Source organism: Haemaphysalis longicornis, unplaced genomic scaffold (genome assembly GCF_048455015.1).
Source record: "Haemaphysalis longicornis isolate Haplotype H1 unplaced genomic scaffold, Haemaphysalis longicornis Haplotype H1 scaffold_12, whole genome shotgun sequence".
Lineage (NCBI taxonomy): Eukaryota > Metazoa > Arthropoda > Arachnida > Ixodida > Ixodidae > Haemaphysalis > Haemaphysalis longicornis.
The window spans coordinates 72508870-72653048 of record NW_027526225.1 but is presented as its reverse complement, the minus strand read 5'-3'; the positions used below and the strand labels follow the sequence as shown (position 1 = coordinate 72653048).

The 144179-nt window shown below is 47.2% G+C and overlaps 1 protein-coding gene, 1 long non-coding RNA gene and 1 pseudogene across 3 annotated transcripts; 2 read left to right on the top strand and 1 right to left on the bottom strand.

Moving 5' to 3' along the window:
• The first annotated feature begins 43968 nt into the window (after positions 1–43968).
• On the top strand, positions 43969–89361 carry LOC144161670 (uncharacterized; annotated as a pseudogene).
• Positions 89362–107767: 18406 nt separating this feature from the next.
• Positions 107768–113210, bottom strand: LOC144162020 (uncharacterized). Its single transcript, XR_013320574.1, has 3 exons — positions 112883–113210; positions 110354–110438; positions 107768–107871 (listed from the first exon to the last, which is right to left on the bottom strand). It is a non-coding gene; the product is annotated as an uncharacterized LOC144162020 (long non-coding RNA).
• An 8636-nt stretch (positions 113211–121846) lies between these two features.
• On the top strand, positions 121847–122932 carry LOC144162019 (uncharacterized). 2 transcript variants are annotated; one of them, XM_077692545.1, is made up of 4 exons: positions 121848–122348; positions 122439–122622; positions 122692–122767; positions 122823–122932. In XM_077692545.1, the coding sequence occupies exons 1-4, from the start codon at positions 122271–122273 to the stop codon at positions 122917–122919; spliced, it is 435 nt and encodes a 144-aa protein (XP_077548671.1). In that variant the 5' UTR covers positions 121848–122270; the 3' UTR covers positions 122920–122932. The 2 variants fall into 2 exon arrangements, with proteins under 2 accessions (XP_077548670.1, XP_077548671.1); XM_077692544.1 differs by having other exon boundaries at positions 121847–122348; positions 122439–122767.
• Positions 122933–144179: the final 21247 nt, after the last annotated feature.

Below are 144179 nucleotides of genomic sequence, written 5' to 3'. Positions count from 1 at the left end.
TTGTTCCATCTTTAATAAAATGTCTTGCGCCATATTATTGGTGGAAATTGTTTCATAAAAAAACTAGGGCACATTACCCCCCTCATGCAACAGCGAACAGAGATTCTTTTTGACGTGCAATTGATGTGTCTCCGTCAAATAAAATTATGGCAACGTTTTCTCGGACGCCTTTGCACTGAAAAAGCGCTCGGCCTTCCTATGTATATGAAGAAAACGTCCTTTTAGAGATCGTTTGAATCTACAACCACTAAGCAAGAAATAATTGCCTAAACTACAGCGATGCACTTGCCTCATTTATGATAATTTCACATATCGGCTAAGGCGTTGGTGATACTTCTGCTGCGCCCTTTCAGGCTATACTGTTTTACCGGCGATATATAACGCCACCGTTTTGTACCTGGTCACTTATTCACCTGCAGTTTCTTTTCTTCACGCAATGCCAACACTACAGATTGCTACCCATGACTCAACGTTTTTGAAATGTTTACTACGCTGTTTCCATTCCAGTGCGACGAAATGCCAGAAGCAGCAGCTCCCGGGCCAGAGATTGCTTGGGGCGATCCTACAAAGGCCATCTACATCATCGGAAGTGGTGTACCTGGACCATAATTCAAGCCAGGAGAATGTACTTTTTCTTTGTTTGGTAATATATTACAATAAGGACATGAGATACCCGTCACCTTTAGGCCAAACGTTGGGCGGTATACAGTGAGTAGCCTGCAAAAAAGACAAGTTTCCTCTCTGTTTTGTAAGCAGCAAGCTGATGAAAATTTCATAAATGAAAACAATAAATTTATCTTGACGGGCCGTTATTTGCTCTTGCACAAAAAAAGATTTTCATTTGTGTGTTCCATAAGGGCAATCTGCCAATATTTGTATTTGTTATTTCAGTATGAGTCTTTTGTGTTGACATTTGTATTTTGGATATCAAATCAAAAGAAAGCATCGTTCCTTTGACATGGTGTCATTTATGTAATTTTCATCTCACACTTGTGCATGCTCATGAATTCGAGGATGACAAAATACTTAACATTTACATACCCAACTGACTTCTCTGTTTGTGTCCCAAGGTTGTATGAGTAAACTATCACTTCAAGATCCGGATAGGTTTCTGGTATACAGATACTTGCTTTACACCTTTGCTTGTAACATGGCATAATGAAATAGGGAGTTTTTTTATTTCGTGGTATGTGCACTGAGGCCTGATAAATCAGGTGGCAAAACACTGAGATTATGAAGGTAAACCCTTGTTGCATGAAAACTGAGGCCATGAAGATGTTCCAAAAGTGCACAAATTACAAATGTGTTAGTGTAATTGCAGCCATTGCAACCCATTTATATGTGGCAATGTTTTATATGGTCTAAACTTTGGATGCACAAGGGTGCGTTTATGCCAAAGTGCTATGGTTTGGTGAACTGCCTTGAAAATGTTGAAAATGCTGAACTGCGACCTTGCGCTTCCGCTTACAATAATAACTCGCTAATAACGGAAGCGCGAATGAAACGAGGCCACTTAAAAACAATTGCATAAATTGAGAGAAATGTCTACTAATTCGCAGCAATTGTATGCCGCTTCTGTTGAGTGTGAGTCTATTAGAGCCAATTTTCTTGGTTTTTTTAAGTTCTGTCCGTCCAATTATCTTCATTTACCCTATTATAATGATCACAGGTGTTACTTGCGCCAAATCTGCATTTTTGTAAATGAAGGGCGTTGCAAGGTTCAGTATTTTCTTTATTTTTTATACTTTCCTTGTTCTTTAGTTTCTCAAAATTGTCTTCTACCAAATATCTCCATCTACTCTATCATAACGATTAAAAGTAGAATTTCTGCTAAATCTGCATCATTGTGGAAATGCAGGGCATTACGGTTTGCCATTTTCTATCATTTTTTATATGTTGCTTATTTTTTTATTTTCTCAGCAGTTTGTTTGACCATTGATCTTTATTTACAATGTTATAACGATTAAAGGTGGAACTTCCGCGAAACCTGCATTTTTCTGGAAATGCAGGGCGTTACAAGTTACACGGCCGAGCGCTTATCCGGTCTGCGTGAGAAAACGTTAAGATACTCTTTGTGTGCTCGCGATCCATAAAAGAAAACGCGGTATCTGGCCTTCCGACAGTGGGCATCGACGCAGCAATTCGGCAGGCGTCGCGACACAATGTTAGGTAGAGTGAATGATTTATTATTAATTCGTTTTATTACCATATACGTATTTTACTACCACCCCCCTATTAAAAAAACAAAGGTCATGGCCTGTAACCGCAACCCCAGAAGAGCTGCTACGAACAGAAAAAATTCACTACACCATTTCGTGCTTGGTACACTTGCCACTCGTGACAAGACAGCTCTTATTTTCAGTACAGCAGTGCCCCTTACATGTCAGTTATTTGCAAACATTGTCGTAGGGGACACTTTCCGCCAATGGCCAAGAACACTTTTGGTAACCAGGCAGAATAACTGTTATCAATTCCGTTTGGATCAATGGAATAAATCCCCGCCCGCCGCATCATACTGTTTGAACCCCACACAGCATGACGAAAGGTTTCTGCTCGTACTAGTGTACTTAAATTCCCACAAACCGTAGTATTATGCCTCTTTGGTAGAGAGACTAAAAAAACGGAGGTATAAAGAAAGCTACTTCCCGCCGAATGTGTTATTTAAGACTCCTGCTTGACGCGCAACAGCATGCAGAATACTTATAAGCCCATGTTTGCACTCCCCATGCGGCCCATGGGTCGTGATTCAGTGGTTATGATATCCACCTCTTGATGTGTTGCAGTAGACCCAGGTTCGATTCTCCGTAGGGTTACGTCTATGTGCTTACATATCTCGCATGATGTAACATGTGTTAGAGCATTCGTCACGGGGTGCTGGCGTTCGCCTGTCAATGTGTGCGAACAACAACCTGGATAAAATCAATTCTGGCCGAGTGGATTTTTTTTTTATTTTTTGTGAAAAAAAAACAAGGCCGCTCATTTGTGGGCCGTATGATGTGGGGGCCGCTTCGTAAGCGGTAACAGATAATCATAAGGGGCCGCGTAGAAAAATTACGGCCAGCGGCCCACCAAACACACGGTCTGGGGTTTAGGTGGCCCTCTGGTTAGGCGGCCCTCAAGAGGGCCGCCTAAACGACGGGCCGCGTGTTCGGTGGGCCGCGTGTTTAGCAGGACGCCTGAACCACCTCTTTATAACCCTTTCCTGCCCAACAAAACGATTTTAGAAAAAAAGGCCGCAAGTAAATACATTTTGTGTATTTACCCCTTCCTAATCATGCTTCGACAAGTGAAAATAGAAAGCGCCGTGTATTTCACACAGAAAACAAACCCACACATATGTGCGGGCTGGGCTTCTATTCGTATGATCTGCGGGTAGTAAGAATACCTTAAAAATGGCACCAGGCGCAGAAAACCTGCATTTTTACGTTCTATTTACGAGTTTTACATCGTTTTCAGGAGTACTTTTAGTATAAATGGGATTTTTGGAAAATTAACAATAGTGAAGTTTTAATTATTATAAATAATAATTATAATTAATATTTTTTCACAAGTAATTACGGAACTAGTTCAAGGTTAAGGCACGAGAAAACATTACCAACAAGCCAGCAGAAAACCGCGAATAAATGAGACACGAAGAAAGGAAGAAAAAATTTTTATCGCTAGCGCTGCAGTGCACGAGCCCGCCACCCTGTAGCGCCCAGAAAAATTTTCGTGACGACAAAAGCCCAGAACACACATATGTGTGGGTGCATTTTTCAAGCGTGATGACAGAACGAAGACGAAGGGAACGGGTGTATTTTTTAGCCAATCGCGTTTTTCCAAGTCCTGCAAGTCGTGTCTTACACTTGTTATTCAGAAAATACGAGAATAGCAAGAGGAAATATCAGTTCTCATCTTGAAGGCGGCTAGCGTGATCGCGCTGGCTTGAGCGCCGTTTTTAATGTGCGATTTTTCGCCCCCTGGTGGCGAAATGAGTGAACAAACGAAACCAATAAACTCTCAGAAGCGTTTGCAGCGACTACCAAGGGCTGCGAAACTGAAACCGAAACAGGTGCCACTTAGTAAACGATTTGTTGACCTACACGTTTGTGTGGGCTGGGCCGTAAAGGGATAAGCGGCTTTAAATTGACGCGGCGGCCCGCCTGCATGCGGGCCGTATAACGAGGAATTGAATAAGAGTGTAGTAGAGGGCTCCGGATTAATTTTGACCACCTTCGGATCTTTAACGTGTTCCGCAATCTCGTACACACGGGCGATTTTGCTTTTCGCCTTTATCAGAAAAGCTGCCGCCGCGGCCGTGAGTCGAACCCGCGAACTCGTGCTCAGAAGCTCAACGCCTTAGCCACTGAGCCACCGCGGCGGGTTGCATTCAGACATACTTTCAGCTTAGAAGCGAGTACTACATTGAAGGACTCTGACACAATAAAGGTTTCCGCTGCAGGGTAACTTTGCAGGACGTCTAGAAAATAGCACTAACGGTTACTCGCAAGCTGATGTGTTCTGTTCAGTGCTTTTATCATGTGACCACTGTAGTGGCGCTTTATGGTCTCATTTATTCTGGTGAAAATAGTGCTTTCCCTGGCATTGCTCAATCGGTTTATTCGTAACGCATCCAGCAAGCACGCTCGTTAGTTAACTTAGTTTAATTCAACATGGCGCACTTGCTTTACCTAGCGATGCGCAAAAAGTTGTTTTTTTTTTCAAGTTTGAGCGTCTCACTTGTTATCTGGGCTCCTACTGGTGAAAGCTGGGCAAAAAAGGCGACCTCATGCGTAAGGTGATGAAATGGTGATTCCAACGAATGTGCTCAAAATAGTGCTGTCATAGCATAGCATGGCTTAGCATACCATAACAGAGCGCTAAGTCATTCCTGGGTAGTCGGCCTTGTGAAAATGCAATAATTTAGGACCACACATTAACCAGAAGATGTTCGGTGAAGTGCTAGGCGTGCCTCTGTTATAGAACACGGTGTTAAAAGAATTCAGTGTTAGAATGAACGGCCTAGAACTGACTTACAATCCCCGTAGTAATAAAGGGACCAACTTGATTCTGATCATTGGTGAAGGAATTTGCGAGTCAGTTTGAATCAATGGTGTGGAATAAGCCCTCTTGATTTTGTAAAATTCCCGGTGTCTATCGCGATAAATGTTTGTGCGGTAGCATTACTTAACTGCGTAGGAGAAACATTCGGCATTCTATCATACAACAGACACACAAATAAAGAAACAACTTTTATGGCCACTTTCCGATGGCTCAACAATAAAAAAAAGTTAAAATTCTGTGATTGATGCAAATTTTCTACAAAACATTGTGTCAGTAAATTGAGTAGCTGAGTTAAAAAACCTTGGAATTTGGTCTAGGGCAAGTAAGAAGCACACCTTAAGGAATTCGAGATGGGCACGCATCGTGAAAATATTTAGAGTTCAATTAGTGTAGTTGACGAATAGGGACCTAGTCAACGAGTCGTTGACTTGGTTTTAGAAATGCGTTTTATGCACTTGCATTCTTACCTACATGTATAGCTTTCTAAGCATACTAATTAAAAAAATAGCAACCGCTAATTTCTGTTTGCTTGGGATGGAATCTCAAGTGTTTGCAGAGCAGTGCTAACCAAGAGAATACCCAAGAGCCTCCAAGGGAAAACACGATAAGAATAATAAAACGTTTTGTTCTGGCACTTAACACTAATGCTTTCGCCATCACTGCATGGTTAGGGCTACTAAGCTGTACTCGTAATTTTACCCGCCGCGGTGGCTCAGTGGCTAAGGCGTTGCGCTGCTGAGCACGAGGTCGCGGGTTCGATTCCCGGCCGCGGCGGCCGCTTTTCTGATGGAGGCGAAAAGCAAAAACGCCCGTGTGTACGACATTTCGGCGCACGTTAAAGATCCCCAGGTGGTCAAAATTAATTAGGAGCCCTCCACTACTGCGCGCCTCATCGCCTGCGTTGCGTCGGCGCGTTAAAGCCTACAATCAATCAATCTACTCATAATTTTTACTTTTCAGGTTACCCGTAATCTATTTAGGGGAATTGTTTGTCTAGAATGTAGGCAGGGCTTCATATGAGTAAGCATGTTGGCGTTGGCACAGGTATTTCTTCACACCACTGCTAGCAGCGCAACAATCTTTATCTATGTGTAAAGGCTTGTTTATACGTACGGCTATTTGTGATGCATCGTTTTTTTACGTGGTCAAATATGTAGTTCAGTTCCAAAAAAGAAACACCGAGAAAATGACGACAAAAACAGTGACGTTTGAGGAATATCAGCTTTATATTTGAAATATAAACCAATAGAAAGAATTCTACTGCTTCTCGCCAAATAATAAACTTTCTTAACCCTTTTAATAAATTCATCTGAATCTATTGTTTTCAGCGAAATTCTACCAATACAAACGCTGCGAATTGCGCGTAAAAGACCCACAGAAAGTAGAACAAGTGTTCACCCCGACCAATGTATGCGATTGGGCATATAACAGCATTTGCACAAGGGGAGAAACACATGAGGTATTTTTTGAAGACTGCCGTTAAGTAGCTGTAGTAGAAGATAATAAAAATGCATATGACTCACATGGTGTTCTCTGCTTCTAAAATACTCTGTTTTCGCGCAAGGCGAATAAAATTGTTCATCCGCCGAATGAAAACCGACTTTCGCAGTGTTTTTCTGCACAGCAACGTTTCGCCAGGTGTACACAATAAGTAAAAAAATTATCCAAATGGAAATGGTAGATGCTAAAAAGCTTGTAAAGAGGACACAAGAAATAAAATACAACTGAACCCTTCCCACTAGCCGTGGACATTCTGCGACGTACTTTTTTTTCTCGTACGTTGTCGCCATACCTTTTTTTATAGTGAAAGGACAAAGGGCACAAGCGTGGATTTTGGCGATCTAGTGCTGGAATATGTACAATTCACGTCGCAAAACTGTGGTAGTCGAAAGTCAGACAATTGCAAGATCCATTGCATGCGCGACCGCGTAGTAAGTGTGAAAGCATCGTATCTTTTTGACAGAAGCGGGTATAACCTATCATGCCATGCCACGTGCCTAGATTTGGTTACAAACAATACTAACGGCTCTATGAAGCAAGAAAGGCAGGGTGTTTGATGCTCGCTGGACACTTCGCGAATTGAAAATGTTCTCCAGAAAAGCACAACATACAAAAAAGTTGGTCGTGTATATCCCTGCTTCGATGCATAAGAGGATAGTCTTCCCGCTATCCTTATCTCCAATCCCTTCTAGGCCTCCGCCGCTCAGTTACAACATGCGGTTCGCTCGAATCTAGCAATGCAATTACAGGGGGTGTGTGCTGGAGGGCGTGTCTTTTATATCATCTTATAGCCGGCTGCAGCACCCATTAAAATGGCAGCCCCACCAAAGCTAGGCGCCTTGGTTAAGCTGCCTTGTTACTTAGCTGTTTAGGTAACGGATAACACTGCAACAGCCATTAAGTCTAACGAAATGTCACTTCTTAACAGACACAATTTGGTAGTATTTTAATTTTTTGCGATAGGTTGCCCTACGGCATAAGAAAGTTTTCATAGGTACACCACTGAACGCGTAACGCACAAAAATTCACGAAGAGGCCCGTGCGGGGGACCTTATATCCAGCGATTGAGTTATGGGGTCTGCCAGAATGCAGCCCTATGGCTCGCAGGTGTTGCGTTCGGGCGTCTCGAAAGCCTGGGCAAGTTCACAGCAGATGTTGAACGTCAGCGTCTGATGCAGGAAGCACACAGGGAGGGGCAAGTGTCCGCAAACGGCGCGTGATATCGGGCAGGCCAAGCGTGGGTAACTGCTAAGGATAACGCCACCCCAACCCGAAGCCTGTGCAGCACGACCTCCTACCAACAAGCGACCACACTGGAGAGGTCAGTAACACGCGGTGGAAGTAAAGCACGCTTTGCGCTACGGACGGTTTCCTGTTCCACCAGCAATTCTTCTATGGTAGACGTTGGGAGTAGGGGTAGTGGCCGTGGGAGGTCCCTGTGGCAGGCGCGATCCGCTGCTGTGTGGGCAGGAAGCATATCCCGGTGAATTCCAAAAACGTGGACAGGGCATGGACAAGTGTTCATAATTTCGTGAATGCGTGCGGCCAGGCTTGCACAACGCGCAACGCGACGAGAAACCCGAATAGCTGCCGTTGAGTCAGTATACAGTTCTAGCTTGTCCCCAGCAGTCAAATTCCATGCAAGCGTCTGCAGGCCATCCCGAATGCCAGTAAGTTCTGCTAGCAGGCTTCGTAGTGCACCAAGGCTCCTACTCGCAGCTGTGAGTCAGGGCAGGGTAGGATGGACACGTCAAGGCCGTTGTGACGAAGCATTTGTATGCCCTGGCGTCCACAAAAGCCAGGATAGCCAGCGGTTGCGTCTCTGGTGCCCAGTCAGGAACATGAAGGATGACATCTGGAGGCTGGTGAAAGCCCTAGGTACGAACGTGTAGCCTTGTCAGAGGCTTGTTGTCCGTCACAAACATGGTTAACTAGCGCGGTAAGGACGGGAGAAAAGTAAAGACCACATAGGACTGGCGCTAGACATCAACTGAATATTTATAACACGTATCGAAATATATATACAGGAGCTCGCATGCGTGAACATGCTCAAAATTGCTCAAAAATTTGCTCAAAAATTGCTCAACATGCTCAAAGCTGTTCAAGCGCTCGCTGCGGGGGGCCGTTTAGATAACCATTGCCGCCGCTGCCGGTGCGTTCTACAATGTGTTCCACTTTACGAGAAGACACAAATATTGCGTTGTTTTAAGGACCAAGCCAGCCGTGAATTGTTTGAAGCGTGGCGCATCATGAAAGGCGGTGATAAGTCTGTAAGCACGGCATCTATTAGTTTGTCAAAAAAAGAAATAGAGTATCTGAATGCGAACTTGCCACGTGTGTACCGGAATGAACCACTTGACCCTGTCATGATTTTCCTTGTATTTTGAGCATGCTCACGCATGCGCGCTCGTGTATATATATTTCGATACGTGTAGTAAATATTCAGTTGATGTCTAGCGCTAGTCCTGTGTGGTCTTTACTTTTGTCCCGTCCTTACCACGCTACTTAACTATGTTTCACAGTTCGAACCAACTAGCCCACATTTACGCATTGACTCTGGAACCAGTCCACGTTTCAGCAGGCATGCGGAACGACTCTGATTAATGAGTTCATCAAGCGTGTTTAGCTGGGATTCTGCTTGGAGGTGTGGAATCAGTGTTAGGTGGGGAGGCCAGTAATAGTGCGCATGGCAGCCCTACTAATAGCCTCCAGCCGGTCCCAGTCCCCTCGCCTCATTTGCTAGAACTATGCCTGGTACACGAGCCTTGGCTGTAGTACAGAGCGCCCTAGCAGACAGGTAATCGTTGAGCAGGCCCCGCAAGACGTCTGAGCGATGCGGCGAACGAGATGGAGCATGAAGTTGAACAGCGCAAGGACGAGACTAAGAGCAGAGGCGACACACACGGCCGCTCTGCCAAGTATTAAAGTATTTTTCCGGCATTCTGCCAAGCTGATCGGAGCCACTGAGCCGCTAAACCTGCAGCCTATATCTTCAATCCCAGAAACTGAAGGTCTCCAATAATGGGAATGGAGCAGCTGCAGCTGAATGGACAATTCGGAGTCAGTGCGATCGGACATAATGAAAGGAAGTGACGGCCACAAGTGTTCGCGACGGGAAGTGCAGTAGTCTTCTCTTTAGGTAAAGCCGGCAATGCCGGCATATTGGCACCATTTCTGGCTGTCCCTTAAAGGGACACTGAAGTGATTTGTAAACATTGCGGGATTACTAGCGCAAATTGTAGTTCGGAGTCCGTAGGCATGATTTCGACCACTCTGGCCGCGTTTACGCGAATTTATTTGGTAGAAAAATCAATTCGAAAATGCTGTCCTCCTCTCTTTACGCTCGCCCATTTTCTGTGGCGTTTTCGTGTGACGTCAGCAGGGGATGAGCTGGAAAATGGCTGCGCTGCTGCACGGTTCGCCGACCAGCCGACCTACCGATCGAGTCAGTCGGCCCAGCGTTTCGTCCGCCGGCCGCCGACGGGTCGTCGCTATTCGCTCGCTCAATTGAAACTAAGCCACAACACCTTTGTGAATGAAAGAATGTGCCTTTCCTTACTTTGTTAATTTGTACACTGTGTCAAACTCAGAGTGCGGGTCGCTCCACACAAGCGCTGCACAAGTGCACATGCGACGCTTCGCTGACTTTACGCTAGTAGGAAAATCTAAGGCCAATTGAAGGCGGGAGAAGAGTCAGCGAAGTCAATATAGGTACTAAGAAAATAAAATCACCTGAAACTTCTACCGTACAGCGCAAAACTAGGGAGCAGGAAGCACTTTTTGCGCTGGGTAAACAAGGACAGTGGTCAGCAGCATGACCGCACATCTGCGAATGCTTTTCCGTCAAAGAAATGCAATTGCTAGACGTGAGATATTGTGGAAGTATGGGGGACACTTACTGCAGGAGTGATATACAACAAATAGTGACATAAAGTACTTAAAATGCTTAAAATAAATAAAAGTGTCCACGGGTGATACAGTATAAACCTTATATATCCTACCCAGCCAGCGCCGGCTCGTGGCCTAGCGGTCTGAGGCGCTGGAATTTGTTTTGAAAGTCGCAAGTTCAAATCCCCCAGGGTGTATGTATTTTTTTTGTAAGTTGATTTTTTCGTATGCGGCCGATGTTTTCTGAACTGAGTTCACCATTTTTGGGCCCTAACGTTCACTGCTCCACGAGCGATATCGCAGAACGCGCGCATACCGACAATGACGCGCTAGCGAGTTCTCGTTGGCGTGCTGTTGCCACAAGCACCGACTGCTTGCGGGCAGTGGGCCCAGGCCTGAATCAGCACACCCTTGGCCTGGTGCGAACTAGCTTTTTACGAACAGACATGAGTGAGGCAAGCTCCGAATATGCGGGAAAAGCGCATGGCATTTGAGAGTCTGCGGTGACGCGGAGGGCGTTCATCCACTGCGTAGGCCTCGTCTAGTGATTTCTGCGATTCCAAGCCGCCCTGGGAGGTTTATCTTAGACATTTGACAGCCGACAACATGGCAGAAGCGCGGTACGGCGATAATTGAGAAATCGAGAATGCCCATCCAACAATGCCATCAGATGTCAAGCATGTTGTTTTACAGAACCGAAACCAAAACCGAAACTTTTGATTGCTAACCTTGGGCATCGTCCAATCACGGTGCCCCCCCTCCTGACGTCACAGCCTTTAGTTGGTGCGGCCGCCGCAAACCGCGCATAGTAGTTTTTCTTCTTTCGCGCTTTGTAAAATAATTACCGATTTGTCAACCAGATAAACGATGAATAGTGTGTTAATTTGAGCCAGTCTACACAGTGCAAGCAAAAACGGGAGCTTGACAAATTCACTTCAGTGTCCCTTTAAGCCTTGCTGGAGGCAACGTGCTCGTCGGGACAGGTCAGAATGAAGTGACCACACAGTAATCTCATCCGCGTACATGAGAATGAGGAAATACAACTCTTGGACAGTGGAAAGGTACAGAGGTAGCGGCCACTAGACAATGTTAAAAATTATCGGAGACAGAACAGAGCCTTGTAGTGCGCCGCCTACTGGTGCAAACAAGCCGAAGCTTCCGCCATTGATGCATATATAAAAAGATCGGTGTTGAAGAAAGTGTCGAATCAAGTCCTATACTTTGTCAGGGAGGCGAAGGCAGCGTAGGATTTATAGTACTGCAGCATGACTAACGTTGTCATACGCCTTGCATATGTCCATAGCTAGTACAATCCTAACACCACGAGAACGGCCTCCCACCAAAAATATATATGACAGGTATTCCAAAACATATTCAGTACAAACATGAGGCCTGAATTCGATTTGCCCCTTGTGATACTATTGAAAAGTATCAAGCCTCCACTGAAGACGTGTGGAAAGAATCCCGTCAAACAGGTTGCAAAGCGTAGCTCTCAAAGCGATGGGCCGAAAGTTGCGAAGTTTGTGTGGTGGTTTCCCGGGCTTTGGGATCAGAACAATATAAAGCCAAAGCCAGGATTCAGGGAGTTAACCTGATAGCCACGCCTGATTTACGGAGTCCAGAAGCATCGTGAGAGCTGGGTCATCAACATTTTTTTATATCTCATAAGTAAGGCTATCGCGACCCGTAGAAGTCCGCAGTTTAGCTTGATTGATCACGGCCAAGAATTCAGCCATTTCGAAGGGTAATTGAATTCCAGAAATGACATCAAGAGTTGGCGGTAAGCCCAACTGCTTGGAAGGGGCAACGGAATCGGCGTTGCCACTAGCACACCATCAAATGCAGGAAACAAGGCCCGGGCAACGTAGGAGGCGAATTGTGCCGGAGCCTTGTTTGATGCGATGCAACCACAGGCGGCTGCTTCCGGAAGGCGACTGCCGGAATCCATGGCTCGAAAGCTGCGCCAGACAGACACTGCAGAATATGACGGACCAAGAGAAGCGCACCAGTCAATCCATCGCTGCCTGGAGAGTCTGTTCTCGTGCCGTCCGGCAGCAGCGGTGAGGCGCTGGTACTGCAGCCTGGCAGGTATCGACGAAGGGTCCTAATGGCTATTAATTTAGCTTGCTCACGTTTGTCCCAGACCTGCAGGAGCCGGAAATCGGGCTTTGGGTGGACCTCCTCCACCCACGTATGCCGGCCGGGGTACGCAAGAACACGGCGGAGCAGATCGATGGGGTATGGGGTGATCGCTGAGATGGAAGCGTTGAGCGTAGATCGGAAGGTATCCCAGTTCACCACTGTACACTGGCGACGAAGGCGACCCATTGACTCCGGAATCAGATCGATACAAATTTATTCTTGATCGCTGCCCCAAAAGCCCGCTTCGTGTTGCCATGAGACCATTTGCGTACCCAGCCATCACGACAAGTCAGGTGAATAGGGGGACATCCGTACTTGGATAAACCGGGGGGTTGGGCTAGTAACGTCATTCAGAAGTGTAAAGCTGGCATCGGTGGAGTGCTCTAAGACCACTCGATCATAATAACTTGAAGGCGGGTATCCAGAGTCACAGTGCGGAGCTTTGAAGTCTCCCGCTTCCAAAATGGGGCACCCATGTTACCTTGCCGTATTTGAGTAAGCTCTCTCCTCAAATAAACAGGAGGCTGAACACCTATTTTTGGGTAACGTATACATCAGCACTTGTACAACAGTTCACGTTTTTTTAATTACTTGGTTTTTAAGTAAACAGTAGGCTGTCATGTTGTTCTTATTTTCGGTGACTTTATTGTGCCACACACGGCCTGCATATACCCTCACAATCGCTGTGGTGGCTCAGTGGCTGAGCCGTTGCGCTTCTGAGCACGAGGTCGCGGGTTCACTTCCCACGCACGGCGGCCGCTTTTCTGATGGAGGCGAAAAGCAAAACCGCCGGTGTGTACGAGATTTCGGCGCACGTAAAGATCCCCAGCTGGTCAAAATTAATCCGGAGCCCTCCACTACGGCGCGCCTCATCGCCTGCGTCGCTTCGGTGCGTTAAACCCTACAATCAATTCATATACCTCACTTCACGCGCAAGGGCAGGGTCTTCTGGATTGACACATCAGGACATCGGCTTGCAAAAGTATCGGAATAAATACTTTCCAACAGTATTACCAATGCATACAAAAGACGCATTTTCTGACCTAAACTTCATTTGTTGGTCACAGATGCATGCCGGCCTAACCCGACACGCACATTGTGTACAAAACACTTGGCATTGATGCCATTTAAATGTTGAAGCCCTTGATGCCAATTTAAAAGGTGATGCCATTTTAAAATGTCACCGGCACCTCCGTGCGCGTCACGCACATCTCTCAAACTGGAACGATTTGTGTAGCGCAGGAAGAGAATAAAACCCAAGAAATCTCTTCTTCGGGGCTTCAACAATTTGTACAATGGTCAAGTACAACCAATAATGATCAAGCCACGACCACTCCAAGCCCATGTTGCTCCATCTCACATCGTAGCGACTCACCTGACAACACTCACAGAATTGCTTCCGTAGAATCCAAGGCACATGAATAGAAAATAGCCTCTAAGAAATTTGGTATCAATACAACCCAGCTAAGTAACGAAACAGAAAACTATTGCGTGCAACATACTCAAAGTCACTGGCACAAAACTTTCAATAGCAGCACAGGCAGCCTTGACTACAGGAGAACGAGGTCAGTTTTAGGGCACTTCTTGGACCACTCTCGTAGCAAGACAGGACAGGGTGATTGGATCACAGCCTTAATACAAACTATTATGGTTGCCAATCGCCAATTAATCCGTACAGATTGATCCCTGTACCCTTCTTTGGGACAAGCTCAGGAGCTTCTACCATATCAGGGACCACCCGAAGAGAATCTCAATGCCACCATCACGGAAACGTAGACGGGAGCGCTCTTCAGGGTATCAATTCAAAATCGGCACGGAAGTAGACCAAGGGAAAAAACAATGCATCCTAATCTTAATAATTCCGCAAACTTAGCCCTCACGGAATACTTCCAATGCTTTGGGAGTAAACATGCTAAGGACAAGCTAATCGCAACCCTTAAAACACCGTTACTGCTGATCATCTCTAACCCACCTCTCACCTCCTGGATTTGTAAAGACCTAAAGCACATACATCCCGCCCACCTCACGGTCCACCTCCATTCCGCAACGCTCTTCCACACTGGATGGTCTGCTCGCGCCCTGGACCCATGATGATGATTTCTGGTTTTCGGCGCAAAGCCAGTGATTGGAAAAATGACTCAAACAAAAAGTGTCACGTACAATTTACGTTAGGCATAGCTAAAAATACAGGCACAAGAAATTGAACTGTTTAAATGGTTAGTTGACTGGTGGGCAGGGCCTGGATAATTATGGGTTATGTCAGAGGATCTGTAAAAACTTGACCTGTGTTAGAAACTTCCCCGCCCACTTAATAAAAGCCCTTCATTCGTAACCTAAAAATTGTGATGGGTGCTATACACTGTGTTGTCTGTACAGTTCAGGGAAATAAGTGCGACATGCTGTGTCGAGTGCATCGCATATAATTAGGATGTGAACCATGAATACGCCCTCCCAGGCACCCTATACAGGCGTGTTGACAATTCAATGAGCAAGTATGAGCGTGTCACATGCGTGTGGCCTATCCGTATCCTAGTAAAGGCTTCTTCTGTGTGTCTGTTTTGTTTGTATGTTATATATGTGCGTAAACATAGTTCTAAAGTGTGTAGCTGGTTTTCCACGTATCCTATGTTTTCTACGAAGGTTTACGGCGCGCCCTTGGCATCATTTAAGTTTAGTTAGGGGTTGGGGACATGCAGTACGTCTACGATGGTGCGGATAGCAGATACCGCGACAATCTGGCTCAGCGATTTTGTTCCCGGGAATGCCGCTGTGTCCCAGAACCCAGAAAACAATTATATTTAGGCTTCACTAACAGGAGGACATTATATCCTTAATTAAGTGATAGAGGACGCGGGGTTTTTTTTTCGGGATTGTAAGGTTCTAAGTACACTTACAGACGCCGAGGCAGTAACACTGGAAGTGGATGCGAAATGTTTGTTCCGACGTTCGGAAAAAGTGTCTAGTTCGGATACCACGCGCGCGAACCAATTCTGGCTAGTCCGAGAAGCACTGAAGGGTGGCGCGGCGGCTGCCTTCCCACAATTCCTCAGCTGGGCGAATGTGATGCGACTGCCTCTACATACGTTTGGGAAGTCGTATTTGTGTTCTCGATCTACCCTGGTTAAGCGCAACGGATGTGACGCGTCCTCTAAGGGAATTGTCCGGCTTACATTCGATGCTATGCGGTATCATAATGCAAGAAATCAAATGCGATACGCTTCTATTGCATCCATGTAGACGTGACTAAAAAAGTATAAGGCGTTGTGCTTAAAAGGTCGCGAGGCGTTCTGTTCTCGTGCTACCCGCTGCCTTCTCTCCGGGCATCCCCATCTTCTGGACAAGGCACGCTGAGTGGCAGGTAGCAGTACAGCACCCGTCGACCTTACTTACAACTCAATCCTCTCACACTGTCGACACACGAGAAAAACATCCTCCTCCACAACCCTCACTATCAAGCTAGCATCGTACAAAGTACAAAAAATGCACACAGAAACACGTTTCAATCATATAATTGATTGATTGATTGTGGGGGTTTAACGCGCCGACGCAACGCAGGCGATGAGGCGCGCCGTAGTGGAGGGCTCCGGATTAATTTTGACCACCTGGGGATCTTTAACGTGCGCCGAAATCTCGTACACACGGGCGTTTTTGCTTTTCGCCTCCATCAGAAAAGCGGCCGCCGCGGCCGGGAATCGAACCCGCGACCTCGTGCTCAGCAGCGCAACGCCTTAGCCACTGAGCCACCGCGGCGGGTTTTCAATCATATAATACTCTCGAAGATATCACCATTCCTCTTCCCACTAGAGTTTCGGCACAGAATTTAACCCCTTTTTACTCAGCTTCTCGCATTCTTCTGTCCACATAACATCAACCCATTAACAACCCTTCGCTTCAGTAGCAGGAATCTGCGCTGACTCATCTAAAACATTCCAGCGTCCTCTATCAGAGACCAAGGAAACATCTAAGACTTTTGTCTTAGGTAGTAAGTAGTAAGAGGAAACCTTGGCGTAGTAAGAGGAAACCTTGGAAGCCACAAAATACTACACAACATTGTATTCCACATCAACGGGAGCCAAGAGGAAGGCATGCACAGACAAGCGGAGTAGCAACACGACAGATAGAAAACCAACCACACTACACACCGTTCCTCGCTCACAGAAGCCAACTGCTTCAAAAATTGGCACCTATGGCTCACATTGGTGATAATGTCGTCGAAATACAAAAGTGCTGGGCAGCTTGCCAGGTCCACGCTTCGCTTCTTTTCCACTCCACCTGACATTGCCTTCCCCTCCCGTCTCGCTCCTTCACCATAAAAAAGTCGGACTTTTGCTCAGGTCAAGGCGCAGTCTGCGTGCCGACAGCATTCATGCTGCGTAGACGCTCTCCTGGTATCATTGTAAATGAGGTAAATAGATGGCTCATCATCCTACCCAAGAATGGCTTCTGCTTCGTTCCGCCGCAACGTAACAATGCTTTTTTTTCTACACTTATATTTTATCAAAATCACACAAATCAAGCAGGTGTATTTTTTAATGAAAGGAAGACCACTGTAATGTATTGACATTTTGGCTCAAATGCACTTAATGTTATTTTTTCTATCAACAATGTTAAAAATCTGCCGTATAGCGTTATACTTACTGGTACGGCGAAGTTTCCTCTGTATGAAATTCTCAGAGATTCTGTCAACTTTTTGCAGAGTAGCTGGGTAGGCAGACAGACAGACAGACAGACAGACAGGCAGAGAGACCAAAATTTATAGAGTTAACTAGGCCAATAACAGAGATCTTTTCTTTGAATGAGAGCGCCGCTAAGCAAACCGATAACCGTGAAAGTAAAGGCAGCAGACTTTACGAAAGTAAAAGCAGCGAGTACGGCGAAGGTTGTTTAGATTTAGCTCAGCAGTTTGCGGCAGGCTGTGTTCAATGAACGATTTCGTGGTGATTGCAAACGTTATAGATGTATCGATTCGAGAAAATACAATCGACTTGTTGGTGCAAAGCTTTTCTGAAGGCGCGTAGGTGGCAAAGAACAAATTATTGCGATTAGTAACGGTCGAGATATCGCGAAGCGTCAAGGTGCAATGAACGGGCTTCAGCGTACCTTTCCGGAAAAGGCCTACATCAGAAATCCGAAAGTGTGCGGCTCTGCAAGGATTCCTAATGGGCGCTCCTTTCCTATGAATTAGCATAAGATACGGCCACTTCTATCCCATACCCCCACCCCCTTGGACATACTCACCCGCTGGTCCTTCAGGTTGAGGGGGCCCAGCTTTGAATTTTTTCACCTGTTCCCTGCAAGTGCATTCCACAGAGCTCCTTCTGGAGAGCACACGGTTGGCACTTGGACATTGCAGAACAGGGACTGGGGAGGTGTGTGCGTATGTTTAGGGCAAATGCTTCGGGCATATCTTTTCGCGTAGCAGCGGTTCATAAAGTCAAGCATGTGGGCATGACGAAGCCTATTTGAGTGCTGTGAATTATTGCGTAGATGATTCAGGCCACCGGCCATAGTATGTTTGTTGCACTTTCACCAGGAAATATTTCAAATGGGTGCGTGGGCGGCGCAACCTTTTGTTGCTTGTTTTCCGGGTAGAGAATACTACGTTTCCCGGCGAACGCCGAAGCTGATAACCTATGCGCGCCGTCAGCATGCTTGTTGATTTTGTTGATAACTTCGGGCTGAAGCATGCTCCTTTCCGACACTATGTTCTTCTATGCGTAGCTCACGCGCAGCACGGCAGTGGCTTCAGAAATGCCAGTTGTGGAATTTTTCGAAAATTTCGCAACCTACGAATATCGTTTGAACTGCTCTTGTAGTGTTTTGCATTTGATATGACCGCTTACTTTCAAGCATTGCATTTGCTTCCGGGGAAAAATGTTGTGTCTTACCCAGTTTGAATTCGAAGCCCTGGCTTCTGACTTCCGCTTGTTCATAGTGCTTGCCGGTCAACCCAAATGCTGATTTTAACAACACAAAAATCGGCAGTGCCAATTATATTGGCAGTATATGCTTTCAAGGAAGTATTTTGAATTATGGGCTTGAAAAAACCACTCCTTTAATGTATACTGGAGTGCCATTTAATCCACATAGCTTTCCTGGGGGTATATTGCCGCAAACCTTGCATTGGGTTGTTTTTATATGTCACCTCTATCATCTGTCTCTCCTCTCTATGAATCTGTCATCCTCTGCCCCAACCCCCACACCAGCAGGCGTTCCGGTGTCCACCACTAGGTGTGACAATTTATGCCTGCTGGTGGTCTTTCCTTTCCTTTTTCTTGACAATAAATTAATTCATTCATTCATTTTATGTTTTGCTTTTTCCGCGCGGCTGCGCCTGTTTGTGTTATCGGTGTTGTGTGTGACAAGGGAGGCACGTATTCCATTTTCTTCTTTCTGTGCCGCATGTGTTATCTCTTCTGATGGGTTGAGCGCTCCGAACTAATGTGAACGGGCTAGAATAATCTTCGTTCATCTACAGTGTTCTGGATACAATTCGACAACTCCAGAAACCCTCGCACCCAGTTGATGAATTCTCGCTGAGCAGAGGCCGGGGCATTAGAATCGGTGACACCAGTCTACGCACGTCACTTTGTTGACTGCTGTTTCGCCGCCTGTGTATTCTTTGAGTGTTTAGGGAAGCAGAAGATCGCTTCAAAAAACTTGTTTTTTTTTAATACAGCTGCGTCGTGTTTGGCTACGTGACATCTGGTAAAGGTGCGGGGTACGCACCCTTTATGCTACCAACAACCTCTGGAAGCCACCAAGCCAGTCTAACTAGAGCCCGCCGGCCGCCGAGTGCAAGGCCTCCCGCCCGTGTTAGGTCTCCTGCCAGACGGACCCAAAAGAACGACCGTTGTAACCACCACCATGGTGTAAGAAGCAACATAACCAATTGTCATGCAAAGGCCACGGGAACCGCCGTCATTCCGAGGAGCTCCCGCAGAAGATCCGGAAGAATGGTTGACGAAACTAGAGCGCGTCCGGATCTTCAATGGGCGGAACGACGCAGAAACATTCTGGCATGTTCTCTTTTACTTGGAAGATTCAGCTCGCACTTCATTCGAGAACCACGAGAGCTCCTTGACCAACTGGGCTCAATTCAAAAGCGAGTTTCTTAAGACCTTTACTACCGTGGTCAGAAAAGAACGCGCAGCGCTTTTGCTTGAAACTCGAACGCAGCAGCCCAACAAAGGGGTCATGATCTTGGTCGAGAAGATGAAGCGACTTTTTCGAAGTGCGGTCCCAGAAATAACGGAGGAAAAAAAACAAAGGTTTCTGATGCGAGGGGTGAAGCAAGGGCTCTTCGCGTGCCGTGTTCTCAACCCTCCCACCGCGACACTCCCCTCAAGACCGTGTCCGAATTCGCGTCTGAGGTCGCAGCAATGGAGAACACGCTCGAAATCCGAACGAGGCAGTACGACCGCCCAATCAATGCGCTGGTTTCGGAAACGATTGGTGCCGGCGCTATTAACACCGACCCACTACGCGACACCCTCCGTGCAGTGGTGAGGAAGGAGCTGCGGAAACTTTTCCCGACGATGACGCCACAACCTCAAGTCGCTTCCCTGACTGACGTGATCTGGGAAGAAGTACAGCAGGCTTTGGGAACTTATATGCCGTCCGAAGCACCCCTCAAGCCAGAGGGTATGACCTACTCCAGGGCTGTTCGTCGACCCCGCCCTGTTCCAACACGTCGTGAAGAGGCCCCGCCATACCGCCGCCCAATGTCGCCCGCCCGACTCCCTGTAACCGGAAACCAGGCGCCAAGGAAGACCAAGGAGTGGCGAACACGCGGTAATCGCCCGCTGTGTTACCACTGCTGAGAGGCCGACCACATCTACCGCCCCTGCCCTTACAAGAGGCTAGGTTTGCGAGGATTCTCCGTCGACGCACCTCGCCCCCTCCCTGGCCAACTAGCACGTGAGGTCGACGAGTATCTTTCCCAAACAAGCCGTGACCCAGCCCGTTTCAACCGCTCGCCGTCGCCCTGCCCGTACCAGTCGCCGAACCGCCATACCACTGTTGACTTCTCACGTGGAATGTCCCCCAGCCCACGCGGGGGAAACTAAAAGCAGCAACTTCTGGAGGTGAAGTTGCACTACGGTGAAAAACCGGAAGCCCACCAATGACGCAAGGACGGGCCGAAGACTGATTCACGACATGCCCTCATCCCGATGACCCACCTAACCCTGACGAGGCTCCCGAACACGACGACAGCTACATGGCCCTACGCCTACCCGACATGACCGAGACTGCCCGTGAAAAGACGACAATAACGAGACGACGCATAGTGCCCAACCGTCAAGACGCACAAGCCGAAATACGACGCCCCGACGCACCCAAAACTCGAGGAAAGCGGCGTCCGCCTTCCAGTTGTCTATCGACGGCTTCGACCAACGCCGCCTCTATAAACATTGCCTAACGGTTGAGCGAAAAATGGCGAAACAACCACTCTCCTGTTGCTCTCTCCTACCCTTTCCCGCTTCGTAGACTTCCAGCGTGCTTTCGTGTCCGCCAGCCAGCGCCGCTTCTCGGAAACTATGCAAAATAGTGGAAAGTTTGTTTAGCGTTCCCGAGGCGGCGCTCCTACGCCTTCTTATTTTTCACCATGCCTGTCTGTCTTGGTCTGTCACTGATTAAACTTCCTTTGTCACGAAGCAAAATCCCTTGCGCTGCCGCAGGCTGATGCCGGCTTTGCGCGCTTATCTACTGGCATCACAGGCCCTAAAATGTTCTGAGTGGGGCATCCCACCTCTATCCCCACCGCATTTAGGTATTGTTTTGACTCCGCTGTTCACACTCCGCATCGGTACGCACTTGTAAAATTGAGGACTGTACTGTAGAAGCGCCCGGACAGCGTGGCGGGATCCCAGCTGCTTATCCTTTTGTTTCCTATAATTTTCTGAAGTTTACAAGCACGTGATATCATTGGAAAGTAATCGTAGAAGTGAGCGCCTGAACAAAAAACGTGCACGCAAGTTTTTCTTCTGTAAATACTCCAGAAAGAAAAATATCAGTAAAATAACGGCTGCCCCAGCAGAAAATGTAATTTTTGACGCAGCCTCGAGCATGCCTCACTATCCCAGGCTTAACAAAGAAGCAAGATTTTCCAACGCTGGCAGTACAACAGCTAAGTCTCATTTATTCACACGAGAGATACAGTGACTGCACCCATATTGACACCGATGGCTCCGTAACAACATCTAGTTCTGCCGGCGCCGTCGTTATACCACGAATGTCCATGTCCACAGGATTTAAAATAGCCCAACTCACCACTTCCACGGCTGCAGAACTTACCGCCATCCGTTGTGCCCTTCATACCATTGAACAAACTTCATGCCGAAGATGGGCGATCTTCTGCGACTCAAAACCTGCGCTTCAATCGCTCCAGTCAGCCCTGTGCCGTGGACCTCATGAACACCTGCTGGCCGAAATAAGACTACTGTACGACCGTGCCACTCAAGCGGGTCATGACATTGCCTTTCAGTGGCTTCCCAGTCATTGCGGCATTGTCGGAAACGAAAGTGCGGACGCTGCCGCATGCTTGGCACACCAAAAAACGGAGACCATATCTATTCCGTTATCCAGGACGGACGCCGCTAGGACTCTCCGAAAACTTGCTCGGGAGACCACGCTATCGAAATGGAGCACCCAAGAGTTCACGAGCGCTCGTATCTATGCCCTGGACCCCCATCTTCAACGCCCCCTCCCATTAGGCCTCCCACGATCTGATGCAACCATTCTTTGTCGCCTCTGGCTTGGAGTCGCATTCACGAATGCTTACTCCTATTTGAATGGAATGACAGCCAGTGAGGCGTGCGAAGTCTGTGAAATACCAGAGACCATACGACATGTCCTCTGTGATTGTCCACGGTTTTCAACCGAACGCAGCCAGCTCTCTGCGACTCTACGAAAGTTAGACTTTCGGCGCCCGTTCTCTGAGGAGACGATCCTGGGCCACTGGCCTTCTCCGTCGTCTGCGGACAAGGCGACAAAAGCGCTTCTGTGTTTCCTCAAAACGACGGAATTTCACAAAAGGCTGTAGCGCAAGACTACTCTCTACGAACTGTCTGATCTTTAGACAATGTCTATAGTGTCCTATCGCTGGGCACACCACTCCACGCTCTGTCCGTACCCTTCCCCTTCTTTTTCTGTTTTCCTCTTTTTCCTCATTGTTCCCCTTTCCCCCGTGCAGGATAGCATACTAGGCCGTAGCCTGGTTAACATTCCTGCCTTTCCTTTACTTTTTCTCTCTCTCTCTCTCTCTGTTAGCTAAATGTCTACCCGACAATCAGTATATTCTTACAGTATTTCAGTCCGCCTCCGTCTTTATCTTTGGAAAAATGCAGCAAGTATGAAGCGAGCGACACGTTGAACGAGATCCCCAGTGAGCCACAGAACTATCGCCCCGTCGCGGCTAAGATGTAAGCGAAACGGCCCTTGAAGCCCAACAGGCAAGCTGACAGACACACGTCGTAGAATTGGTGCAGCGTTCGCGACTCGCGAGCAGTGATGTAAAGCGAGATGTCCGCCGGCACGCGCCACATAGCGGATCAGTGCCTGAACTAAGCGTCCCTACCCTTCCCATTGAAAAGCACGGGACGCGTCAGGCAATGTTAATACAGCCGGCGTTGCTTTGACGTAGTCGCCCTCCTCGATACGGGAGCCGACTACCCGGTAATGAGCAGGCCATTCGCGTCTAAGCGGAAGAAAGTTACGACAAGATGGGACGGTCCACACAGGCACACAGCAGGAGGCCATCTCGTAACGCCAAGTCGACCTTGCACATCGCGCGCCACCGTAGACGCAACCACGTACCCTGATGCGTTCGTCATTTTGCGTAACTGCTCCCGCCAAGTAATTCTCGGAATGTACTTTCGACGGAGAACAGCGCAAAAATTGATCTGCAGACCAAGTCGATAACTTTTGCGGCCGATAACCCCACGACGCCACAGCCGAACCCCGAACACCGTGCTTCTGTAGGGATCGCCGACCATCACGTCACCCTGCCACCACGCGCAAGCTGGATGATCACCGTCTACTGTGAGAATGCTGCTCCCGACATCGACACTACTGTAGAGAGTGACCAAAGTTTGCTTCTCGACCGCGGTGTCTCCGTCGCAAGAGACATATTGCGCGCTTTAGGCAACGCAAATACCACGTTTTAGTCACTAACTTTACCGAGGAGTACAAGCATCTAAACAATGGCGCTGCAAATGCGTTCATCGAAGAAGCGCACGAAACAAGTTAAGTGATCGCGGCCGCCGACTTTGAACGCGCATGCGCAGATGCTTTCAAGCTGCCGCATCCCTTCGACGTGAGCCCGACGCTGTCTCAAGAAAACAGGGACAAGTTATTTGAATTTGCTGCAGCGCTACAGCTAGTGTTTTTCGTCGAACTCAAAATTACGTCCGACACCCCTAGCGAAGCACGGAATTATAACTGAAATGGAGCCCCACCTACCCGACAGTCACCGTACCGCGTGTCTTCACACGGGCGCGAAGCCATCCGAACTCAAGTAGACGACATGCTCAGCGACGACATAACGCAGCCATCGACAAGCCGGTTGGGTGCTCCGGTCGTTCTCATGAAAAAAAAAAGACGGCACACTGAGGTTGTGCGTTGACTACCGGCGATTGAACAAGATCACCAAAAAGGACATGTACCCTTGCCACGAACTGACGACGCCCTCGACCACCTCTGCCATGAGAAGTACATCTCATCGATAGATCTGAAGACAGGCTACTGGCAAATGGAAGTGGACGAGAGAGATCGAAGGAAGACTGCATTCATAAACCCGGACGGCCTATTCGAGTTCAAGGTCATGCCGTTTGAACTATGCACGGCGTCAGCAACGTTTCAGAGAGTCATGAACACTATGCTAGCTGGGCTGAAGTAGATCTGAAGACAGGCTACTGGCAAATGGAAGTGCACGAGAGAGATCGAAGGAAGACTGCATTCATAACCCCGGACGGCCTATTTGAGTTTAAGGTGATGGCTTTTGAACTATGCATGGCGTCAGCAACGTTTCAGAGTCATGAACACTATGCTAGCTGGGCTGAAGTAGCACACCTCCCTCGTATACCTCGACGACGTTGTGGTATTCTCCCGGACTCTCAAAGAACACCTTGCAAGGTTGCACTCTGTATTCGAGGCCATCCGTACATCGGGATTAAAGCGGAAGGCTGAAAACTGGCGCGTCATGTACGAGGAAATAAAGTATTTGGAACACGTCGTCAACGCCGCGTGAGTCCTTCCTGACCCGGTGATAACTTGAGCCATAGCAAACTTCCCAAGACCGAAAGATAAGAAGGGCGTGCGAAGGTTTCTCGGACTCTGCGCATGCTACCGGCGCTTCGTCGTAAGCTTCGCCCGCATTGCAGAGCTACTCACGGGCTTTACTTAGCATAGCACCCCTTTCATCTGGGAAGAAACGTTCTGCTTTCTTCAACAATGCCTGCAAAGCCCACCCGTGCTCCCGCATTTCGACGAAAACGCCGAAACGGAAATGCACACGGACGCCAGCGTCCTCGTCCAAAAGCAAAGCGAGGCCGAAAATGCCATCGCCTATTTCAGCCGTTTTCTGTTCAGGAAAGAAAAAACTACTCAGCCTCTGAGAAAAAGTGCCTCGCGACTATATGGGCCATTTCCAAATTTCGCGCATACGTGTCAGGGAGACCGTTCAATGTTGTGACACACCACCATGCGCTGTGTTGGCTTGCCAATTTGAAGGACCCATCTGGCTAGCTTGCGGCTGAAAAAATTACGTTACAGTAGTCTATAAATCCGGGATGAAACAATCCGACGCCGACTGCCTCTCTCATGCCCCCGACTACCCACCACCACCACATTTCGACGAAGACAGCGCATTCTTCGGAATCGTGACGGAAAGCGGACTAGCCACCAAGCAGCGTACCGACCCCGAGTTACGCGTAATGATCCACTACCTCGAAGGACAAAACGTTGCCGTGCCTATGGCATTCAAACGGAACTTACCAGCATTTAGCTTGAAAAACTCTATCCTCGTGACGAAGAATTTCAGCCCCCAAACACGAACGAATTATGTTCTTGTCATCCCTACATAAGTTCACGAAGCAATTTTGGAAGCGTGAAAGACGACCCATCTTCCGAAAATCTGGGCACTGCTCGCACTACTGGAAAAATCAAGACGAAGTACTACTGGCCCGGCCTTGCATCTGATGTCACCCACAACGTCCGGAGCGGCCGTGACTGCCAGCTACGAAAAACGCCACGAACGAGACCCGCCGGAATTCTGCAGCCGATCGCCGTCCCATCGAGACCCTTCCAACAGATCGGAATGGACCTTCTGGGCCAGTTCCCTACGTCACAATCGCAGAACAACTGGGTTGTCAAAGCAACAGAATACATGACGCGCTATGCAGAGAGCGCCGGTCTTCCGAGGGCGACTACACAAGAAGTCGCCAAGTTCTTCATAAACCAAGTTGTGCTGCGACGTTGAGCCCCTGAAGTCCTAATCAGGGACCGCGGAACGGCATTCACTGCGGAGCTCATGCAAGGAATCTTAGGCTACGGCAGCACGGATCACCGAAGAACTACGGCGTACCACCCCCAAACGAACGGACTAACAAAACGCCTGGACAAGATAATCGCGGATATGCTGTCTATGTACGCCGACATTCAACATAAGACTTGGGACGACCCCGCACGGGGCAATTTGAGTATTCATGGTGACGGTGAGCAGCGACACCGCGGACCCCGAGCTCCCATACATAAACCGTGTCCAACCGTGGCGAGGGGTTTAAAGGTGAAGGGTAGAAGCCGTAAACGGTGGCCGTCGGAGCCTTGGTCAAGCTCCGGCCGATTGCTTCCCTGCCTGTCTACCAGGCAGGGAGTTGCGGGACCTTTTTGACTACAAGGGTAAGGTCAAAAGAGAAAGTACCCCCGTCTCCCTATTTTCCAATGTATCATATGGCATTTTGCAAACCCCCTACCCTCAAACGTGATGGGCCCCGAAAAGGGGCCGCACCGAAGTTTCCTTTCCACCACTTCCCAACTTGAGTATTCCGAAACCGAACAACTACTCTCACTTCTTAGTGATAGAATCAGTTGACCAGTTGAACCCTCTTGCTTCAAAGTCAGTATTTCTCGTCTCCAAATTTCTTGAAGTTGTCATCGGCTAATCATATAAATCCAAAAAACAAAGAACCGGTGAAATCCTTATTGAAGTCAGTAGCCAGGATCAGGATGATAAATGTTTTGCACAAACCAGCATCGCCGATCTGGCCATCCGAGTCACGCCCCACCACAGCCTAAAGAGCTTCCAGGGCGTGATCTCCGAACATGACCTCTTGAATGAAACTGAAGCTGACCTGCTGGAGGGCCTTTGTGGTCAGGGCGTAAATTGTGTCAGGCGTAGAGATACGTAGAGATGACAAAAACGTAGAGATGACAACCATACGTAGAGATGACAAACAACTACCCGCGAAGCACCTCATACTTACCTTCGACAGGCCGACGCTCCCCGAATGTGTCAACGCAGGCTTTATCCGATGCCCAGTCCGGGCTTACATCCCTAACCCGCGGCGCTATTTCAAGTGCCAACGGTTCGGGCACGGCACAATCTCCTGCCGTGGCAGACTTACCTGTGCAAAATGCGCCCAGCACGACCATTCATCCGAGAGCTGCAATACTGAGAAGTTCACTTGCGCAAACTGCCAGGGTCCCCACGCTGCATACTCACGGAAATGGGAGAAATTAAAACAAGAAAAGCAAATCATCAATGTGAAGGTCACGGAAAACATCACCTTCCCAGAGGCGCGAAATAGGTTCGCCTCTTTCTTCTTGGGGAGGTACGCCAACGCAGCTCACCAGGGGGCGGAGCGGCGTCTGGTGTCCACAGGGACCCAGTTCAGCCAGTCTGACCTGGTCCCACCCCCACCCCCACTGGGTTGCCTCACGCAGCCCAACCCGGCTCCACGCCGCTTGCTGAGGCAGCAGTGGTTGTGGTGCAAACCACTTCTGTCGGACCGGTGTCGCTCCCGTCCCTGCCTCCCCGTCCTCCAGTGCGTTGGAGGGTGCCGAGGGGATGGACACCGCGGGCCCCGCACCGGCTCCCACCGCCACCGCACCGCCCGTGCCACCCCTCGTGCCCCAGACGCCCTCGGCGGTGGTGTCTCAAGCGAAGGGCTTCCGAAAAGGGGCCAAGTCCAGAGGGCCCGGTCCTTCAGGCACCCCTCTGACATCCGACGAGGAGATGGATGTCGCGCCGTTCCTGCCTGCAACGCATCGCAGGGAGTGGCTTCCGATGTCCAAGCCAACAGACAGGCCCAAAAATCCCAGAATAACAGCCCCGAAAGACGACGCATGAACACACACGCACACAAACACTCCAGTTATTCTTAAATTTAAATAATGGGAACAGAAAACATCATCCAATGGAACTGCAGAGGCCTCCTTAAAAATCTTGACAATGTGTATGAGATGCTGCATGCCAATCAGCCAAGTATCATGTGTCTCCAGGAAACCCACCTCAACTCTGAACAAACAAATTCCTAAATAGGTACATGGTATTCAGAAAAGACAGGGTTTGCTGCACACATTTTTCAGCAGGTGTGGCAGTTGTCGTCCGGAAAACATTAGCATGACACCCTCTCTCTCTTTAAACACTGTCCTTGAGGCTGTAGCAATCCATACGATAATATTTATATGGTTGATAACGGTATGCTCCGATTACATCGCTCCTAATTTTGCACTTCTGAGCTCCGATTTCGAGGCACTGGTTGACCAGCTGCTGGAACCATACATCATAAGGCGAACTTAATGCGCACAACTCACTTTGGAGCTCCTCCAGAACGGATGCCCGAGGTTGCCTGATAGAGAAGTTTCTTGCATCCTCTGGAGCATCTTTTTTCAACAAAAACGGGCCTACATACCATAACTTAGGACACAATACATACTCACATCTTGACTTGGCTATTGGTTCTGCAGTTCTCTTTCCATGTCTTGAGTGGGGTGTGGGCACGGACCCATGAGGTAGTGACCACTTCCCCACTTCATTAACATATATAGGTACAGGCCCGAGCAGTCCATCTTCACATAAAAGGTGTAATGAATCAAAAGCAAACTGTAGCACATTCACAGAACCATCTCAACTACACCACACATCCATAAAACACCTGCACATGGAGGAAGCAACCCAACTCATCACGGCGCACATCTTCGACGCCGCCGAAACGTCCATTCCCCACACCTCTGGTGCTCCGCGCAACCAAAGGAGGCCGTGGTGGAATGAGGACTGTAGGCGGGCGCAAGAGACCCAGAACAAGGCGTGGGGTGTCCTTCGCCGGCACCCCACATTAGATAACCTCATTTCTTTAAAACGGGCAAAGGCTGTTGGTAAGCGAGTGCATCGTGACGCGAAAAAGGAGAGTTGGCGCACCTTCTTCACTTCCATCAATTCATACACAGACACACACAAATTCTGGACACGAATACGCAAACTAAAAGGACAACAGACACACAGCCTACCCCTGGTTAGTACAACAGGGGACACACTGGATGACCAGGCTAACTCGCACAACACTTCCAACACGCGTCCAGCTCAGCACACCACACTAATACTTCCTCGCAACACATAACATCTGCAGAAAAGAAGCCGTTACGAGACAAGAACAAGTCCTATTCTGCTTACAACTCTGAATTCACAATTCATGAGCTGAAGGTTGCTCTTGCCACGTGTAAGCCTTCAGCTCAAGGGGCAGACAGCATTACATACACCCCGATAGAACACCTACATGCCGACCCTCTTGAGAAACTCCTACACCTCTACAACACAATATGGCTTTCGGGACAGCTTCCAAGCTCTTGGAAGGAGGCCACAGTTGTGTCCTTTCTGAAGGAGGGGAAGGACTCTTCCTCTCCCGAACGTTATCGTCCCATCGCCCTGACAAGCTGTCTGTATAAGCTCCTAGAGAAGATCTTAAACCGTAGGCTCGTGTACTTTCTGGAGTACAACGGTCTTCTCGAGGGCTGTCAGGCAGGCTTCAGGGTGGGGTGATCTACCAATGATCAACTTGTTGCACTGGAATCCAACATAAAAGATGCATTTGTCCATAACCAGTTCTACCTTACTGTATTTTTCGATATTTAAAAAGCTTGTGATACAGTCTGGCAGTACGGCCTACTCAGGGACCTTAAGTCATTTGGTGTCTCCTGCAACATGATGAACACTCTTCGTAGTTATTTGGCCGAACGAACCTTTTGAGTGAGGGTTGCTAGTGCACTTTCCAATGTATATTTGCAGGAAAACGGTGTGCCGCAAGGTGGTGTTCTAAGCTGCATATTTTTTTAGTAAAGATGACCTCCCTCCGAAAGGCATTGCCACCAACCATTTTCTGTTGCATCTATGTTGACGAAGTGCAAATATCTTTTAAATCTTGTAACCTGTCATATTGTGAACGTCAGGTACAGCTCGGTGTTAAGAAACTTGCTGGCTGGGCGGACCTTAACGGGTTTAAACTAAACCCGGCCAAAAGTACTTGTGTTGTGTTGTCCCGCAAGCACGGGATTAATGCGGACCCTGAGATTACGCTTAAGCGTGCATCCATTCCTGTAAAATGGGAGCACAAGTTTTTAGGTGTCATATTTGACGAAAAGCTCACGTTCATATCACACATCAAAGCACTTAAACATAAATGCCTCAAAACACTAAACATTCCCAAAGTCCTCTCCCACCAATCCTATGGTGCAGACAAAGAACTGCTTCTCCGGGTCTTTACCGCCGTGGTCGGGTGTCGGTTAGACTACGGCAGTGTCGTGTATGGGTCGGCATCAAAAACAACCCTGTAAAGTCTTGATCCAGTACTCCACATAGGCCTGCGCCTTGCGTCGGGTGCGTTCCGCACTAGCCCGGTCCAGATTCAATAGGTTGAATGTAATAAGTGGTGCCTTGAGGACTAACGAACGTACATGGACTTTCTCTACGCTTTTAAACTTTCATCGTTGAATAACCATCCTTTTAAACCTGTTTTTAATGATACATCCACATCGCCACTGTTCGTAAATCACCCGTCCGTTCCTTTGCCGTTCTCACTTAAAGTGAGGCAGGAAGAAACGGATTTCAACATGTCCTTTTCAGACATTTAGACATCCTCTTTTACTGACGGTTTCCCACCCTGGCAGCTTCAACCTGTATGTTCTGACTTGTCCTTCATGAAAATTGATAAAACCAGAGTACCACAAACTGCTATTTTGCAGCACTTCTTGTCCCTGCAGTATGAGTATGAATGTGCAAAATTGTATAGTGACGCACCAAAAACTGCCCTTACTGTGTCGTGTGCGGCGCACGGACCCGATTTTAGAGTCTCTAACACCCTGAACTCGAAAACCAGCATTTTTACGGTGGAAGCCCATGGAGTTTTGCTTGTTTTAAATCACATAGTCCAACATGAAATACCCAAGTCTATCGTTTTCACAGATTCACTGAGTGTTGTACATGCATTATCATCCAACAAGTCTTCTAAACACCATGTTCTTAATGTAGTGTATAAAACCATTATGTCAGCGTATGCATTAAATCTCGAGGTGGTCATGTGTTGGGTACCAGGCCAATCTGGGATTGCGGGAAATGAGACCGCGGATCAGATGACCGCTGGTGCTGCACATACAAATGCACCGGACATAGCAACAGTACCCTACACTGACCTCAAGCCACACATCAGACACCACCTTCGCGAAACATTGCAAGCACTCTGGAATCAACACACAGACAACAGACTACACATAATAAAACGACTCTTGGGACCATACACCACTGACACCCACAACAGACACACTGAAGTTGCCCTTGCTAGGTCACACTCATATAACACACTCCCACCTGCTCACAGGATCTCCAAGACTCCTGTGCAGTGGGTGTGGACAGGCCCTATCCGTTCTCTACGTACTACTCCAATGCAAAGCCCTCGACAAAACTCGACACAAACACTTCACCCAACTTTACAGACAACACATCCCGTTACATCCAGCCTTTTTCCTCTCTGATGATCCTACATATTCTGCCAAGCGTGTTTTTAAATATTTAGCAGAAGTTAAATTCTTAGGCTTAATTTCATACCACGCATGATCAGAACCTGGCCTCCGCACCAGGCATCCTCACTGTCTTTTATTGATTTTACTTTTGTTCTTGCTTACTGATTTTACTGTTTACGTTCTCACCTCTCATATTTAACCATGTTTTGGCGCTCTTTGCCCCAGTTGGCCTTGCACCATTAACATCCAAGCATCATAATCATCAGACTTGGCACGAACTTCTACCGTATGTCACGTTTACTTACAACACGGCTGTCCAGGAAACCACGCAGATGACACCGCTCGAGCTTGTCTACGGAAGACGGCCGACTACGATGCTTGACGCCATGGTTCCCCACTTGGAAGACGACCATCTCAACGCCGACGCCCAAGGATACCTTCAGCGTGTGGAGGATGCCTGCCAGCTCGCTTGATTTCGCAAAACGGACCAGCAGTTGGTGGATGCGAGACGCTACAGCCTCGGACGCCGAGACGCTGAGTACCGCCCAGGAGATCGTGTGTGGGCTGGGACACCCATCCGACAACGTGGACTCAGTGAGAAACTTCTACGACGGTATGTCAGACCCTACCGGATTCTACTACGTGTTGGCAACCTTACCTGCGAGGTGACCCCCGATGGTGATTCCGGAACATCACGATGACGCACGCAGCCCGAAGTCGTTCACGTGGTTCGCTTACAACCTTTCTACGCAGGATGCCGCACTTTTTTTTATTTGTTCGGACTGTCGCTTATGTTAGCATCCGGTCGATGCACTCTTAGAGGGGGGTGATGCCACAAACCATGCATTGGTTTGTTTTTTGTTTTGCTTTTGCTGCACGTCTGCGCCGGTCTGTGTTATCGGTGTTGTGTGCGCCAGGGGGGCGCGTGTTCCGTTCTTTCTTTCTGTGTCGCATCTGTTATCTCTTCTAATAGGAAAATCGTTCCGAACTAACGTGAAAGGCCTAGAATAATCTTCGTTCATCTACAGTGTGCTGGATAAAATTCAACTATTCCTGAAACCCTCCCGCCGAGTGATAAATTCCCGCTGAGCAGATGCCGCGGATTTCGAATCGCCGACAGCAGCTACGCACGTCACTTTGTTGACTGGTGTTTCACCGCCAGTCAAGTTGTTGACTGAGTTGTTAGGGGAGCACAAGTTTGCTCCAATAAACTTGTTTTTTCTTCAAGACAGCTGTGTCATCTTTGGCGACATGAAAATGTCAAGCGTGTAATTTTTGTAAACATGGTTTATACGTAGCATTACAGGTAACGCCTATATACACACCCATGTATATCCTGAAGCGATTTGATGTGCTTCTAACTGCTACACTTTTCAGAAAGATCTCCAGCAGTAAAAATGGACTGTAGTGGTTGCGGTCATCGCCTTCTGTATTTTTACAATGCCAAACGCATCGCGCATTTCCCAATGGGAGTGAGTAATACGCCTGCAGTACCCATATGTCGCGAGGGGAGGCCCTGAGCTGAACCGGGATCACGCAACCGTAACTGACTTTGGGAGCGGTTTGTGCCGTGTTGCCAAGGCCACCACTGTTTGAGATTGTCAAAGAAAGGGCACTCACGCCCGTGCTAGAAAGCTCAGAGCCGCGGCGGAGCATGTTTTGCCAACGTTGCCGCTCTCCACCACGCATCGCCCGAAGCTGAACTGGTCACATGATTGAAGCTCTGGGAAGGCTACCAATTGGGAGAGAGTGGCCAGAGTAGAAGGAGATGGCTTGGATGGCCGGTCCCGGGCTGATGCGTTTGGCATTGTAAAAATACAGGAGGGCACGTTGCGTTAGGCTGTTCACTTGCTGATGAAAAGCAAACAAAACTATTCAGACCTGTCTTGTAGCAGTTGTAGCAACTATGTTGGCGGATACTTCTACAAAACGTTTGGAAACATTATTGCTTTGAATCTTGTTTAGAAGTTTGTACTGGGATGGCTAGGTTTGCAATATTATTCTTAGGCTAAATCTTTATAATGAATACTGTCTGTGATTTTAGGGACCAAAAAGGACCGAAATTTTAAGGGCAGAAAAAACCGAAGACAGGCGTGTCAATGAACTTTCGACGTCAGACTGGACTGCCAAGACGACTGATGATGATGATGGTTAGTGTTTAATGGCGCAAGGCCAACGAGGGCAGAGAGCGCCAAAGAAGAGGTTATTTAATAAAGAGAAGTGATTACCACACAAGGGTAGGTATAACACCGTGTAAACCGAACATAATAAAATCAATTAAAGATAATGGTGATGGCTGGTGTATAGGGCCAGACTTGATTATGCGTGATAGGAAATGAGGTTTAAAAATTGACGTCTGACAAATACTCAAACACACGTTTCACGGAAACCATGGCATCGTCACCTAGAACATTGATGGATGTAGGGGAATATGTTGTCTGTAGAGTTCTCTGAAGTGTTTGTGACAAACTGTGTGAAATGATGATGATGATGATGGTTAGTGTTTCATGGCGCAAGGCCAACGAGGGCAAAGAGCGCCAGAAAAGAAGTTACATAATGAAGCAAGGTGATTACCAAAAAAAGGTAGGTATAAAAACATGTAAATCGGACATAGTAAAATCAATTACAGGTAATGGTGATGACTGGTTTATAGGGCCAGATTTGATTATGCGTGATATGAGATAAGGTTAAAAACTTAACATCTGACGAATAATCAAACACACGTTTCATAGAAACACTGGCATCGTCACCTAGAAACAGCGATGGGTGTAGGGGAATATGTTGTCTGTAGAGTTCTCTGAAGTGTTTGTGTCGTGTTGTGTGAAGTGCCTTGCATGTTATTAGTATGTGGACTACGGATAGGCCCTCCCCGCACCTGCTACACAGGGGTCTTAGAGATCCCGTGAGCAGGTGGGAATGTGTTGCATGCGTGTGGCCTATCCGTAATCGAGCCAGGGTAACTTCGTTGTGTCTGTTGTGAGTATCAGTGGTGTACGCTCCCAAGAGTGGCTTTATAATGTGTAGTTTGTTGTCAGTCTGTTGATTCCAGTTTGCTTGCCATGTTGTGCGAAGGTGTTGTCTGATGTGTGATTTGAGGTCGGTGTAGGGTATTGTTGTTATGTCAACGGTAGTTGTAAGGGCATCAGCGGCCGCCATTCGGTCCGCGGTCTCATTACCTGGAATTCCAGAGTGCCCTGGCACCCAGCACACAGTCACCTCAAGGTTTAACGCATGCACTGACATAAGAGTACTAATAAGAGCACTGACCACATGGTTTTTAGACTTCTGTGAGGATAATGTACGCACAACACTTAAAGAATCAGTATAAATTACAGATTTCGGAATTCGACTTAGAACAATATGTTGAACTACAAGTAGTATGCCATAGGCCTCTGCCGTAAAAGAAGTTGTTTGTCAGCACCAAAAGAAATGTGCGACAGAACCTTCAGGATAGTCATTGTTTTTAAGCATTTATGTTTTAGTTGTTTTATGTGTGGGATAAATGCGAGCTTTTCGTCAAAGATTATACCTAAAAACTTGTGTTCTTTCTTGACAGGAATCGAGACACCATTGAGATGAATGTCTGGATCCGGCCGGATGCCACGCCTCTTGGAAAACAAGACACAAGTGCACTTCCCCGGATTAAATTTAAAACCGTTGCTGTCCGCCCAACCAGCTAGCTTGTTAACACCAAGCTGGACTTGGCGCTCGCAGACAGACAGGTTACAAGACTTAAAGGATAATTGAACGTCGTCTACATAAATGGAGGAGGAAATCGATGGTGGTAGCGCCTTACGAAGAGAATTCATTTTCACAATAAAAAGGGTGCAACTTAAAACTCCACCTTGCGGCACGCCGTTTTCCTGCACATGAACTCTAGAAAGTGCAGTTCCAACTCGCACGCGAAACGTTCTTTCAGACAGGTAACTGGCAAGCGTGTTCATCATGTTACCCGACATGCCAAAGGACTTCATGTCGCTAAGGATGCCGTACCGCCAAGCAGTATCGTACGCCTTTTCAAGATCAAAGAAGACCGTCATGCAGTACTGCTTGTGGAGGAAAGCATCTTTGATATAAGACTCTAACGCAACGAGTTGATCGTTGGTAGATCGCCCCGCCCTGAAGCCCGCCTGGCAGCTCTCGAGAAGACCATTGTACTCTAAGAAGTACACAAGTCTCCTGTTTATCATCTTCTCGAAGAGCTTACACAGGCAGTTTGTCAGGGCAATGGGGCGATAACTGGCAGGCGAGGAAGGGTCCTTCCCTTTTTAGGACAGCCACTACTATGGCCTCCCTCCAAGACCGAGGAATGTGCCCCGAATGCCATATTTTATTGTATAGGTGTAAGAGTGTTTCAAGAGTGTCTGGGTGTAGGTGTTGTACCATGGTGTATGTGATTTTGTCTGCACCTGGAGCTGACGTCTTACATGTGCTCAGAGCAACCTTCAGCTCATGAATTGAAAAACAACAATTGTAAGAAGTGTGCGACTTGTTGTTATCACGCAGGGACTTCTTTTCTACAGATGTTTTGTGTTTTATGAAAGTGTTTGTGTAGTGTGCTGAACTGGACACGTGTTCGAAGTGTTGTGCAAGTGTGTTAGCCTGGTCTTCCAGTGTTTCCCCTGTTGTACTAACCTGGGGCAGGCTGTGTGTCTGTTGTCCTTTTAGCTTTGTATTCGTGTCCAGACTTTGTGTGTATCAGTGTATGAATTGATGGAAGTGAGGAAGGTGCGCCAACTCTCCCTTTTCGCCTCACGACGCACTCGCTTCCCAAAAGCCTTTGCCCGTTTAAAAGAAATGAGGTTGTCTGACGTGGGGTACCGGCGAAGGAAACCCCACGCCTTGTTCTGGGCCTCTCGCGCCTGCCTGCAGTCCTCGTTCCACCAGGGCCTCCTTGGGCTGCGGGACCCACTGGAGGCCTGGGGAATGGACTTTTCGGCCGCATCCAGGATGTGCGCCGTGACGAGTTGGGCGGCTTCCTCCACCTGTAGGTTTTTTATGGATGTGTGGTGTAGTTGAGATGTTTGTGTGAATGTGCTCCAGTTTGCTTGTGATTCATTAAACCTTTTATGGGAAGATGGACTGCTCGGGCCTGTACCTATATACGTTAATGAAGTGGGGAAATGGTAACTACCATATGGGTCTGTGCCCACACCCCACTCAAGACATTGAAAGAGAACTGTGGAACCAATAGCCAAGTCAAGATGCGAGTATGTATCGTGTCCTAGGTTATGGTATGTAGGCTGTTTTTTGTTGAAAAGGCATGCTCCGGAGGATGTCAGGAACTTCTCTATCAGGCGACCTCGGGCATCCGTTCTGGTGGAGCCCCAAAGAGAGTTGTGCGCATTAAGGTCGCCTGTTAGTATGTATGGTTCGGGCAGCTGGTCAACCAGTGCCTCGAAATCAGAGCTAAGAAGTGCAAAATCAGGAGAGATGTAAATGGAGCATACCGTTATCAACCTATTAAATATTATGGTACGGATCGCTACAGCCTCGAGGACAGTGTTTAAAGTGACAGGGTGGCATGCTAATGATTTCCGGGCGATAATGGCCACACCTCCTGAAGAGTGGGTGCAGCCAACCCTGTCCTTTCTGAATACCATGTACCTATTTAAGAAATTTGTTTGTTTAGAGTTGAGGTGGGTTTCCTGGAGACACATAATACTTGGCTGACTGACATGCAGAATCTCATACACATCGTCAAGATTTTTAAGGAGGCCTCTGCAGTTCCATTGATGATATTTTCTGTTCCCATTATTTAATTTTAAGAATGACTGGAATGTGTGTGTTCGTGTGCGTTCATGTGTCGTCTTTCGGGGCTGTTACTCTTGGATTCGGCTTTTTGGGCCTTTCTGTACGCTTGGAAGTCGGTGGCCGCTCCTTGCGCTGCGTTGCAGGCAGGAACGGCCCAACATCCATCTCGTCGTCGGATGTCCGAGGAGTGCCCGACGGACCTGGCCCCCCGGACTTAACCCCCCTTCGGGAGCCCTTCGTTTGAGCCGCCACCGTCGGGGGCGCCAGAGGTAGCACAGGCGGTGCGGTGGCGGTGGGAGCCGGTGCGGGGCCCGTGGTGTCCATCACCTCGGTACCCTCCAACGCACTGGAGGACGCGGAGACAGAGGCGGGAGCGGCACCGGTCCCAGCAGGAGTGGTTTGCAACACAACCGCTGCTGCCTCAGCAAGCGGCGTGGTGCCGGGTTGGGCTGCGTGAGGCAACCCAGCGGGGGGCGGGGGCGGGACCAGGTCAGACTCGCTGAACTGGGTCCCTGTGGACACCAGACGCCGCTCCGCCCCCCTGCGAGCCGCGTCAGCGTACCTCCCCAGAGGGAAAAAGGCGAACCTCTTTCTCGCCTCCGGGAAGGTGATGTTCTCGGTTACCTTGATGTGGATAATCTTTTTTTCGAGTTGGAACTTTTCGCACTTGCGGGAGTACGCTGCATGCGGTCCCCCGCAGTTTACACAAGTGAGGGTATCGGATTGGCAGTTGTCACTAGGATGATCTTGCGCCGCGCATTTCGCACACGTCGTTCGGCCACGGCAAGAGTTCGTACCGTGCCCGAACCGCTGGCACTTGAAACAGCGCCGCGGGTTCGGGATGTACGGACGTATTGAGCACCGGGTAAAACCTGCATATATATGTTGTGGGAGAACTGCGCGGTCAAAGGTCAAGATGATGTGCTTGGTGGGAATCTCCTTGTCGTCTCTACGGATAGTGATGCGTCACACGGCAGTGACGCCCTGATCCTTCAAGCCGGCAAGGAGATCCGCATCGGTTTCGTTCAGGAGGTCTGTCTCGGATATCACACCCTGCGAGCTGTTGAGGCTCCGATGGGGTGTGACCCGGATGTTAAGATCAGCCAGTCTAGTCTGAGCTAGAAGCTTTGCAGACTGCTGCTTGTCATTTATTTCAATTAAGAGTTCACCAGACCTTTGTTTTTTGCATTTATATGATTTTCCTACTATGGCTTCAAGATACTTGGCGATCAAGAAGACTGACTGAGATGCAAGAGAGTGGGTTGGATTGAGCGATTCCATCACAAGAAATCGAGAAAAATTATCTGGTTCAGGAAATGTCAAAGATGGCAATGGGGGAAACGATACTTCGGTGCGGCCCCTTTTAGGGGGCCGATCACGGTTGGAGGGGGTTTTAGACAATACCATAAAGCATAGTATAAAAGCAGGGAGACGGGGGTACTTTCTCCTTTGACCTTACCCTGGTAGTCAAAGAGGTCCCGGAGCTCCCTGCCTGGTAGACAGGCAGGGAGCCCATCGGCCGAAGCTTGACCAAGGCTCCGACGGCCACCGTTTACGGCTTCTACCCTTCACCTTTAAACACGTCGCCACGGTTGGACACGGCTTATGTTTGGAGCTCGGGGTCCGCGGTGTCGCTGCTCACCGTCACCATGAATACTCAAGGTGCCCCGTGCGGGGAGCCAAGACGACTACAATGAAGAAATGCTACCTGAAAACATATCACATCGTCATAAAAACTTGTGTTAGGGGCTTGTTCTGGCTGCTTGGGCACTTCTTGGACGAGGTGGTTATGCACCGCAGCTCTTGAAATTACTAATGCCTAATTAAAGCCTAATGTGGTGTTTGGTGTACGTGTTAGTGGTGAAGGTGCAGGTTACATTGCACTGTGGCGTTTAGTCTCCCAGAAGTGCCGCTCCAACTGATAATGCCTCACAGTTTTATTATATTGTACTTCGGTTCGTTTTTTTCGTAGCGAAGTCTGTGGCAAGCAGCAACTGATCAGAAAGATGCACGTCTTGGAGAGTACAATACTTTTGTTCCCTCTGGTCTCACTGACTTGCACACCATTATCAGAGCTTGCTAAATGCTATTATGAACTAGGGTTGACCTGCTGGCTGCTGGATGCAGATTAAGGCGTTTGTGTATAAAAGCTGCAATTTCGAGACTAAGTATTGTTTGTACATATTTCAGTCCACTTTTAACATCCTCTGAGTAATGTTGCCAAACGGATTGAAGGTGTGTGGATGTGTTCAGCTTGTGGACTGCACTGGTACATATCACAAGAGGTAATCTCCGCACACGGCGATCGATCTGTTTCCCGTCGATGAGCGTGGCAAGGAACCTAATAGAGCAATTCCATCTTTTCCAAAGTTAGAAATAGTGGGCTTACTGGCTTCAGGCTACCTGCCGAAGCAGTCATTGAATGCTTGTACCGTTTGCACTGGGTGCAAGAGGCGTCCAGTCTTCTTCCGCATGCTCGGCCTGTTAAAACATTGTTGGGTGCGGTGCAGAGTCCGCGCGAGCCCTATGTGGCCAGATGTGACGCCGTCATGCATAAATGTCAGGATAGTGCTTCGGATGCTCCGTGGAACAAGGAGAAGGACACGGCAACCAATAGCTGAGTATTTCTTCTCGTATAGCAAGCCTTTATGAAGACAGAAACGGTTTGTAGGGTTGGGGACTTCTGCTGAGGCAGAAAGGCTCTCCAAACGTTTGTCGCTTTGCGAGTCGCTCTTAAAAACAGAAGGTTAAGGAAATGATACTCAAATGGAAGCTAGGTACTCGTCAGGGTAGTTAGTGTCAGAAGCCGCCGTTTCTGAAGGTAGCCCGGAAAGACGAGCCCGTCTTTGTAAGAAACAATGAAATCGAATTCTTGGAGACGTAAGAACCAGCGCGCTAGGCGCCCAGAACGGTATCAAAGGTTGACAGTGAGTGATGGTTCGTTATGATGGTAAATGAATGTCCTTAAAAATTCGAGCGAAATCTTTGTGCTGCAAACCAACCGTGGGAAACTGTTTCTCTGTCAGCGTATAGTTGCGCTGCGACGTGCCGATGGGGCGACCTGCGTATGCCATACCATGCTCACCGTCTGTATTGAGCTGAACGAGCACAGTTCTGATTCCAATGCCACTCGTATCGGTGTGTACTTCGGTAGGTTCTGTAGGGTCAAAATGGCGAAGTATCGGCCCCGACGTCAAGATATGTTCCAGTTGGCCGAAAGCCACGTGACACTGAATTCCACTGAAGAGAACATTTTTCTTTAGGAACCATGTCAAAGGCCAGGGAACGTCAGCAAATCTCGGAATAAAACGGCGCAAATACCAACAGAGTCCCAAGAAGCTGCGAAGTTCGTTCACATACCCTAGCTCTTTGAACAAACTAGCAGCTGTCGTTCTGAGTGGGTCTGGTCTGATGCCCTCTAGGTCAACAATAAGGTCCAGTACAAGGGTTTCGCGCTCATAGAATCGGCCGTTTTTTTTTAATTAAGGACGAGCTCTGATTTTTCTAAGCAGTGCAGGACTGTGACTAATAGCTAGTTGCTCTCCGAAACCGTACGGCCGAATTTCACGATGCCGTCTAGGTACCACACACAGGTTTCCCATTTGAGTCCCCCACGAACAGTGTCCATAAAATGCTCAAGGGTGGCAGGAGCGTTGCACAGTTCACAAAGCATAAAGTTCAATTCGGAAAGTTCATTGGGGGTTACAAAGGCGTTTTTTTTGTCCTCGGGGTTCAATTCAATTCAATTCATGTTATTCACCAGACACTACTGGTTGGTTGCCTGGGCTATAAGCTGTGGGGACAGCTTGACGGGGGCCCAGACAGCCAGCACAAGCAGCAAAAAACGATACATCAATGAGCACTGCGTGTGCATTTGACAGTTGGCATGCATGTTATACTTAGGAGAAATGTAAAACCGCAACAAGCATGTATGCCATTGTAACAACAAAACGCGACTCCAAATGATAAAAGAAATAGCAATTGAAATGCATAAGCAAAATACACAGCCATGCATAAAACAATAAAACTTTGTAAGCTTTAAAACTATATACTCACAAATATTTCCCGTAGTTCCTTTAACAAAGGATTGCATAGTATTCCAAATTTATTCAAAATATAAGGGAGGTTATGTTGCAGCATTTGATTTTTGTACTCTGTGCGAAAACAAGGAATTTACCCAATATCACTGTTTCGCGTGTTAACAGGATGATTGCATCGTTGTAATAAGGAAGAAGCTGTCAAAAATTGTGTAAACGCTGGTGAATACCTGTAAAATGATCGTAAGATACGGAAATTGTACATATTCTCAGCCGTGACTATCTTATACGTGCGAAAGTGTTGTAGTGTAGGGGCCAAACAATCAAGAGTTCCGATGTGACGGACAGCCTTTTTCTGTAAAAGAAAAATGATATTCATATTTGATTTAGTAGTTGTTAGCAAGAATAAACTGCAATAGTTTGCATGAGATGCGAACAACGGATTATAAATCTGTAGTTTGATTATTGTTGGAAGTAGGGCACGACAACGTGACAAACCACCGGCTGCTGAAGACAGTCGTTTGCAAAGCTTCTCCACATGAGAATCCCATGCAAGCGTCAAGGAAAAAGTTACACCTAAGGTTTTGTATTTTTCAACAATTTCAATTTCCTGCCCTGAACACTTAATGGCGACGTCTAAATTTACTATTTTATTTCTTGCTCGGAAAACCATTACCATAGATTTTGCTGGTTAATACTAATGCGATGATATGAGGACCAGTGGATTAGTTTAGAAATCAGAATATTGGATTTTACCCCTAAATCATAGCGATTGCCCGTAGCGATTCATAGCGATTGCCCACTAGCCGAATTTTAAATCAACCGAAGAGAAGTACAATGCCGAATATAGACAGTCTATTGTGTCGTCTATGCGGAGAAAGGGTACAGTTCTTTTGTTGTAACTGAATTGAGGCGCCAGTCGCCAACGCAAAAGCTCCATGAGCCCTCTTTCTTTTTGACCAGGATCACAGGGGCCACCTAAGGAAGCGTGGGCTCTTCAATAGCACGATTATGTAAAATTACATTGACTCGGTCACGGATCACCTAATGCTTGGACGGGGAAATATTGTAGGGCTTCCGTCGCATGGGCCTTGCTGCTCCTGTGTGTATTAAATGGTGGATCCTGGTGTCTGGAATTGATGGGCACCGTTGTTGTTAAGAAAAGTCGAGGACACACGGATATTGGCAAAGTAGATCAATCAACGCATGACGTTCGTTACGGAAAAGGTGTTCGCTATTCATGCTTTGAAATTTAGAGGTGTCGACCGGGTAAGGGTAACTGGAAGAATCTACAGCTTCCGTGAAAAGAGGAACTGGAGTGGAAGCGTATTTACAGAATTCTGCAAGCTTGAGGCAACGTGCTAGTACAGTGGGTTCATTGCGGGAGTTAGTTCACTGGTTATAATTCGGATTGCCCTTGTTTAGTGCAAATAACAAAACATGGTACTAAAGTGTTGTTTCCGCCGTTCCGAGGAATTTGTTCAACAGCTTCGAACTACTTGTCGTCGGATTCCCGACAAAAGACGGAAATAGATATAGCAGATCATGGAGGCCTGATTGTGTCATTCATTACGGGGAATGTTGGATCCTTACGAGCCACCTAATTAATAAGGGCAGATGGTGCAGTTCCGTCCAAATAAATTTCAATTTTTCGACAATCAACTGTAGCATCGCTGGTTTCGGAAAATCAAACGCAGAAAAACGTCATGCGTAGAGTGAGAGAGCACAGCGAACTCTGTCCTAAACATCCTACCCCCAAACGAGACGTTCACCGAACAGACGCAAAGTAGACCAGGGAGTCACCGCCGACACCACGAAAAGCAGTCATCCGGTCCACTTAAACATCACCTTATGACCAAGACCAGATTAGAAAGCGAGGCTCCTCACAGAAATCGTGGCCCCGGCATCATCCAAAGTCATGGTTAAACTTCCATCGATTAAGATTTCCACTTCATTTGTAACACAATAATAGGCGAAGTGAATTCTGCTTGAGGCTGTCCAGTAAAAGGCACGATGCTTCTCCTGTGGCCTCTCCTCCAGTGGCCGCGTCCACTGTTTTCGGCGGCGGTGACGGACGCCGGGCAGAGGGTGAACGTCTCTAACGTCCGGTACGTGGTGTCAGACGGTGGTCCGAAGCCAGTGAATCCCAACGCTACTGTGGTTCCTGCCTGGGGAATGAAGTCGGTGGCCGGTGAGTCTCGTAGCAAAAATCGTGAGTGTTAGGGCAGTGACGCATTGGCTGCTGTTACGGATACTGTGAGCCTTAACGGCGACGGTGGCACAAGTGAGGAAAGTGTCCAGGGATACCACAAATGTAGCATGCGGGGAGTTTTAACTCAGGTTCAGGGGAGTATTCATCTTGGACATTGGTGAAACGCCTGAAACGCTGGGAACAGCGATGGTGCTGCTCGAAGTCGATTCTATCGCCTGTTGGGGGACGGACGGTATCAGGTTGAGGCCTCTCACCAAGATTGGAGAAGCACTATTCAGAGAAAAGAGCATTCGAAGGCGAAGTGGTGTTGGGCTGTGGATCCTCAAGCCGGTAACCGTCACGAATGGGCATTACCCTACCGGCATTTCGCGGACTCCCGTCATGCCGGAGGAGTTCATCCCGTACAATGCGGTGGATGGTATCAGCCGAGTCCACACCATTGTCGACATAAACGCGGGCTACGGTGGGAACTTTAGCCAAACAACCAAATGTTGGTGTAATTTGGGGAATCTTCAGTGCTCCAATGGTACGGCAATTCTGTATGACTTCTGATGAAGACTCCAATTTCTCGTGGCCAATCAAGAAATTGTACACGTCTTATGCGATCCCTTTCAATAGATGGTCGGTCTTATCCTCTTTCGTCACGCTTGGATCAACGACCTTACAAAGCTTCAGAACCTCATCTATGTAGGTAGTACATGTTTCACCTGGGACTTGCGCGAGTTGCAGCAACGCCTGCCCGCTCCTTCTTCGCGGTGGAGTCGCCGAAGGCACTTGAAATTTCCTCTCCGAAACGATGCCAGGTTGCACACGCAGCTTCGCAGTTTTCTAACCCGGTTAGAGCGGTCCCGGTGCGGGAGAATACAAAGTTTGTGAGTTGAGTAGTGGCGTCTCAGCGATTGTATCGGCTTACTCGCCCGTAGTGAGTCAGCCACTGCTATTCCACGTCCTCATCGGTGCTTCTAGCAAAGGCCTGGGATTTCGTAGGTCGTACCGGCCAGCCATGGGCGTTGGTTTTGGACCTCGTGTGCTGGTATGGTGCCGCCACTGATTTGCTGAGTTCCGCGCCACCTTACAGGCAACGAACACCTAACTTATGAATTCCGCGAGCAGGCGACGTCCGCTACCGTCTCGCTGGGCAGTGTAGGGATATTAGCACAAGGGAGGAAGAATGGCCGCCATTCTTTTGCACTGCGATACAAACAGCCAAACGGTACTTTAATAAAGACAAAAGGTTTCACAAGGGCGACAGGAAAGTGAATCACCATAACGAAATTGATTGTATGCATGCACGGGTCTGTTCCTCCGCCGCATGAACACGCTGCCATTTCACAAGGCTTCAACTGAACGCCAGCGGCGTCGGCCAAATGATAGATAAAAATAAAAAGGCGGAAACCTGCGAGCCCACTTAAGAAAAGAAAGAGCACTCCAGGAGTGTGCGTGCGTGTGTGCATAGCCTCATGCAAACCACACCTGTGCGGCCCCTCGTCCCCTCAAGGGCATGAAATTAGGGCGCAATGTCCTAGCGGCGCCGGCAACGATTTGGTTTGTTCAACTTTATCCTTTAGGTATTTGTCAGGGCATAACTGGCATAACTAACATCATTTGGTGGACTGCTAAGTGAATAGAAGACCGGCGATCGGACTGTCACGGTGCTTGAAGAAGCGAATTCATCCCGTGTTAGCAGTTCCGTGCTTTGTACGTGTTCGGAAGTGATTTGGCGTCCATTGTGTGTGTGAATCACGGCGAAAGTTTCTTGTGTAGATTGCAACACCAAGGATACGCTGCAAGAGCCCAAGATAACTGAAAATGCAGCTGCTCGGCTCAACTCTGCCTCAAACTGCTGAAACTACGTTGAGTTTGTTGGATGAGATCAGAAAAATATCTCGATGTATTTTGAAGTGTTTTCATATGTTTTTAAACGCGCACTTAATATGCCAATACATTTGGACATAGATTCGCATGAGGAAGCTTTCATGACAGCCTCTAAAGGTTTATTTACCGTGTTGTTTATCAGTCGATATAAACGGGAGCACACATATGGAAGAGCGCACAACAGGAGCTATAATAGCGCACAAATTGTTCGGAGCATTCGGAATAATATTCGGAATAATAGCGTTGTTCGGAAATTGTTCGGAAATTGTTCGGAATAATAGCGTTCGGAGTGCTGGTGAAAAAAGACCATTTGGAATAATGAAGATTGTTTCAAAGCTGATAGAAAATCACGTGATGTTGCGAATAGTTGGGCTGAGCGTGTTTGAATGTGAATTGTTGTCCTCGTGCTTGTTACCTTTGTCAGCAAAATTTTTTTCCGCAACAAGCTCCACTTGAACTCGGTTCCCTCCACCTACTGTCGCAGAAACTCGAAGTACAAGTTGTACAGGAACGTATGTTCGAGATATTTGAGATTCATTTCAATAAAACAAGATGCGAGCTTTCGAATTGTGGCTGGTGCGTATCTATCTGCTTTTGTTGTGTCGCTTTGTAGCGTAAGCATTTACTTTCTAATTTTGTCTTTGCCGGAGGCTATATCAGGAGCTACAAATATCAGCAAGTGTTCCGTTTTGTGGGCTACACGGCATTTTTTAGTAGCGGTCTTATGCCAAGGAGTCTGCAGATACGGAAATGCACCTATGAATATGTTCGTTTTATTTCTTCTCGGGTACTATGTGCTTTGTGCACGTCGGCGTCACAGGCAGCTGATCCGTGTACTGTCGTCTGCTTTTATTAAAGAAGGGGCACTTTCTAACATATTTCAGATTGTATTACCGCACAACTCGTCAGCGGAATATTTCTATGAATATAACCACTGTGAACGTACTAAATTTCGGTAACTCTTGTATACAAATTTTCCTGTTGTTGTTTAAATTGAGCCCCGTTGCGAATGGCTGTATATGTTGAATTTGTTCTTTGGAAAAACTTGCGCTGCCGCCACCAGGTGGCGCCACACGAGGCCCATACGGGATTACCATCCGGTATCTTTGCATGGTACAACCATGGGGCAGCCGCGATACGTCGGCTCCGGTGAAAGTCTTGCATATCCGTCGTTGTGATTTGCGGCTTATCCACCAAATGATTACGCGCTGGGTTTATTATGAACAGGGTTTTTAGGAGTGGAAATGGAAAACAAAGCTGAGATGGAGAGGGAGTGGGAGTGGGCTAATGGACAGCTATCGGTGTAAACAACTTCTTCGTCCTCTTCTTTTATTCAGCCTGGCTGATGGGGTTGTCCGCTTAACTGTCGCAGGCGTACACTTTTAGTCACGTCCCGGATTGCGCCCTATTTATACACGGTGGGCAGTCTCAATACCGTGATATAAGAGGCCCTGACAGACTTCTTTTCCGCGAAAAAATCTCAGTGGTTGCAGCACGCTTATATGCTGCGCCAACGGCCCGTGTCACGGGTATAAACTGGCAGACAGCCTGGCGCCAGGAAATAAATAAAAAAGGGGGGCAATCGTGTAGCTCTGAGTGATGCGTGCATTCCTCCTCACACAATGTCCCGCGAGCTTCCTTTGCGGTGGCCGACGACACGCGCCCGACGGCGCGGCAATAGCCAAAAAACATTACTAAAAACCTTGCGAGCACATGCGCAGCAGGAGTTGAAAAAATTTCGGGGGCCGCGAGTTGTGTTCCCGTGATTCGTCTCTATCGCGCACGTGTGCAGTATAGAGGAATTTCAGCGCGGAGCATGTTGTGGTTTCGGGCTTCGACTCTTGCTCTTTGTAGTTCATACTCAGTTCCGAGCGTTCACACTTTCTCGACCGCGTAAGCTTCCGGTGAAATAAAATGTGTGCTTCGAGGTCGGTGTAGCATGGGAAACAACTGTGAATGCGATGGGTTTATTAGGGCCACCGGGAACGCAAGCCAAGCCGCGGCGTCATGTAGAGCCGGCTGGTGTGTCGATTATCGGCATAGCCCGGTTTAACACGAACGGAAAGGTAAGTCCATGAATTGCTTGTTTTTTTTTAGATGGGGGGAGGAGGCGCAGACTGTAAGAATTAGTGTTTGCAGACTAGCAAGGGCCACGAAATTATGCCTTTCTGATCGTCGTAAGAATCCCGCGCCAAAACCTTTTTTCGATAACCGGGGTCGTACGGTAAATTTGACGTGCTTTAAAGAGAGGATTCGGTTTCCCCGTGCGGCGGCCGTTTCGGGATCCAGACAAAAAATGAAAACCCTTGCACATGTGAGGTACGTCCGTTGGAGTAATGAGTACCATGGTGCCACAAAGAAATTGCATTTTTACATGCGTTTCGTTGTGCAGGTGAGGGTACATAAAAAAAGTTTGAATTTTGTAGTTTTCACTATTCCATGGCCACTGCTTGTCATTTTCGATTGGCGTAGCAACAAGTTACGTAACGTTTTTTTGTAACTACTTTTTCGCGTCGTCGTTTCGGCTAGTGACGTTTCTGGCAGATTAAGTAGTCTAGATGCTGTGGGGATTTGTAAACTTCATTACGGTGCTTTTAAGTGGTAAAGTTTTCACATGAGGCAACATTCATGAGTAACACCAACCCCCATTTTGTCGTGTTCGGCACAGCTGTCGTCTGTCTGGAGTGTCAACTCGAGATTGCAGAAACATGATAGCATTGGCAGCGGAAACACGGTGGATCGCCGGCGTGGAGGTCGCTCGAAGCGGTGGCTTCTAATGTTGTTACAGATGCGCTCACTGTTGCTCGGTGCGCGCAGTTTACTTATGCTTTAGCAAAAGATATTTCTAGCAATTTTGTTCGAACTTGAATAAAATATTTTCCGCCATACTATTGGTGGAAATAATTGCATACAAAAGAAACTAGGGCACATTAACCTCCCCATGTAACAGCGAACACAGCTTCTTTACGACGTCCAATAAACGTGTCGGCGTCAAATAAAATTATGGCAACGTTTTCTCGCACTCCTTTGCACTAATAAAGCGCTTGGCCTTTTATGTATATGAATAAAACGTCCTTTTGGAGAGCGTGTGAATATACGAGCAGTAAGAAAGAAATAATTGCGTAACTACAGCGATGCACTTGGCTCATTTACCATATTTTCACATATCTGCTAAGGCGTTGGTGATACTTCTGCTGCGCCCCTTCAGACTATACCGTTAGACCGCCGATAAATAACGCCGCCATTTTGTAGCTGGTCACTTGTTCACCTGCCGTTTCTTTCATCACGCAGTGCCAACACAACAGATTGCTACCGGTAACTCAACGTTTTTGAAAAGTTTACAACGCTGTTTCCATTCCAGTGCGAAGAAATACCAGAAGCAGCAGCTACCGGACCAAAGATTGCTTGGGGCGATTCTACAAAGGCTATCTACATCATTGGAAGTGGTGTACCTGGACCATAATTGAAGCCCGGAGTAAGTGCTTTTTCTTTGTTTGGTAATATATTACATTAAGAACATGAGATACCCGTCAGCTTTAGGCCAAACGTTAGGCATTATACAGTCAGTACCCTGCAAAAAAGATACGTTTCCTCCCTGTTTTGTAAGCAGCAACTGCTGCAAATTCCATAAATGAAAACAATAATTTTATCTTGACAGGTCCTCGTTTGCTCTTCTACAACAAAAAATATTTTCATTTTTGTGTTCAATAGGCGCAGTCTGCTAATATTTGTATTTGTTGTTTTAGTATAAGTATTTTGTGTTCATATTTGTATTTTAAATGTCAAATAAAAAGACAATATCATTCCTTCGACATAGTGTCATTTATGTTATTTTCATCTCACGCTTGTGCGTGCTTATGAATTCGACAATGATAAAATACTTAACATTTACATACCAAACTCAGTTCTCTGTTCGTGTCCGAAGCTTGCATGAGTAGACTATCACTTCAAGATCTGGATAAGTTTAAGGTATAGAGATATTCGCTTTACAGCTTTGCTTGACACATGGTATTATGAATATAGGGAGTTTTTATTTCGTGGTATGTGCATTGAGGCCTGATAAATCATGTGGCAAAACACCGACAAAGACCGACAAGGGCAAAGAGTGCCAAACACAAAGTTATTTGATGAGGAAATATGTGCAATTAAATACCAAAAAGTACTCAGTAAAAACAAAAGTGAAGCGAATGCATGAAGATCACTGGTGTAAAGGGCCAGGTTGTCATGATGCATCAGAAAATTAAAAACACGCTTGATGAACAACATGGGCTCGTCTCCTACAAAGAATGATGGGTGAAGCGGGATGTGATGTCTGTACAGTTGTGAAACGTGTTTGTGTCGTGTAGTGTCAAGTGCCTTGCATTCAATGAGTATGTGAACTAGGGATAGGGCCTCTCCGCACCTGCTGCACTGGGGTTTGCAGATCTCGTCAGCAGATACGAGTGCCTTGCATGGGTGTGCCCTTTCCGTAGCCTACCCAAGGCGACTTCCGTGTGTGTGTTGTGTGAGTCAGTTGTGTACCGTCCCAAGTGTGGTATTATTACGTGTAGTGTGTTATCTCTGTGTTCATTCCACTGTGCTTGCTAGTTGCTACGAAGGTGTTGTCGAATTTGTGACTTAAGGTTACTGTGTGGTAGTATATTTCTATCTACTGTGTTCCTGAGTGCAGAAACAGCGGCCTTCTGATCAGCAACCTCATTGCTAGCAATCCCAGGGTCGCGTGGAACCCAGCACAACACCAGAACAGGTTTTTGGGCATATATGGACATGATACTGTTGAAAGCATACTGACAATTCTGTTTTTGCATGGCATGTGTGAGGTCAGTGCGCACAGAACGCTCGAGGAATCTATATATATGATGGACTTTCAGATCTTGTGTTCAAGAATGTGTTGTGCAGTGAGTAAGATGCCATATGCTTCAGGTGAGTAAATTTTGGTGTATGTGCTCATGATTATGCATGCATTAAAGTTTGGCCCGTGAGCGGCGAAGACACCATGGTTGCCGTTTTTTATGCGTCACTATAAAACTTTACACATTGATACTTATACTTGATACTTATGCAGGGAAAAGAGGTGCTGCAAAATAGATTTTTGCGGTACCCTGGTTTTATCAATTTTCACGAAAGGCAATTCACAACACACAGGTTCTAGCTGCCAGGGTGGTAAAACATCAGTAGAAGAAGATGTATATATGATCAAATACGAGATGTCGAAATCCGGAGCATCCTGTCTCACTCTAAGTGAGAACGGCAAAGGAACAGACGGACGATGTACAAACAGCGGTGCTGTGAATGTGTCATTAAAAAAAGGTTAAAATGATGTTTATCCAGCGACGAAATTTTAAAAGTGTAGAGAAAGTCTATGTATGTTCGTTGGTCCTCAAAGCACCACTTATTACATACAACATATAGACTGTACCGGGCTGGTGCGGAACGCAACCTACGCAAGGCGCAGGCCCAAGTGGAGTACTGGATCAAGATTTTTAGGGTTGTTTTTGATGTCGAACCATACATGACACTGCCGTAGTCTAACCGAGAACCGACCAAGGCGGTAAAGACCCGGAGAAGCAGTTCTTTGTCTGCACCATAGAACTGGTGGGAGAGGACTTTGAGAATGTTCAGTGTTTTGAGGCATTTATGTTTAAGTGCTTTAATGTGTGGTATGAACGTGAGCTTTTCGTCAAATATGACACCTAAAATCTTGTGCTACCTTTTCACATAAATAGATGCACGATTAAGCGTAATCTCAGGGTCCGCATTAATCCCGCGCTTGCGGGAGAACACAACACAAGTACTTTTGGCCGGGTTTAGTTTAAACCCGTTAAGGTCCGCCTAGCGTTTCTTAACACCGAGCTGTACCTGACGTTCACAATATGACAGGTTACAGGCCTTAAAAGATATTTGCACTTCGTCAACATAGATGCAACAGAAAATGGTTGCTGGCAATGCCTTTCGGAGGGAGGTCATCTTTACTAAAAAAATATGCAGCTTAGAACACCACCTTGCGGCACACCATTTTCCTGCACAGATACATTAGAAAGTGCACTGCCAACCCGAACTCGAAAAGTTCTTTTGGACAAATAACTACGAAGGTGTGCATTGTGTTGCCTGAGAAACCAAATGACTTAAGGTCCCTGAGAATGCCGTAGCGCCAGGTCATAACATAAGCTTTTTCAATAGCGAAAAATACAGTAAGGCAGAACTGGGTATGGACAAATGCATCTTTTATGTAAGATTCCAGTGCAACAAGTTGATCATTGGTAGATTGCCCCACCCTGAAGCCTGCCTGGCAGCCCGCGAGAATGCCATTGTACTCCAGAAATAACACGAGCCTACGGTTTATCATCCCCGCGGGGAGCTTACACAGGCAACTTTTCAGGGCAATGCTTTAATAGCTGGCGGGAAAGGAAGGTCTTTCCCCTCCTTAAGAAAGGTCACAACTATGGCCACCTTCCAAGACCTTGGAAGCTGCCCCGAAAGCCATGTCTGGTTGTATAGGTGTAGGAGTGTGTCAAGAATGTCTGCGAGTAGGTGTAGTATCTTGGTGTATGTACTGCTGTCTGCCCCTGGAGATGAAGGCTTGCAAGAGGCAAAAGTAACCTTAATCTCATGAAGTGTGAATTCACAGTAGTAAGCAGAATTCGACTTGTTCTTGTCTCGTAACGGCTTCTTTACTGCAGATGTTTTGTGTTGCATGAAGTGTTGGTGTACTGTGCTGAGCTGAACACGTGTTATAAGTGTTGTGCAAGTGTGTTAGCCTGGTCTTCCAGTGTGTCCCCTGGTGTACTAACCAGGGGCAGGCTGTGTGTCTGTTGTCTTTTTATGTTTCGTATTCGTGTCCAGACTTTGTGTGTATCTGTGTATGAATTGATCGAAGTGAGGAAGGTGCGCCAACTTCCCTTTTTTGCCTCACGACGCACTCGCTTCCCAAAAGCCTTTGCCCGTTTAAAAGAAATTAGATTATCCGACGTTGGGTAGCGGCGAAGGACACCCCACGCCTTGTTCTGGGCCTCTGGCGCCCGCCTTTATTCCTCAATCCACCGCGGCCTCCTTTAGTTGCACGGAGCACCTGAGGCGTGGGGATTGAACTTTTCGGTTGCGTCGAGGATGTGCGCCGTGATGACTTAGGCTGCTTCCTCCACGTGTAGGTGTTTTATGGTTTGTGGTGTAGTTTAGATGTTTCAGTGAATGTACTCCAGATTCCTTTTGATTCATTAAACCTGTTATGGGAAGATGGACTGCATGGGCCTTTACCTATATTTGTAAGGAAAGGGGGGAAGTGATCACTACCAAATGGGTCGAGGCCCACGCCCCACTCAAGACAAGAAAAGAGAACTGCGCAACCAATAGCCAAGTCAAGATATGACTGTGTTGTGTCCTGTGTTATGGCGTGTAGACTGTTTCTTGATAAAAAGGCATGCTTCAGAGGCTGTTAAAACGTCTCTATCAGGCGACCTCGGGCACCCTTGGAAGAAGAGCCCCAAAGAGTATTGTGTGTGTTAAGATTCCTTTAGAGGATGTATGGTTCGGGCAGCTGGTCAACCAGAGCCTCGAAGTCCGAACTCGAAAGTGCAAGATCAGAAGGATTATATATGGGGCATACCGCTATCAACCTATTAAATATTATTGTGCGATCCGCTACAGCCTAGGACAGTTTTCAAAGTGTCAGGGTGGCATGCTAACGATTTGCGGCCAGTTGTCACCAGACCGCCAGAAGAGTGTGTGCAGCCATCCCTGTCCTTTTTGAATACCGCGAAACAATTCAAGAAATTTGTGTGATTGGAATTGAAATGTGTTTCCTGAAGACGCATCACACTTGGCTGGTTCGAATGCAATATCTCATAAACATCACCAATATTTTTAAGGAGGCCTCTACAGTTCCACTGAACAAGATTTTCTCTTCCCATCATGGATATTTAGGAGGTACTGGAGTCTGTGCGTGTGTGTGTGTTCATGTATTTTTCGGGGCTGGTACTCTAGGATTTGGCTTTTTGGGCCTTTCTGTTGGCTTGGACGTCGAAGGCGTCTCCTTGCGATGCGTTGCACGCAGGAACACCCCGACGTGAATCTCCTCGTCAGATGTAAGAGGGGTGCCCGACGGACCGGGCCCCCGGGCTTGGCCTCCCTTCTGGGGCCCTTCGTTTGAGCCGCCACCGCCGAGGGCATCGGGGACGCCAGAGGTGGCACTGGCGATGCGGTGGCAGTGGGAAATGATGCGGAGCCCCCGGTGTCCATCCCCTCGGCACCCCCCAACGCACATGGAGGACGGCGAGGCAGTGGCGGGAGCGGCATCGGTCCCGACAGAGACGGTTGGCACCACAACCGCTGCAGCCTCAGCAAGCGGCGTGGTGAAGCGGTGGGTTGCCTGAAGCAACCCTACGGGGGCCGGAGGAGGGACCAGGTCAGACTTGTTGAACTGGGTCCCTGTGGAAACCAGACACCGCTCCGCCCCCTGTCGAGCTGCGTCGGCGGACCTCCCCTGGGGGAAAGAGGCGAACCTCTCTCGCTCCTCTTGGAAGGGGAAGTTCTCAGCTACCTTGATGTTTATTATCTTTTTTTTCAAGTTAAAATTTTTCACATTTGCGGGAGTACGCTGCATGCAGCCCCCGCAGTTCACACAAGTGAGGGTGTCCGATGGGCAGTTGTCGCTCGGATGATCGTGTGCCACGCATTTTGCACAATTTTTCCGGCCACGGCAAGAGTTAGTACCGTTCCCAAACCTCTGGCACTTAAAACAGTGCCGCGGGTTTGGTATGTAGGGACGGATGGAGCACCGGATAAAGCCTGCATTTATATGTTGTGGAAGAACTGCGCGGTCAAAAATTAAGATGATGTGCTTCGTGGGAATCTCCTTGTCGTCTCTGCGGATGGTGATACGTCTCACGGCAGTGACGCCCTGATAATTCAAGCCCGCGCGGAGATCCGCATCCGTTTCGTTCAAAAGATCTGTTTCGGATATGTGCACACTGCGAGCTGTTGAGGCTCCGATGGGGTGTGACCCTGATGTCTAGATCAGCCAGTCGCGTCTGAACTAGAAGATTTGTATACTCGTGCTTGTCATTTAACTCGATGAGGAGTTCTCCATACTTTTGTTTTTGGCCCTTATACGATTTCCCTATTATGGCTTCAAGGTACTTTGCGATCAAGAAGACTGACTGCGATACACGAGGGTGGGCTGGACTGAGGAATTCCATGACAAGAAACGGAGAGTAATGAGTTGGTTCACGAAAGTTAAAGATGACAATGAATGAAAGGATACATCGGTGCGGCCCCTATTGTGGGACCGATCACGTTTTGGGGGGGGTTAAAAAATACCAAACAGCACGGTATAAAAGCAGGGATATGGGGGTACTTTCTTCGTCAGCCTTACCCTGATAGCAAGAGAGGTCCCGCAGCTCCCTGCCTGGTAAACATGCAGGGAGCACATCCTCCAGAGCTTGACCTGGGCTCCAACGGCCACCGTTTGAGGTTTCTACCCTTCAGCTTAAAACATATCGTCACGGTTTATCACAACCTAATGGTATTCGGGGTCCGCGGTTTCGCCAATACAGTCACCAAGATTACTCAAGGTGCCCCGTCCGTGGGAGAATATAAAGGTAAAACCTCATTGCATGAAAACTGAGGTCATGAAGATGTTCCACAAGCGAACAAGTTACAAATCTGTTATTGCAATTGCGGCGACTGCAACCCGTTTATTGGTGGCATTGTTTTGTACGGTCTAAACTTCCAATGCACAAGGGTGTGTTCACGCCCAGTTGCTATGGGTTTGTTTACCGGCCTTGAAAATGCTGAACCGCGACCTTGCGCTTCCGTGTACAATAATATATCCCGCTTATAACTCGCTTATCTAAGGATGCCATAGCGCCATGCAATATCATATGCCTTTTCAATATCAAAGAACACCGTCATGCAATTTTGCGTATGTAGGTAGGCAATAATGCAGGATTCTGTGATACTAGTTGATCGTTTGTAGATCGCCCCGCCCTAAAGCCTGCCTGGCAGCCCTCGAGAAGGCTGTTGTACAGAAGAAAGTACACAAATCTCCTGTTAATCATCCTCTCGAGGTACTTGCACAGGCAGTTGGTAAGCGCGATGGGCCGATAACCGGCAAAGATAGCATTCGCAGAGTATATTTATCAATTTCTTCGTGCTTGTTTATATTGCCTATCTTTGTCTTCGTCTTTCCTTGCGTTGTTTTCCCATGAATTCTTGATATGGCTGCCCCAATTCCCTTGTGGGCATCTTGGTCTGGCTTTTATGGTCCTGGAAATGAAAAATAAAATTGTTATGAAACAAACAAATGAAATCAAAGCAATAAGCAGACCTTCCAACTCTCCCAGGCTGTTCGGGGGGCCCTTGAATTTCAACCTCATCACCTTTGAACGAATGGTATCTCGAATTTCCCGAAAAGTGGCCGCCACAAGACACGAGGGTTTTTTTTAAATGATGTGTGCAGGTTGTTTTTTTTAAAGAACTGACCGGCACAGCACAGAGGTTGTTTTTTTTAATGAAGCATGCACGTTAGTTGTTGCTGGTGTGAGAGTTACGGTGCTGCGAATGAGTACTCACCACCATACGTATAGCATAACATTGTAACCATAATGTAGAGTACCACTAAATGCAACTAGGTGCTGCTCGAATGGTGTTTATGGCTTAGAAAAGCTACCCACTGGACGCGCTCACCACAGTACTCCCTAAAAGCGTTAAAATAGGTACAACAACGGCTGGGTCTATCTGTTGTAGCTAACGTTTAACGCATAATATCAGCAGGAAGCACTGATATAAGTCCGGTGGGCAGTGTGGGCAAACATGCGCTATAATGGCAGTGCCGATTGAGGCGGCCGTGTGTGCGTAAATGTGTTCTTTACTTATGATGAAGAGTCACTCAACCGGACAATGTCTTCAGCACATGCATTCTGAGAAGTTTTGAAAGCAAGCGAAGCCCGCAATCGCTACCGTAAAAGTTCGAGCAAGTGCTCCCCTGCACGCAAGTCGAGATCACCGGCAAAGTTGTAGGGAGCGCTATCCCAAAACACCAAAATTTAGGATGGCAGCAATGACCAGTAAAAAAATACAGGATGGACATGCACCTAACATTTCACCAATGTTAGTCATCGTTTTCAAAACCACCGAGACAGTTTCACCAAGTCAGTTTCAAAGAAAAATTCGCAGAATTCCGCTTGAAGTCCGCCCCAGTAATCTCATCCCCTGAGTAAACCACGCAGGCTGCCTTACTCCAAATCATGCAGTGCATTCCTTAAGCCACAGCCACCAATGGACCGTATAAGAGCATCTTCGGGTACAACGGTCCATGCCTCGGCAACAAATTCAAGCACATGATTCCGCCAAAATAAACCGGCTTCACCAGAGAAAAATTACAAATCGCGCGTAGTTATCGGGCTGTCAGGCTGCTAACCACGATTGAATTGGATTATGGACGTGTTGTGGCATGCTAGTGTTGCCCGGGTGTGATGGATTTTAGTGTGTGGACAGTGTGGAGCGGATGAGGAGGAGCCCTATCCCAGAACGGTGCAGAAATTTGAAATTAGCAGTGAATTTAAAGGGGCCCTTGCACGGGGGGTAGAGCTGCTGAATTTTTCGTTAGGTGCCTCTACAAATAAAGACGTTTCACGCTCTCGCAACAAGACCAGCAGTAGAGTTTCTCATGATGAAAGAACAAATCAGCTTAAAATAAACACCCTCACCCCTTTCTGATGTCAGTTTCCAGTGTTGGTAATTTTTGAAATGCTAAAATAAAAATATAACCTACCCCCAATCACTGCGGAATCTCCCATTTTTATGTTGCTAAGTTGGCAGGTGTAAATAAGCACAGCCTAAGCAGTTGCACTGTAGTGTGCATGCAGGTTTTCTTGAAATTCGCACCCTCCTTGCTGCAACTAGCCAAAGCTGCTTTAGCTGTAACAAAACAACAAACAATCACAAAAAATAATGTCGTGCTGTCTATGATTTTATTAAATGTGGAAATCTATGCCAGCAAAGGTTTAGCCGTGAAAGTTTGATTGATTGTAGGGATAAACGAGCCGACGCAATGCAGGCGATGAGGCACGCCGTATTTGAGGGCTCCAAAAAAATTTTGACCCCCTGATGATCTTTAACGTGCACCGAAATATCGTACACACGGGTGCTTTTGCTTTTAGCCTCCATCAAAAAAGTGGCCACCACGGCCAGGAATTCAACCCGTGTCCTCATGCTCAGCAGCACGCCTTAGCCGCTGAGCCACCACGGCGGGTTAGTAGTGAAAGGTTGGCCTGAAGCTAACCTGAATATAGAAAATACTTGAAAGACCTTTCCTTCAAACCAACCTGTGAACAACTTTCCTCTTAAACCATGAGCATTACAAAAAGTATGGCGACGTTCGTACGAATAGTTTTAAATGCACCTTTATAAATGCATGCTTTCTAGGTGCCTCCTGTTCTAAATGAAATCTGATAAACGAAATGAAATGCCGATTGTTGCATGAAAGACCCGCCACGGTGGCTCAGTGGCTAAGGCGTTGCGCTGCTGAGCATGAGGTCGCGGGTTCAATTTCCGGTCGGGCGGACGCTTTGCTGATGGAGGCGAAAAGCGAAAACGCCCGTGTGTACGAGATTTCAGCGCACGTTAAAGATCCCCAGGTGGTCAAAAATTAATCCTGAGCCCTCCACTACGGCGGGCTTCATCCCCTGCTTTGCGTCGGCGCGTTAATTCCCACAATCAATCATTGTTACATGAAAGAAGAATTGGGTTACAACACAGCGAAGGTGACTGCTATAGATGCCTCGCTATAGACCCAGCCAGCAAAATGAAACTAAACATACCTCATGGATGTTTACAGTTTGAATAGAAGCACATGGGGGCCGGACAAAGTACAAAACAAATTTCCCAACAGCGGAGCATCATACGGGCAGGCATTCTTGAACCGCGTAACGTAATGTGTAACTAAGCTAAAATAGCTGAAACTGCCCCACAACACACAAGAATGCAATACTGGCAATTGAAAGTTAGCAGGGTTACTTTTAAGCTGCAAGAAATGACCATGCCTGCCTTTAAACGTACACTGAGGGCCTGTTTACACAATCATCACCAAATCTGTGAATTTCTACTGCCCCAGACTGTTTACCATGCCTGTTAATACCCGAGCACCCACCAAAAAGTGTGGTGCGGCAGGAACCAGAGCATTGTACAGCAAGATTGCTCCACGCTGCCATTAAAAGTTTTTCTCGTGCTTCTTGAGTTGGGCGTTGAGGCATCTGCCTGTGTGCGCAACGTAGCGCAACTCTGCACCCCTGTTTTTCGGCAAATACGACGTTCCGCAAATGGGCAGATGCCTCAACATCGAACTCAAGGAGCACCTGAAGAATTTGTTAACAGCAGCATGGCTGTACAATGCTGTGGTTGTGGCTGCACTCCACATTTTGAGGTGTGCTCAGTTATCGGAAGCCATGGCAACCAATCCGTTCCACAAACCTTGTAGGCAACAGAAATTCAGACTTGGCGATGAATGTGTGAGCAGGCCCTCGCTCTCCCTTTCAAAAAAGGAAGTGCGTTTCTTTCAGCTTAACTCCTCTAGCCTTCAATTGGTCGTGTTGCGTTGTTGTGTGTTTTTAGGGACTTCTGCTACTTGATAATTGTTAGATGTTATCATAGGCTATAAAAGAATGCTTGCATGTTTTACACAATCCTTTTTGGAAATTTGTTTGTTTCCTTCAACCAGCAATCCTCCTAATTGCTGCGGTTCACATTGCGTAGATTCATCCGCGTCCAATTTTTTCTTTTTGCTCCTTGGATGCAAGCCATAAAAAGGAACTGTGTTCAGCTAAAAGTTTTAAGCGCAAGTTCAGAACTTTGCCTGTTTACTACCTCCTCTGTGGCATCATTTTGCACTGGTTATCCTATTAATGACGCACCAACTCACCCAACCTTCCATATTAACAAGGAAATTATTTGGTGTTACATAACCCGAACAAATTGTTTAGAGAAAACAGCACATAAAAAGGAATAAAACAGACAACATGGAATGGTGACTGCCACCGGAAAGTTGAGCGCAGAATAATTGTATAAATGCACGCACCCTAGGTAAACCGGTAATGCCTAAAAAAAGGTGAAAACCAGGAATTCAGGGTTTAGATATATTTTGTGCCTTTACAATAAAGGTAACAACAGCGACGAGACACATGCTTTCCCTTTAGGTGAATGACTAACACCAAATGAATCTCTTGTGCACATGACCTTGGTATAGTCTTAGGATGACAGTTTCATCATAAGTTGGCAACCACACATCCTTGTAAACTGGTAATGCCGAAAACAAAAAGTGAAAACCAGGGATTCAGGGCTTAGATACATGTGCCCTTCCAATAAAGGTAAGAATAGTGATCGGACAAATTCTTTCCCTTTAGGTGAAGGACAAAAACCAATGGAATCTCTTCTGCACATCACCTCGTTATAGTCCTGGAATGACAATTTCGTCACAACTCGGCAAGCCGTTGCTGCCTATTGAACAAGCAACGAGAGGTTACTATTGCCAAATTACAAGCAAAACACGTGTTCTTTAAACGATCATTGATTCACTGTGCCGTTTTGGCTGGTGTAGTACCAGCTACACCACTATTTTATTTCGCACACAACACCGACATTGCGTTTATTGCAACTACTCTTGTACTTGCTGAAATGAGGGTCGTTTCCAGTCATCATAATGTGGTGCAAGCCTTAAAACACAGTTGCTGCAGAGAAAACCAGACACTCACTAACATGACTAGCAAGCTTTCTAATCCCTGCAAGACCTCATGAGCATAAGGATGATTGGGGTTCCATGATAGGGTTTCTCGGGTTGGTGTTTGCTACCTAGGCTCTTGTGCGTCTCAGAGTGGTACAGCTGCGAGATTATAGAGCTCACCTTCTGGATAAGCAGCTGAACCTAACTTCTGATTTTGATTTAAACGCTTTTCCAATTATGTGGGCCCATGAGATCACATTCAGCTCGGTACCCCAACTGTCTACTCCATAATCTCACAGAAGTGCTGCTCTTTCAGGCCCCCCATAGTTTATCGAGCAATTAACAGACCAAAGAACCCCCGTGTGAAACCACAATTATTTTGTATGCTCACCTCACCAAGTCTCGCTTCGGGATGACTGGCTGCTCATTTTGGCGTGTCTGGTGTTTTGTGAACCCGATAAGCTTAGGCAAATGTGTTTGACTGGGAGTGACCGAAGCAGCAAAGGTATGTGCAGCAAAAAACGCACACGGTTGCCTTACATGCAATGTCGTGTTGTGTAGAGAGTCACATTTTTTCGCAGGTGGCCTTACATGGCAAAACATGGCGCATTAGTGACCATTAGAGGACATACGTCCTGTTTAAAATCTGGCCCAGGCAGTTGCATCACAACGCAGGAATTGCTCGCTGGCTTTTGACAACCTGTCATTTATTATAATAACGCGGTCGACGGGCACAGCAGATTTTTTAGGATTTTATTCATTCACGGAAAATACAAGAAAAACGCCAAATTGCCATCCTTCCATTTATAAAAAAATATTACGTACAATAGTGCCAAAATGTTTAGGCCATGCCAATGGTCATCTGGGCCAGAGAGAAGTTAAAGCAAAAGTGTAACGTTTACCTGCAACCACATTGCATTATGAAAAGAAAAAAAGGTGCTTTCATTAGATTTCTGACACACAATTTTTCAGCCTTGCTTGAAGGGAAGTTATACTTTGAATTTTTCTGCAATTGGTGCACTTTGGCGAAGCTTAGAAAAATTTGGCAAACACTACGTAAACCTTTACTCTTGTGTAATTCCTCCCGTCATTTTCTTTCTTCTTTTGTCGTCATTTTCCTAAGCAAACTCAAAGTTGGCAGTCAGTGCTACGTGGTGTCTCGTCTTTCTTGATTCTGTTTGTGAACTGTTTTCTCTTTGAGATCATGCACAAAATGGCCAGAGTTAATCCGCTTTACAGAGCAAAAGGAAAATTTGGGCCAGTTGGTTTGGAATCATGATAAACAGCGCAGGCAACGATTTGAAGAGCAGAAAGACACGGGACGAGCGCTGACTAACAACTGAATATTTAGGACAGAAAAACAAAGAATGCACAGAGATGCGTGTGCACCATAAGCACATTACGAAAAAGAAAAATGAAAAGAAGAAAGTGGAAAGTAAGCATTATCATGTCTCCAAAACATTGACCTCACAATCAAGCAGTGCAAGAGGGGGAGCACTAATGCATGCTTCAAGATGCTTACGGATTGCAAATGCTTCGGCAATTTCTCTTCTGCGAGAATCACTGTGCAGAAAATTTACGGTGGTGCGACCAAATTCGAGACTGCAGCCACACGTAGAGCAATGGGCCGACAAATGTGTGCAAGGCACTCCTTTTAATGAGCTTTCATGCTGGCACATACTAAAATTGAGCTAGAACCCTGTCTGCCCCACATACACCTTGCCACACGACCACAGAATGGAGCACACCACATTGCTTTTACACGGAACTGGTTGTTGTGTTTTACGGTACACACGGAAACCCGACCCTCCAGACTGTTGTCAATAGACCCTTTGCAAAAAGGCAGGCAACACTGTATATTCAGCGGTGGCAACACTGGCAGTTAACGCAACGACGCCATGATAAAGGAAGCGCCGCGCTAAAACGCCGTTGCGATTGCGTGTTTTGGCCCATCACTTCACCATGCTGCAGCCTCACAAAGCGATTTTTTGGGTTATCTTGTATACGCTACCAGTGTTCTTGTAGCACGGTAGATTATGCGAATTCCGTTACCTCGTGGTGTGACGGGGAATACCGTGCAGCGACCCCGCCGTACTCGAACTCAATTAGAATCCTGTTTTTTTACATATCGATATAAGTACCAACCCCCTGATGTAACGCACACATTGTACTGCTTATCAGATCCAGCAAGTGTTTTAACTCTTATAACTTCTTTGCATGTGTCCTATCACGAGTTCCCAACTGACGTACAGACGAAAAAGATAGCAGCAAATCAGAAGATTGAGGGACAATATTTTACTGTCTGCAAGGCAACGAAAGTTTGTTTGGAACATTTCGTGGAGACAAGAGCAGTGTATTTATGTATGCTTTCGTCCTTTTTGCGAACGGCTAGAAATCTTGAACAATCGCAACGTGAGCCCTCAGCAAAGAACGGACCCGTCATATATATTCATTCATAGCGGTCAGCCACCACTACGACGTGGCAAGGGCGCATCGAATAAACACAATTAAAACTACACGACAGAACGAGTATGCAGCGGTAAGGGTATTCGTTTTTAGTACCAAATCCTGCGTTCGTTTTCTGCTGTTCGTCCTCGCAGACGACGGTATTACACGCTGAAATTGTCGGGTCGTGTAGGGTCTGTCAGTTGACTACCTCGTCGAATTAAAGTCCAGAATATGCTGCTTTTCACACAAACCAGGAACAGCAAGGTTATTTTTCCACCCATTTCTTGGAAAAAAAACTTTACTAGAAGTGCATGCCATTATTACGACGCGGCGGACGGTGGCTGCTCTGCGTTTGGTGCCTAGCCTGTTTACGCTTCCTTCATGATGGCAAAGCTCAGTGTTGCCAAATCGGCCTACTGCTCCTCCGCTAGCGCTCGGGCCATTTCGCAAAAGGTCTATTCTAGCACAAAGGTATTGCAGCTTGTTCCTGGCCAAGAAGATGACATCAACATTATATTTGCAATCTTCTTAATGCGATGGGATATGCCATGGAGGTACAGTATGACCGCCAGCCTCTTACACTTCCCATAATTTCTCTGTGGGGCTGATTCTCGCGCAAAAACCTGTTGAGAACTTTTTGTGAGGATGAAACAAGGCCGTCACCGGGAAATCCTGCATTTTTGAGACGTTCGACTTGACATTCCAACCTGGAAGCCACCTTGTGCTTGGATATTGCAGAAAGAAGTATGTTTACTGCAATGCCGTACTACCATTTTTGAATGACCGGAAGTAAAGCTGACCGTAAGAAAACTTAAAAAAAAATCCCTAAGCATCTTGACGCGTGAGTAAGTGCGCCATCACTTGTGCTGCTTGATTGTGAAGTGACTTTTTTGGAGACAACATAATAATGCCTACTTTCCACTTTCTTTCCCTTTTTATTTTTCGTAATGTGCATACGGTGCTCGTGCATCAGTGTATTTTCTGTTTTTCTGTCCTAATAAATATGCAGTTGTTAGCCAGCGCTGGTCCCGTGTCTTTCTGCTCTTCATCTCATTCGCTTCGCTGTCTATCATGATCTCTTTAGAGATATTTTACAACACAGGAAAACTGCTGGACCTTTTTGAGTCATTTGTTTTGCCTCGTGATGCACATTTCTTGTAGTAAATGTTTGTGTTGCTTTCTGCAAGGATGCAAGGGCCGGGAAATTCTTGCACCATCCCTGCCACTCAAAACACACACCCATACGTTGGAAAAATGACAACGGCACAATATTTTGAAAAGGTTACCTTGAAATACCTGCTGAACTTGGTGGCCCATTTCACCCTTTTTCTGTACTGCTGACTTGCCCTCACGTTAAAATTGCAAGTTAAAATTCAAGGGCATTACAGTATTTCCCAAATATGTTAATGTCAACAACCCCTTGCTCAAAGAATCAGCCAAAATAAAAACCAGGCACATCACTAACACTGCTCCAATGTCATGCCTACCAATCAGTGCATAATAAAATTTGTAAACTTCATGATGACCAGGAGGGATGTGGTAGTTCAGCACTTGCTTCGTTCTGTATAAATTTTATTTGAGATAGCAACGTCTACAGTAGCCCTACAAACAGCAATTAACCTGGTTACGAGTTTTTAGGGTAGGGTAATTAGTGCAAGAGCATAGCGCCTTCTGCGGGAGTTATCGGGTACAATGACACCACTGTGCATGCGTGTGCAGGCACGCTATTTTTTCCACTGGTCGGGGTGAGAATATGTTTAGCATAGTGGGAGCTTTTTCGTGTAAGGGCTGTACAGGCCGGCATTAGAATCTTTCAAAAAGCTTTGAAACTGCAAGATGTACACTGCGCTCGTACCTGCTTGAGCTAACAAAATGAATTGTAAATCAGATATCCCTTCAGGAAAATGAGATGACAACGACTGAAGTCTACTCGGTTCTGGGTGCTCAACCGAACACGGTCACGACCACAAAAGCTGTGGGTGACAACCCTAACAACGTTATCCGCGCTTTGTGTATTTCTTGATTACTTTTGTATTACTTTTTTTCTTCCCTTTGTAACATCAGCGGCTTGTCTTTGTGTGCTAACAGTTGGCATTACATTTTATTCATTGGTTAGATGTAACAACCAGAGGAGTCAGTTTTGCACTAAAAAAGAAATTTTGCACTCAGTGCAGCAAAACAAAAAAGGAAAAAGGCACATCTCGCAAAAGCCTTACCTCTCATAAAGGCCTCACGAACAGGAGACAGCAGGCTCGAAGCAACTTCCTGCTTTCTGGTTCCTTACTGATCATTTCTCCTGCAGTATGGAGTGCTCAAAGACAGAAGGCGAACAATCACAAAAGGTGATAAAAAACAAGTGACGGCTGAGCCTGAAAATTTGGAATGGAAAGAATACACCTAAAGGGGCCATGAAGAGAAAACAAATTGCTTAATTTGAAAGGACTATCCTGTGGTAACATACTCAACTGCATTTCAGCCTAAAAGGTGCTTCTAAATCCAACAAGAACCTAACAAATTTCGCAGAAGACGTAAGTGGTTACTTATTGGGAGAAATACTAAAATCAAAGTTATCAGTGTGTTTACAGCACGACAGCATTGAAGCAGTACGACCAAATGGAACTAGAGGCACGCTGCCGTCGCATCAAGTTTTCTTGGTGGTGGCTTTGGTTGCCGGCCACCAGTACTACAAAAAGGTCCCTGAGGCATCACTGTGTCCCGCCGCTTCAACTGTTCTCCTTAATATCTGCAAGTTGAGGGTAGTCTGCATCAGAAACAATATTCTTATTAGGATCAAGCAGGATTTTAATGGCCAAATTCCTTGTTTTGCTTTACGGTACCTATACAGGGTACAACTTGCTCGTCGCATGGTATTTCATCATAGGAAAGTGATCTAATTACTTGAAATGTGGAGCCTCATCCCAATGTAACCTGATCGTTTGCTCTTTTGTGATCATACCAGTGGAAGTGGTATAGAAGCATCCCACTTGACAGAGAAACAGAAAACAAAGAAACATTGATACCAGGAGAGAGTGTTGATGTCACAAAAAAAGGAAGAGGCAGGAAAATTAAGTCACTTGCACACCTCTCTCCGCTGTTCGAGCTAGTTTGTGTGACCTTGAGCCGCAGAGAATAATGTGCCAACTATTATATTAAAGGCCCAAGAAGACAAAATACACCTTTAATTCGAAAGAACGTGGCTCTGGTAACTCACTCAACTCAATTCCAATTTTTTACAACAAAAAAGCAAGAAATGTTGAAGCACTGTCAAATTAGAAGCTACAGTGATATAATAGAAACCATAGTTATCAGATTACAAACTACACATTAGAATGCATATGATATGACCAAACAGAACTAGAGGATCCACTACAATTGCCCATCATGTTCCCGTGCTTTGGCGGTGGCTTTGGGTGGATTTTGCAATTGGTGGCCATCAATTGCATAAACAAGATTCTGCGACGTCGAAAAAAAAATTACAGGAAGCGACTGGACTTTCCACTGCTTCACGTATTTTGTTCAAAACGTGATTTACTTGCTTAAAATTTGCGAAAAATGTGATGCATTTGCTATCAAGGCAAAGCAGTCTTTTTAATGAGCCAATGTTGTGTTGTGTCTTCATGACCCCTTTAATGCAAATCATAGCGCTGGAGGTAGGTTATTTGATTGGAGTTTCACGTAATAGCCCTTGTTCACTTGCACAAAGCCACTTATAATTTTTTTGATAAATGAGGTCAGGAAGTGGTAAAAGTTTCTCAAAATTAATCAATCAATGCTAGTATTGAGACTTTTTACAAGAGAATTTTGAGTATTAAAACTCTTTTTATGGGTAACCTGAGGTCATTCTGAGATAAGGATGGGACATATTGTTCTGTCATCGCGTCACATACACAAAAAACAAAGAATGATCTCACATTTTCATTACGAATTTTTCCATGTGACGAAACGACCGATTGCAGATGAACGCAATGCGATCAAAAAGACAGGCTAAAAACGCAGTACTTCCCAAATGCCAACTCTGCACTAGACCTGAGCGGTTGTTTTAAAGAAAGCAAAATTAGGCTGCGATGAAAACATTTAGCAGCGACTGGCAAGGAGTGAAGTAAGAGAAAATTCTTTCGAGACAACAGTTTATACCTAATCGAATATTCTCACTCTGAACTGTAGAAAAACATCTGGTCAAGCAGATATGTAATGAACGTACAGTACGTCTGCCCTCGCTTCCCGTCTAGCCGACGGAAGCGAGTGCGGACGAGTAGACGGTCTAGTAATTACGACATGACATACGCACATTAAGAACAGTCACAATGCAATATTTCGTTAGAACTAAAAGAAAACACGTCAGTACTCCCCAAACACTGTAAAAACCGACATTTATTCCGGTGTTTTACTTAAACACTGCGGATTTATGGCTTTCCTAGTTCACAACAACTCATTAGAGCTACCGAAAATTCCACGATGGAATAGCTGAAGATGATTCACTTGGTAAACTTGTAAATCGAGCCACTGCGATTAGAAACTGGTACGTGGAAGAGGTGGGGGTTCTAAGAAATCCCATTTATGTGACGTTTTTGCGTCAAAAAACGAGGGGCAGGATTACTGGTCTTTGTTAAGCCTTCGCGGGCAAGTGCTGTCAATACATGCGTAGCACAACAGGGCTAAACACGCTTGCAAATACATGAAATAGATTACAGGAAGACCAACATACCTTCAAACACCGTCACCATGCACTGCACTAGCGGGCACTCACGACGAATCGCAGGACGCCGCTTCGTTGAGGTTCCTCATTGCACCGAAATTCCAGTGCCCACACAAAATCGTCCCCTCAAACAAAGACCGAGCACATAGTATGGTAGAAATAAGCAAATCCCGACTTCCTGTCGCGTATAATATACTGAAAAGCATCGAACAAGTTAAATAAAGTGAAATTACGCATGGAAACGCTCGAAAATTATCCCAACGTGCTTATAGATGCACACCTCCTCGGCCGCAACTCTTTACTGCCTTCGCTTTGGCTTCGGCTCCTTTCGTCTAGCGGCTGGCTGTACCGAATGTTCAGTTTCAGTTTCAGTTTTGTGTTGCTGTTGAGTTGTTTTACAAAATAAATAACTGTAGGAGATTCCATACACCATACAGTAGGAGAGTCATACACCATAGAGTTTCTCAAAGATACTAAGAAACTTTATGCAATAGACTAGAAAACGTACTATCGGCGTAAAATGAAACGCGAACACGAGAATATGAACCGGAATGGGCAAAATTGAAAAATACTGTTCGTAGAGTTCATATTGGTATGTTTAGAAATCCACTTTTCCCAACTTTGTTTTTGTGACTAATCCACGCGTCATTTTCGCTTGCATGGAAAGAAATCACGCAACTTCTGTGTTCAGGTTCATATTTTCGTGTTCGCGTTTAATTTGACTCTGATACAACCTAGACGTACATTTGCTACATATATTATGGTTTCACCCGTTCTTGCCAACCCTCACCCCACTGCTGAGCGTAATCGCTGCTTGAATAACTAATGACCTCATTGAAAGATATCAAGCGAACTTCACAAGTTGAAGAGAAACGTATTTTTTTAAGCGCTACCTTGAGCTTGTCAGCTGCTTTGAAATGAGATTGAAGTAAATATTGGTTTCTTCGTAGTATGAGGCCGTGGCTTAAGTTGTCAGTACGCCTATATGTAACTTCAAAAGATATATTTAGGGTTGTTTAGCCACCTAACCAAAAGAAATTTTCAAATCTGTTTTCGCATACTTTAGGCAGTGACATTTTCGTTAATAAGAGCTTTCAGACGTTTCACGCGCGGCTTGAGGAAGTTTAGCTGTAACAATTATATGCAATGTGAAACGTGCAACGTTGCAAAAAGGCGGGTGCAGTACGCGAAGCAGCAACTTACAAAAAAAAAAAGAACGAATCCGGAAAAATCGAAAAAAGTGGCTGGAGGGGGGACGCAGGCTAAATCCAGCAAAATTAGAATAGGTGATATCTCAAACACTGATGGCGTGGCTCCTGTTTGTACGTAAGGGTCATTAATTTTCGTATTTATGTACAACCGCGCGAAACTGGTGTGTGGGTGCCTTCAGTTACAGGAGGATAAGGGTGGAGGTAGCCTGGGAGGAAATTTCCGAATTTTATTGGACCACCAGCCGCACCGTGAACAAGGGGTTTCAGTTAGAGTTGGAACTACGACTCACCACTGCGTCAAAAAACGGGTGGCGAAATGCGTCGCGAACGCAGCTAGAGGTTTTCTTTTTTTCCCATCAGAAAAAAAAAGTGATCGACGTTCTCATGCGGAAGTTTATCATCTTTGCTCGGTGGAAAGAGTGTCGCGAAAGTAAAATAAATAAAATTTTGTTATACCTTTCACCTGAATTTTGTCGCCTCTATGTCTAGAGCAAAAAGTGTCACTGACCATCCACCTCCACAGAGTGGAATACATAATGATATTTGTTTACAGAGAAAAAGCACCTATCCTCTTGTCCCCCCCCCTCTCCTACTCCCTCCTTCCCTCAGTTACATTCAGCCCGACTTTTGAGCCGACAGTAGACTTTCGATTGATTGATTGTAAGGTTTAACGCGCCGGCGCAACGCAGGCGATGAGGCGCGCCGTAGTGGATGGCTCCAGATTAATTTCGACCACCTAGGGATCTTTAACGTGCACCGAAATCTCGTACAAACGGGCGTTTTTGCTTTTCGTCCCCATCAGAAAAGCAGCCGCCACGGCCGGGAACCGAACCCACGACCTCGTGCTCAGCAGCCCTACGCCTTGGCCCTGAGTTTGGTAGACTTTCACCTCCTGCCCTAAGTTTTTAAACAAGCATATTGTCCCGCACAGAACCGATGCTTCTTATTTGTATCTTTCGAGTGAGTAAAATTTTTTACAAGTAGCTCAAATGCGTTTTAGTAACCACAAAGGTCCGCTAGGCCGGAAATGTTCGTGAAAAAATAAGAAGCGACCCGTGCAAGAGTACAGCGCATGTGGGAGAAACCGGATGGGGGTGACGGAGGCATAGGGGCAAACATTTTTGTGTTTAGGCATGAGGCGACCTCATGCCGGATCTTCCTTCACCAGTATCACCCGTAACCTTCATTGGTGTGTCATTCACTTTATAGATGGCTTGTCACTATCGATATAGAATATACTATTCAAGTACTTGGCCAACTGATAGCCTCACAAGAAAACTGTACGGAAGTAACTATTGGTAATGCTCTCGTAATAATTCATTTTGGAGACAGATTGATCACCTCGGCTGCGTAAAAATGGCGGCAGTGAAAATCGTGAAGAAAGCGTTCAAATGCACTAGTTTCGCTGTTTTGAAAAACATTACCGTGATACATACGTTGCGTGGGTGAGAATATGTTTGTGGTAACGAAATTGTCAAGATTATTAACGCGATAATTGAAAGCATGCTATAACGTTGCAGGGAAACACCGCGTAACGTTGATTTAAATGTCCATGTTATAACACGCATACGCGTTTCATCACACCCACAGAATACATTATTTCGAAATTCAGGACGCGCCTAGCACGTGATTTCGTACTATGAGGGTATTCACAATCGTCGTATGAATACATTGTATTCAACAACCTCCGTGCAACGCCATCAAGCTTGTATTATCCTCTGTGCATGTCAGGAGAGTTCTTATACCCTGGGTGCCAAAAATATAGGAATTCGCAACTTCCGTGGTTCCCACACCTTCTGATGAATAACTCACGTCGTTTCAGAGCGTTCGCGTTTTATATAAATATACATTAAAGCGTAAAACCTTACAATGGCTTGTAGCTATCGTAAAATACATATGTCGAATCCTCGAAGGGTTCTTTTTTCCTCGGGTACTGAATTCTATAGGACATATAACCGAAATGGTGCGTCAAGGATGTTCCACTCAACAATGACGAAACATCGTGTTTTCGGCAAAGCAGCTGGGTCGGAATACATTCTGGCACAGCGAAGTATGCAGTCATGGATAGCAGGGCTAAGGGGTAAGTTGTTATTAAGACGCAAATTTAATAATATGCATTAACACAGCACATGTCTCAAATGAAAGGCTGATGTGAATCAGTAAAGCCACGTGTATCACGGGCACTTAGTTGTATGCTAGGAGCATATGCATGTGCGTGGTAGGCTGGGAAAATGAAATGCTCGTTGCCTGTTTTTGCTTTTATTCATGGGTATCACGCCTGAAGCAACCAGAGTGGCGCGGTGCTTCCAAACACAACAGGAATGCTACTTAGATCCATTGTAAATGCTGCCGTTTTTTACGTTTTTGAACAAAAAGTATGCACTTACGTCGCCTTCGCGGTGCTAACTTAATATCCTCGTATTGATGAAAATGTAGCATTTAGGTGTACCTTTTTTAGGGCCACCTTCGGCGCGAAATTATGTTTGAAGTTTAAGTTAGCATCCCGCACACTAATATTTCAGTTAAAGCAAGTCTGATGTCAGCAGCCGTACCTGCTTTATCAGAGCTTATTAACTAAAGAAGAAATCTTTCTGCCAATAATGGCCATCATTAGCTGACTCACAGAAAGGGAGATTCGCGGTAGAGGTCACTGCCACCGCCAGGCACTCGCAAAGCTACATATCATGGTTGATTGATTGTGGGGTTTAACGCGCCGACGCAACGCAGGCGATGAGGCGCGCCGTAGTGGAGGGCTCCGGATTAATTTTGACGATATGGGGATCTTTAATGTGCGCCGAAATCTCGTACACACGGGCGTTTTTGCTTTTCGCCTCCATCGGAAAAGCGGCCGCCGCGGCCAGGAATCGAACCCGCGACCTCGTGCTCAGCAGCGCAATGCCTTAGCCACTGAGCCACCGCGGCGGGTACCCGTCGAAAAGGGTGGTGAGAAGGACACCACCGTGCAGCCTACTGTTCTATGGCGTGACGGATGTCACGCCATAGAGTCCCCGCGGACAAGCGGCTCGTTCCCCCGCAGCATTGTATTTCCCGCCCACCGCGACCCCTCCTTCCAGAGGTCGTCACGTACACACGCGCAATTCTCTGTCCGGAGATCTTTTCTAGATGGGTGGCCGCAGAGAAAACGAGTATTCCGTGGCAAGATGCTTGTAGTTCGTCTTCAGAACCTTTGTTGGCCAAACATTAAAGAAATAATTCGTAGCCAGACTGTTGCCGTTCGTGTTCCGGCTTCCGCTGGCCAAACGGGAAACGATTACTGCGTGGCCAGACGCTCTCTGTTCATCATCAGACGTATGGTGGTCATAAAGAAAGCGTGTACTCCGTCGGCAGATGCTTGCCGTTCATCCGGGGACCTATACTGGCCAAACAGACAACGCGGCCCCCGTGGCCAGACGCTTGCAGTTCGTCTTCCGACCTCACCTGGCCAAAAAGGAAACAAGTTATCTGTGGCCGGACGCGTGCTGTTCGTCGTCGGACGTATGGTGACCAATGAAAAAACATAATCTCCGCGGCCAGACGCTTTCCTATGGTGTAAAGACCTCGGCTTGCCAAACAGACAAGTATTCTGTGACCAAATGCATTCCAAAGAACATAAGTTCTCTGGCAGTCGAAACTTTGCCAATGGCCAAACAGGCCAAGCATCGGCCAAAAATAAGCCAAAGGCTTGCCACGTTTTCTGTGTTGCCTGGTTTGTGTAGTATGCTGAACTGGACATGTGTTGGAAGTGTTGTGCGAGTGTGTTAGCCTGTCTTGCAGTGTGTCTCCTCCTTGAAAAACCAGGGGCAGGCTGTGTGTTTGTTTTCCTTTGGGTTTTCGTATACGTGTCCAGAGTTTGTGAGTGTCCGTGTATGAATTTATAGATGTGAGGAAGGTGCACCAACTCTCCTTATTATCTTCACAGTGCAGGTGTTTCCCAATTGGTTTTGCACGTTTAAAGGAGATCTGACGTGGGGTACCGGCGAAAGGCACCCCACGCCTTGTTCTGGACGTCTCGTGCTCGCCTTCAAAATTCATTCAAACATGGCCTCCTTGGGTTTCGCGGCAAACCGGAGGCCTCGGAAATGGACTTTCTGGCAGCCTCGAGGATGCGCGCCGTGAGGAGTTGGGCGACTTCCTCTAGGTGTCAGTGTGCTATGGCTGTGTGCTATAGTTTACATGTATCTGTGAAAATATTTCAGTTTGCTTTTGATTCATTAAACCAGTTATGGGAATATGGGCAGCTTGGGCCTTTACTTGTATATGCTAGTGAGGTAGGGAAGTGATCAATACCATATGGGTTAGTGTCAACATCCCACTCAAGAGATGGATAGAGAATTGAGAAACCATTTGTTAAGTCAAGTTGTGAGAAAGTGCTGTATCCTACATTATGGTATGTAGGCTCTTCCTTTTTAAAATGCATGTTCCCTGAGATGTTAACAATTTTTTCAAGTCGGCGACCACGGGTATCCCTGCGCGAAGAACCCCAACGAGTTTTATGTGCACCCCTGTCACCTATCAGGATGAAGAGTTCTGGAAGCTGTCTACTATCGTCTTGAAGTCGGAATTACATAGCATGAAAACAGGAGGGATGTTACGGGAGCACATCGTAATCAGCCTAATAAATAATATTGTACGAATGGCAACATCCTCAAGGATGATGCGTAATTCGATTATGTGGCACCCCTAGGATTTTCGGGCAACGTTGGCCACACCACCTGAAGATGTGCCACCACTATCCCTATCTTTCCTAAATAACATATATCTGTTCAAGAAATTTGTGTTTTGAGTTTAGATGGGTTTCTTAAAGACACATCACAATTGGCTGATTGGAATTCTTTAACTCATAGACATCATCAAAATTTTTAGGGCCTCTGCAGTTCCATTGTAATATATTTTTCTTCCCATTATTTAGGTTTAGCGCAACTGGAATACGTGGGTATTATGTATCGCCTTTTGGGGGCTTGATCTGTTGAAAGGGTTTTTTTCACCTTCATAACTGACCTTGATGCCGCAGCCCGTTCCTTTTGTTTGCTATGATGCAGGCCGGAACGGCTCGACGTCCATGTCGTCATCTGAAGGCAAGGTTGTGCCCAGCCGACTGGGCCCCCCTAGACTTGGTACCCTCTTGGGGTGTTCTTTCCCTACGGTGCCAGTGCCGAAGACGTGGCGAGTACCACAGATGGCATAGTGGGGGAGCGGTTCGCTGCGGGTGCCTGTGTCTCCATCGCCTCCATGCCCTCGTGTGCGTTTTGGGTCGGTGGAGAGGAAATCATGGATGCCGCGGCATCCCCAACCGACGTGGTTGCCACCACAGTCGTGCTGGCTCAGTGAGCTGTAAGGAGACGGGTTGGGCTGCCTGAGGCAACACGGGGGTTGGGGGTGGCGGCGGGACCAAGTCCGACTCGCGGTACTGGGTCGCCACCGGAACCAGATGCCTCTCCGCCCCCCAGCGAGCTGTGTGGGCGTAGTTCTCGAGAGGGAAAGAGGCGAACCTCTAGCGCGCCTCTGTGGAGGTGATGTTCTCTGTGATCTTAACGGGATCTGCTTCTTCTGCTTCAACGTTTCACACTTTTGTTAGTACGCTGCATGGGGTCCCTGGCAGTTGGCACATGCGAAGGTTCCGGATTCGCAGTTTTCTGACGGATGGTCATGCTGGCCTCACTCAACGCAGGTAAGTCGGTCACGGCAAGAGTTTATGCCATGTCCCAACCGTGCGCCACTTGAAGCAGCGGCGTGGGTTCGGGATGTACGGGAAAACAAAGCAGTGTATATAAACGGCATTTCTGGAATCCGGAAGGGTGGATCAATCGAAGGTTAGGATAATGTGTTTAAGTGCTATCTTTTTGTCATCGCGGCGTATGGATTGGCGCTTTACAGCCATTACGCCCTGATCCCTTGAGCCTTCCAAAAGAAAGGTCGGCATCGGTTTCGTAAATCAGATCTGCTTCACAGATCACACCCTGAGAGCTGTTGAGGCTCCGGTGGTGTGACTCTGATCTCCAGATCTGCCATGCGGATTTCTTTCATGAGGATTGTGTATTGCTGCTGAGTTTTCACTTCAACTAGCTCTTCTCTAGTTGTGAGCTTTTTGGCGTGGTATGTTTTGCGCTGATACCTTCAAGGGATTTCGAAACAAGAAAAACGTATGGAGGGGTAACCGGCTTCGGTTTGTCCACAGATTCAAGGATCAGAAAAGGAGGGTTTTTATGTGGTTTTGCAAGTCAGATAGAAGGCAAACGAGGAAATCAAGCTCCGGTGCAGCCCCTTTTCAGGGACTGATCCCGTTTGGGGGGGGGGGGGGGTTACAAAATACCATGTAGCATAGTAGAAAAGCAGGGGACGGGGGTATTTCTTCACTCGGGTTACCCTTATACCGAGAGAGGTCACAGAGCTCCCTGCATGGCAAAAAGACAGAGAACCCATCCGCCGGAGCTTGACCACGACTCCGGCGTTCACTGTTCGTGGTTTTTCACCCTCCACCTATAAACACATCGCTACGGTTGAATACAGCTTATGTTTGGTGGCTCGGGGTCCGTGGTGTCGCAAATAACGTCACCAAGATTACTCAAGGTGCCCCGTGCGGGGAAAACAGGCCCAAAACAACTGTCGCTAAAGCAGACGACAAAGCCGTACCGCGGACGCCGCCGCCCGCGAGCGGGCACTTTCGCGCGGGTAGCTCTGGGTAAAATCACTGCAATATATGAGGTGTGCTTCATGAGTGAAACCCTCTCAACCCCCCTTCGCCGCCGCCGCCTGCACCGGTTTTCGAGTTTGTTGTCCCGCACGCCAGGAAAGAACAGTTTTCTGGTACAGCTAGAAAGCTTTGCTTTAAAAGTGGCAAGCAAGCAGAGTGTTGAAGTTATGTGTTGAGCACCTTCAAAACTAAAGGCGATGTGGAAAAAAAGTTCATTGGACACCTACGTTTTGGTCTTAAGATTGAAGACGCGATAGCGTACTGCGACTCACAGGCAGTGCTTGCGAACGCAGTTTCTGAATTCGCGATCTAGGCTTCACGAGCACTGGAGGCCAGCGAAGAGAGAAAGACTAAGAGCGATTGTTTTAACCCCCGTGCCCGGGTTAGACACGGCCCTGTGCGCTTCCGTGGCTTGAGATATGAGCGTTAAAGGTTGTGATTGCGGGGTGTTGGTAAGTTTGAGTGAGAAGGTGTCAATGTGCGTGTCTCAAAGTGTTTATGATCTAATGTGTATGCTGAACTGAACCTATCTGCTGTTTATGAAGGGAGAAGAGAGAGAGAGAGATCTACAGCAGAAATAGTTTAAGTTTTAGAAAAGGGGTAAAACGATGGTAGCGAGCGCAAGGGTAGAAACTGAAGTAATGATGATGATGATGATGGTTGGTGTTTGATGGGGCAAAGCCAACGAAGGCAAAGAGCGCCAGAGAACAACTTATCTAATGGTTGAAGAGAACAGATTACCCCAAAATGGTAGGTATAAAAACGTGAAAACCGCACGCAGTAAAATCACTTAAAGATAATGGTGATGGCTGGTGTATAGGACCAGATTTAATTATGCATGATAGGAATTGAGGTTTAAAACCATAACGTGTGACAGATACATCAACTAAAGTATCACAGAAACCATGACATCGTCACCCAGAAACGTTGATGGGTGCAGCAGAATGCGTTGTCTGTAGAGTTCCCTGAAGTGTTTGTGTCTCGAGTGCCTTGCATTGAATGAGTACGTGAACAACGGGCAGGGCCTCTCCGCACGTGCTATACACAGGTCTTGAAGACCCTGTGAGCAGATACGAGTGTGTGACATTTGTGTGCCCTATCCGCAGCCTAGCCAGTGCAACTTCTGTGCATCTGCTGCGTGCGTCGATGGCGTATGGTACCAAGAATGGCTTTATTACATGTAACTTGTCTGTATTTTCACTCCAGTGTGCTTGCCATGTTTTGCGAAGCTGTTGTCTGATGTGGGGCTTTATATCAGTGTAGGGTAATGTTGTTACGTCTACAGAATTCAAGAGTTTAGCAGCAGCCGCCATTTGAAATGCGGTTTCGTTCTCGGCTATCCCACAGTTGCCAGGAGCCACGCATAGTGTTATCTCGAGACTTGAGGTGTATCCCGACATAAGGGACTTAAGCAACAGATTGATTACATACTTTTTTGAACGTTTTTTCGCAAAAGTGCACGTAAAACACAAAGAGAATCTGTAAACACTATGGACCTTGAAAAGTGATGTTGTACAATGTGATGTAAAACAAGTAAAATGCCTTGTGCTTCAGCCTTAAAAATTCTGTTGCGGGAGTTCATTCCACTGAAGTAGAGGGCGCTGTATACACCAGCTCTTTCTCTTGCCTTCTTATCAGTTCGCGCTGATTTTCAGGTAACGAGATGGAAAACGCTGCCTCCCACGTATCAATAAAAACTCCCACCTCCCCTCGCGGGAACCCCTGTGTAGATGCGACGCATAGGCGGAGCGGCGAAGGGAACGCGTTTTATAGCGCGCATAACGTTGAGGGGACTGCGTAAGCTGGTCCCAGTCGATGACGACGTTGGCGTACTTGTAAAGCGGCGTGGACTCTAGGTGTTTGAGCCAAGCGTGGATGTTGCTTCGCCGGAGAACGGCACACCGGTTATATGCGCAGCGCGCCCGAAGGAGAGGAAACCGCGGAAGAGAGAGTACTGCACATGCGCCGGCCCCAGCGCGTCTGCCGCGGCTATGACGCAACGTGCCGCGGCTATGACGCAACACAATCCAACACAATCCACTTTAATCCAATCCAATCCAAATCCAATCCAACCGAATCCAAGCCAAGCCAATCCAATCCAATCCAATCCAATCCAATCAAATCAAATCCAATCCAATGCCCCTCGCGAGAGAGTGTTCGTTATCGGAGAGGAGAGGGGGTGAGCGACGGAGAGCGGCGGAGAGCGCAGCTCGCGCGGCGAGGAGAATGGCAGAGGGGTGGACAACGCCGACAACAACGACGACGACGCCGGAGGGACAAGGCGAGTGAATCAGATGCTCTGCATCTAAAAATGGAATATGTAATGTTTTAGTTGTTCTCCCTTCGGAATACCCTTACGCATTGCAAGGTTGCGTGGAAGAGGGTGGATGTTTCCCCGATTCGAGCGGAGTTTCAAGTTACTGCAGGATGTTCCAACATAAGGTCTTCATCCCCGTAGACTTGTAGATGCTTATTCTGGCTTACCCTCCACAGAGTGCGATTCTTCGGCATTGAGGCCCCGTCGAAACAAGGGGGGGAAACGCGTTCCTATGCGTACGACGAATAATCGTTCTTGGCGCTTTTCTTGAAGGGGACTGCGGTATTCGTATTCTCAAGGTGCTAGGTATGTGGGTTCGCGGGCCCTTTGGTCGGTGCGTCATTCTCTTCCATGCCCTTGTATCCGGGTTTCCCGGAGACGTCAAAGGGGTCCTGAAATACCTTCTGCCGATGCATGGATGTATATGTAACCACATAAAGCAATTAACTAGCAATCGCCACCCGCAACAATTTTGTTAAAGCGAGGAGTATTAGCTGAGAAATCGTAAATCAAAAACCGCGCACTATCGTCGCGCCGCGTTTCCTCCTCCTTTCGACTTATTCTTCGCTGTTGACGGCGCACGAGCGTTCCCTCCCATGATGCTGCGCTCTCCAGCGGTGACGTCCTTGCGCTATTGCGCTCCTCAGGCGGCCGTCTGCTACGGGCAAGCTTTGTTGACACCATGAATCTTGCACTCCGCTCAAGGCTGGAAAAGCAAACGCAAAATCTGGCCGCATGTGTGCGGCGGCCAGGCCTTGCCCTTGCGCGGTGTACGTTGCTGCAGTTGCTATCGGCAGCACATGACTTTTTATCGGTGGCGAACTCGCAGCCGTACGGGGAGGATCGTGCGCTCGTTCCCTTTTATGCACCGCGCAGTGTCTGTTGGAAATAGTAGCGAGGAGGAAGAAGTGGCCCCAGCAACAGACCTCTCGAATCATCATCATTGTACATAGTGGGGCCCCACCTCGCGATATGTGGGCACTTCAGGCGTACCACTCACTTCCATTGGGAAGTGCGAGATGCGTTTGGCATTACAAAAGGCGATGGTGTGTGTGTTGTGGACGCCTTTGTTTCGCGATGAAATGCGACGTTCTGCTTCTGTCGGTGGATGTGCTTCCCATGGACTGGATTATCTTTCTCGAGCGACGCACGACTGAACCTCTAATGGTGTATGTGCAGTGTGCGTGGCTAAAGGCCATCTCGCCTTGTGCGCCAGAGTTAAGTGACTTGCTGTTCGCCCCTGAAAACCACGCGCGAGGTGAGTGCCGAATTTACCACGGGCAGGAGGAGGCAACCCATCGTCTGTCAATCGCGGTTGAGACTTGCAACGTATGTTGTGACCTTGTGTTCGTTCGAAATGCAACTCTGGAACTGTGTATTGTTTTGAAATTGAAAATCAATGTTTGCGTCAAACCCGGGCATTTGCCTCAGGGCGTTCTCTGCGATTGTACAAAAGAAGTGCCACGGGGCTTCGACGATTACTTTATGGTGCGTACTCAGGTAAGATAATATTGATGTCCTGTTATGGCCGCCATTCAATACAAAAGGTTAAGCGTTTGTTTACACTTGTTTCGTTTGTCGTAAAATGTCCAAGCACTCCGGCACTCCGCTGGCAAATCAGCCGGGGAGCCGACGCTGAGCAGACGACTCATTTCTTTGCCGGAAGTGCGTGAAAAACCGCCCAATAGCGGGATGTCTAGCTCATGACAAACATCTGGGAATCGATGACGTAGACATGTGAAGATGGCGGCGTCCAAAAACACGAAGGGAAGGGTGAGAAAAAAGCGACAAACTGCAACAAAAGTGTGAGCTTTCCGCCGCGCGCAAAAGAGTTATACTTTGCAGAGATGACGTTGACGACCCAATCTAACAATTGCGCCAGTTCATTTAGTGAGCTCAAAACGCCTTTCAGGGCACCTTTAGCATTCTGAATTACTGAAGGAGTATCTTACCGAAGTGTTTTGGAGTATTCTGCATGCATAAACACTACAATGCCCTTTGGCAGTCTGAAATGAAGTTTAAGCTTCTATTCGATACTTCCGATTGTTGGATTGCCAAGAAGATGTCTCCAACTTCGGTTTCTTTGTTCCTGTACGTACAAGCGCCATGTACGTAGAAGGCCTAGGTAGTAAACTACGACAACTGTTGCCTCGTAGTACTTTCTTATATGCTGCATTCGGTGTATATTTTGGTTTCCCTATTTTGGAACTTTCCTCCAATAAACTTGCTCCTGCCATACCGTCTCTTCTTGGGTAGGTCTGGACCAGTGTTTTTGATAAAAGAAAGTGATTATGTGGAGTTGCTCGATCGTCGACATGTCTATCATTGCGCGCAGTCGTTTCTTTTCGGAGGGGCAGCCTGTCTTCTGTAGTATGGCTCGTCTTCCTTTTCTTTTCCCAGCCCCTCTCCAGGTGCTAGAAAAGTGGTTTCCCTGATGTCTTCAATAGCGTTATGACGACAATACTTGAGAGCCTATTCATCCTCATCATCATCAACGTCCGATTTAGGTGAATTGTAGGAAGAGGGCCACTCACATTGACCCTTACTTGTCTTGTCCTGCGCTACCCGAGTCCATTCTGTCTTCGAACGTTATTTAATTCCTCCATTGAGCTATTGGGCTTGGTCTTCTTCTAGGTCAGTCTTTGGTTGCCCATTTTTTGCCCCTTGTGATCTTCCTATCCTCGGTTCGTCTCTCGGTGAAAATTGCGAAGTTGAGGACTGCCTTATATACTGTCCTGGTTATGTTGTTTCTTTGATTTATTTGGTGCGGGTAAATTCGCGGTATTGTATAGCTCAGTAATATCCGGCTCATGATCAGGGGCTGTATGGGTATTACCGTTTCTTCTTTCTTTCCTGCTCTTCTCCAGGTTAGGCGTTTCATGATTTTGGCCATTGGTAAAAGTTTTCTCCTTTTTCGTGATTGTGAGTTCGGCTCTGCCGCTTGGCTCTGGAGCCACGCCTGTACTCAATACATGCCTCTTCTCTGAGAGGAGATTCTTACCTGTTTCAAAATGATTTTTAACTTTGCCGCGTGGAGCCCTCCGTCGTTTAAGAACGGAAAATTTCAGAGGAGACACAACCACAAAAATATTGAAAAGTATTGAATATTGAATATGGAAAATTTATAATTGAAAAACCAAGGGAATATTAAACAATTGGCAGTAGCGCAGAAAGCACGTTGCTCACGCACGCAACTGTCTTTGCAGTGCCCTTTGCTGGCCGCTGTTCCTATCAATGAAAGCCGTATCCGCGTCGCCCCTTCATCGAGAGCCCCTGCCTCTGACCGCTGCAAAGCTGCACGTAATGACCGAACTGCGTGCGCAGTGACCACCCGAATGCACTGCATCATCGGCGGAAAACCACCACAGGGGATCACCACTTAGTTGAACGTCACCATAGAAACAAGCCGGCCACGCGGGCCCACTCCATTGGCAGCAGCGGCAGCGCAGCAAGAACGTCGCTCAAGCACGAAATTGTCTTTGCAGGTCAGTTTTGAATTCATTTTTTTGTCGGTACCACTTTCACCACTGCCGCTGCTGTTGCCAAAGTGTACCAGCATCATTTTACCTGAAGTCACCAGGCTATTAAAAGAATTTCTGCAAGAATTTCACGAAATGCGTGCTCCACTTGAAAGAGAGTTTCGGACGGAGAATCGTGAAATGACAGGAAGCTTAAACTTCTTCAACCAGCAGTTTGAAAATCTGACGAAGCACTACTCTCAGCTTGAAAAAAAACCTTGAACTTAACCCTCGGCTCGCGCTGCCAGTTTTGGACGATGTTTGCGTAGACGCTATTGCGCTTCACTTTGCACCACAGACATGACTAATGTATCATTAGAAAGCAGAAGTTTGGTAGTTTCCGATCCCTCTAACCAGTGTATTTCAGTTGATTTGGCTTTAGAAGAAGCCAAATCGGAAGGGAGAAAAATCGTAATTTTGCTTCGCTTGCGTCGGCACGTGCAACAGTTACAGAACACTATTCGTCGTAATTACTAGCGGCTTGGTATACGCATAGAATACATCTCTTTGCAGATAATTACGGCAGGAAATTTCATTTCAGCGAATACATTTTGTTATAAGGCCGTTGGAAAATTTTTCAAATGGGGAAACTTTACTCACAGCAAACTTTTCAACGGCTTAACGTAGAGCAATGCGTTTTGGTACGGGTGTTGCCAGCGTACGTATTTGTATACTACCGAAATGTCGCTGCGTTTGGTGCAGGGGTTTTAAAGTTATTTTGGTCTAAATACAGCAGTTTTTACATAAACATGGATTTTTTCGTGCAACTTGTGCGCGTTCCTGCTGAAGAGGCACCGTCAATATTTTCACACATCAAATTTGAAGACCTCCTTTAGGGAAATACGGCAAAATATTGTGCTGCAATGAGTAGAAAAATTACAAACTGATAGGTAAATTGGCTGATTTTTTTTGTCCCACCGAAAATGCGCGACGCCCACTTACCTATATATACACGAAAATCCTGAAAGTTTGTTACCTGCAATATAACGTCGATGTCTTATCTTTATAACATTACCAAGTTACCTTACCGTTAACGCTTCTTAATTATTGCACCGTCAATTTTATCGCAATATTATCCGCATTTTGTTGTGAAGCGCCATCCCATGGCGAAATTGCGAAGCTGCTTTCATCAGTTTCAACCTTTTCCCACCGATGGCGCTGCCAAACGGCCTATTCCATCCTTCCTTTTAGGGGTGCTGGTACTCTACCCATAACTAAAGTCGGTTCAGGCTGCGCTGCGGGGATCTCGGTCGCTACGCTGTCCTTTCAATTTGTGTCGCCACGTTGTGCGAAAGACGCTGGTACCAAATTTGATTGTTACCTGTTTGAGAATTCTGTACCGCCGTTCTCCGATGGAGTACAGGGTTGCGAGGTTTTGTGATCTGCGATGAGTAAATCGCCAAAATCTCCTCGAAGGCGGAAAAATGCTTCAGCAAGTCGCCGAACGCAGCTGAGAGCTGCCTCAGATGCTGCACACAGGTAAGGATTTTATTTTCTTTTTTGGTTGTCATTGCACGCAGTCTCCGCGCTAGCGCGCTGCAGGTCTTATTAGTGCTGTTCCGTCGTGCTGCTGTATTCTTGCGGGGTAGGGGGGTAGAAGTGTTCGCATGTGATATGGAAATGCAAAAGCGCGCTTAGTTCTCACCACAATTTCACGGGCGTGGGGCTGCATGTTTCACCTTTCACTTTTTATGTCTCAATGCTAAAAGCTCAGGGTGGTTAGTTCGCAGCCTAAGCTGTTCAGCCACCGCTTGCGGTTTTATTCGCGGCCCGTCCCTTCGCGTGTGGCCCCGTCACCATTAGCGCACCCTGGATTTTTGTCAGGGGGCTGAAATTTTGACAACAAAAAGTGGTGGTGTTCTTCAACAGGCTATATAGAAAATAACGTACTTTGAATACTATTGTATAAAAATGCATATATCATATGCTTTTCTGCACGCACAAGAAGCAACACGGGGTCGAGAAATAGAAATATTTACTGAATAGACGGACCTCTCGCGCGGGGGAGGGGTTACAACCCCCGAAACCCCCTCCGTAGGTGCGCCACTGCCCGTCACCAATGCCTGGCCGTAAAAAAAGTGGGAAGATATAGGAAGTGGATATGCCAGCACTGAACAAAGACTTGTCAGCTGGAAATAAAGAGGCGCATGGTTCAGTGCTGGTGTCTGTAAATTTAATTGGTATACGGGAGGTGGGGCTATTTCATCTCGTAAGTTTTTTTTATTGCCTTACAACAAGGGCACTGTCTAGCGTTCCGTCGAGACGAAACAAGAAGGATGGCGAAAGTTCTGTCCAGACGGAACCGACGTGAAAAGTGCACGTTCTGACAAAACCGCATAAAAACTACTTCATCAGACGCTATTAGCCATCGTGGGATTTGGTGTGAACGTACAGCAAGGCTGTACAATGATGTTGGTGGGCGCTGTACAAGGGAGTATTGCAAAGAAAGCATTGACCCATTTGTCAAGCCATTAAACTGTAGGAGGAATTACCGAATTGGCTGCCGCAAATATAGCAATTCATTAATATGAAGGCCTTTTAATCGACAAAGTGAGCCCTTTGGTGGCTGGAAGCTTCACCTCTCGTATGTAAGCATTTTTACGCTGCCGAAATGTAATGTGTTTTATGTTGTCAAAGACGGGCAATAAGTAAAAAAAGTCGGATTTGGTGTGGAGGTTACGCCATTGCTTACGTTCGTTGTAGTCGCTGGTTCAAATCTTGCCGCATTTTTTGTGGCCATGGCTAGTGTTTTATAATAGCTGTACTTCATCCCGCCTTACAATTCACGTGGTTAGAGCAGTCGGTCTTGATTTTTACCCAGCCGGCCGAACCGCTACGGCTCACAACTGAAGCCAAGGCCGACGCAGCCAACGCTAGAGTTACGACCAATAAGTTGTAATTTTAATATTGATGAATAACAGTGACTTTGGCTAGTCAGTGAGGGTGAGCGGTTTAGCCGGTTGGGCAAGATGAAGGCAGACCACTCTCGCTGCGTATTGTGAAGCGGGCCTAGGGTAGCGGCTTGGAGTACCGTCTGGATTATCTGTAATTAATAATAGTCATTAACAATTAACACTCACTATGACTAGTCAGTAAGCGGAAGCGGTTTATCCGTTGCGTAAAGATCAAAAAAGGCTGTTTTCGCTGCATCTGGTCAAGCAGGGGTGGGGTAGCTTTTGGAGTTCCATCCGGACGGAGCTAGACGAAGTCCGATCTGTAATTATTACATAGTGAATAATAACGACCCTGGATATTCAGTGAGAGGAAGCGGTCTGGCCAGGTGGGTTAAAATCAAGAAAGACTGCTCTAACCGCGAGTTGTGTTCCCTCTGGGCGGAACTTAGCATTCCTTATAGTTCCGTGTGGACGAATGCTAGACAACGGCCTTCTTTGTAGTGTTTTTTTTTGTTCACCTTATTCATAGGCTCCTTTTGTCTTTATTTAGGAACTAGGCAATACAGATTTTCTGCGTAATTATGCGGATGCGTTTGGGGTTTTATGTCAATTTGAGGCCCTTCTTCGTGGGTTTTGTTGGGATAGATTAGCAGAAAAAATGTAGGAAACCGATGCACCAACGCGTAGGTGGTAGAATAATTACAGCCTTGCACGTATGCACCCACTATAAAAATGCATTCAAACCATCTGTGGGCAGTGCTAACTCCTGGTAGTCCACATTACGTATTTTGTTCAAGTGAGTTAGCATTATTCTGTAGCTGGCTGAAAGAGTCAATAGCTGCGTATGCTTCTGCATTCCTGAGATGGGTAGCAAGCAGGCACTATAAGTATACAAAGAGCGATTTCCGAACCGTGATCTGTTTACAAAGACTGCTTTCAAACCATGATCGTCTCTTTTAAATGCTCATTTCCAGAAACAAGCACCACACGAATAGTTAGGAAGAGCAAGACTGTCAGTGTTTACCACTCCAACTTTTTAGTAACAACTATGCGCACAACACTGGCGCATATTTCCACATTCATTTATATGCAATCGTTTCCTGCCGTGCTTACGGTCGGAGTGAGCCGCTATCATTACAACGTAGAAGACGGAACAGCTTTGTGTTTTGTGTGTGTTTGTGTATGTGGTTCTTTTTCACTACCTACGTGATTTGTTTAGTTTCCCCATGTGGTGGTGCAGGCTGGCCAACATTTCCTGATCTGTGCCGAAATTATTTTCCACCTTTGTTTTGCATGATACAGCACCTACTAAGTGTTTTATTCAACATTTTGTTTTTTCTCGCGATGGATTTTTCTGCTGCAAATGTAGTAAAGAGGCATTGTGTTTTAGAGAAATCGTGCAGAAAAAATTCAGAAAGCAGCGCCTCTGACGAACAGCAACACTGCAACCATCACAGCTGATTGCAGTTTACCTCAGTCTGTGTCAAGTCAAGAAGCCACTACTGACTACTGGGACGGCCTTGGAATTCTGGAGCCTTTGCCAGAGCTCTCCTGTGAGGGGGACTTCGGTGTCCGGACAGCGCAGGATGCAGGCATATCTGGAAGAAGAGTTGTGTCTGTGGGCCACTTCATGAAGGCTGCTCAAGAGCTCGGCGAACATCGCTACCCCTATTCTGGTGGAGGGCACTTTGAGTTTCAAGATGAACAAAGGGTTGGCCTGTGATCGGAGTTTAAATTCCAGTGCAGCGGTTGTCGAGAGGTCAGAAAAGTCACTGCCTACCCTGTTGCAGAGCCCACGCCTCTCGCAGAGAAGACAGCTCTTGGCGTAAACGATGCTACTGTATCGGCGTTCACGGGTATCGGGTCCGGGCATTCACATTTAAAGGAGGCACTGTCTGTCATGGAAATTCCCGCCATGTGCAAGGGAACGTTCCTGCGTCGAGAGGAGGCGCTTGCAAACGTAAAAACTCCGGCATGTTCTGCGGTTTTGTTTCTGCATGCCTTTGCACATGTAGTGTTGAATGTTTTCCTGCGTGCACGGGTCCCTCTGTCCAGTCTTTCGCTCTCACCAAATTATTCTAAATATTTGTCGGGCCAATTCTCCTTGTTACATTCACTTACATTTAGTTGGGGCAAATAGGTAATTCACAATGTGTGGAAAACTTGCCAAGACCTCAGCTCTCATCAGTTTTTCAAACTGAAGCACCAAAAACATGCACAAGCGAAAATTACAGCCATGACCCACTTGTGCCAGAAAAAACACACCCTTGATATACGACGCCTTAGCATTGCCAAGTTACAGAGGTTCTGCAAACAAGACCGCAATTGTGAAGTTGCTACATAACATAGCTTTCCTTTGTAGCCGTACTGCTGCATTTCGGGTGGATGTCAATTTTTTCCTTCACAGAAACTTACTCCACCTTTGGGGTTTCCCCTAAACTGGCTGATTACATCATGGTACCCTGAACTATACAGCAACTCTGACTCCTTTTTTCTAGTAGTGATTTTGTGCTGTAGGAAGAATGTGCGGTGGGGATACTTTTCGAGGGAAGCTCATGTAATTTGGTATATATATCTATATAGTCTGGTTCAATTTTCCGCAGCCGAAGCAAGTAGTCCTTAGAATAATGTCGTCACAATATTTCTATGCAGATAATTATTTTTTACATATCATATTTGCAAAACTATAAGGCAACTTTCTGATCTCTATTTCACAGTGCACCTTATATTTGCTTGCGTGCCTCAACTAGGTGATAAATGGACTCAATGACTTGGCTGCAGAGTAGCTTTCCTTGCACGCTGTTTACACTTATTTGTGCAGCAGTTCGTGGTGACTGAATAGAACCCTGTAGGCACATGTTATTGATGTGCCATTCCCGGTTTTCTGTGGTCGATTGCCATTTTAAGAAAGGGTTAATTTTTTTGCCCTCCGAAAGTCTGCTCTCTTGGTTGCGCAATATATAAGCAAATACGGCATGTTGCCGTGAAAGAACAGGACGTTGCAAATCATGAACACTGTTTTTATGATATGGCTTGAAACCATTCTTACCAACTCATTCAATTTTTCACACAGGTATGGAGCGGTATTTGCCATAGATTGTGCATACCAATAGGAAAAACTGAAATTCAAATGATATGCAATGAGGCCAGGACTTCCAGTATGGTGTGAACTCATCCATGCTCTAGGCAAAGTAGAATTTGTTGTCACTCACAAAATTAGTAATACCTGTGCTACACGGACGCGTTCAAGTGACTTATAACTCGACTAGATTGTAGGTGCACCATAGCTTAGCAATTGGAAATTTCGATACACATTGCGTTCGAAAAACCGTGTAGCACAGGTATAAAACTGCCGAAATAACTTTCAACCTGTTGTGAACAGTCACACTTTGCACTGTTTGATCTTTCAGCAATGGAAAGCTGTGCTCCAAGGGACAAATGATCGAAGCTGGCAAAGAGGAAAAGAGGCTGGCAGAAGCAGCTGGTGATTACTGCGAGGATGGCTGCACCCCAAAGATCACGGTGGTGGTTGATGGTGGCTGATCCCACAGGAGCCATGGCCACAGGTATTCCGCAAATTCTGGTGTGGCCATCATCATCGGTAAGCGCACAAAAAAGCTCCTCTACTTGGGTGTGAATAACAAGCTGTGCAGCACTTGTGAATTCTATGCGAGGAAAAACATTGAGGTGAAGAAGCACACCTGCTACAGGAACTGGGATCAAAGCTCAGGAGCTATGGAGGCAGATGTCCTTGTTGAGGGATTCCGGCAAAGCATGCAGATGCACGAAGTTCAGTACCGCACCTTTATAGGTGATGGGGACTTTTCTGTATATCACCAGATCGAGTCAAAGGTAGACTACGGTCGTTTTGTACAAAAGCACGGGTGTGCGAACCATGTGGTCAAGTGCTACACGTTCCGCCTTTATGCCATTACTAAGGAAAGCAAAGGTGGCTGGCCCAGGCTATCGGGCCCGCGAATAAAGCGCATCAAAAACGGTGCAGGCAAAGCTGTCAGTCACTATGCCGAAATATTGCGAGATCATCCGGTTGATGGTAAAAGACAGCTTGCTCGAGAATTGGCCACTGAGTTGAGGAATGGTCCAAAACGTGTTTGGCTGCCATTATGGTTGCAAGAGTTACTTTTGTGATGGCACAAAAGGTAAAAACTTATTCTAAACGCTCCCTGCCATGCTCAGAACGAAGATAATGACTGCAGCCAACAGTATTTCTGAAAAAGCTGCCCGTCTCATAACAGATGACACAAGCAACCTTGCTGAAGCCCTGATGTCTGTTGTTGCAAAGTTTTCTGGAGGTAAGCAGATCAACCGGTACCAGAAGGGCTCTTACAAGCATCGCTGCCAAGCTGCTGGGCTAAGCTTCCAGCTAGGGCCTCAGTGGCACGCAACAACCAACAAAGCTATAACTTGCAATAGCCCTGGTGCTGTCTACAAGAAGTATGGGAGCAAAAAAGTCGCTGGAAGACGCCAAAGATTTCAACGAAAAAGGTGACTTTTCGACAGCCAGCATCAGCAGAAGATTAGTGCTGCTAGCACCTCATCACCTCACTATGGGGCAAACTGTATGAAGCCAGACATGCCACCTTAGGAGTTCGCTGAAAAAGTTTAAAGGCAACTGAATGAGTCCCGAGTTGATGAGAAAGCCTGTGAACAAATCGAGGCCCAAACTCGTGGGCAGTCAGAAAATACAAACTGGTTCGAGCAAAAAAGGCTCCGCATAACAGCTTCGAATTTTCATGCGGTCTGCATAAGGAAAGACTCCACACCTTGTGACGCACTGGTCAAGACCCTCCTTCATCCAAGGAGCTTCACAAATTCTGCCACAGAGCGCGGGAAACAGCATGACAGCATTTCAATCCAGCTATACGCAGCAGAAACAAAAACAGATGTTCAGCCATGTGGGCTTTTCCTTGATCTTGAGCTTGGATTCCTGGCAGCATTACCGCATGGTATAGTTGGCAAGGAGTGAATTGTAGAAGTTAAATGACCATTAATTTCAAAGCAAGAGGAACTCATGGAAGCAGCACGGAGGTTTGCAGACAAAAAACACAAAGATGGTGATCCTGTGCTCACACGATCACACAAATATTTTTACCAAATACAGGGACAGCTTCATGTCACCAGAAGAAACATCTGCGACTTCATAGTGTACACAACGAAAGGAATACATGTGCAAGAGGTACTTCGCGATGACAATTTCTGGACGACAAAAATGGAGCCATCCCTGCTGCGATTCTACAGAAACTGCACTCTTCCAGAAATTGTAGACTCCCGCTTTGCTCGCTCCGTGAACGTGCGGCGCCCAGACTGAACAGGCTTGCCATTGAGGCCAGGGTGAACCATGCCAAGGCACCTAAGCAGAAAAAACGTAAGTGTGTGCAGCTTTCAGCAGACGTTGATGAAAGAACAGTGTATGCTCCTGAAGAAAGACCCATAGTCACGACAACTAGAGCCGAGACGGTGCCCTCACCGGCAAGATGTAGCTTGTTCAACGAGTGAGAAGTGTGTAACCGCTACTATTGACATGTATGGTCCTGAAGACCCATAGCCACGCCAACTAGAGCCGAGACGGTGCCCTCACCGGCAAGCAGTAGCTGGTTAACCAGTCAGAACTGTCTAACCGCTACTATTGACATGTATGGTCCTAAAGAAAGACCCGTAGTCACGCCAACTAGAGCTGAGACGGTACCCTCACCGGCAAGAAGTAGCTGGTTCAACCAGTGAGAACTGTGTAACCGCTACTATTGGCATGTATGCTCCTGAAGAAAGACCCATAGTCACGCCAACTAGAGCCGAGACGGTGCCCTCACCGGCAAGCCGTAGCTGCTTCAACCAGTGAGAACTGTGTAACCGCTACTATTGACATGCATGCTTCTGAAGAAACACCCGTAGTCACGCCATGATAATGATAATGTTTGGAGTTTACTGGCGCAAGGCCAACTATGCGCAAAGAGCACCAAACAATGATTACATGAGAGTGACATGGAAGTAAAAGTGGAACATTTCAGTAAAAGTAAACTAAAACGCAACGTGATGATGATTAGTGGTGTAAAGGGCCATGTTGTCAAGATGCATGATAAGAAATGAGGTGTAAAAATTTTGTGTCGGTAAGAAACTTAAAAACACGTTTGACTGAAAACATGGGCTCGTTTCCTAATAAGTATGACGGGTGTTGTGGAATATGTCGCGTGTATAGCATTGGAGTAAAGATCATTTCCCCGAACTCCGGTGTCGATCATGAACCCAATCGCCCGGGCTCCGGTTGATTTGGCAGGAGGCTGGCAGGGCGATGGTGTTGAAGTTCTTGGAGATGGCGATCAAGTTGACAAAGTCAAGGCGTTGGGGTTGATTAAATGAAACAAAGAGTTTATATACAGCTATTTACAGTAGGAAAACTGGCTACATGAGTAATAAAGGAAAACTTCAAACTTCAGCTAGACGCTAGCTCCGAGTACGCACAAATCATTCGAGCTCCTCAACTTCGTCTAACTCTCCCATTCTCGGAGCGTACACAAACATCTCGAGAAATGACGGCCGAGACTCTGTCTCGCCGCAAGATCCGTCTAGTTGCCCGGTACGGCGCTGCACCCTAAACCTCCGACGCGATCTTAACCTCGACTAGGGGGCTCACAAATCCCAACCTAGCTTTAACGGTCGAGACTCCTTGACCCCCCGGGAACTGCCAGCTCAGCCCTCAGACAAGAACGATGTCCAACGGCCAAGTTCGGCCTTATAAATCCTCAAGATCACCCTCTCTCGGGAACGGCCCTGTAGCGTTCGTACACGCGCAAGGGAGTGCCCAAGTTCGCTGTCACTCAGCACGCCACGGAATATTCAATGAGGCGCCGCTATCTTCGGGTCAACGGCACGCTCGCAGCCGAGCAGTGGCGGGCGACCCCGCGGGGTGAAAGCGAAAGACGGCGACAGTGCCCTGCGCCGGCGGGGGCGCTTCAACAATGGTTTCTTGCAGGACGCGCGCTTCGACGCCGGTAATCCCACCACCTCCGCTTGTCGCGCCGACGGTGGTTCCTGGAATCCGGCGGCGCCGTGTGCTTTCTCAATGGGGGATTAACCCTGTGGTATGCGGTGGGCCAGACGATCCGTCCCCGTGCGCGCCATGACGAATTAGCGGCGGCTACAGCGCAGTGTTGGCAGTGCTACGTCGCTAGACAGAGCGGCGGGTTCTCACGCGCAGCCCGGGCGCCTGGCCGCTAATCTCATAAGTGGACCTTACAACTTTCCTCTTTAAGAGGGTCACTGGACCTCTTGGTTCAGTCAATCTGAAAAGAATTTAAAAGGCCACTCGTTTCGTCTCCCCTTCAGCAATAACAGCAGAACAACAAACAAACAAACAAAAACACGTGGAAAGAGCTAGGTATAACCGCAAATGAGCCCCCTTCTATTTCTGCAGCTGATCCGAACTCCCTCTCGCCTAAACTACAAACACTACCTATTCACTAGCCGTCAACAGGAACGGAATACTCTAGCCAACCGGAAACACACAAAATAAGCTAAAAACACCAAGTGCGGGTAAAAAGAAATTGGGTAGTGTCTCCGGAGCGCGTAAACGCCACGAACAACGAGACAACTCAACCTAAAACACTGATGTGCGCTATAACTGCAAACCCACACAATCATTCAGGTACTCGACAACAAAAACAAAATAATAAGGACTGGTAAAATACACGGGCAATTTTGCAGTCAACAAAAATAAAACGTTAAGAAAGTTTGCATTGCCACTATGCGCACGCGCGCAGATGTCCTCCTTGACGGCGTAGCCTGATAACGTTCCTTCAAGAATGTTCGGCTCTGCTGTCGCTCACTTGCGGTGCACAGAAAGTTCAGTTCGGTGCGCGGATCGATCAATTCGGTGCACGGATCGGGTACTCAAGTCCTCTCGGCGCGCACAAACGCGGCACCCACAGACACACACACACACACACACCACCAACGAAAAAGGAAGGGTGAACGGGAACGTTCACGTCCGTCGTGGCGGTGTTAAGGCTGGGAGGCGATTCAATACTAGCCTCCCCGAGCAACATTCGGAAAGCAGGGGAGTGCATTCGCGTACTTCCAGCCCCCTCTGCGGATGATCCAGACACTGTAGCGTTGCAATGTCAACGCAGGTCTCCACAATTTAGCCCCATTAGGCGAACACAACTTCGGGGAAGACGGAGTGGTGTCACAAAGTGCGACCCCGTTTCCTGCCCCATAGGCCAACTGGCCATGCTTCTCCAATGCCCCAACGTAAGGTGATGCTGCGCGCTGGCCGCGTGAGCGCAGGGTTGATGCTGGAGGGTAATGGCGGGCCGCGAACGCGACGACCTTCTCGGGATCATTGTTTCTCTTACGCACAGACTGCCCCACAACAACAACCTCGCAAGCACCTGTCACTACCAAAAACCGCTCGTGCACGCTAGGTGCATTCTGAGCAGCGGCTTGACAAAGACAGTTTTTCGGCTGTCCCAGCAGGCACTCATCCTGGCACAACTCACAACTACGGCCTGTGGCACACTGCCAGGCCGCAGAACTTAGTGCGTCAACCCATCCAGCGCGGCTCCCGACTAAATCTCGGTAATGGCCGCAACCAACACTAAAGCTACGAAACTCTATCTCAGACACCGGTTTCGCGGGATCGCCGATTGCGTCTCGTTCCTCGCTTTCAAATGAAGCTGCCTCCTCACACGGTTTTTCCCTTTCCTTCACAACCTAATCGGGAGCTCTCATTCTTGGTTTCGCAGTCTCCACGCCTGCGTTTTCATGTTCTCCATCGGCCTCCAAGGTTACACTCTCACCATCAAGACTACCAAACCCACGCGACATCTCCGTATCATTCCTACCCTCTTCAGACGTTTTGAGCTCGTCGTCCTCCGTCTTTTCGCGTTCTCTCTCACTTCCTCTTCCATTTTCTACATGCTCAACCCAGTCTACCTTCTCAGCTCCCTTATCCGCCTTTAACTCCTGCTTTTCCTCAGCCTGATCATCAACTCCGTCTCTTTTCCGCTCTGTCTCGTCACATTCTTTCTCGTCTTCTATCTCCTTTCTCTTCTGGGCGAGCTCCTGAACGCCCGACACGGAGTTCGCTTTCTCGTGCAACTTTCGAGCGTAATGGGGACATTGGCGGGCCCCAAGACTTTCCAGCGCGACTCCAGTCTCCTACGCTCCACCGATTAGAATTAGGTTACTGCCCGTGCCAGCAAGTTCAGCATGCATTAGCGCAGTGTCCGGTGCAAGAGCAGCTGGCGGCTCTACACCCGCGACAACGAGCTATCCCTTGACTCTGCTCCCACACCGGACGCACTCGCTGGGATGCTCCGCGTGCTCGCTTCGCTTTACATGCAGCTGTTCCCGGCAGAGCCGCTCGCCAACTGTGCGCAGCCACGGCCGCTTATCTCGTTCTCACGCGGCTTCGAGTTGAAAAACGAGCTTGCTTCATTCAACTCTGCTGCCAGTGCATAACTGGGCCCGCTGGACGGGTTCTGCACTATGCGATGCAGCTCCATCCCCAAACTTTGCCTGCGAGGCTGCTCGTCATGTTCGAGCATCACTTCACTACACCACTCTACGGTATCCCCGGACGGTATCCCCAATATCCGTCTCCACGCGTTCGACCCCGGCGGAAATGCTAGCCTCGTGTAGGGAGTCACGGCTGCTTACTTTCTCATCGCAATGTTCAACTTCCGAACCCTGGCCAGAACCATTCAACTTCGCGGTCGCTATACGACTTGCTGTGTCTGTGCCCCATTTGTTCTGCTCGCGGGTGTCCGAGCACAAGGGCGTCTGCCTTCTCCGCTCCAGCTCCAACTCATACCTTCGCAACCGCTCTTCAGATTCGAGCTTCAGCTTTTGCATGCGCTCCTTAAATTCCCGCGCCTCTCTTCTCTCTCGCTCCTGCGCTTCGCGCGCTGCCTTTCTCTTCCGTTCTTCCGATTCGCGCACTGCTTTTCTCTCCCGCTCTTGAAACTCCCATTCCATTCATCTAATAATTATTGTTTCGGACTCCACTTGGGGAGATTCTCCTGCTGCCGAGCCTCCTTGAGGTGGCGCCTCATGCGTCTGACCATTCCCGTCTCCTTCCTTCATGCTTGCCAGCATGCTCCGTGTGACTACTGTCGCGGAAGCTACAGCGTGTCACGGCCCAGAGCCCTAGACGGAGCGATACGTGCTTCTTTATTCGCTGTCATCGAACCACACCACCGATGATGATAATGCGCCGTGTGCCCCTTCCCGCTTTCCCCTCTTGCTCATTTGCAACATCTTCCCGCGCGCCCAAGATGGTCAGTTGGCGAGTTCAAAAACGTGCAGTTATTACACAGGAAGATTGCACATGAAACTTCTCATGTGGCGGTAACACTTGATGAAGTCCCCATTGCCATTAAACAGCCTTGTCGCTGCAGGATCACGATCGCGATGGTGTCGAAATCCATCGTCGGTATTCGACGTGTGACTTCCATCGCTTAGGGATGGAGTAAACAGCGTGAGAACCTTCCCGTTACAGGCCCGCGTATGAGGGTTCCTGCAGCCACCCGAGACCTGACGTTCCGGCTCCGCAGACACAAATGGCTTTGCAAACTGTATGGCCTCGGTTTGCCTTGAGAAACGGCTGATGCGCTCTACGCTCTGCCTGTTGGTTCCTTCGCTGCTGCTGCCCAAGCTAAGTTTCTGGCGTTTCTCCAGATGCGTATGTTTACGGTTGGCTGAACACGCATGGGGCGTTCGGTTTGTCTTTGCCTCCCCCTTTGCTGGACTTCCAGAACTGACCCGTCTCGAGCTTGCCCTTGCGGTGCCTTCTCTCGATAACGCGCTCGGGTTTGACGTCGGATCCTTAGGTGCATATTCTTTCGGGGCCATTTCGGGGGATCGATTTTTCTTGCGTCCACGTGTGGATTGATAAGTGGGCATCTTCTGGGCAGGTTCTTCCTTCGGTGTTTGCTCGCTAGAGCTATCCGTTCCTTCCGCCCCTTTCTCCATCGTCACGTCTTCAATTACTTTGCGTTTGGTGCTGAATCCCTTGCAAGTGCTCGGGTAGGCATTAGGCGACTCAGGTTCATGCGATGAACTGGAACAGCAGTTCCGCCGTCGCCACACAGCACATACGCCAAATTTTAAACGCCGTCGTGTGCCACCCGACAGGACCATGGCGCTAGTAAATCTTCAAGCCGTAGATCTGAGTGCTCATTGAATTGTCCAACCTAGAGCCGTTTCTGCAGCTGTGAGATCTGCATTGATTCGGTCTATTTTGCCTGTGGCAACATTCCAGTAAGCGTCCGATCCAACCAGTATGCCGATTTTATTTGCCTTCCATGCGTTAGGTTAAAAGGCGTCGGCGATGTCGTACCGCCTTTCATCCAGGATGGTTGCAGACGCGCTGCCCAGCTGCGGACTGGTCACGTAGAAAATCTCAGGGACCTCCAAGGCATCCAAAGTGACCCGATCTCCGCGAGCTTGTCCACGCAGCGTCACCTCTACTCGCCGGCAGCGTAATATCTGGTGAGCTCTTGTCCTACCGAACGTTACCAACGCTAGCTCTTCTCTGTCGAGAACAGTGCATTTAAGGGCCTTAGACCGATCCTGACGAATGAACGTCCGCTCGCTTCCGGTGTCCAGAAGTACTCGCACTAAACGTCGTCGAGCACCCTCTGCCCAGGCTCGAGCCGTCGGCAGCAGAACTGACGTTGTTCCGGAGTGCCTGCTCGAAGCCGTCACAACAGTTGGGAGTGCACCTTGTCCAGCCTGTACCTGCGGCGTTGGTCTGGGCGTGGTGTGGTCAGACGGCCGGAGCACGTCACACAGCACGGTGAGTGACGCCCGTTGCAGGTACTGCAGGTTAGATTACGCGACGCTCTGCATTGACGAGCCACATGGTTGCGTCTGTCGCACCGGAAGCAGCAGCGAGCGTTGCGCAATCGTGCCCCCTTCTCGGCCGGCGACTGGCTGACCCGGCAGTCGGCCACCTTGTGACCGCGGCTGTCGCATAAGGGACACGCCGGTGTGGCTGGGGACTCGGTCTCCGCGGTCAATGCCAGTGCTGAGGAAACGGGTGTCTCCGATTGTCCTGGGGGTTCAAGTCAACGTTCTGGACGGACCGACGAGCTGCGGTTGATAGAGGCTGCCCTTGCTTCCCTTCCTCGCGAATTTCAATTTGGATCCTCAAGAACTCCAGTCGTCGCTTCACCTGGCAACCTTGTCCTTGACGTATCGCAGATTCCGTCGCGGATCCAGCAGTCGACCCTTGGCCCAATTCCTTAACCCTCTGCCAATACATCAAGGTTATGTCGTCGGGCAGGCATCGCAGGACCACATGGTTCAGAACCACACCATATTGCTCTTGCGGAACTCCCAGGGCTTCCAGGGCGCAGACGCGGAAATTTAACCTTGTCGTACACCTCGCGGAGCCTGTAGATATTCGTCGAGCTACGTATCGGTGTGAATGCCAGCAGTTGATCGATATGCTCGTTAATGAGGAACTCTGGACGGCCAAAGCGTTGAACGAGGGCGCTCACCGCAACTTCGTAGTTTTCTTCCGAGAGTGGGATGCCCTCGATGGCTCGCCTGGCATCACCGATCAAGTACGCCAGCAGCTACTTAAATTTCTTGATTTTTGTGAGCTCGACGTTGTCATGAATGGTCACGCTGTAGTGATCCCAAAAGGGTTGCCACTCGTGCAGAATTCCCGAAAACGCTAAAACTTGAAGTTTCGGAAGGGCAAATGTCCGATGCCGTGACGCAGGCACGATGAGTGATGACGTACCCGTCAGATCATGGGCTGAAGCACCTGCTGTCCCGCCTTCGCTGGCTACGGGAGCGTTCGGCTGGGCATTTCTCAGAAGAAACCCTGCCCGAGAGACGGCGTACGAAACCTTGCGGTTGTACTCTGCCGCTCCCTCGAGCTCTTGCTCCAGCGCTTCATCATCCGTTGCCTTGGCGATCTTCCCGTTGAGTGCTGTGAGCTCGGCGTCTTGCTGCACGATGTAGTCGACGTGGGAGCTAAGGGTCGCCGCACCGGGAGAGGGCTGCTGCAGCAGGTCGTTCAGCTGGTGGAGAGCTCGCGTGACGCCGCTCCTGGCAACGCCACGAGTCTTTCGAAGGCGGTCGATCGACGAAGCCATGCGGCGATGCTCCGAAGGGCGATTTCCCGGGTTGATCGGCACCAACGATGTCGCGGAAGCTACCGCGAGTCACGGCCCAGAGCCCTAGACGGAGCGATACGTGCTTCTTTATTCGCTGCCATCGAACCACACCACCGATGATGATAATGCGCCGCGTGCCCCTTCCCGCTTTCCCCTCTTCTTTTTTTACAACAACTACCATGCAGCCCCAGACTCAGCCTACACCGCCACAACGAAGCGCAAGAAATCCCACTCACCCGCACCTCCGGTGGTCGGCTGCCGCGTCGTTGGCCCCGTGCGCTGGCTTGGCTCTGCCGCTCCACTCCGCGCTGACCCCGGCTGCCGCCGATGAAGGCGGGCTTGCGTCTGCTTGCTGCCCCTGGTTGTGGCCTGGTGATTTCTTCTGCCAAATCCTGTCGACTGCGCCAGTACAGATCGTTTCCCCGAAGTCCGGTGTCGACCAGGAACCCAATCGCCCGGGCTCCGGTTGATTTGGCAGGAGGCTGGCCGGGCGACGGTGTTGAAGTTCTTGGAGATGGCGATCGAGTTGACAAACTCAAGGCGTTGGGGTTGAATAAATGAAACGAAGAGTTTATATACAGCTATTTACAGTAGGAAAACTGGGTACACGAGTAATAAAGGAAAACTTCAAACTTAGCTAGACGCTAGCTCCGAGTGCGCACAAATCACTCGAGCTACTCAACTTCGTCTAACTCTCCAATTCTGGGAGCGTACACAAACCGCTCGAGAAACGACGGCCGAGACTCTGTCTCGCCGCAAGATCCGTCTAGTTGCCCGGTACGGCGCTGCACCCTAAACCTCCGACGCGATCTTAACCTCGACTAGGGGGCTCACAAATCCCAACCTAGCTTTAACGGTCGAGACTCCTCCGCCGGGAACTGCCAGCTCAGCGCTCAGACAAGAATGATTTCCAACGGCCAAGTTCGGCCTTATAAAACCTCAAGATCACCCTCTCTCGGGAACGCCCCTGTAGCGTTCGTACACGCGCAAGGGAGTGCGCAAGTTCACGTGGACAGCTGTCACTCAGTACGCCACGGAATGTTCAACGAGGCGCCGCTATCTTTGGGTCAACGGCACGCTCGCAGCCGAGCAGGGGCGGGCGACCCCGCGGCGTGAAAGCGAAAGACGGCGACAGTACCCTGCGCCGGCGGGGGCGCTTTACAATAGTTTCTTGCAGGGCGCGCGCTTCGACGCCGGTAATCCCACTACCTCGCGTGTCGCGCTGACGGTGGTCCTTGGGTTCCGGCGGCGCCGTCTGCTTTCTCAATTGGGGATTAATACTGTGGTATGCCGTGGGCCACACGATCCGTCTCCCGTGCGTGCCGTGACGAATTAGCGACGGCTACAGCGCAGTTTTGGCAGTGCTACGTCGCTAGACAGAGGGGCGGGTTCTCACGCGCAGCCCGGGCGCCTGGCCGCTAGTCTCATAAGTGGACCTTACAATTGGGAAGTGTTTGCGTCGTGTTTTGTCAAGTGCCTTACTTTGAATGAGTATGTGGATTACGGATAGGCCTTTTGCACACCCGTTGCACATGGGTCTTGGGGATCCAGTGAGCAGGTGGGAGTGTGTTACATGTGTGTGGCCTATCCGTAACCTTGCCAAGGCAACTTCTGTGTGTCTGTTGTGTGAATCAGTTGTGTATTGTCCCAAGTGTGGTTTTACAATGTGGAGTTTGTTGTCTGTCGGTTCATTCCAATGTTTTGCCATGTTTTACGTAGTTGTCATTTTATGTGTGGTTTCAAGTCGGTTTAGGGTACTGTTGTTATGTACACCGTGTTTGTGGGTGCAGCAGCAGCCATTTCATCTGCCGGCTCATTTCCAGCGATCTGCGTGTGACCTGGGACCCAACAGTTACCTCAAGGTTGCCGCCATATGCCGACATAATTGTAGAAGAAGATTGATGGTGTAATTTTTGGATTTTTTTCGGGATGATAACGCGTGCGACACTTAGTGAATAAGTGTAAATGACAGATTTTGGGATATGACATTGGACAATGTGATTCACAGCCAGAAAGATTCCATAAGCCTCTGCTGTGAAGATGGTACACGTTACATTCATGGATTCCGAAGCTTTAAAATTCGGTCCGTGCGCAGCACATGACACGGCGGAGGCAGTTTTAGAGGCATCGCTATAAAATTCTATACACTGGTATTTCTCCTGCAGTGCCAGAAAGTGTTGCAGGATCGCATTTCTTGGTACCCTATTTTTATCGAGTGAGATGAAAGATAAGTCACACGACACAGTGGGAAGGTGCCATGGTGCTAAACATTATTGCAAGATGATTTCAAGATGTTTAAAGAGGAGACATTAAGTAAAGGCGCCTCATCTCTCACTCTTTGTGAGAAGGGAACAGAAACGGTTGGGCGATTTAAAAACAGCCGTGACGTGGATGTATTCATAAAAACAGGTTTGAAAGTATGGTTGTCGATTGATGATATTTTACAAGCATATAAAAGATCAACATAAATTCGCTGGTACTCCAGGCACCATTTGTCACATTCCACATACAGGCTTTAGACAGGGCTTCTACGGAAAGCACCACACCAGAGGCTAAGCCCCAGGTGCAGCACTGGGTCGAGCATCTTAAGCGGTTTTTGTAGCCGACCCGTCGACAACACTACCGTTATCCAAACGAGACCCTAACAAAGCGGTATAAAGGTGCAGCAGGAGTTGTTTATCTGCGCCGTATAATTGGTGAGACAGCAATTTCAAAATATTATTGTTTTTAGACATTTTTGTTTGAGTTGTTTGATGTGAGAGATGGATGTTAGTTTTTCATCCATCACCACACCAAAAAACTTGTGTTCCTTTTTAACAGGGATTGGGTCGCCATTGAGGTTTATTTCAGGATCGGGCCTTACTCCACGTCTCCTTGAAATTACGACACAGGTACTTTTTGTGGGATTACGTTTGAAACAATTTTCTTCTGGCAAGCGAGAGAGTTTCTTTACCCCCAACTGGACTTGACGTACACATATGAATATGTTATAAGATTTAAAAGATATTTACACATCATCCACATACACTAAACAGGAGATCGATGGAGGCAATACTTTCCGAAGAGAATTCATCTTAATGATAAACAGCGTACAGCTTGAAACTCCGCCTTGAGGCACGCCATTTTCTTGAATGTGAACTCTTGACAGTGCCGACCCTACTCCCACACGAAATTTTCGTTTAGACAAGTAACTATCAAGAGTCAACATATTACCTGTTACACCAAAGGAGTTTAAGCCTGCAAGAATGCCGTAACGCCATGCCGTATCGTACGCTTTTTCGATGTCAAAAAATACTGTCATGAAATACTGTTTGTGTGTAAAGGCATCTTTAATGTATGATTATAATGCAACAAGCTGATCATTTGTGGATCGCTCTGCCCGGAAGCCTGCCTGGCAGCTATCGAGAAGACCGTTGTATTCAAGAAAGAACATGAACCTCCGGGAAATCATCTTCTCGAAAAGCTTGCACAGGCAGCTTGTCAGGGCAATAGGTCTATAGCTTGCGGAAGAAGAAGGGTCCTTCCCTTCTTTCAGAAAAGCCACAGCTATGGCCTCTCTCCAAAGCCTTGGAAGCTGCCGCGATAGCCATATTTGGTTGTATAGGTGCAGGAGTGTCTCAAGGGTGTCTGCGTGTAGGTGTTGAATCATAGTGTATGTAATGTTGTCTGCACCTGAAGCAGAAGGTTTACAAGTAGCAAGAGCAATCTTCAGCTCATGGAGTGTAAATTCAGAGTTGTATGCAGACTTTTACGTGATCTTGTCGCGTATAGGCTTCTTTTCGGTAGATGTTTTGTGTTGCATAAAAGTATTAGTGTAGTGTGCTGAGCTGGACACGTGTTGGAAGTGTTGTGCAAGTGTGTTAGCCTGATCTTCCAGAGTATCCCCTGTCATGCTAACCAGGGGCGGGCTATGTGTGTGTTGTCCTTTTAGTTTACGTATTCGGGTCCATACCTTGTGGGTGTCCGTGCATGAATTTATGGATGTGAGAAAGGCACGCCGCTCTCCCTTTTTGCCTCACGGTGCACACGCTTACCTACTGCCTTTGCTCTTTTGAAAGAAATAAGGTTAAAACTTGTGGGGTATCTACGGAGGATACCACACGCCTTGTTCTGGGCCTCCCGCGCATGCCTGCAGTCGTCATTCCACCAGGGCCTTGTCGGTTTGCGCGGGCCCACAGAGGCCTGGGGAATTCTGGCGGCGGCGAGGCGAGAATGTGCGCCGTGACGAACTGAGTTGCCTTCTCTACAAGACCTACAATGGTCTCAGCCTGAATGCATGCTTTGAGAGAGTTCAGGCTTGAAAATAAACGCTACAGGGTCCAGTGCCGCAGCACATGATTGGCCGACACGCTTGCAGTCGTCATTCCATCAGGGCCTTCTCGGGTTGCGCGGGGCCCCAGATGCCTGGGGTATTGACTTTTTGGCGGCGGCGAGAATTTGCTCCGTGACAAGCTGGGTTGCCTTCTCGACAGGTAAGTGTGTTATGTCTGTGTAGAGTAGTTGACATGCCTCTGGGAATGTGTTCCAGTTTGCTCTTGCTTCTATAAACTTGTAATGGGATTGGGAACTGCTAGCGCCTTTATCTATGTATGTTAGTGAGGTAGGTAAGTTGTTACTGCCATATGGATTAGTGCCAACATCCCAGTCAAGTGACGGAAAGAGTACTGCAGAGCCAGTGGCCAAGTCGAGGTGTGAATAAGTGTTGTGTGCTATATTATGGTATGTAGGCTTGTTTTTGTAAATAGGCATGCTCCTGAATATATTAGAAATTTTTCGATTAGGCGACCTCGGGCATCTGTGCAGTGAGAGCCCCAAAGAGTGTTGTGTGCATTGAGGTCCCCTATAAGATTGAAAGGTTCTGGTAGCTGATCTACAAGGCCTTCGAAATCGGAGCTTGAAATATAGAAATCAGGAGGGATGTAGATGGAGCACACTGTATTAGCCTTTTGAAAATTATGGTTCTAAAAGCACTAGCCTCGAGGAAAGTCTGTAATTGGATAGGGTGGCATGCCAATAATTTTCGGGCAATAATGGCCACACCACCTGAAGATGTACCACCACCAGCCCTGTCCTTCCTAAATGCCATGTAACTATTCAAGACATTTGTGTGTTTGGAGTTTAGATGTGTTTCTTGTAGACACATCACACTTGGCTGATTGGAATGCAATATTTCGTAGACATCATCAAGATTTCTAAGGAGGCCTCTACAGTTCCACTGGATGATATTTTCTGTTCCCATTATGTACCTTTAAGAGCTACTGGAATGTGGGTGTGGGTTCATGTTTTGTCTATCGGGGCTTGTATTCTTGGAGCGGGTTTCTTTGGCTTTTCTGTTCGTTTGGACGCCGCAGCCCGTTCCTTGCGCAGCGATGCAGACAGGAACGCCAACTAGATAGTCACGCCAACTAGAGCCGAGACGGTGCCCTCACCGGCAAGCAGTAGCCGGTTCAACCCGTGAGAACTGTGTAACCGCTACTATTGACATGTATGCTCCTGAAGAAAGCCCCATATTCACGCCAACTAGAGCCGAGACGGTGCCCTCACCGGCAAGCAGTAGCTGGTTCATGGTTCAACCAGTGAGAACTGTGTAACCGCTACTATTGACCTGCATGCTCCTGAAGAAAGACCCGTAGTCATGACAAGTAGAGCCGAGACGGTGCCTTCACCGGCAAGCAGTAGCTGGTTCAACCAGTGAGAACTGTGTAACCGCTACTATTGGCGTGTGTGCTCCTGAAGAAAGCACTGACCTTGCAGGAGCAACCCATGTGTGTCATTCGGTCTCCCCAAGTCGAATTTATGGCGACAAGGTAACGGAACGGCTTTCGTGCAGTTGTGAAAAGGAGTCACGACCACATTGTCACAGTACCTGCCTTCTCTGACAGTACTATCTTCAACAGGTGAGAACCATGTAATCACTGCAGTGAAAGCACACGTCCTCAACAGCTCAAGTCAATTGGCAATGCCCCCTGCAGCAAACTAACCTGTTTCACCAGCAAGAACTACTTGTAGTCGCTCTCAACTTCCCTCAACTTGGTAGTTCACTTGCCTGGTCGAGTCTTGCAGAGCAGCTGTGCCGTTATGTGTTTTTCTAGATTATGTTTTGCCGTGCAAACTGGATCCAAAAATTGGGAAACTTTGGAATTGTGGGCAGGCATGGCCTGCTGTTCACCAAGGGCTCTGTGGGAGGTAGCAGCTCGGAGCAATGGTGGTATGCACTTTTCTTTTTGCGCAAATGGCATCAATTGTTCTGTATTCAACCAGTTCACCCGTCAAAATATTTAACCCTTCTTTTTTTAATTTGTCAAGAGCAGTTTCGAATTTTTGTGTGCTCGAAAACACGAGCTTTCTGCAGCACTTGATTGTGCCTACAAGATGAAGGCGTCTCTCGCTAGTTGGCGTTAATCTTTAGGGCTCATGACTACTGCGTAGTGCAGATTGTGTTGCAAGACCTTTGTCATTTTCCTGGCTTTTTTTTCTAAACTTTTCAGGAAAAGGAGCTGAAGTCGAAATGCCAGGAAACAACATGCAACAGCCAGAGGGAACAGTTACAAGACGAAAGGCATCATCAATAAAGTGGGTTCCCATTTTGGGAAATATGTACCTTTGAGTGGTTAGCACACCCAGTGGCCTTGTGCATGTCAAGCAAGTAAAAAAAAATTGTATACCATTGCATGCTTATTGGCAAGCATATTTTTGTTTCTGATGAACGTCTTGTAATATCACTGCACCAAATGCATTTCAAATGTCAATAAAATTTGATTTGTAGCACCTGGCTTTGGTCAATCCCTACCTCCTAAATCCCAGTATGCCAGCTTTTTTTTTATTCCAAGCCCAGTAAAGTTTTGTAGGGAGGCAGCGACATCAAAGTTTTGTACTGACTTCAATAAACACCTGTCTCAGTGTCTCTACTGTTGCAGTTTATGTGAAGCTTATTCTAAAACATGTCGCCTCACTGTGGTGGTAAAGGGGTCATCTAACATGTTGGCAGAACAAAATTATGCAACAGTCTTTGCCGCTGCAACAGGTAAGCGGCCAAAAGCGCAAAGGTTCCCAGGTACGTCATGTGCTCCCGCCACTTTGGGTTTGAGAGCACTCCTGGCCTCCCGTACGTTGGCGGCTTTTACGGGTGTGTGTGCGTGTTGTTCATTTATCAAAAAGTGCTTACCTTTCAGAGAAGTCTCTGGTAGCATTCAACCAAGAAACTTGTTTGAGACATGGCACTGAGGCATAGGGGAATTGAGGCTGCTCATATTACAAGGGGTAAATGAATACGCAAAAGAAAAAGGAGCACGACTTTTGCAATCAAGGGACAGAATTGCCTCTGAAGGCCTAGATCTGTTTGGTGTTTTTTACTGCTACTACATACGCACACAGTATTTTTATAGCTTACAGCAAACGAGAAAATATTGTGCACAGCGGGCAGCGCTCCGTAACTGAACTTGGGGAAATACGGTAGCTTTACTTCCATTAGTTCCTGATAGATTTTTGTGGCAATGTGAAAGCCAAAGAAAGTGAATTGGTCGCAAGGCAAGAAATATAATAGGGTGGAGGGCACTAGCGCATCTAACAGATTGGGAACCCCACAGCCCTGCCTTAGGCACCATCAAAACTAGCACTACCAAGTTGAGAGTGAGTGTTCACTTTCTGGCCTCTTTGCAAGGAGTCACGGATCGATCGGGCTCCCATATATTTCTACGGTAAGTCAGTCTGCGTCGGCCTCTAAGACGGGTCGACAACGTTTTGAGGCGGAGGGCCAAGTTACATGAAACGGCGGAGGCCGGACGGCAAATTTGGAAAGGGGGGGGGGGGGGGCTCTCAGGCAACGAGAAAAATTCAGCGAATTGACAATGTACGAAACCGGTATGGAACTAAAAAACAGCTCTTCAATACGACTTCTGGTGTTGAAAATTCTTACCCAACTGCCGAATAGCTAGACCAAGGTTGCTCACCGAAAGACGCAGAAAGTCTTGTTGACTAGTTAGTCGGGAAAGTAAGTTCCGAGGTCAAAATTCATGACAAATGGAGGGGGGAGAAGAAGGGAGGGTGTCGGGGGCCGCATAGTTCTGCCCCGCGGTTGGCGACCCCTGCTCTAAAATGTGGATCCATGCTGCTTGTGTCGTTTTGTTTTGTTTTGGCTTTGGCCTACTTCGGACTACGTTTGCCAAACTGGCCGCGAAATTTACTCATGGTGGGAAATGTTTTTTCTGATGTGAAAACGAACCGATTCTGAAACGTGCGGTGCTCATTCTCGAGAGCTGTTATTAGATCTGGGAATAGAAATTAGTATTGCTACATGCAATCAAAGAAGGTTGACTGACACAGAGACGTCAGTTTCATTTTCGAGCCGATTTCGTAGGGTGTGGCGAGCTATTGTTCGTCGGTCTGTCTTTGGTCTAAACGCCATGTTCATAATTTGGCAATGTTAGCGCGTTTGGTGCGACTGTGGAAGTTGCAATTATTTTTCTGCCTTCAGCGAAAAAATAATGTTCTGTTTGCAATGACAAAATCATAAGAGGAAAACATGATGTCGGGAAAAAATCACATTTCAAAGAGCGGCTCCAGGATAAATAAATAAATATTTGCATCATTTGTTGCTTCCCTTGCCAGGAGGAAATGCTTTCGGGTTCTCATGACTTGTATTTTGAACATGCATGATGAATTACTATATTTGCTTACGGGAGGAAAGAATGGAATACGAGCCATCTGATACTTGCGCATATCGCATGTACGCGAATTCTGCTACACAGCAACAAATAAGCGGTCCGCCGTGTCGAGAGAGTGGACGACTAGGAGACCGAAAGAGGGAAAAAATTACGAGGGATCGGTTGGATTGACGAGATTGGGTCTGCGTTACTAATGCGATTTGGATTGTCATCCCTTCTCTTTCTCGCACCGCGCTTGTTATCTGTCCCTTTGATAAGTTTCGCGGAGGCTCCAAACAGGCAGCAACGCCGCCGCCACGTTTCTGGGAAATGAAACTTCGTGCCAGCGCAGTAAACCAATGTTGCCTGAAGATCACGTGTGCTTTTGTACCCGCTATGCGACGCTGGTCATGCCTATGTGAAGGTGTCGTACGCGGCACCAGCCACCCAGTGAGGAAAAATGAAAGAACCCCCCCCCCCCGAACAGCGCACAGAGTACCGAGTACCAAAATTGGAACTACTCCGCCTGTCGCCGACAAGACAAGCGCACTTTGGTGACCATATGGAATGGCGAAATAATGCACTGGTAGCTCAGACGGAACTCGGGGACGGAATTCAGACGGAATCTGAAGGCGAGTGGTGTGTGATTCCTTCTACAGATTAGGCGCATGCCTTTTCTTTTTACTTCCTCCTTTTTCTGACTGGACAAATTCAAAATAAAAGTATGGTGTTCCAGTTTCGCTATCGTGCCAAAATAGGGAAAGCTGTCCGAACGCTTTGTGCCCGCAGGCTCTGGCGCTAAATAATCTGAAATGCTGATGCGGGTAACCGAATTGTGCAGCGAATTTCACTCCCCGTAAAAGCACGCCCCCCCCCCCCCCCCAAAAAAAAAAAAAACCAACTCCTTTTGTAGGATTTACAGTAATTACCATAAAGTGAATAACACAGGATGTAATGTCTGGGTGCAAAAATTCCGAATGTAACGCTAGTAGTGCTTCCATTTATTGATTGAGGTGTTACACATCGAAATGTCGGTTCCTTATACGACTAGAAGCGAGGAATGCGACAAGAAATCGAGTATGTCACCAGATGTTTTAGTTTCTTATCGTACGAGCAAATCTTGATTGATACAGTTAACATTGTAGGACTAACCATTTTGCACACAATTCACATCAAACCTTGGAGCCCCCCTTTTTTTCACGAAAAACCGCGAAAGCGGGAGTTTCAGCCTGACGGAGCAGCTAAATATTCAAATCGTAAAGAAACAACTTTACAATGTAGCAGGCGAATTCATATTTATTTCTCTAACAATTCTGTGTTGTGCGAATATGGCGTTTCCGCAAGCGGCGCGGTCAAGCCAACCGCCATTTCTTTTTACTGGCACATTTTCGTCGTCGAAAGGAAAGAGGTGGGCAGTGAGTGACTCAGGCACCACGCACCTGCCAGGCAAGCGAGCGAAGACAGATAAGGAGCGTTGGGAACGACTCTGGTCAATCTCGAAGACAGTACAACGGGTCCTCTAGCCACCCCCTTATGAAAATTTCTATGTCCAGTCAAAAGACAGTCTGCGTCCCGAAGGAAACAGACTGCGTGCGTCCTGTGTGTTTCCTCTGTGTCGGAATTTCGCCACCGACTTTCTGCGTACTCCAAGTGTCCCGTGTGTTTCCGTCCTCCATGCGTCCAATCTATCTCCCAAAGGCAACACAGACACCATACGGCCTTTGTGTGTCCCCTATATGTCTTGAAGGCAACAGACCGCATTCGTCCCTTGTGTGTCCCCTGTATTGAAATTTCGCCACCGACTTTCTGCGTCCTCCAAGAATCCTTTATGTTTCCGTCCTCTACGTATCCCACAAGCTTCCACCTTTTGAGTGCCCTTTGCATGCTGTCAAATAACAGCGCCCAACATCCAGCTGCATGTAGAAAATGTCAGCCAGCTCCACAGTCACTGTTTCATGCTGCAGCTGTTTCTGTAAGAGCAAGCTGACGAAAATCACATGAATCACACGACTCTTGCAAACCTGACTATTTTATTCAGGTTGGATCCATACGTGCTGCTGCCGCCTGCCACACCAGGTGTTGCCTCATCTTTACCCCTCACAGGACGGGATAGCCACTGCCACGCTTGAACCTGAAATGACAAACGCATTGATCGCATATGAAGGGGTTTAAACAAACACGTCTCAAACATTTGCTGGCTATGCTTATAAATATAAAGGAGTGTTCCCATACAAAACTGAACCAAGTATCCTGAAAGAGAAGGTACAACTTCTAGGTTGCAAAATTAGCCACAAAATTTAGACTACATAAATTAACTAATGAGCTTACGAACATCAAATATGACATACTGTTACATAGGCAACACAACCCAGAACTAAGTACTGTTTAGATTCATGGCCTCCTCATGACGGGCATTTATACAGCCTCGCAAGAACATTTGAGATGAGATTATTGCAGCAGCACTGTGGGAACAAAGCAATATGGGGGCAGGGAAGGCAACATAAAATTGCATGAACATGCTAAGACAGGCATTGATCAGTCGTCATCATGAGTAGTTGCTTGTGTCTACGCGTTCTTTGGAACCTATAAAGGCAGCAGTTTTATTGTGCATTTCGTTTATGAGACAGCACTTGCATTGTCTAGTTTGTTTGTCTGTGCTTGCTTACAAAAAGCAAAATGTACATCACCATGAACTGACCAACCTCTAGGTTGGCTCCTCACTTTTTATATTTCCTTGTGACGATGGGTAGCAGACACAGGAACAGAAATAAAAAAACAACCCTAGAAAAACGTGGTGGATAGCACACTTGCACCCCTCATTGCACGCGTGCCACGTGGTCACTCATCCCAACAGATGTACAGTGCACGGAGTGACCCCCAAGCAGCGAAAACTGGGCGTGGTCGCTCTGTACTTTGTGAAAATACAAGCTACTAGAAAGATTTGACAGATAGCACAAACAGTGCAGGTGCGCCAACTTTGCACCATGGCACGAATTTTTCAACGCACAACAGAAAACGCACCGGTATGTCAGTGACACCGTGGAGGAGAAATTCGAAGACAAACCAGGACATCAGTGACAGTGAAAGGGTTAAAGCGGTCGAATACAGCAAATTTAATTTCAGGGTTTATGCTTACCAGCAATGAGGAAAGCTACCGCAGTAACTTGAGCTGACTACTCTGTAACGTGCACTCAAATGCTAAAAACACACAAGCATTTTTGCATATGTTTGCACACAGAGCATTCATACTGTTCGGAAATAATGCAGGTTTTTCCTACTATAAACATCATAATATTGCCCCCAACCACGCCATTTGATTTGTTTACAAAATGTTTTGTTACAAGCACCTGGCCACACCCTGCAATCTTATCCTTTTTTAAGGGAACCGTCTTTTTCCCCTTTTTCCTTTGTATGCTGCACCAGCAGTCCTGGTTTGATATGGAAAGGGTGTTGCTTTGCGATCCCTATCCTAGCTTTTCCTGTTTTTTATTGAAAATGTTCTCTATCTAAATGAATGAGTGCAAAAGAAACCCTGCAGCATTCAATTCGCCAACGCTCATCCATGCACGTCACTTTGCTTACTCCTTCGAGGTTTGTGTTTCTTTATGTTTACTGCGGAGCACAAGTTTGCTCCGATAATCTATATTTTTACAAAAACCCTGCATTATCCGTGGCTACATCACAATATTCCAAACAAAGTCTGATACACAAACCAGAACCCCCCACAGCTCTTTCTTCAATTGCTGAGTACCCTTCTACAATTGATTGATTGTAGGGTTTAACGCGCCGACGCAACGCAGGCGATGAGGTGCGCCGTAGTGGAGGGCTCCGGATTAATTTTGACCACCTGGGGATCTTTATCGTGCGCCTAAATCTCGTACACACGGGCGTTTTTGCTTTTCGCCTCCATCAGAAAAGCAGCAGCCGCGGCCGGGAATCGAACCCGCGACCTCGTGCTCAGCAGCGCAACGCCTTAGCCACTGAGCCACCGCGGCGGGTACCCTTCTACAATTAGGACCATCATTATATTTGCTAGAGTAAATAGCTGTTCGGGGGGGGGGAAGGGGGGGGGGCTACGATGGCCAGTGAGACTCATTACACTACATGAAACACAGTGGCAAAAAGGCACGCAATACACCCTTTTCACTGCTAGGCACAAGTTGCATCTAGGGCATTGAAGTGAATTCACCTAAATTCTATTTCTGGGTGCATGGAATTGTTTCACTCATGTAATGTAATCCATAATATGACTTTTGAGTAGAAGTCTAAAGATCTAGTTCATCTGTAATAGGCGGTAGAAGAAAAATCCCCACACACTGTCTGTGGCCACCACGCAACTACCACAGTGAACAAGGGTGACAAAGTCGTTATTAATTAATTCATGGAGCAAGGACGCAGCCCTGATGCGACAAAAAAAATAAGAAAGGTACCAGGAAGTTTCTCACCCTCATCGGTTCCTTATTTTTTGCCCCATCTCTGCAATGTTCTTATGTCTTAATATCACTAAGGTACCACAAGAATGCCACAATGGTTTTCTATGTTTTCATGTTCTCTCAGCCTTCAAAATCGAGATTTTCATGCATTTCACAGCCGTAATGAACTCCACTTATTACAGGTCGTGCAGGATAGATAGAAACAGGAGGCAGCCAATTCTTTTGGTAGCTCACAACGTACATCCTCCATGTCAAACACCTGGCCCTGTAAAAAATGGAAGTTCAAGTAGTAAACAAGCCGTAAATATGCGGTATAATGCCGTGAAATACTCGCTCTGACAGGACATGACAGAATTTCTTTTTTGTAGGTGCAAAAAAGGCACCTTCAGTTCTTTCAAGCTAAAAAATAAGTACAGTGCTCACTGATTGAAACGCAACACTGCGAGCGCGTGGCCGCCAATACATGCAGCGCCGTCCATGGACGCCGCTGTCGCTGACAGCGCACCGCTGTCGCTGCGGGGAACCACTGCCCCGCTTATTGGCAACCGGAAGCAGCAAGCTTATGGTCAAAACACTCTCATCCTCGTGGTATACCACAATGCAACACCTAGCTTCCACGGGCGTCCACTGGCGGCGCTGCATGTAGCGCAGGCCACGCGCTTGCAGTGTCGCGTTTCAATCCGTGAGCACTGTACATACATGACAATCCTTACAAGGCTTTCAGCCATACTTTAAAGGAACAGAAGCATCCTTACACTGAATTAATGTTAAACTAAGCCTATTAAATATCCCTAGGTGGTAGAAATCTGTGGCCCCAGATTTCCACTGTGCAAGCATATTCTCTGGTCCAGAGGGTGCGAAACGTGGTTACGGCTTTTAAAGGAGCCATGAAGAGAAAACACAAGTTTGGTTCATTCAAAGGATTCCGTTGCTAGAATCATGCTGACACCATTTTTAACATAAACTCCACTCAAATAAGCTACAAATTAGGAACAAAGGAAATGGCCATGACCCACTAGCTCATTTCCTGCAACAGAACCTATGTCATACCAGCCAGCTCTGCAGTTAGCGGAGGGCGGCAACAGCAAACGCGAATTAGGCAGAGGCTATAAGCTTGCCGAACGAACTATTTGCGCTTAAATTTAGGGCACATTCTTTTTACAGTAGTAAGAATGGTGGGACCAACAGTAAAGGTTAGGAAAGCACACGTAAGCATAGAAGTACCGATGCATACTGCTGTTGGTACTGCGCGCACTATGCTTGGTTTAGCTGCACAGGACTGCGGGGCTTTGGGGTTGTCTCGGACAACAATGGCCGATTGACACAAGCAACGGTGTCTTACGTGACCATATTTGTGGAGCGAGCACTATGTTTCACGAAACGATTATTTTCTCGCTGAACAAAAACAAGCCACGTTTAAATACGGTAAAAACAAAACAAAAGCAGAAAGCGGCTTGCCACGGTATGGTGGCACCATCTAGGTTAACTAACGGTAAAGAAGGTTTCCCAATCGGCTGCAGAGCGGTCGGTTCCTGTGATGGCATTGCAGACCCTGAAAATGCACGATTTAGCGGGAAAACCAAAATTTTAGCTTCAATTAATGAATTTCTCAGTGAATAAAGCATCGTTTGCATTTGGACAAGTGCTGGGAGCACCATACCACACGAAATCTTTCGAATAACACAAACTTGTATTTTGTCTTCATGGCGCCATTAAAATTCTCTCTGAGGCACATGGTGAACGTCTCAGCGTGCCAATACCTCCAAGGGGTAGGCAAGTTGAAATGCTGACGAAACGAAAAAACAGGACGGCGAAGGAGCACGGTGGCAAGCCCACGCCCTGTTTAATCTTTCTCGCACCGTGATTGTATCCCCATCACATGCATATTTGTAAGAATCAACACGTTTAACCCATGCTCAACATGTTACGGTCAACACAATTTATGCAAGCCAGCTACAAATAATGTCACACCACACAAGAATTTCTGTCTGATCATGACGATGCTGGATGAGCTTAGGAAGGTGGAAAAATTTCTTGCATTAAAACAGTGAAAGCTGCCCTGTGACTGCACCAGCAATGCAGGCTGGAACAGCATGTTTTCAAGCTGCGACGTCTAAACAATTATCTGGTCAAATGTTCACTGCCTAAAGACCTTGTGCATGTGGTACTACTTATAAAGTTGCTAGCAATGCTTAAATGTTGAAAATTCAACGTATATGCAACTCTTACGTATTATAACTACAAATGTAATGCAGCCTCCTTGCATTTCTTTACCCGTAAACGAAAACTACCCGTTAGAACAATGCTAAGCTGCCTACGTCCTGTAAAAAAATATACTGTGGGTCAACTGCCTCCTAAAAAAAAAAAAAATCGGGGAGTGGGCGTTTTGTTTTACAACCATTAACGCAGTTTTCTTTTTTTTCATGCAACAAGCTTTAGCGTCGAATCCACCCAAGCCAAGCGGCGGCCGCTGGGCCGTCAGCATAATATTTTCGTTGCCGGCAATGGCAAGGGGGTCGATCACTCACACAGCATACTGGCCGCCGCTCCTGGAAGCTCATTATGACCGCGCCGACGCAGCCGGTAATTTACAATAAAAGAAGCGCGGCGAGCCGAACACCAAGGAATATACTCAACACGTTTAACAAAACAGCACTGCGGCAACGCGTAATAAAATTTTAACATGCACCACGATAAACAATCACTTACGGCAGAACACGCAGCATTTTTCACACGTCGCGTCGACAGACTGGAACTTGCAGTAGAGACTCTTGATTCACGTAGGCACGCACAACTTGTCAGGTATTTTGCCAAATGGCGACCTCGATGTGCGTTTGCTACAGCAGCGCAGTACGGCGACGACACAGACGCTTTGCCAGCACTCACGATGTTTCAGGTGGCACAAGAGCACTAACACGTAATATTACGGCAGGAGGAGCACGTAGTAATTCACGTAACACCAGCAAATCGAAAACAAACCACCAAAACCACGCACAACGAACCAGCCACGTCTTTTCTTGCGCACCTATAACAATGACTGCATATATGCTAGCCTAGACTAGACTTATTACTACAGTTGGCTATCTAGCAGTCATAGAGTTTCAGCAGTTACTTTCTTCCTTCATCATCACCCCTGAAGCAAACTACGCAGACGCCATTATAGTATTTTGTTAAAGTTGATAATAGCAAACATATATATAATGGCAGTATATTTTCTTGATGCGAGCAACGTCTTTTGTTGTCGTAAAAAGTTGATAATAGCAAACATATATATAATGGCAGTATATTTTCTTGATGCGAGCAACGTCTTTTGTTGTCGTAAGTTGTTGCTACTCAAAAGCGAATAAAAATGGATTAACAAACGAAGTTATTATCATCGTCATCTACATCTAGATTGACTGTTTCATGGACTGTTTTGTGTTTTGTTCAGCGTCCAAGCATTCACCATTCACTGTTTGTGGGGTTTTCACAAACAGAACGGCCGGATAAAAAAATTATTCCCCGCAGACATATGCAAACACACGCGCACACGCATACGCACACACACACGGACACACACACACACTCACGCACACAAAAGCACCGTGCGTCAAATCCACGCAGGCAAACAATTCACTCAAATGGAGGCTTAGCAAGACTATGTGAGCTCAAGTATTTAGACCTAGGTTTACGACCTGGTAGTGTGCTGTTTTCGTGGCTTGGAGGTTAAGTACTCGCCTAATGATTCAAAGAGCGGAGGTTCGAAACCCGCTCAGTAATTTTTTTTTTTAAACCATGTTTGAATTGAAGTTTTTCTGCCTTAGGTTATATTTTGACATTGTTGTTGCTCTTGTTGCTCTCGTCTGGCTGTGTCCCTTTTTTTTCTGTCGCAATATATTTCGACCGCAAGCTCTGCCCCAAAAAACAGAACACCGCTTCAGCATTTAGTTGCAAGGATAAGCCATTTTACAACGACCCTGAAGGAAAACACAGACTAGGACAATCGGAAGCCACTTTTTAGGTTGTTTTTGTTTTCATTGCTTCGTTTTCTATTCGGCTTTTTGTGTTCTTTTTACTTTTTCTGGTCTGTATATTCTTTTCCCTCCCACTTTTTTTTCGTAATGGGAGGGACGAGGCACTTCGAACAGCCTCGTTCAATATGTATCCTTCTTACGCCACTGTTTCATACACACGTACCAGTTGGTAATATTAATTCTGCGAATTTATCAGACCTCACTAGCACGAAATAACGTATACAGTGCTGCAGAATTTCCACAAACCATCGGCATTGTTTCTTACCATCTCTAGCCAAGCCAAAAAACTTAACCTTTCGAGTATAATTAAGGCTTACATGCTCGACTTTATGTTTACTTGAGGAAGCACAATCTTCAGAAAAAGAATGTAAGGCAACAAATAGTTATCCTTCCTCCCAGTGTCCTAGAGGCAACACAAAAGACATAAGTCAGTCTTTTGACTTCATTTTGCCTTCAGTACATACATAAGAAACAGCATTACGGCACACAGAAGAATTAAGACAGCAAATTCAAGTTCTATCTTACAGCCTTTGTCCTAGAGGCAACACAGGAAAAACAGGCCAAAGTCTTTTGACTTCATTTTGCCTTGAGTACACACATGGGCAATAGCATTGTGGAACTCAGAAAGAGAAGAAAGCAAGTCATTTTTAAAGTTTTATACCTCGCATCCGAAATAAAATCTTCGTATAGAAATTTAAACTTTGTCTTTACCATAGTACATATAAAGGTAAAACATCATGGCTGTTTATCCGGCAGTCTATAAAAAGTACACAGCCTGCTTATGTCCTAGAGGTAACACAAAGGAAAAGTCAAAAGAAAGGCCACACAGTCAACATGCAGGAGACACAAAGTAAACAGAAAGGAAAAGTTCATTTTCATAAGGGCCCCCCCCCCCCTCCTTAGAACGGTTGCAAAGAAAACTTTCACGTGTTCTCCCTTTTCTTCGCTTATGCCGAGGAAGAAGAGGGCTTCACTCGGCCGAAAAAGAATGTTCGATACAGGGCACTGTAGAGGGCGAATCAGTCTCCGCGCAGTTTCGGATTGGGTGTACACCCTCGGGCTTTGGAAGATGTGTCGAAATGCCATGTGGTCCCACTTTTGAAGGAGTTATCTGCCTGCCACTGCGTACCCCTTTTGGACGGCAAAACGCGCTGCGTCTTTTGTTCACTTGTTTGAAGGTCGGCAGGCTATGCTAGAAGTCGCAGCATCTGGGTGTTTCTCCGCACGGCTTTCGTTATTTACACCTTCACACACACACCAAAACACACAGACGAACACACAAAAAAAATGGGGGTTGGGATCGCAGAATGGAAGCTCGCTTTTTTCGACAGCGGCAGATTAGTCTCGGGTGGGGAGATTATTCTCGGGGGGAAGGGGGGCGGTGGAGGGTGGGGGCACAGGGGCACTACTTCTTCCTTCGCCTTCATGTTGAAAGAATGGGTGAAGGGTGGAAGAACACAGTAGTTATGTCCTCACTATCCCTTTATCTGTTTGGGGCCTCACTGTCACAGTCGAAACCCCCCACTCCTCCACCGTCCATTTATATTCACCCCTCCCAGTCTATTCATATGGCTACCAGTGATGGAGTAACAAAGACGATAAAAAGCGAAGAAAAAGGCGCTTCGTCCACTGCAGATCTGTCCCAAGTATGTGCGCCGTCTTTCGTGACTTTAATGTGAAAGGAGTGGGGGAGGGATTGAGCGACGAGTGTGTTCTCTGCACGGATTTTTGACAACGATATTTTTTTTTTGCAGGGGGGGGGGGGGTGTCGCGCCTAAACCACACTCTCCTAGCATACAAGCGTGGCAGCACACCGTGGGGAAGAGCGGCTGAAAAGGAAGAATTACGTAGTGCACGCCGTTGATAGCTAGCCACCTATTGGCCGCGATGGCCACCACTGGAGATGCCGGCGCTGCGATCGTTTGACGTCACTTGAAGGATCCCCGTTCCTACCTTGCTGCGTTATTAGCGGGCCGCGCGTGACATTTCGTTCAGGACCCGCTTTATAAGTGCATTTCCGTGCTAATTTTCGGCGTTTAAAGTTCGTTATCAGTGCGTGAAGCGTAGTTTGACCTCATGGGGACTTTATACCGTGGCAGGCTGCCCGCAAACAACTTGAGCGTGATGGTGTATGCGGATGTATGCGACCGACCCCGTTGTGAGCATAAGCTGCGGCTCATTTCCCCGATCAACATTTAGCTCGGCTACGACGATCACCGAGCTAAATTTGTAGATTTCGGTTGTAGTTCTCAAGAAATAGGTGGAGGAGAAAATCATGAAGCGTTTACTGCTCGCAGAAACGCTCCGCACACACCTCCGCCGTGCCTGCAGCCCGCCGACGGCTCGAAACGACGTATGTTGCGACAGCAACACCTTGTTGCCGCTTTTTAAAATCACACTAATCGCGGAAAAGGAGGTCCGCATTCGCGAAAGTGGATGTTCGTGTGGTGAAAAATTGTGCTGCGTAGCGTCATCAGCTGCGATTTTCAAGGCGACGCTCAAATATCTGCCGCGATCTACGGCGACCGGCCGCGGATGTTGGGCCCCGCCGCCGGCCCATTCGCGCACGGTGCGACGAGCGGCCGAACGGTGGCTACGGCGACCGGCCGCGGATGTCGGGCCCCACTCCGCCGGCCCGTTCGCGCTCGGTGCGGCGAGCGGCTGAAGGGTGGCGATACCTGCGCGCAAAAATCGGCCGAGGCCGTGGCAGGTATCTTCATCATCGAAGGCTTAAATGGCAGTACCCACGGATACAAACTTCCACATTCGAGAAAAGGGGTGACAGTGTGGTGAAAAGTTGTGTTAGGGACTGTCATTCGTGACTGTAACGACAGCGGCGATGAAATATCTGCGGCGACGCTAAGCCTAAAGTTCCCAACATCGGACTCCGCGCATCCGAAACCGGTGGCGAGTTAGCTGTTGGAGAAGACCCTCTTCTAAAACTCTCCGCGCCCAAGCGTGTTGCTTTGGGTTCCACGAACTTCTTCGGGGCCTCCAACGCTTCGTTCCCCTATTCTTAAACTCCCCATTACCCCACGACGTGTTTCGCCTCGTACGCAACCATGCCTTCTGTGAGCAATCGTGAGTTCTTGTACTTGATGCTAGACTGGAAAAGCGCAGGCTCATTGTAAACAGACAAAATCCCGTTTGGCAGAGGTCTTAATTAACATAGCCAAGTCTTAACCCGCTCGGAGGCGTTAAAAACTCGCGTTAATACCATGCGTACATTTCGGACAAGTCGCGAAAAGTAAACATATCAGCAGTACAGAGTACTAGTGATCGTTAATCAAATGAGTGCATGAATATGAAAAAAAAAGCATTGCAGGGGAAATAGGCACTGCTTAAGCCAAACTGCAGATCGTACCAGCACTTTTAAGCCTGTGCGGCGAAGCAATCCGCTCACCGGTCTCACGTACACATTCATTTTTTACCACGTACGCAATGCGTGCAGTACGCGTGGTGAGATCGAAACTGAGCGCCACGTTTCTGCCGCTGTTCCAAGGTCTATTTTCTTGCACACGCAGTCACGTACATGTCACGTCGCAAGTATTTCATAATGAATTACCAGTGTACTTTTCTCGGCACCAATTGTATCGTCCTTGGCGTTAGCTGGCTGCGTACCAGCTGTCGGTGGCGATGGTAGCAACTACCCAGCCGCGGCGGTGTCGTCATGAACAAGCGAGCCGTTGATTGCTTGCCCGGATTATTTGGTCTGTAGACAACTTCCTTCTGTAATTTGCTACAAAACCGCAAGGAGGGGGCACACGGCGGTCACAACTAAAACGTGAGGTCGCATAAGCACAGGAAATTGTGTACAGGAAATTGTGTCTAGATATTGTGTACATCTTGTATGCATTGTCGTTTACACGTTGTTTCTGAGATTTATATGCATGTACTGAATGTGATTTGTTTTTCATGTTTCACTTGTACTTTACTTGTCTCCTAAACCCACTCCCCTCTATAATGCTGTATGCCCTGAGGGTACAATAAATAAATAAATAAATAAAAATGTGTTCTAGTAGACGACAGCATAACCCGGCGTCCTACAAGTGACGTCACTCGTAGGTGGCGCCACGGTATACCCATACAAAAATATTGTATGGTCGGCTATAGAAAATCCTTTTTATGGTCGTCTTTAGCTATTTGGCCCAATAATCTTTAGACTTTTCTATGGCTGTCTTTAGCGATTCGTATCGCCATTCCTATGGGTGTCTTTAGCTTCTTCTATAACCGGTTCTACGGCTGTCTTTAGCTATTCTTATCGACATTCCTATGGGTGTCTTTAGGTTCTTCTATAGCCGGTTGTATGGTTGTCTTTAGCTATTCGTATTGAAATCCCTATGGGTGTCTTTAGCTGCTTCTATAGCTGGTTCTATGGCTGTCTTAGGTCTTCTTTGGATATCGCTATTGCTATAGAAGAATCTAAAGACACCCATAGGAATGTCGATAGGAATGGCTAAAGACAGCCATAGAAATGTCTAAAGATAATTGGGCCAAATAGCTAAAGACAACCATAAGAAGGTTTGTCAATAGCCGACCATACAATATTTTTGCATGAGCTGCAGCCAGAAGAGAATCACCACTACTTGAAACACAGCGACAGCAGCAGCCGCTGAGAAATTATTAACACGCTGCCATGCCGGCATAGAGCCTTGCAGATCTCTAGAACTTGTCCTGTGGCACTTAGGTGCATTCTGTAATATATGCTCCGTGAACACTTCAGCGATATAGGGGGAGCGCGAGGTTGCGATTGCAAACACTTCGCCAGATTTCATTCACAAAAGGCTTAAACACAGGCATTCAAGGAAAGCAAAATCAAGGGGTTTATTCATTCCATTCATCGCATAAATGGCTACTATCTACGCCACTTCACCACCAGTAAACAGTTGTTCACATACGCCGATCGAAAAACACAGCACACGCATTCCAACACCCTGGCTCACGCTTAAGTGACTCGCTCGACAGCCACACTACGCGGCACATTCCCCGCGAACGTCCGCCGAGACACAAATACCTACAGGTGCTGGGTAGTCCACAGAAAAGAAAGCACTCAGAAGTCGTTCATTACACTCAGTACTCAACGCACACAGCTGCAAGTTCGGTGGCTAAAATGGAAATGCACCCTCAATAAAACAATGAAGATGGTCGCACACAATGCAATGATAAAAAAAAACGTTTTTCCAAGTTCACTCAATTAGTTCCTAGTAAGTTTTCTCAGTTCGCGAAAAAATTATTTTTGTCACATCACCGCGGCCAAATCTTCACTTCTGTCTACGTTGCAGTGCCCATGTGGTGCAGGGTAGTTTAGAAAAGTATTCGTGAACGCCAAAAAAAGTCCTGCATTTCTCGCACTATAGAGTCTGTTCAGTTCGTAAGATCACTCACCCTAGAGTTTTGCGTACGATGAAATTCCTGTCGTGGTATCGCAGGTATCCATTTTCGCATGACTTGAAGTTGATGTTGAATTAATCGTAACACTGTCACCGTAAACACCGAAATTCACGACACCAAAAAGCGGCACATTTGCTTGGCATCACACCATCTACACGAGCACATTGCCGTCGAGTCGAAATTCCCAGCACCAGGCAACACGTGCCATGCCCGCGCACATGAACAAGGAGACGAAATGTGGCTGACTGAGTACATCCAGGTATAAGCAGGTCCATCGCGATAGCAAATAGTGCGGATATACAAGCCCATCTTTCGATCTTTTTCTAACTTGTTTGCTGGTAATTTTTTTTGGTAAGTACAAGATCGCTTAACGTTTTGTTTTCTTCATCCGAAAAAAGTTGTATCTGTTCTCAGTACTCAGGGAACATTGTCTGTCACTAGCATTGCTGCGCGCAGGAATACTAACACAGCGCGGGCTGCACGGCCGTGTCCTTCGGTACCCATCGCCAAAACCAGTATGTCAAACAAACAAAAGAAAATAAAACAGGAAGCAGGGGTGTCCCCTCTACCCTTTCATCGCTTCCCAGAATTTCTTCACCGCGCCTCCTTCGCCCGGCGTGGGTCGCTCTCCCCCTTTCTCAATGACTAATCTGAAAGTGGGGTCCGCGGGAGAAAGAATGCGGTTGTGCGCAGACCATATTTCTGAGAGAGCGTACCCTGGGCCGCGAAAGTCATTTCCAATCTGCTTCGACGCTGTGAGGGCCGTTTTCAGAGAAGCCCGCTTTTTCACTTGACCGCGGCAGCGAAGGGCCACAGAGGAATAATTCTACGAAATTATACATCTTTCGGTCAACGTTCATTTGCAAGCTTTGCGGACGCGCAGTATCCAAAGTTGCAACCTGAATTTGAGCGTCAATCAGTAGCTTCTTTTAATTGTACTTTTCCCGTATTGTTGGTATAATAAGTACCTAACCTTATTGATCAAATATGTTCATATAACCGGCCCATCAACCTCATCATCGTTATCCAATCTGTGTTGTAGATGTAGCTAGGTAAATCATGAGTATATGAATTTCGCGTCATAAGTCATATTGAAACCAGCAGAATAGGATTTAATGGTTGCTCGAATTATACCTTTATAGGCGAACACTTTTCGATTAGCGGCTGGAAACTTGGAGCCGTATGTTACTATGTAGTTAGTTAAAGAAGTCTTTATGGATGCAGGCTTGTCAGTTCTGCGCCAAACGCTTTCTTAATGCCGGCAAAATGTGGCTTAATTATCACACATCTAAAGGTTTACAGTTATATATTGTACTGTACCCAGTAGCAGAAGCTTTTATGGCGGCCTCACTTCAGCTTTAAAGCAAATTCTCTCCAATAGCTCGCAGAAGACATCCGTATGGTTCCAAGTTTGTAGACTTAGAGCTAAACAACGGCCCATAGCCAGCCAAATGAGCTTTTATGGCTTTCTCTCTATAGCTTTAGGACGAACTTTTTTCAATAGCTGGCAAAAGACAGGTGAATGTCTTGAAGTCTGTAGACTTAGAGCGAAACAACGGCCTATAGCCAGCCGAATGAGCTTTTATGGCTTTCTCTCTATAGCTTTAGGACGAACTCTTTTCAATAGCTGGCAAAAGACAGCTGAATGGTTTTGAGTCTGTAGACTTCAAGCTAAAAAATGGTCTATAGCCAGCCAAAAGAGCTTTGCCGCGGCTGGTCTATAGAACTAAAGCCATACATATTTCTTTAGCTGGCTACAGTTACCTGAATAGCTGTGACTCTATAGACTAAACACATTAGGATGTTCTATAATCGTCTAAAGAGAATTGTATGGTTTACAGTCTTTAGTGCAGGATCTATAAAAACTTCAATAGCTGGCTATAGCCTAATTTATGCCTTTTTATGGGTGACCATAGAGACCCTTAGGCGGCCATAGCTCACCATACATTTTTCAATAGACGCCCATAAGGCATTTTTGTATGGGTATCCTCGGGGCCAATATAAGGTCCTTCAACCAGGGGCTAGTTCTGTCTTCTCAGCACTGACGGAGATCGTGCGGCAACGGTAAGCAAACTTATCACCAATATTTTCACATTCCTAGCTAAAATTTTGTGTACAAGTGCTGGGCAGATTTTTAGCATATTTGGAGATGAGGTCTTTGAGTCGTTATCTTGAGGCTCTTGGGGTGTAATCTAGCAGTCAGAACCAATGTGGGTGGTGTTCGAGTAATGCAGTCCATTCTTTCGGCTAAACATAATTTCTTCTTTACTCTTTTATTTTGGCTGATGCCAGATATGTGTTGCTTTTCAAGTAAAGGCAATCAAGTTCATGGTGGAAAATCTTGTGGCATTGCTAGCTTTTATTCGATGGGGTTGGGTACAGAAGTGCGTCCCTCGTTGTCCGGCCGAGCTTATACAGTCTGTGCTGTTTGCTTGCAGATGTTCACCAACTCCCCTGCAGCGCTGTGGGAATATCAGCTAGTTGGCGACAGCATGATGACGAGGCTGGCGGTGCAAACCTCGGGCTTCCCTCGTCGCGCAATAGGGGAGAGGCTAGCAAGACTGTCGACATTGCTATAACTCATTCAAAGCTGACCTGCTAAGAAGTGTAAGCGCTGCGTGTTTCTGATAGCCTGAATTTTTTTTTCGCACCGAGAGTGCCCAACACTTGTTCCCGGTTGCCGTGTGCGTAGCATGATTACTTTGGTAAGGAACGTCCGCCACATGGAGCCGAGGGTTCTCCTCATGACCGGCACGAACGACCTGCACCAGGTATGGACAATAGATGCAATTCTGCCTTTGAGCTGAGTGTATGCTCAGAATTTCTGCATCACTGCACTGCCATTTTCATATTTTTTACAGGCCAGAACTATGGGCGACGCGCACCGGCTGATTGCAGACCTGGAGTTGGTGTTGGAGTCGCTGCTTCATCGCGGTTGTGAAGTAGCAGTACTAACACTGCCACCGTTGGCCCGTGCTGCGCGGTCGAGTGCACACTGGCGCATTTTGAACGCCGGGAACGCGTGGATAGTGAGGCTGCATATAGGTACGATTGCCTCTCTTTACGAGGGTTTGCGGCGTAGAATAACGTGTTCGTTGCGCTATTTTCACGCAGACGGAGTGGTGCCTGTTGAGATCCACCGCCTCTTTGTGCTGGGCAGACGTCGTGTCCGCTATTGCCTGTACGAGCGGTAAGCTGTCCCGGCTATATTGGTTGCAGTATAATCAACATTGACATATTTGCAGACGGATGGGGTCGGACCGGCGCGTGGACATGCTTCACTGGAACGCCCAAGCCATGGACCGTGTGGCAATGGTTCTGCGTGACGTCATCGGTGGCTGACCCCCCCCCCCCCTCCCCCACTTCGTAAAAAAAGCCCGGATAAGTATCACTTGCATTGCTTTCAAAAGAACTCATGATTCAGCAATCTGTTTATACGTAATTTTACACCGACCGTACATGTAGGACTCAATTTTCGTTGCAAAAGCACGTGTGTATAAAGGTTGACTCGAAGCGATCGTTGATATGACGCGACATTTGTTTTTTTTATTTTCTTTTCCTAGTGATTTCTTTTCCATTTCAGTTATATGTCCTCTTTCCACTTCACCTATGCATAAACTTCATTAGTACGTGGAAAAAATAATGTATAGTTAAACGAAGTTTCGGGACCGTCCTATTACCGTTTCGTTTTGCTGGTCGCATGCGGCATGAGTATTTCCAGCGTACTTTTCTAAGGAAGTATCAAAACTGTTCCGGAGAACACCGTATTGTAAGCAAACGATTTCCGTGATATTTTATAACGCTCGTTTGTTATTGCACTAGCATCGCTGCCTCATTGCAGGTTAGCTTGGCCCGTTCCGATGGATCATTTGTTTTTGCTCATGTCCAGCGTAACCATATCTCACCCATTATTTTCTCCTTTTTTACAGCAGGGATCTGCCACGGCCAACTCTCACAGGGAAGCAAGGGTGGATTGAAAAGAGGATTTCCTGCGATCTCCTGCGCTTGCCCGTAAGAGCTAAAGCCGTTGAGCGACGTATGCTGCAGCTGACATGGAGCCTTCGCACTTAGCCCTCCTCGCACCAGCAGCTGTTATGCTTATCTTGGAAGCTAAATAAATATTTTATCAAGTCTAACTGCTCCTGGTTAGTGACTCAGCGTGGCATGCTCAGTTGCATCCGGTGTAAAGCCGGCACTGCAGTACTGCAAACATGTGGGCTGAAGGGTTCTATGAAATGTTGACTGCCGCAGTGACATGCTGGTTTTATTCTCGAGCCGATCAAGTAGTGTGCGGCGAGTTATTTTGCGTCGGTACTTTTGTTGTCTAAACGTCATGTTCACAATTTCGCAATGGTAGCGCGTTCGGTGCGACTCTGGCGCCCAAAGTTCGCGGCAGGGCGGGCGGAGCTCATGGCATCGCTCCGAGGAGTGCGGCGACGACGTTCTGTGGCCCCAGGGCACGGCCAGATACAGGGACAAAGTCCTCGAGGCCCTGGGGGAGTGCCTCGGGGCTCAACACTGCCCTCCGCTTTAGCGGTTGAACTGCATCGCAGTCCCGCCATTATCTCTGTGTGTGTGTGCTGTGTGTGTGAGAGAGAGAGAGAGTGAGAGAGCGTAAGTAAAAAAGTGCGCTTGTGATGTTTATTTTTTGTTACATTGAATTACCATCTCCTATATCTATTATCATGTACACTTTCTTCCCCCTACCCCCGCCCCCCACACCAGCAGGCGTTCCGGTGACCGCCCATAGGCTAGACAAATTACCCTGCTGGTGGATTTTCCTTTTATTTTTTCTTACAATAAATTCAATCCAAGGTACAGTTATTTTTGTTTACCTTCGTAGAAAAAAAAACGTTCCGTTTGCGATGACAAAATCAAAGAGGAGAGGAGGTCACAAAAACATATGATGTGGAAAAAAATATTCCGCACAGCAGCTCCAGGATAAATTGAATACATCTTTGTAGCACCTGTCGCTTCCCTTGTCGGGACAAAATGCTTTCGGAATATCTTGACTTATATCTTGAACCTGCATGAAGAATTACTATGTTAGCTGCCGGGAGGGAAAAATGGAAGACAGGCCATCTGATACTTGCTCACATGGAATAGTTGCAGTATTACATACGTAATACGGCTTTTTTTGTGCCAGAGCTTGCTTACAGACATGATTTTGATTCCGTGTTCTGATTCCAACTAAGATTGCCATGGCATCAACAGAGACGACAGGATTTGACAGTGCGAAAGACGAGGACAGCAGAAAAGACGCAAGGCACGTGCCGACGACTTTAACCGTGCTTCATTGACCGAACCGCCTGAAATATACGCATCAGACGCAGGCGATATCACTGTTTTCACTCCTTACACCTAAGCTCTCTTTGCTCATTTATTAATGTGCGCTGGCAGTCTTGTCGACATAAGTATCGCTAAACCGTCCAAACTTCCACCCTAACAACTGAAAAACAGCAAAGTCTAGTTGATGATCCACGTCTTGTTTTATTTGTGCTACGCGCGTGCGCGGTTTCGGAGAACGAGCGAGTCGCGGCAGCGAAAGCACTGCAACCAAACCACCCCATCAAAGCACCCCCACCCCCGCACGGGGCACCTTGAGCAATCTTGGTGACGGTACTGGCGATACCGCGGACCCCGAGCCCCCAAACATAAGCTGGATCCAACCGTGGCGATGTGTTTATAGGTGGAGGGTTAGAAACCACGAACGGTGGCCGTCGGAGCCCAGGTCAAGCTCCGGCGGATGGGCTCCCTGTCTGTTCACCAGGCAGGGAGCTCCGGGACCTCTTTGGCTACCAGGGTAAGGTCAAAGAAGAAAGTACCCCAGTCTCCCTGCTTTTATACTATGCTATATGGCATTTGCAAAACCCCCCCCCAAACGTGATCGGTCCCTGAAAAGGGGCCGCACCGAAGTATCTTTTCCCCAATTGCCATCTTTAACATTTCCTGAACCGGATAATTTTTCTCGATTTCTTGTGATGGAATCGCTCAATCCAACCCACCCTCTAGCATCTCAGTCAGTCTTCTTGATCGCCAAGTATCTTGAAGCCATAGTAGGAAAATCATATAAGTGCAAAAAACAAAGGTCCGGTGAACTCCTCATCGAAATAAATGACAAGCAGCAGTCCACGAAGCTTCTAGCTCAGACTAGACTGGCTGATCTAGACATCCGGGTCACACCCCATCGGAGCCTCAACAGCTCGCAGGGTGTGATATCCGAGACAGACCTCCTGAACGAAACCGATGCGGATCTCCTTGCCGGCTTGAAGGATCAGGGCGTCACTGCCGTGAGACGCATCACTATCCGCAGAGACGACAAGGAGATTCCCACCAAACACATTATCTTGACTTTCGACCGCGCAGTTCTTCCACAACACATCAATGCAGGTTTTATCCGTTGCTCCATCCGTCCGTACATCCCGAATCCGCGGCGCTGTTTTAAGTGCCAGCGGTTCGGGCACGGTACAACCTCTTGCCGTGGCCGAACGACGTGTGCGAAATGCGCGGCGCACGATCATCCGACTGACAACTGTCCATCCGAAACCCTCACTTGTGTGAACTGCGGCGGTCCGCATGCAGCGTACTCCCGCAAGTGCGAAAAATTTCAAATTGAAACAAAGATAATTAGCATCAAGGTGACGGAGAACATCACTTTCCCAGAGGCGCGAAAGAGGTTCGCCTCTTTCCCTCTGGGGAGGTACGCCGATGCGGCTCGCCGGGGGGCGGAGCGGCGTCTGGTTTCCACAGGGACCCAGTTCAGCGAGTCTGACCTGGTCCCTCCGCCGCCCCCCTCTGGGTTGCCTTTGGCAGCCCAACCCGCCACCACGCCGCTTGCTGAGGCAGCAGCGGTTGTGGTGGCAACCTCTTCCGTCGGGACCGGTGGCGCTCCCGCCTCTGTCTCCCCGTCCTCCAGTGCGTTGGAGGGTACCGAGGTGATGGACACCACGGGCCCCGCACCGGTTCCCACCGCCACCGCACCGCCCGTGCCACCTCTGGCGCCCCGGACGCCCTCAGCGGTGGCGGCTCAAACGAAGGGCTCCCGAGGGGGGGCCAAGTCCGGGGGGCCCGGTCCGTCGGGCACCCCTCGGACATCCGACGACGACATGGATGTCGGGCCGTTCCTGCCTGCAACGCAGCGCAAGGAACGCGTCCCGACGCCAAAGCCTCCCGACAAGCCAAAAAAGGCGAGAGTCAAAGCCCCGAAAGACGACACATAAACAAACACACACACTCCAGTAGCTCTCACACTAAATAATGGGAAGAGAAAACAATTCAATGGAACTGTAGAGGCCTTCTTAAAAATCTTGACGATGTATACGAACTACTGCATGCTAATCAGCCAAGTGTAATGTGTGTTCAGGAAACACATTTGAATTCCAAGCACACAAATTTCTTGAATAGTTACATGGTCTTCAGAAAGGACAGGGATGGCTGCACACACTCTTCTGGCGGTGTGGCCATAATTGCCCGGAAATCCTTAGCCTGCCACCTTGTCACTCTGAACACTATCCTTGAGGCTGTAGCAATACGCTTGATAATATTTAATAGGTTGATAACGGTATGCTCCATATACATTCCTCCTGATGTTTCACTTTTAAGCTCTGACTTCGAGGCGCTGGTTGACCAGCTGCCCGAACCATACATCCTGACAGGCGACCTTAATGCTCACAACCCTCTTTGGGGCTCTTCTCGCACGGATGCCCGAGGTCGCCTTATAGAGAAATTCCTTACATCTTCAGGAGCATGCCTTTTCAACAATAAACAGCCTACATACCATAGCATAGGACACAACACATACTCATGTCTTGACTTGGCGATTGGCTCCGCAGTTCTCTTTCCTCTCCTCGAGTGGGCTGTGGGCACTGACCCATACGGTAGTGACCACTTCCCCACCTCACTCACATACATAGGTAAAGGCCCATGCAGTCCATCTTCCCATATTAGGTTCAATGAAGCACGAGCTAACTGGAACACATTTACAGAGACATCCAAACTACACCACACATCCATAGGACACCTACACGTTGAAGAAGCCACCCAACTCCTCACGGCGCACATCCTCGACGCCGCCGAAAAGTCCATTCCCCACGTCTCTGGTGCCCAGCGCAACCAGCGGAGGCCGTGGTGGAATGAGGACTGCAGGCGGGTGCGAGAGAGCCAGAACAAGGCGTGGGGTATCCTTCGTCGGTACCCCACGTCGGGAAACCTCCTCTTGTTCAAACGGGCCAAGGCATTAGGAAAACGTGTGCGCCGTGAGGCAAAACGAGAGAGTTGGCACACCTTCTTGACATCCATTAATTCATACACAGACGCACACAAAGTCTGGACACGTATACGCAAGCTCAAAGGACAACAGACACACAGCCTGCCCCTGGTTAGCACAACAGGGGACACACTTGAAGACCAGGCTAACACGCTTGCACAACACTTCGAACACGTGTCCAGTTCAGCACACTACACGAACACTTTTATGAAACACAAAACATCTGTAGAAAAAAAGCCCTTACACGACAAAGACCGATCAAAAACTTCCTACAACTCTGAATTCACTCTCTATGAGTTGAGGGCTGCCCTGAGCACGTGCAAACCTTCAGCTCCAGGTGCAGATAAGATTACATACACCATGATACAGCACCTACACCCAGACACTCTTGAAACACTCTTACACCTATACAACAAAATATGGCTTTCGGGGCACATTCCACGCTCTTGGAGGGAGGCCATAGTAGTGTCTTTCCTAAAGGAAGGGAAGGACCCTTCCTCTCCCGCCAGTTATCGCCCCATTGCCCTGACAAGCTGCCTGTGTAAGCTCTTCGAGAAGATGATAAACAGGAGACTCGTGTACTTCTTAGAGTACAACGGTCTTCTCGAGAGCTGCCAGGCGGGATTCAGGGCGGGGCGATCTACGAACGATCAACTCGTTGCATTAGAGTCTTATATCAAAGATGCTTTCCTCCACAAGCAGTACTGTATGACAGTCTTCTTTGATCTTGAAAAGGCGTACGATACTGCTTGGCGGTACGGCATCCTTAGCGACTGGAAGTCCTTTGGAATGTCGGGTAACATGTGGAACACGCTTGCCAGTTACCTCTCTGAAAGAACGTTTCGCGTGCGAGTTGGAACAGCACTCTCTAGGGTTCATGTGCAGGAAAACGGTGTTCCGCAAGGTGGAGTTTTGAGTTGCACGTTGTTTATTGTAAAAATGAATTCTCTTCAGAAGGCACTGCCACCATCGATCTCTTGTTCAGTCTATGTAGACGATGTTCAACTCTCCTTGAAATCGTGTAACTTGTCTATCTGCGAGCGCCAAGTGCAGCTTGGTGTGAACAAGCTAGCCGGCTGGGCAGATCGCAACGGTTTTAGATTTTATCCAGTTAAGTGTACTGTTGTTTTGTTTTCTAAGAGGCGTGGCATTCGGCCGGATCCAGACATTCGACTCAACGGTGCCTCTATTCCTGTGAAAAAAGAACACAAATTTTTAGGTATAATCTTTGACGAAAAGCTCACATTCATCCAACACATAAAACAACTAAAACATAAATGCTTAAAAACAATGAATATCCTGAAGGTTCTGTCGCACATCTCTTTTGGTGCTGACAAACAACTTCTTTTACGTGTTTTTACCAGCCTAATAGGTTCACGACTGGACTATGGTAGCGTTGTCTATGGGTCAGCCACTAAAACATCCCTCAGATTGCTGGACCCTGTGCTTCATCTAGGGCTCCGCTTGTCGTGTGGTGCTTTCCGAACTAGTCCGGTCGAAAGCCTGTATGTTGAGTGCAACAAATGGAACCTACAACGTCAGCGAGCATACACAGACCTCCTTTATGCTTTTAAAATTTCATCCATTCCTCACCATCATTTTAAATCAGTTTTTCATGATACCTCCATGACTGCACTACTCCTAAACCGACCATCGTTCTCTGCGCCCTTCTCTTACAGAGTTAGAGAGGAAGCGTCAGAGCTTGCTGTCTCCTTTTTAGACACCATCCAAAGTTCTGTAACAGATTTCATAGCACCATGGCATCTCCGCCCTGTGTCATGTGACACATCTTTCACACATGTTGATAAAAACCGAGCTCCCACGTGTGCAATTCAGCAGCACTTCTTGTATTTGCAAGAGAAGTATCATTATTCTGAATTTTATACGGATGCTTCTAAGACTTCCACCTCTGTGTCCTGCGCGGCGCATGGGCCCGGCCTTAGTGTCCCTAGAACTCTGAATAGTCATACTAGTATCTTTACGGCAGAGGCTTACGGTGTACTTCTTGTTGTCAATCATATACTTCAAAGCCACATCCCACAATCCATTATCTATACAGATTCCCTCAGTGTTGTGCGGGCACTGTCGTCAACAATGCCTTCGAAAAACCACGTTGTCAATCTGATCATCAAGGATATTATGTCGGTGTATGTACGCAAATTTGAACTGGTTCTTTGCTGGGTCCCCGGCCACAGTGGTATAGCCGGGAACGAAGCAGCGGACCGAATGGCTGCTGCTGCTACACTCTTGAATGCAGTAGACATAACCACATTACCCTACACCGACGTGAAACCACACATCAGACAACAACTTCGCAAAACATGGCAAACACACTGGAGTGAACAAACAGACAACAAGTTACACGTAATAAAACCACACTTGGGACCGTACACCTCCGATACACGCAATAGATACACAGAAGTCGCCTTGGCTAGATTACGGATAGGGCACACTCATGCAACGCACTCGCACCTGCTCACTGGATCTCCAAGACCTCTGTGCAGCAGCTGCGGAGAGGCCCTATCCGTGATGCACATTCTCATACAATGTAAGGCACTAGACACTACACGACGCAAACACTTCCCTCAACTACACACACGACATATTCCACCACACCCGTCATACTTCTCAGGAGACGATGCCATGTTTTCTGTTCAACGCACCTTTCAGTTCCTATCAGAAGTTCACTTTTTACAACTCATCTCATACCACCCATAGTTTTACCCCTGGTCCTATACACCAGCCACCTTATTTATTCTTTAACCACTCGCGTTCTACACCCTGGCCCTTTATACCAGCCGTGCTCATAGCTTTTAACTGATTTTATTTCTTGTTCTGTCCTCATCAAATCACTTTGTGTTTGGCGCTCTTTGCCCATGTCGGCCTTGCGCCAATAAAATCAAACCATCATCAAAGCACCCCCACCCCCCCTTGTACAACCAGCGAAGAAAATCGGTTTGCCATGGTTCAGGCAGCCACAAACGAAACTCCCCCCGGGTATCGGAGGTCGAAGAGAGGGGACCCCGCATTCTTTTTTCTCGCACAACCCACCTCGGTAGCTTTCTGAGTCGTGGGTCAGTGGCCTAGCCTGGTGGAAAAATTTGAACTATTATCAAGATGGCGGGTGTGGAACCGCCACCTTAAAGGGCAGAACGCTTCCTTAGCAGAAGATTGTGCTCAGTTAACGAAGGATGGAGCCGAGAGAGAGCAGCGCCCAACCCAGCTTGAACAGTATTCGCACAACAGAAACATTGAAGTAAAAAACGTCCCCTTTGTTAAGAGCGAAAACCTTGCCGAAACCCTTAAGAACCTTGGGGAAGCGATAAGCGAACCAATCACTCCACGTGATGTTGATGTGTGCCACCGCGTACCTTCAAAAGATTCGACTTGCCCACACATTATTAGATGCGAAAGCATCTTATGGTCTCGGCATGTATCGCGTTGGCGTCCGCACTCACACTCCGCATGCGTAACTCTCCTCCTTACACCCTCAGCTGCGCGATACTACACTATAAAAAAAAGAAATAGTTAGCGGCTCCAGTTTTCGATCCCACGACTCCCTGGCCGCAACGGGAGGTACGCGGTGCTCTTCCCACTACGCTACAAATCCGAGACAGGAGCAAGTGCTACGAACGCGTCTTATGTCCTTGACTCATTCAAACTACACCAAGAAGCTACTGATACAACGAAGGCACGCGAAGCTGAACGTCAACGGAAACGACGAACTGAAAGCTTTGGAGGAGGATGTTGAATTTCCCGTGGGAAAGCTGTGGCGGAAAGCGCCACGCGCCTTGCAGCTCAACCAGCCCCGTCCGCAGCGCCTCTGATGCTGATTGTGGCAGGATGCCCCTAGGGATTGGCCAACCAAAGAATCCATCACGAGATAGGTTCGCGTTCAACCACCGTCGTCATCTTCCCGTAGGGGAACCCCCGTAGAAGAAAAAGGAGAAGACAAAGCTGCGAAGAGGAAGGCGTGTACATTGCTCTCCCATCTCTCTTGGCACCACCACCACCACATTGCTCTCAGCCGGTGCACCAATGTCAACAACCTTTACCTCACCAACGCTGACGGAGACTACCGATTCTACCACAGAGACAATATCGACAAGAACATGATGGACGGGTTTCGACGCCTCGAGAACTACCACCTACTCACCGTAACACAACAGTACTTGCGTGCCTTTGCCACCGGTGTGTACCCGGACGCGGAATTCCCCCTGGCGCAAGTAAAAACCAGATCATTCAGCATAACGGCAACACAATGGAACCACACGGAACCACCACGATGTTTCGCATCCTCATCAGGGTTCCCCAGTGGAAGATGGTGTAATTTTTTGTACAATTCCACAGTCGGCCGAAGCAAGACACGCTTCTTGAAAAGGCTCGTAAGATGCGCCTGTCTGCAAATGACGTCGGCTGTACTGAGACTGCTCTTGAGACCACTGCTATCTATGTCAATGAGCACCTTTGCCCACAGCTCAAAAAGCTGTTGAGTCTGACGATTGCGAAAAAGAAAGAGCAAAGCTGGCAGTTCGTGTGGCTCAAAGGAGGGAAAATATTTGCACGAAAGTGCCCTAAGTCCAAAATCCTTCACATCACCTGTATGTATGACCTAAGCAAGATCTTGTTGTACAACACACACCACAGTTTTTCCCGGCTGCGCACATAGATCGCGAAACTCTGTCAGACTTGTCAGTTTTTTCTAACAAATCAAACCTTTCCTGCCTGCACTTAAATGACCAGTCCGCACGAAACAAAGACGACTTAATTATCGCCCTTCTCGATGATTCCAACCTTCAATTTGACGTTGTAATGATTACAGAAACGTGGTATCGGGATAGCAGCGAAGTACTTCGTCTACCTTTTTATACGTCATACTTTTCAAACCAAATCAGAAAAACGTGCAGTGGAGTACTGATGTTATTAAACAACAGTTACGAGTGTGAAATAGTCACTCATTTTCGCAAATTACCGACAATTATGAAATACTCACTCTGCCGTGTAAATATGACATATTCTCTGTGGTATAATGCCCACCTGGAGGACACGTGACCACATTTCTTTCATTTCTTGACACCTACCTCAGTTGGGTTAATGAAAACAACTACAGGTGAGTATTAGGTGGAGTTCTAAATATAAATCTACTGTGTCCATCTTCACAACGTACCGATCTTTATACCAGTCTTGGTGCTAACGCTTATAAAAATTTCATTATTGAACAAACTCGCGTCTAGCCTACTGTGACGTCCTGGATTGATATTTTTTTATCTCTAAGCAGAATGTGAGCATCTCAGTACCGGAGTTTTAAAGACGCACATAAGTGACCATCTACCAATTTACTCAAACTTGCTAGAAGTACGACAAACCGCACATCATTTACCCATCGGAGCATAAATGAAACTAGTATAGAACATTTAGGAAATGCGCTATCTAAAATCGACTGGGAAAGTGCTCTTTGATATACTGATGCAAAATCGGCATATGAATCTTTTATTCGCATATTTGTAACAGCTTATAATAAATGTTTCCCTTACAAAACAGTAATTAAATTTCGTAACGCTCGAAAACAGTGGGTGACATCAGAATGCTTGCAAGCAACACGTGAAAAAAACGCCCTGTACAGCCGTTTTATAAATCGAAAAGTAATCTGGACTGCAAGGTATTCAGAACCCAACGAAACAGAACAAACAGCCTTCTGCGCAGAAGCAAGAAACCTTATTTCCAAAATCTTTTCAATAGTCACGTAGTAGGGAGACGAGATATTATCTGGAAAATTTTAAACGCATTGCTAAATCGTTCTCGCTCACAGGTTTCAGTCACGTCTGAGATAACCATGAACGGGAAACTTGTCTTCGGAACACAGTTTTCAGATAAGTTTATAATTTATTCGCTTCTATTGAAAACGGCACACATAACCCAAACTGCCTGCAAAACATGCCCTCTGAAACACTGGATACCACGTACCTGTATCCTGTAAACACGTTAGAAATTATTAGCACATTTCTTTCGCTAAAGAATAGCAAATCTACTGATGTAGACGATGTACAAATAGCTCCAGTGAAACATGTAATTGATATCGTAGCTCCCGCCTTGGAACATATAGTTAAACTAATGTTCCTATCCGGCATTTTCCCAAGAAAACTACAAACTGATAAGCTATCGACCGTTTTTAAAGGGGGGGGACAAGAACAACATGTCAAATTGATTGATTGATTGTAGGGTTTAACGCGCCGACGCAACGCAGGCGATGAGGCGCGCCGTAGTGGAGGGCTCCGGATTAATTTTGACCACCTGGGGATCTTTATCGTGCGCCGAAATCTCGTACACACGGGCGTTTTTGCTTTTCGCCTCCATCAGAAAAGCGACCGCCGCGGCCTGGAATCGAACCCGCGACCTCGTGCTCAGCAGCGCAACGCCTTAGCCACTGAGCCACCGCGGCGGGTCACATGTCAAATTTCAGACCAGTTTCTATACTCCCAATGTGTTCTCTAAGGGCATTGAAAAACTGTTAAATTGCCGTATGGCTAGCTTCTTAACTAAACACCAGATTATAACACCTTTTCCATTTGGATTTACCAAAGGCTGTTAAACAAAAATGCACGTCTATTACAAAAAGAAATAATTTTACAGTCTCGGAATATTTATCGGCATTACACTCGGAATATTTATAGACTATTCAAAAGCATTTAACAGGATAAACCACACAACCCTCATTTTAAAAAAATGGCTCACTACGGTTTCCGTGGTATATTTCTAGCTATGTTGCAAAGTCATCTCGAGCACAGGAAGCAATACGTAACAATCGACGGTTTCAGTTCAAACTTTTTAAAAGACTCCAGGATGGTGTTCCTCAGGGAAGCATTCTGGGGCCGCCGCTCTTTGGCATATATATTAATGACATTGTAACTATTGCAGAAAACACCAAATTGATTGTATATGCTGATGACACCAGCCTATTGTTTTCCGGACAGGACTTAACATGGCTTACAAATACAGCAAAGAGTGCACTTGCACAATACAACTGGAGTGCAATAAATTTATTAATTAATAATAAATACTTCAAAGACAAAGGCAGTGTTTTTAGGCTAAAAAACAAAGTAATAAACGTAGACGTACGCCTTATTCTTGGTACTTCTTGCATGGAACTGGTTCTAGTAGTCAAAAGTCCTGGTGTTTTTTTTTTCATGAAACTATGCTTTAGAATAAGCACACTGCTATAGTTACTACTAAACTGTCCAGGACAGTCGGCATTCTATCCTGTGTAAGCTTTTTTCCACAAAACAATAAATTGCTCATTTATAACTTCATCTTTTACTCTACTCTCACCTACGCATTTTTGGTATGGGGAAACACTACTGCCGTTAACCTAACAAGGCTTCATCGACTCCGAAAAAAGGCTATTCGCATAACTTCATCTTCGCTTTATGACGCCCACACTGGGCCTATTTTTGACGAACTTAGAATATTGCCTGTACACAAACTGTACCAAACAATACTCATGTCACGTTATCACGCTGGTATAAAAACTAATGATCACTACCTACACGAATTGGCGACCCTTATACCCCTAAATCAAACATACACCACACGAAATAAAGGTACCTGTAAAATACCTCGCACACGTATACCAACTACGGTTGCCAAATGTTCATTCACATTGCTACAAGCACGCTGAACTCTTTAGGAAAATAGTATTTTTCAGTGCAGCATATGTCACCTTCACTCATTTTATGTACATCTGCTTGACAACTTCGCTCATTTTTATGTACACCTTTTTTGTGTATGTGTTGTCATTTATTTTCTTTGTCACAGAACGTGTGGGGCCCAAACCATTCTCATTGTTTTAATATTTGTTTCTCTGGCTCAACATAGGATGTAATAGGCTACCGCGCGCTGTTCTTCGCTCTGCAAGTGTATCAGGGGTGTAGGCCTTGGTCAAATTTGGAAAATGACTTTTTTCCAGCACCCTGGCGTCACTGCTTCTTCTGTAAATGTGTGGTGCTAAATTAACTTCAAACTTAAACTTGAAACTAGTTTGAAAATTTATGTGATTAGACCCCGTGTATACTGGGTTTTCGTAGCGTATCCCTCTATTGAGTCCTTGGCTGACCACTATTGCGCTGACTGTTCATTGCCGGGCAGAGGGTGAAAAGAGGAGGGGAAAATGGGGCAAATTTGGGAGTAAAGGGAGGGCTTAGCTCGCACTCGAGAAACGTGTCTGGAAATATTTGACAGAGGACTTCGTCCTTCAGTGGGCACAACAGGCTGATAATGATGATGATGACTCGATTTTATTTTATTTCGTTTCTTCTCGCATTCATTGGCTTCCTTGATTTCTTAAGACTGGCGTTAATACTTTGCCCCTGCTGTAGCTAGGTGACCCAATGTTGGTGACGGCATCAGTATAGTTGAAAAAGTGCCGAGGTGGCTAAGTGGTTAAGGCATAGCGCTACAGAGCCCAAGGACGCGGGTTCGTATGCCGGTCGCGACAGTGTTTTTCCTGGCGGACGCAGAAAAAAAACGCCGGTGTTTCGAGATTTCGTCACACATTAAAGATCTCCACCAAAGCCTTCCACTGCGCTGCGCCTCGCAGCCCACGAGTAGCTTTGGCACGTGAATTACCGGAAATTTGTATATTTTCACCTTCTGGTGGACAGACACTTTGGTGTGACATTGTCAGTTTCGGGCATGGCTGGCGAACGTGTCTGTGGCATATGCTATCACCTACTGGGCGTTTGACGAAATTCGCTGCGCAGGCGCAGCCCCTTCTGAAAAACCGTTCCCTTTTTTTCTTATCTGCCGTAGTATCATTTTCCTCCTTTACACCCTTTATTTACCCCTGCCCCATACTACAGATTGACGCCAGCCCTCGAATCTTGATGCCTCAGTTACAGTTTCCGGGTGGCAGCGGCGACGTACTTCCGTGGACGCTTGATGAGCACGGCTGATATCGGACGGCTAGGAGGCACGAGGAAGTCGAAAAATGAGCCTAATAACGCTATCGCTTTAAAAGTGACTTCGCCGAACCAAAACGCTGAAGGACAGAGATCCTGTGGCGTAAAACAAGTCAAAAAATGTCTACATGCAGAATTGGAGTAGTTTACGAAATTCAATTTCCCTGCGGCTTATCCTACATCGGAAAATGGGGACGGTGTTTAAATGATCGATTACGAGATCCAAACAATATTTGAAATCAACTGCAATCACCAGGCAACCTTGCAACCCAATGCGCAAAATGCAAATGCAAACAAAAGTTGAAGCAAGCAAATGTGCTATTACGCTCATAGGACCGATAGGCTCGGGAAATGATTGGGGCCTTCAGAGTGCTGTCTGTGGAACTGCACAAATGTTTCAGCCTACCCACAATAGCGCTTACAGAAAAAGATGTAAAAATTACGAAGGAAGAAAAATTGTATTGCACATGAGCGCGTGCGCACGAAGATAGCAATTTAAAATATATTTTCAAAACGAATGTACACTCACCATCGCATGTTCATGAATGACAATGCAGCTTTCAATAAGCCAGTTGCTCGTTTGCACACCATCGTTTGGTTTTGCCTTTTTGCTGTCCCTGTCCCTCGTCCAAATATGCAGCACACGTTAATATTGAACGCAAGGAAGAAAGCGGTGGAAAGAGCAGCGGGATCCGGTGGAAAGTAGACGAAGACCAGAGGGAACGGTAAAACATAGAGTGAAATAAAGCAAGGTCTGTCGCCAGAGCCTATGAGATGGCGCCAGTGTAGCTTGTTGACATCTGATCGCCGAGAAAATGTATGAATGCGACAAGTGCTGCTGTACGCGCCCGAATATTACACAAGTGCTTCCTTCTCTTACCCACCGATTACGTATGCAGTGCGGCTGAATGTGCAGTGTGGTTTACATTACGCTGTCCATGAAAGATATGCTACTTGCAGAGCTCTCGAAATATTAATAATATAAAAACACTTGAAATATTTTGACCAACTATAATACAAAACTAAACAATTTTAAACTGGTGTGCAGAAATTTCACAACACGGAAACAGTCGGATTGGAAACTGTCAGTGCTTTTTTGTTCTCATTGAATGGTGGCATCTTTACAACGTGCCTCATCAACCTCTTGTGCTCCGAGAATTCTCATAATGATATTGCCATGCGTGTACACAAGTTGCAGTGTCACCGTAGGGTGACAGTTCGTCGTTTTTCGAAGCTAAGCTGCAGGGTTTGTTATTTTTAGTTGCAAAGCACCTCTTGCTCTCGGCTCCAACGTCCGTCGTCCGTCGTCCATCCATCCGCCGGCCCAGAAAGACACCGGACACTGCCGCTTCAGGAGTCGTGCTCGTCTCGTGCCGGCCCAGGAAGACACCGGCAACACTCGCTTCGGCATCTCATGGTCGGGGCTATGTCCCTCCCTTGTTGTGGCGCCGTCCACACCCCCACTGCGCTTGCTCGGCTCATCTCGGAACGGCGCAGGAAGACAGCGGTAACACTGTCGCTCCAGGAGCCATTAAAGGTAAGACACCAACGGGCGTTCAGCAAGCCGAGCATGCGCAGTGTGGGTGTGGACGGCGCAACAACGACAAGGTAGGGACATAGCCTCATCGCATCCAATAAAATTACACCATCTTCCCGTAGGGGAACCCTGAGTAGTAGGCGAAACAGCCATGGGCTCAACGCAATTTCCCATTTCGTAGTTCCTGTAAGTGAAAAGTGTGGTAGTTACCATAGAAACCAAATTGTAAATATAACGGTAGCTACGTACCTCAACCTAACGGAAACGATGAACTGAAAACTAATGGGCTTTGTATACTACTCAGAGTTCCCCTGCGGGGAAAGGGTGTAATTTCGTTTTGCAATTTTCGGGTGTTACCAGAGATTAACGTTTGGTGGCTATTACCATTGGCAAATGCCAACTAAACGAACACCAGTATCATAAAGCTGTGAACAGCGCTTAGGTGTACAGGTATATTCACGCAGCTGTGAACGCGGCTGGTCATGTTCGATATTTTTTTGTTTTCAATTCTGCTACGAGAATCGTAATAATTTGTGCACTGCGTACTAAGAGGACGTAATAGATTTTTTTGTCATTTGTTGTTACCTTCCGATTTTTTTCAGTGCACATTCGTTGGAACAGCAAACAGCACCGGATGTAACAGAAAGTGCCGGTGTATGAGGCGCTGCGATGATATTGATTAGGGCTGGGGAGTTGTTAGAAAATATTCTATAAAACCACCCAGAGATTGATGGCCATCATGCCTCATAAGAAACAGAACAAAGTTGCTGCTCTTACCAAGACCGAGGATGTTTTAAAGCGATAAAATATTGAATTGTGTTTTGAAAACGCACGGGCGAATGGCCATCCTTCATACCGAAAGAAATGTTGCTGGCGAAGAGACAGCAAGGCAGTGGGTGGGAAGGCTGGACAGTAACTTTTAGCACAAAAAAAAAGATGTAGGATTTCAGCTCTTGCGGAAGGGTATTGATAGTGCCTTCTCAGTAACCCTCGCAATGCGTTCCAAAGCGTCGCTCGGCTTTTGAAATAACTTTGCTGTTGATTGATTGATTGTAGGGTTTACCGCGCCGATACAACGCAAGTGATGAGGCGCGCCGTAGTGTAGGGCTCCGGAATAATTTTGACCACCAGGGGATCTTTAACGTGCGCCGAAATCTCGTATGCACGGGCGTTTTTGCTTTTCGCCTCTATCAGAAAAGCGGCCTCCGCGGCCAGGAATCTAACCTGCGACCTCGTGCTCAGCAGCGCAACGCCTTAGCCACTGAACAAGTCGATGTTGAAGTGCCCGATTATGCACAAGTTGCTTGAGCTGAACGTTTTTCTGCACACCTCCTCAATTCTTCTGTAAAACAAAACGCGCTTTTGGAGGCAGGACGATAAATAACTAGTAAATGAGTTACAAGATCATTTTTGTTTAGCTCAAGAGCCAGAGCTTCTGCCAAAAGCCAGAGCAAAACTATATATAAAGCTTTGCCTCACGCCGGAGCTTGCCTTTGACATGTAGGCAAACTAACTACGGTAGTCAAATGATTCAATTGTTCCCTATCTCGCTTTGAAATTTGCTAACTTCGGAAATCAAATCTGCACTGCTCTAAACTTTTTACGGCGCAACTGTAAACATGTCTGAGAATATTCGCCCTTGAGGAAAGGGTATTCAGAGTAATCTCAAGTTATTTGTGACAATAGTTTTCTATTTTTCTACACGTTTCGAGACTAGATATTGGCGATGTTTTTAATATTGTGCTTGAGTGTTCTTTGAAATGTTGTAGCAGTAGCCCTTTTATTGTTATTGTCGTGATCTTCCATATTTGTTTGTTATTGTCTTCTTTTTCTGTTTTTTTTTTGCTGTGTGATTAGTTGTGTCCTTCTTTTTGATAAGAAAATCGGGCACTTCGTTCTTAGAGTTGCTTTTTTATGTGCCCTTATTGTATCTCGCCACTGCGCATATAAACTTCGGGCATTACACTGTTTTCCTACCGACTGAAGCATCACAGGAACTCTAGGGAAAGAAGCGAGAAATCAGTTTATTTACCTTTACTTTTCTGTTGATTTATTCGGTCCAATTGATTGCCATACTATATCGTAATGCTAAAGTAGTATCGCTGAAATGAAATACCTTTTCACCCGCGCACACATTTCGCTTTGCACGGAGGCGCAATCGTCGGTATTTTTTTAGACCTGTTCATTTCACGAACAACTGTTGCCATTACAAGAGAAAAAATTCAGGCTTTTTTCTCTCTGAAGTTTTTATTTAAAAGTGCCGGAATTGGGCATTACCTACATTGTGCGCCTGGACAATGAAAATAATTGTCGTGGAGTCTGCTTTCTTTATAATGGGTCTCTTAAGGCCTGCGTGAAAAGTTCCAGGGGACTCGCATGAAATTGTAACAAATCAAGAGCTGAATAAAACGCTCCGAGAATTTAAACCCTATAAAAATAGAAGAGCTATTTCTAGTTTGCTGTTCTGAACACCCTACTTTATAAATTTTTGTTTAATGGCGTCTCTTGTCGCCCGTGAACATGGCATCACTTCTGGCCGATTAGTATTCGCAATCGATGGGTGCTACTAAAAACGATCGTTCATGTGATGACAGTAAATAATACGGCAATTTTTATCACTATGTGACCATTATTTCTAGGCTGCATTGCAAATAATTGCGCCACTGGAGCAAACAATAAATCACAACTGAAATTTTTCGTAGACGTAGATATTAACAGTGTAGCGAAGAATATCAGCACTAGCCCAGCAACCAGCGCAAAAACCAGTCGAAGCGTGACTCGACCCGCCTGCTCTTTCGCCCTCTCCTTTGGCACCTGACCCTGAGAGCGTATCCAGCGCAAGTTACATTGTGGCTCCCATGGACGCGGAGTGCATGCCATCCAAGCGACACAAAGACCCATGGATCACTGACCCGTTCAGCTCCAACGCAGCAAGGGCATCTCGATTGATTGATTGTGGGGTTTAACGCACCGACGCAACGCAGGCGATGAGGCGCGCCGTAGTGGAGGGCTGCGGTTTAATTTTGACCACCTGGGGATCTTTAACGTGCGCCGAAATCTCGTACACACGGGCGTTTTTGTTTTTCGCCTCCATCAGAAAAGCGGCCGCCGCGGCCGGGAATCGAACCCGCGACCTTGTGCTCAGCAGCGCAACGCCTTAGCCACTGAGCCACCGCGGCGGGTAGCAAGGGCATCTCGGGAACTCCGGCGGCCATCCCCCTTTGCCATGGCAAAGTGGGAGGCGCGCCACTACCACTGTGATGGACGAAAGTGGCTCCTCGTCCTCCTGGTCTATTTGCGTTCGGGGTTAAAGGGACACTGAAGGGAATTTGTCAAGCTCCCGGTTTTGCTTGCACTGCGTAGACTGGCTCAAATTACCACACGTTTCATAGTTTATCCGGTTGATAAGTCGGTGATTATTTTATAAAGCGGAAAAGAAGAAAAACTACTATGCGCGGTTTGCGGCAGCCGCACCATCTAAACGCCGTGATGAGAGAAGGAGGTGCACCTTGATTGGATGATGTCCAAAATTAGCCTTCAAACAAGTTTCGGTTTCGGTTCTGTAAAACAACATGCTTGGCATCCGATGTTATCCTTCGATGGGCATTCTCGATATCTCAATAATCGTCGTACCGCGCTTCCATTTTGTCGGCTGTAAAATGCCCAAGATAAGCCTCCCAGAACGGCTTGGAATCGTATCAATCACTAGCCGAGGCCTACGCAGTGGATGAACGCTCTCCGCGTCGCCACAGCTAGACGCTCAAATGCCATGCGCTTTTCCCCTGTAATTGGAGCTTTCCTCACTCATGCCTGTATCGTAAAAAGCGCGTTCGCACCGAGCCAAGGGTCTGCTGATTTCGGCTTGTGCTCACTGCCCGCAAGCAGTCGGTGTTTGTGGCAACAGCACGCCAACGAGAACTTACTAGCGAGTCAGTGTCAGTCTGCGCGCATTCTGCGAACTCGCTCGTGGAGCAGTGAACGTTACCGCCCAAAAATGGCGAACATAGTTTAAAAAACATCGGCCGCAAACGCAAAAAATCAATTTACAAAAAAAAACATGTACCGTCGGGAATTCTAACTTGCGACTTGCCAAACAATAATCCTACCGCTTCAGACCACTCGATCATGAGGCAGCGCTGGCGAAGTTGGTTATATAAGGTATATCATTTACAACCACTTTACACATTTATTTAGTTTTAGCATTTCAAGTACCTTACTTAGGTGAAAATTTGTTGTATAGCGCTCTGGCAGTAAGCGTCCCCCATACTTCCACAATATCTCATGTGTAGCAATTGCATTTTTTAGACGGAAAACCGTTTACAGATATGTGGGCGTGGTGTTGACCGCTGTTCACCCAGCGCAAAAAAGTGCTTCCTGCTTCCTAGTTTTGCGCAATACGGCTAACGTTTAGGTTGATTTTATTTACTTAGACTTATATTGACTTCGCTGGTTCTTCTCCCGCCTTCAAATGGCCTTAGATTTTCCTACTAGCGTACCAGTCAGCGGAGCATCCCATGTGCACTTGTGCAGCGCTTGTGTTGAGTGAGTCTGACTGGGAGCTAGATACACTGTACAAACTACCAAACTAAAGAAACGCACATTCTTCTATTCACAAACGTGTCGTGGCTTAGTTTCAACTGAGCGAACGAATTGCGACGAGCCGTCGGCGCCCGGCGGAATAAAAGCTGGGCGACTGACTCTGTCGGAAGGTCGACGAGCCGTACAGTAGCGTGCCTACTCGTCTCCTCCTGAAGTCATACGAAAACACCACAGAAATTGGGCGAGGGTGCAGAGAGGAGGACAGCATTTTCGAATTTATTTTTGTACTAAATAAACTCGCGTAAACGCGCTCAGAGTGGTCGAAACATGGCCTATAGAGTGCGGGCTACAATTTGCGCTACTAATCCCGCAATGTTCACAAATCACCTCAGTGGCCCTATAATGCTTTTCGCAATGATCCTCATTGCACTCACGCGGGCGTCCTGGAAGCTTATCGGCGCCTCTGACTCCGCTACTACTAACGCGGCATGTACAGCATTGTTCTGCAGTACGCACACACTCGTGCAGAGTGTTTGCGCCGCGAGTCGCCACCCCAGATTCCTCTGGTCCCATGCAACCACTAAAATGTACAATGAAACGGTCGTACCGCGTCGGCGTTGATCTATGCAGTTCCCTTCCTTGTACCTCAGCTGGCTAAAGCTGGGTGGTAGTTGCTGTTGACAACCTTACCCGGTAAGCCTGAACTGTTGCGCTGCCCTCTGATACTGCCCGTGCTATTGCGTCGACCCTCTTTCAGCACTGTACTCTGTGGAACGAGCGCCCCGCCAACTTCTCGGCGACCGGGGTATGGCGCTGACCGGAGTAACACCACAGCCTACCACCCGCAAACGGACGGTCCAACCGTACACATAATAAAGTTAAAGCTGCCAGCAAACAAATGGCTGACGTTGCCATTAAAATGACGTCATGGTGGTCCGTTTCTCTTTTTCTGGCAGATAATTCTGCAATTCCTCGGGCGATCTGATAACTTCGATGAATCATCTAATGCTTTGATTCAAATACTGTCTTGTACAACACGCATCGATATCCCTGCGCAGCCTTGCTGTTTGGTAGCGTCGTGTATTGTGCAAGCCCAGTGCCATAAATAGGTCGTAAGGCACTCACTCGTATTGTCCACTGCCGGGAAATGTATACCGCAAGGGTCTAATAGAAAGCTGCTGTGAAGCGTCCTGCGTAGCATGTCTCAAAATATACACAATCCAAACAATGCAAAAAAGATTCATTGTGTCTGGTGATTTACAGCTGAAAACATCTGTTCATTACAGAGCAAACGACTCCTTTTGTT

Bases quoted from the DNA above. Each gene is read 5' to 3' on its own strand.
- LOC144162019 (XM_077692544.1), top strand. From the start codon at position 122,271: ATGATTACTTTGGTAAGGAACGTCCGCCACATGGAGCCGAGGGTTCTC. The intron at 122,349-122,438 runs GTATGGACAATA...TATTTTTTACAG, and splicing joins GCACGAACGACCTGCACCAG to GCCAGAACTATGGGCGACGC. The intron at 122,768-122,822 runs GTAAGCTGTCCC...ACATATTTGCAG, and splicing joins CGCTATTGCCTGTACGAGCG to ACGGATGGGGTCGGACCGGC.